The sequence below is a fragment of the Pholcus phalangioides genome, unplaced genomic scaffold (genome assembly GCF_987345545.1).
Source record: "Pholcus phalangioides strain wild (caught in Gottingen) unplaced genomic scaffold, Ppha-v1.0 ptg000012l_1, whole genome shotgun sequence".
Taxonomy (NCBI): Eukaryota; Metazoa; Arthropoda; class Arachnida; order Araneae; family Pholcidae; genus Pholcus; species Pholcus phalangioides.
The window spans coordinates 16348620-16455743 of NW_028301605.1; the positions used below are offsets into that span (position 1 = coordinate 16348620).

At 38.3% G+C, this 107124-nt stretch overlaps 4 protein-coding genes and 1 pseudogene across 5 annotated transcripts; 4 read left to right on the forward strand and 1 right to left on the reverse strand.

The window, feature by feature from the left end:
- Window positions 1–2931: 2931 nt before the first annotated feature.
- On the forward strand, window positions 2932–6375 carry tw (Protein O-mannosyl-transferase 2). The gene has a single exon (XM_089240272.1). The coding sequence runs from the start codon at window positions 3199–3201 to the stop codon at window positions 5350–5352; it is 2154 nt and encodes a 717-aa protein (XP_089096398.1). The 5' UTR covers window positions 2932–3198; the 3' UTR covers window positions 5353–6375.
- A 3042-nt stretch (window positions 6376–9417) lies between these two features.
- Window positions 9418–14784, forward strand: mRpL27 (mitochondrial ribosomal protein L27). Its single transcript, XM_089239979.1, has 3 exons — window positions 9418–9587; window positions 13332–13492; window positions 14528–14784. The coding sequence occupies exons 1-3, from the start codon at window positions 9539–9541 to the stop codon at window positions 14726–14728; spliced, it is 411 nt and encodes a 136-aa protein (XP_089096105.1). The 5' UTR covers window positions 9418–9538; the 3' UTR covers window positions 14729–14784.
- Window positions 14785–17281: 2497 nt separating this feature from the next.
- On the reverse strand, window positions 17282–21718 carry LOC149079665 (extracellular tyrosine-protein kinase PKDCC-like). Its single transcript, XM_089240273.1, has 3 exons — window positions 21111–21718; window positions 19286–19417; window positions 17282–18067 (listed from the first exon to the last, which is right to left on the reverse strand). The coding sequence occupies exons 1-3, from the start codon at window positions 21600–21602 to the stop codon at window positions 17624–17626; spliced, it is 1068 nt and encodes a 355-aa protein (XP_089096399.1). The 5' UTR covers window positions 21603–21718; the 3' UTR covers window positions 17282–17623.
- Window positions 21719–21873: 155 nt separating this feature from the next.
- LOC149079666 (signal-induced proliferation-associated 1-like protein 2) lies at window positions 21874–105825 on the forward strand. 2 transcript variants are annotated; one of them, XM_089240274.1, is made up of 25 exons: window positions 21874–22016; window positions 66610–68123; window positions 76294–76451; window positions 77851–78036; window positions 78148–78223; window positions 78591–78689; window positions 78823–78926; window positions 79212–79369; window positions 79551–79657; window positions 80549–80683; window positions 80795–80889; window positions 84066–84211; window positions 84335–84449; window positions 84573–84710; window positions 85000–85115; window positions 85589–85735; window positions 85992–86064; window positions 87651–88272; window positions 88388–88469; window positions 92002–92224; window positions 95403–95593; window positions 95977–96134; window positions 96463–96526; window positions 97677–97749; window positions 100997–105825. In XM_089240274.1, the coding sequence occupies exons 2-25, from the start codon at window positions 66746–66748 to the stop codon at window positions 101138–101140; spliced, it is 4788 nt and encodes a 1595-aa protein (XP_089096400.1). In that variant the 5' UTR covers window positions 21874–22016; window positions 66610–66745; the 3' UTR covers window positions 101141–105825. The 2 variants fall into 2 exon arrangements, with proteins under 2 accessions (XP_089096400.1, XP_089096401.1); XM_089240275.1 differs by lacking the exon at window positions 21874–22016 and having other exon boundaries at window positions 66622–68123; window positions 92038–92224; window positions 100997–101272.
- Window positions 101975–102182, forward strand: LOC149079667 (U2 spliceosomal RNA; annotated as a pseudogene).
- Window positions 105826–107124: the final 1299 nt, after the last annotated feature.

The following is a 107124-nucleotide window of genomic DNA, read 5'->3' on the forward strand; positions in this document are numbered from 1 at the left end:
TTTCATGTGTTTTGTGTTATAACAGACAATAATGCCATTAACAGAAAATCTATGTCTCAGTTTGTTAATCCACCAAATTTTCAATGCATTTACCCACACCCTGTTGATCATGGAAGACCATTATTTTTTTTAATTGATCCTGTTCATCTTCTAAAAAGTATAAGAAATAATTGGATAAACCAAAAGAACCATCAAAAATGTATGTATTTTCCATCCTTTGATGGCATGACAGACGCTCAAAATTTTCACACTGCATCCTTTAATTCTCTCAGAAAATTGTATGAGTGTGAAATGAACGGCTTGATCAAATACGGCTATAACTTAACGTTAAAAGCTCTTTTCTCATCGTGTCTTGAACGCCAAAATGTAAATTTAGTCCTGAAAATTTTCAATGAAAGTATCATTAATGCCCTTTTAGAAATTGGTGAAAAGAAAGAAATTCCAAACTTCAAAGACACTGCAAACTATATAAATATTCATTTAAATTGGTGGAAAATAATGAATGTCAAATCTAAATACATTGGAATTCGATTAAATGATCAGCTCAAAACCCCATTAACTTATTCAGCTGATGATGAAAAGTTGATATTTTTGCATAACTTTTTGAATTGGTTGGAGGAATGGGAAAAGATGAAATGCACTACAGGCATGTTAACAAAAGAAACACACACTGCACTAAAAGTAACCACATATGCTATAATTGAAATAACATCATATTGTAAAAATGAGCTCAATATGGATTACATCCTTCCAGGAAAATTTCAGACTGACAATCTCGAGCTCAGATTCAGCTTATATCGACAAATGGCAGGCAGTCATTATCATATAACTATTCGTCAATTGTTTGAATCTGAAAACAAGCTGAGAATTCGAGCAAATATGAAACTAGGCATCATTTCAAAACAATATACAATCCCTGTGAATGACATAATTTTAAATGATAATTTTGGAGATATAAATTCAATTGATGAAAGATCTGAAATAACCAATTTTGAAGTAGATGAAGTAAGAGAAAATGAAATTGGACAAGCACATGAATATTTACCTGTTTTGGCATACATAGCTGGGTACTGTGTATTCTCAGTTTTGAAAAACAGTAAATGCGATAGCTGTAAAACTATATTAACAGTCGATAAAGAATTTGATTTTGAAGAAATTCACAGTTTAATTATGAAATTCGATCGTGGTAAACTTCTTTTTCCATCATCTGCAGTGGTGAATGTGGTGTTATATAGTTATCTGATTATTAATAAATTACTTAGTAATAAAGAAAATGAATTATTGAAAAACAAAAACCATCGAGACCTTCTATTCAAGGTTTCAAAGAAATACATAACTGATGAAAATATGTTTGTGTTTGAGGAGTTTTGTTCTTTTGGACACAATGCAACAGAAATTTTAAGTAAAATTTTGTGGTCATCTACAAACATATTTTTGAACAACTTCTGTAAGCAAAGAAACGATTCTTCAGTTGAAAGAAAAAGTCAGAAGCGAAAATTAAATACTTTAATTTCGCAATAAGATGCTCTAGATGGATTCTTTAATCATTTGTGCTGTTACGTAATCGGTTATAAATACTTGTATTTTTTGCTTGTAATTAATGTGGTTTTTGTGCATATTGTATATATAATATTTTATTTGTGTGTGTGTAACAGTAAATAAATTTCTAAATTTGAAATTTCAGATGTGCCAAACATTTGCTTTTATTATTTTATCTTGAAATAAAAAGTTTGTTCTATCTGATCATTGATTTAGTTTACTTACTCAAACATAATTTAGAGAGCTTTAAAATGCATATTGTTTTTTCAAAAACTGATATAATATTCTGACTATTGTTTTAATGTTCGCATTTATACACTTCTCAATCCTCTATAGCAGCGATTCTCAACCTTTTCTGACTCGCTTTTCAGTGTATACTTTCTATGGCGGAGCCCTGTTTAGTATATTATTTATTGGCGGTACCTTTTTAGGCCTCTTTTTTTTTGTTAGTTTATCAAATTTACTGATTTATTTTATTATCCTCGAGTGGCCGCGGAGCCCGCACCGGTTGAGAACCGCTGTTTGGTGTATATCTGAATATACTTGGCAAATATATAGTCGGAAAAAGAAAACTCATTATACCAATTTATTTTAACGTACACGCAAATACAATACTTTTCATCCAGAAACAGTGGATCCCGTGTTGGCGCATTTTTTGAGATTTTGCTGGTATAGAAATTTATAAAATTGCATCAAATTCATGCAATTCGAAGTAAAATTCTGGTTAATTATTAATCAACTTTGCTAAGCAAGATTTTATCGATTGAAAGATAACACGGTAAAATAAAGGCAAATTGTATGTTTCATCCTCAAAGCCATTGTAACTAATTAAAATGCCCATTAAACTTAATTAAATTCCTGTGTTGATGCAAGGTTTAAATTGAAAATATGCTATCACAAATTTCATCCGTATTTGAAGAAATATTCACTATGTTTTTATGGAAGTGAGCCACACACATCGAGGTTAATATTCCGTCAAAAACACAACGTTAGAAAAAAATCCAACAGTTAAAGAGAGAATTTTTCCCTGTCCAGCGACGCGATGCCCCACGAGTGCTGACGTCATTTTCGATTGAGGGGGCCTTATTACTTTCGAAGGTCACGATATGGCCCCCGGTTGAGAACCACTGGTTTAGACTGTTCATTAAGAGATGGCAGCACTGTAACCAATTAATTAGAGGTATTTTCAATCACAATTCGTCTTTTTCTCAATCAAATATCCTGATAACTAACCAGTCAGACTATGTCCACTTCTTTCTCAGAGAGTTGGCTGTGACTCTCTCAATGTCCTGTTCTGATATCTGAGAAATATGGCATCAATTTTTGTCAAGTGGGCGGAATGTTCTAACACAACTTTTACAGCAAAATTTTTTGTTTGTTTGTTTACTTCATTATTGTTTACATATTTTATACGTGGATCTGTCATTACAGCTGAAGGCAATCGACATTTTTACAGTAAATATTTTAATTAAATATGTGATAAAACCAATTAATTGAATTTTAATTAATTGAATATCATTCTCTATCCAATAAGCTTATCATCGGTCATCCTTTAAAGCAACGTCAGCGTCCCCAATTGCTGTTAAAAACCGGTTTTTTTCCTCTACCGGCTCCATTGGCCATCTACTTACCCAACTTTCATCCAAGGAATTCCCAACTATGGCTCAAAAAAAGACCAATAATAAACTCAATCCGAAGTCTAAAGAGAATAGTGGGATTGAATCCGTGGCAGCCAATCATCTGTGGTGGTCTATATTCGTCATCATAACGTGCATCGCATTCGCCACGAGACTCTACAAGATATCCGAGCCGGACCACGTGTGCTGGGATGAGACCCATTTCGGTAAAATGGGGAGCTGGTACATCAACCATACATTCTTCTTTGATGTGCATCCACCCCTGGGTAAGATGCTCATTGGGCTGGCTGGTAAACTCACCGGTTACAATGGTACCTTCGCTTTCAGCAAGCCCGGAGACAAGTACGGTGACCACAATTACATTGGTATGAGGTTGTTCTGCGTCTCCTTGGGGACTATGATAATACCGTTCACTTTTATTATTGTGTGGGAGAAGACGCGGTCCCTCCTAGCATCTGTGTTTGCCTCGCTGTTCGTCATATTCGATGTAGGTATGATTACATTGTCGCAGTACATTCTTCTCGACCCTATATTGATGTTCTTCATAATAGGGTCTGTGCTCGGAGTCGTTAAGTTTCAATCCTGTAAAGATTCGCCGTTCACCGTCGAGTGGTGGTTCTGGATGACCTGGACTGGTGCTTTTATTTCGTGTTCTATAAGTGTCAAGTTCGTTGGCTTGTTTGCTGTGATACTCGTCGGTTTGCATACTGTTGCTGACCTGTGGGAGATGTTCGGGAATCTCGACGTGCCGATGTTGCATATAATGAAGCAGTTTCTCGCTCGTGTTCTGTGCTTGATTGTTCTGCCCGTGGCTTTGTATGTCCTGTTTTTCTACGTTCATCTCAAAACTTTGTACAAGAGTGGTACTGGGGACGGTTTTTTCAGTTCTGCATTCCAGTCACAGTTGGAAGGTAATTCGTTGTATCATGCCCATATGCCAAGGGATTTGGCCTACGGTGCTGTGGTGACGATCAAGAACCATAGAACCGGCGGTGGGTATTTGCATTCGCATTGGCATCTGTATCCCGAAGGTGTTGGAGCAAGACAACAACAGGTCACTGCATATTCGCACAAGGATGAGAATAACAAGTGGATGATCAAGCGGCATGACGTCCAGCCGAATTTAAAGAAGAAAAATGCTCCGATCGAACTCGTGAAGAACGGTGATCTCATTAGACTTGAGCATGTCATAACGACCAGAAACCTGCACAGTCACAAGGAACCAGCACCCATTACTAAGAGGCACCTACAGGTCACCTGCTATGGAGAAAATGGAACCGGCGATCACAATGATATATGGAGGATAGAAATAGTCGGCGAAGCAACTCCGAAAGTAGTTACAGCTGTTACAAGTAAAGTTAGGTTCGTCCATTACTTGACAAATTGCGCTTTACATTCGCACTCAAAACAGTTACCGAAATGGGGCTACGAACAGATGGAAGTGACGTGTAATCTCAACATGCGAGACAAAAACAATGTATGGAATATAGAAGACAACGTTTTCCCGAGGCTACCAAACGTTAGCTTTGAGGTATACGCTCCAGGTTTCTTGGAAATGTTTTATGAATCTCATGCCGTGATGTTTCAAGGAAATTCAGGCTTGAAGCCTAAAGACGGCGAAGTTACATCCAGACCTTGGCAGTGGCCAATCAATCTCCGTGGCCAGTTTTTCTCTGGCCAACAGTATCGAATATACTTACTGGGCAACCCGATTATATGGTGGGGAAATCTCATTATATTATTGATCTTCTTGGTGCTGCGGTTGTTTGTCGCGGTTCGGAAGCAACGGGGATACATAGAAAGACCCGAAGTGGACTCCCTTAACGAGAGGACTATGAACGCAGCGAACTGGCTCTTCATCGGTTGGGCTCTCCATTACTTACCATTCTACACCATGGGTCGTGTTTTGTATTTCCATCATTATTTCCCGGCCCTGCTGTTCAGTTCCATGTTATCTGCTGTGATAATCGATTACATTATGAAGATAAGTCTTCTGACTCTCCCATCAAGTATTTGTAACGTTTTTTATCATACGGTGTTGGGTGGTACATTGGCCGTCGTTGTGTACAGTTTTGTGTTGTTCTCACCACTGAGTTATGGAATCGAAGCCGCTGATAAGGACAATGAAACCAATCACATGAACTCTCTGAAATGGCTTGAATCTTGGGAATTCTAAACAACAAGAGACATTTTTTTAATGGTGAGGGGTTTCGTAACAGAAATTGTGCATTGGGTCATGAGACAACTGTGAAGCTATCGCTAATAGCAAAACCAAGTGTTGCCCCAGAATGTTAAATTAGCATAATTTAACTTCAAGCGATAAGGAAAACGGGTACCTATCAGGATGACAATGGGAATAATTATTACTTTTTAAATAAAGAAGCGACAAAAAATAGTTGTGTTAAGGGTTGACTAAAAGGTTGCCATTTAAATCATAAGCTCAAAAAGAAATGCCAGTCTGTCATTGACGTAACAAGAGCACTCAAAATATGACAATTCGAAAAAAGCTGATAATCATCCTAAACCCGTCGGTGATGAAAAATGTGATAATGGAAGAAGAGTTGTGTTATTTTTCTCTGTGTTGTCAGTTGCAGTCACAATTTCTCGAATTGAATCTTTGCTATGTACCCAGTGGGGTGGGACTCCATCAGTTTGGTAGAAGTGACTTCTAATGTTTTAAGAGTTTGGGAAATCATTTGTTAAATATGACACCTGTAATTACAGTTCTCTTGAAGCCTGAGATATGTTTCCAACGAAACAGATTATTAAATTAATTGAAACCCACCACTTCATATGTCCATTGCTCAAGTCATATTTTTTCGAATGAGAGAACTCCTGATATTGATTCTCCATGAAATTTTCTATATAATGTGTTAATATAGTAATAATTACTATATAATGATTTAATATATTACATTCAATTTTAAGATCATTTCCAAGTTTTGTCGATAATCGTATTTACTCATTGGAAATTATTATTTTTTAATCGATAAAATGGCTCTAGTAGTTTGAATATCATTTGTAAAATGACTGTTTTGTTTTGTTCACATAAATTTTCCCGTTTCAATGAGATAATCATTGGGGTGTGTCACAAAAAAAAAATTATATGTGTGTCATGTAATTTACTTGGATGTGTGATGGAATATGTGCCTTTTGTAAACGCAGTATCAGATTGAATAAATTATAATTTTATGATAAAGTTTAAATTTTTATTGCGAATATCGCAACATGTCTAGCAAGATCAAGTCTGGGAATAGGAATAGGCTAAAGCCCATGAGAATTAGTTTTGCTTGACAAATCCCAGGCCGCTGTGGAGAATTAAAATTAAAATCTCGGTTTGGAGGAGAGGAGAAGCTTGGCTTCCAAGAATTTGGCTGGCGCACAATCTTTTTCTTTTTTACCTTTCATACGTAGAATATACCATTTTCCTTGTCTTTTAATTGCAGGCGAAGATAGACCTGAAGGTCTGGGATGGAGGAAGCATGATGATAATGGCAATGCAAAAATACACATATATTTGATAATAAGAGGTCCCCCCTCCCATATCACCGCCCATGTCAAAAGACAAGAAATTATTGGAAAATCTTTTACATTGAGGTTAAGAAAGATGCTAAATGATTTTGAGGTCCAGTCTGCATCAGTGCAGATAGACTTGAAAGCAGAGGACACGATGATGCAAAAAAAAGAGGCAATTCATATTTATGCAAATATGTTTGATCAGTCGGCCAGCTTCATCATTGCATCATGCTGGTCTAGCTCGAGGGGAGGTCTCTAAAGGCTTATGAAAATCAAAATCTTTCTCTCACCCCGAAAACATGGCCTGGTTTTTCATGGGGACAAATATGAATTTTTAGAGTCTTATAAAAAGTGTTGTTTGAGGCAGAGATGTGGGGATGGGAGAGGGGTGAGCCATGCCTATAATACAAAAACCAGCCAATGTCGGGGGTCCTAAAAATTAGTGGGCCCTGGGCATGTGCCCCATTTGCCCATTCGAGAAACAAGGCATGCCTGTTCATCATAGGGTTGGGCTATGGGCAAACACACACACAAGACTTTTTTAGGGTTCTTTATATACAGCATTCTTTGAGGTTAAAAGCATGTGAAGAGGGGGCATCGAGGGTCATGCTTTCCCCTCCAAGACTACCAAAAATAATTTTTTGAGTGCATGAATATTTGTCAATATTTTTTAAGTGAAAATATAAAAAGTCAAACGGAGGGGACTTAGTTGGCTATAGCCCAGGGCGACAACTTTGGAGGGGCAACAAATTTTCGGAATGAGTGGCTAAGAAAGTTAGTGCCTAATGGGAGAATGGTGGCAAAATTTTATAATCACGAATCCGTCTCAGCCTGAAGAGTGAGAAACTTATGCCAGTGAGTGACCTAGAGAATTTCCAATTATATAACTGAACAAAAGAGTGACCTACACAGCTTGCGCAAGATTGTGAATGACCGAAAGAGTGACACAAAGCATTTGCAAGCATGTGAATGGCTGAAAGAGTGCCTAGAGTATATGCAAGCATGAGTAGCCAAAACTACACACGAGCATGTTAGGGACCAAGAGAGTACCAAAGCATATGAGTGACCAAAACAGTGTGTGAACATGAGAGTGATTAAAAACAATATGCAAGCATGTAGGCAACCAAAAGTGTGACTTTTGGCATGCTTGTGCATTTACAAGTGTCTGGGCTAAACTGGAGCACAGGGCAGTGAATTTGAGAAATCGATGCTCATGAAAATTAGACTAGATTGAGAGAACAGCGGCAAAATTTGTGTAGCCCACAGGCAGCAGAACCGTAAATATGCCTCTGGGTTCAAGATGTGTGTGTGTGGTTAGTCATCTAAATAATATATAGAGTTTAAATTTGAGGTTACTGTGGAGGGGGGGGGCAGTGCCGTCTTAACACATGGGCCCACCCGGGAACCTCAAGAGAAGGGGGGCCTCACAAAAATGGTAACTAATTGAAATTTTCCAAGTAGGGCCTCTGAAAAATCAATTGGCCTGGGGGCTTATGACGTTCTTAAGACGGCCCTGGGGGAGAGGTTGAACCAATTTCTTTTCGCTAAGTTCTTGAGTACTAATTTGGCGTCTAAACATTTGGAATTTTAGGTGCCATCTTTCATCTACCTACAGACTGGGAATCAGGGGCCGTTCAAGTATTACGTCATCATCGATGGGGGGGGAGGGGGGGTTTCCGATTTGCTGACTTTTGATGGGAAGGGGGGTATGGATAATGCTTACGTCATCAACCACCCTTTATCAAAATATGAGTTGGATTCAGAGGGGCAGAGCTGATGACGAAATTTTGCTGACAAGGGGGAGGGGGTCAAAAATGGCTAAAAATTTGCTTACGTAATACTTGAACGGCCCCACATCGGAAAATTGAAGCCGATTATGGAACAGCTGGTGCCATCTATTTCTAAAAACGCAAATAAAACACATCTATTGTCATCCTTTAAAACTAGATGGCAGTATACTTTTTTTCTTTCAAACCGAGCACAACTCAGGTCTATCACCATCAATAGGCGATTTACTTTACTACCTAGTGAATTGTGCCGGAAGTGTAACTGTGTGCGTGTACCTAACAGTCTGAGTGCGTATATAGTGTTGTGTTTGATTTTTCATTGCTGCCATCTATAATTCAGAAGTGAAGTGAGTGATGTGTTATGATTGATGGCCGTATACTTGTCATCTACGAATATTTTTCATGGTGAAATTGTATACGTCAAAGTCGTACTCATAGTCAATGGGAGAAACTACAGTAAGTCAAAACCGGCCAGATTTACAATGTTTATAATTTGAATATTTATTATAGATTATTTTGTATTTGTCGGCTATCTGGACAAGCATTAGCATGGTTCCCCCGCCAACTAGGCTTTTTAGTAAGAACAGAATTACTTTTTTATTAGCCTTTATCGGCAATATCAGGGCTTAGCTGCGAATTCATCATGCCTGCCACCATGTTTGTTGACATATCGAAATTCAGACGACTTTGACTAATAGCAGAAAAAAAATCCTATACGAATTTGCTGTCATCTATGGTTTCAAAACGGTACTATTTAATGGTTTTTCGTTAACTTTTTAAATAATAGGCGACAGCGTAAGTCCTAATTTCTTCTGATTGCGTTTCATTGATGAAGTCCTTAAATTCATTAATAGATGGCAGCAAAAGCATGTCTTTGAAAGCGGTTACGAAAATTAGTCAGATATATATTATTTTAGGAATGGCAACATGCGTTCTCCGTCTGTTGGTAAACAAAAGTCGCAATGGTACTTTTCATGATGTATCTTGGAGCCTCTTGTTAACAAAAAAAAAAAAACACCCTTTATCAATACAACTTCGAATTCAAGTTCAATACAAACTATGGCTGGCAGTTTTTTTAATGTGGCGCGATCTGTCAGGACCTGTTATGGTGAGTTTGCCGTTCAGTGTTTGTATTTTTATCCATTGATGGCTCCTAACAAAACAGCTGGAAGGGGGGGGGGGAGACACCAAAATCGTTTGCATTGCACAGTCGACACTCCGTTATAACGATAACACGTTATAGCGACCATTCCATTGCAACAATTGGTAGGATAAGTCCGAAATCTTTTCACAGAACGACTATACATGTTTTACTTTCGATATTACGACCCTCCCAATATAACGTCTCTTTTTGATAGGACGATGAGGAGGTATTATGATACGGGCAGGGGCTCGATTTCTACCTGGGCAAGTGGCGCATTTGTCATGGACTTCATGATTTTTGGGGAGCCCCCCAAAATATATAAACATAATATTCACTGACTAACCAAATATCTTTGACCCCCCCCCCCCCCACCGACAAGGGTAGGCTGACAGGGCCTTGGACAGTGCTCATCACTTTTTGTTTTGCATCAGCAATAAATTCAATATGGGGGGGGGTGCTGCCCTGCTCCAAGATGTGGGGACCCCTCCCCATTATTTTCTGCTTCACCCTGGGCCAACCAAAGTCAAAATCAATCCATCATACCGATATGGGTAATCAATATCTTTTGTTTATTGATTTATTTTTCACACCATACTGAAACAATAATGCTCTATCGACACAACATTAATGTAAATCGGTGGATCTCAAACATTTTCCACCCATGACTCCCTTACCCTAGTCAGCGGCTATCTCACAATAGTTTATCAAAGAATCACTTCAAAACACCAAACTAGCATGCCTCAATACCTATAGCTCTCCGCGACACGCATCTGACAGCGATTAGTGATGCAGACTTTGAGCACCACTGACGTAAATAATTTGCTCAGTGAGCCTAATCGATATCTTAACAACACTGAAAACCCATCATTTAGGTTCAGCAGTTGCCATCAGCAATCATTTTTTGCAGAAATAGTGAAAGTTCATGCTCATCCTGACGCAGGGCCCCCAGGCTACAATCAGGCAGGGCTTTCAGACCAGACCTTGCACAGGTCTTTATGTAGTAGGATTATGGCATGGGGAAAAAACTGAACAAAAAAAAATTATGGCAATTGTCCCAGTTCACGTGGCTGGAGCTCTATTAGGGCGAAAACATAGTAAGGTGGAAAGCAAAGCAACTAGGGATGAAGAGATCAGAGCAGCGAAATCAAACATGGATTCCAATGGCTTGTTTTCACTGTTAAAAAGCGGTAGTGGGGTCAAAAATGTCACGAGAATCGTTGATGTTAAGTTCTCGATGTACTTCAAAATGGCATAGACGATCAAATGGAAACAGCAAGTATCGAATAATTTTCATAAATTTCCCGTCAAATTTTTTCTATGCTCATGTCCTTAACCGAACCGAAAATGATTCATATTTTCAGTTTTAAGCTAATTTATCATGCACCGTGTGTAGGAAAATGTATTTGAGTAGTCTGAATTTAAAAAGAAATCATGTATATATGTTTGGTTCTGTGGAAAAATTAGCAAGTTTTATTTGTTTGTTTATTTCCTGTGTACCGTCAATATTTCCATATTGGAAACGTACCGAATGTTTTTTTTTTATGCTGGATTTTTGTGTGTCAATAATTATGTTTCTTGTGTATAAAAAAAATGAAACTAACAAATATTCACACAAGTAAAGCTGTTAGAACAGTGTGGGGGGGGGGGATTTTCCTCTTCTACCCTTCCGCCTATGCTAATAATACAAATTTGAAACGCCAGTGGGGCTCGTTAATAAACTTGATATTTTTCTTAATTTTTTACTCATAAATTTAGTAGAAAATATAATTGATTTTCGCAGGAAGTGATCACACTCAGTGCTGCGAAAAAAGATGTAGGGAGCCCCAAAGCAGAATGTTTAGCACTGTTCTGCGACGAGCCCTCGGCTGACTGGAAATGTTCTGCGGTAAAAATCCCCATACATATAATAGTGTTTTTTGCACTTTTTCTTAAAATTCTTCCAAATTGTTCTGCAGTAAGAGTAATTGTTCTGCGACGTACGTCGTAGATTTCAGCACATTCTGCTTTGGGGGGTAGGGAGGAAAGCGACCAAAATATGAGTGGAATATTTCCGTAGTTATATTTAAAAATAGCAATATTCACAACACTATTATTTCGAGACTGTTGTCTGTTAAATAATGGTTTTTATAATTATGAAATTTTGGTAAATTTTAAACATGCAGAGAATTCTTTGATTTAAAAAATCAAGCTGATTGCGAGTTTCTGTTTGATACTCTCTGCTATAATAATCTAATCTGCGTTAAAAATCTGTAAAAAGCATGTACAAGAGGCTGATTACTCATAAAACATGCACACAAAGTTTGCATACCCCTGAAAAGTCTGTACAAGGTATGCAATAGAGTCTTGCATAACCCTCTAACAATTCATAGGAATCGTGCTCAGAAGACTCTCTTCTCCCCTCCCCCCTATAAATTCTTATATGATATTCTTGCCCCATAGATATGAATATCAGACTTGCATAACCCCCCCCCCCCCCATACAAAGTATGTATAGCATGCTTTCTTTTCCTCCAGATTCACTTATTACACTCAATTATTTGTAGGCATGCAAAACCCACTAGAAGTCTGTGCAAAGGCACGTGCAGGTTTTCTCACCTCCAAAAATTCTTATTAAACACTTGATTACCCATTTCAGAGCCGTATTGTGCTTCCCTCCTGGGCCACAGGGCAGAATTTTCTTGGGCTCTCACAAATGTTATTATTATGTAAAATAAGTGTAAATTTTCTGTGAGCTCCCCCCCCCCATTTGGCTCGGGCCCCAGTCTGTCTAGCCTGAGCCTCCCGGCCAAGGACCATGACTGAAAATAAGAGAATTAGCGCAGCCCTTGGGCTGGCACAAAAGACAGGCTCACTCAAGCCACCCAGTCAAGACCCGTGTTTGAAAATTAGAGAAGTAGCCCAGCACCTGGGCTGGCCATGCACAAGGGGCTGTTCAAGTATTAGGTAAGCAAATTTTTATCCATTTTTGACCCCCCCCCCTTTCTTGTTAGCAAAACGCTGACCCCCCCCCCCCTTGTAAGCAAGATTTCGTCATCAACTCTGCCCCTCTGAATCCTATCTCATATTTTCATAAAGGGTGGTCAATGACGTAAGCATTATCCAACCCCCCTCCCCCCCATCAAAAGTCAGCAAATCGGAACCCCCCCCCCCCATCGATGATGATGTAATACTTGAATGACCTCCAAGATGGGCTCACCCAAGCCCATCAGCCAGCGTGACGTGACCCAGCGCCGGGAGTGGCAACAGGACACAATGAAACAGAAATGACTGACTTGAATATACAGCATAAGGACGTGTATATTTGTATATATTCAAATTTATACCCCCCCCCCCCTCCCCAGCATGACCCAACCCACTCGGGTAAAGGGCTTATATCCTGGAGGGGACAGAGCCGGGTCATGTCTGTTCTGACAGTTGGTCCAGCCTAGTTAGGGGCCTGACTCATAGGTAGAGCTCCTGGAAACTATGTTTGTGCAAACTGTGATGCCAATATTATCACTATTATAGCTGTTCCCTCTACGACATTTTTTTTAAACTTTGGACTGGAAACTGATTTTGTAACTCTGAGATGGAGGGTGATGAGATCGCTCAGAATATTCCAGGCTTATCCATAGTTATTTTCAAGGTGTTTGTGGTAGAACAAATTATAATATGTTAACTGTGTTACATTTGATTGATTATGTCTGCCTTTCTTCTTTTTTTTTTCAAGGATCGTTCCAGCTAGATTTCAAGAGATTCGCAACACGCCCTACTCGAGGGACAACGCAAACACGGAGGGCACCAGGTGTGAAAATAATGGATGGCGATCATGTCAGAAAAGGACAAATACTGATGAAGCAGTTCAATTTGCATTTCCACCCAGGGCTGAATGTAATTTTTTCCCCCCATTTTTTAAAATTTTACCGAAAATATTTCCTTATTGATATTACAACATTGATGTGTGTGTGTGTGTGTGTCAAATATCTGAGAGGACACGTAAAAAGCCTAATCCATGGCAGGGATCGGAAAAGCAACACTGATCGCTGTGTTGCTGAGCAATACCATTCAAATTTCGCTAAGGCATATTTGCTAAAGGGCTCTATGGAATATGACGAAAAAGTTTAATTTAAAATCTCTACTGATTTTTTCTCGTATGTTTGTTTTATATTCGTGATATATGGCGAGGAAAAATATGTGACTACTTAGCATGGTAATATTTTCGTAATACATTGTTAGTTCGCAATTTTACACTGTAACGCCCACCAAATGAGAGTTTCGAAAGTGTCCTGGTTTTTAACAACGATTTCCAGGATTTAGTAGGCACCTCATCTGGTCACCCTGAAACCCTACCCTTAAAACTCAATTACGAAGTTATGGCCATGCCTCTCCTAAGCCCTGAAAAAGAAGAAAATCCAAGTTTATATATTCACTGCAATCAAGTGTAATATTTATTGAGATATTCAAATTTGAAAAACCGAAGAAAGTTGGGGAAGAAAACACAATAAACGTGCGATAAAACATGGCTTACCAACATTTAATTTTTTCTTTCTCATCAACTTTTCTCCATTTGTGGAATTAAAATATCTCAGAGGATATTGCACTCAGAAACATGGAAGTTTTTTGTTTGTTGGCCTCGGGAGACAGGACAACAGGGTGCAGTATAAAAAGTTTATTTTTTTTCTAGTAATTGGAAGTATGTCTCTAGGACCAACGGTTCATCAGTAAAATGTTGTGCATGCTGCTATGCACCCTGTATGGCAGTATAAAAAGCAATGAGAATAGTTTTCTCCTCCAAGCACATGGATCCCCCCCCAAAATGTCTCCTAGGACCCCTGGTTGAGAAACCCCTATCTTAAAATTTATATTAAATGGTTTGAGTAACCCTAATACGTGGTATAAAATGCTAGTTTTGTTCTTTTATTGCAGGTAGATATCAATTCGAAAAATAGCCTGTATGCAATGGCAAATGGCAGAGTGATGATAACATGTGAGAAGTTCAATCCGAATGACGAAAGCAGCCAGAATGCAAAGTATTATCCTAATTTGAACACACCTCGTTATAAACGATACTTTCACGTGATCCCTTTTAAGCAAAGTATGAAGTTCAAGTTAGTTGACTTGGTGTAGCAGTGTTCGTGTGTATGTGTGGTAACATCATATTGAAATACATAGTAAATTTATAATTTGGCCTGTTTGTGTATTTTTTCAGAATATATGCCATGGTGCTTATAATGAACATAATTTTTGATCTTGCAGCACTACATATGTTCAGAATCAAAACAAATTAAATTCATAAATACCGTATTTACTCTCATATAGGATGACCTCGCAAATAAGACGGATTATTGTTTTAGAAATCAAAATAAAGGAAAAAACTGGAATGTATTAATTAAATTCCTTATTTTCCTTTATTCACAAATAATAGCTTAAGAATTTTAGGAAGAGGCGGCCTAAATGCAGTATGATATGTGTCAGGGTATTATTGTCATTTATATGGGATTTCTGAATAAAAGTGCTAGAGTTACTTCTTAAATTAATTCCCATTTTTCATTGTCTTTCAGTGGCATGTCTTGTTTAGATATTTGCTCGCGCATATAGGACGACGTAAATTTTTGCAGCAGAATTGAATGAAAACCTTGTCCTGTACATGAGTAAATATGGTATGTCTGAGTAAATGAGAGCAATCTGATATCTATCTATCACATTTGAGAAAATATTATTCCAGCATGCTAAAAGCATGAATAAGCAAAATTTTTCCCTTTTTTTTATCAGCTGGTTTAGATACCTTATTTTGATAAGTAAGTTTTGCATGAAACGTGAAAGTGTATCCCGTGTTGAAACACGTTACAAAACATTTTGTAATATGTAACCTTTTCCCAAGGACATTAGAGATTCATACTTCTGGCATACAAGAGACAATATACAGGGTGCATAGCGAATGGGGGGAAATGGCATTTTACTGGCGAACCATTGATCCTAAAGGTACACTTCCAATTTAAAAAAAAAGTTTCCAAATAATCTGTATTACTCAGGTATGCATAGGCATACACAGAATTTTCTTGGGAGGTTCTGATTTTTTCCTTCTGGGGGGTTACATTTTTTCCTGCAAAATAACACTATAATCTTGACTCGGGGGGGGGGCTTAGAACCCCAAACCCCCCCCCCCCTTGCGTACATCAATGCAGGTATGTCATTCATGTTTCAAGGGGTTGTGCAGTTACTAAAAGGAAAAAAACTTTTTATGAGGATATAATCCTTACAACCCAATTAGAAAGTTAATTACCATCTCTTTTAATCCCAAAAAATAAAAAGTACACGTTTCTAAGTGGAATATTCACTGAGATATTCAAATTCAAGAGGAGGAAGAAAAAACAATGAATAAGGGGTAAAACACGTTTTACCCGCATTTAATTTTTTCACTTTCTCACCAACTTTTCTTTGTTTTTAGAATTCAAATATCTCAGAGGATATTGCACTTAGAAACGTGGAATTTTTTCTGTTGGCATCAGAAGAAACGGGCAACAACTTTCTAATTGGGTTTTTTTGCATACGAGGACTGTATGAAAGTTTTTTTTTAAATTTCAATAACTATATATTAACCCTGTAACATGAATGACATATCTGAGTACTACGTGTTATTTAGAAACTTTTTCTAATTGGAAGTACACCTCTAGGATCAGTGGTTCACCAGTAAAATGCTATACTCCCTGTTTGCTATAAACTCTGTATAATTGATCCAAGTGCACAAAAAATTTATACAAAAAAAGAAAATGTCACAAAGGATAAGTAAAAATTAAATGCATTTTAACACCAAACATTTTTATACATGTTCGAAATTGTGGGAGGAAGGATTGCCTGCATACCTTTGAAAAACGATTTGAAATTAAAATATAAATTTTTCTGAAGGGTGGGGGGGGGGGTGCATCATCTGATTCGTAATAAGAATCCACTTTTCTTAACTACAGATTTGATCATTAGTTAGTTTGTGAGGGAAGGGAATTTTGCAACCACATTCTTAACTAAGAATCTTCCCCCCCCCCTACTCTGTTGTTAAGAATCAACTTAGAAAGTGGGGTCACCCACTTAACCCTACAGTGCATACTGTTGCTGATCGGGAACACCAACTTTAAACATGTTTATTTTCCCATTGCCAACTTCATGTTTGAAACATTCATTATTCCCATTTTTCATTTTCTTTCGAAAGCCATTCATAGATGGCAGTAAAACTCAATTAAAAAAAGAAATATAAATATTCTGTAACCTGTCAAAAAAGAAAATAAAGCACTGTAGGGTCAAAGTGGTTTAATTGCATTTCTTATTTTTTTTACGTTGAAGTTTGCAACCCAAATTTTTCTTCTTTCTGTAGTTTGAATCACACAAAGAAGGTAGTTATGTATTTGGAAAGTAATAATACTTCAACATCTATTTTATATGCTATTTTACCATCCTCTGTAAGGCCCTGTATAAGAAGTACAATTCGGAATAGATTTTTTAAAATATTTTTTTCCGGCTTTCTATAGGCTTCATTAATTATAGAAAAAATTATCAGCTCAAATTAAAAAATCATGCATTATAGGGTTAAGGCAACGATTTTTCCTTCCATGCGAGATGGTGTCTATCCTTCCTTCAATATGGAAGCTTTTTTTATGATTCTGACTGTTTTAAGAAATGGAAAAAATAGTATTTAACATGCATTTTTATTGCCAAATAAGAAATTCATCCAACTTTTCAATTTATTTAAAAAAATATCTTAAGTTTGTGTGGAGGAGTTAAAGTTAGTGGTGGAGTCCATATATGTTAAGACTGGTTCGTAAATTGACCTCGCTAATGTTCAAATTTCAGACTTTGGTCAGCCAGTTTGTAAAGTGGCTGGAGATCCCTGGGCAAAGTCCAAAAAGATAAGAGGCATGATTCAGAGTTATTGCAGAGTTGACGTATTTTCCCATGTCCACGCTATCCACGGCAACCTATCACATCTTGTAATGATGGTATAATTTTAAGTTTCCTTGAAAGTTTTCATTCTCAACTATATGGTGGATCAATTTCAAGTGTCCTCTCACTAATGAACACCAGGTGTTCCATCTCCTTCAATATCCTCGACACGTTCCATGAAGAATTCAGGAAAGCTTCAACCACAGAGTTTGTCAATGTTACTAGCTCTTGAGGTACATCGTATGGCAGGATGTGTTTGATGAAATGTCTTCCAGCATTTATAACGTTAAGTTTTTCATTGTAGTTGTGGCAGGAACCTTTGATGCATGGCACACATACATTTTGAGCCGGCAAGGGAAGACAGCATTCATTCCTATCACATGAAGGGTTACTCGTGCCTATGTAGTCAATGTCCACAAGCTTAATTTCTCCGTCTAGTATCACGAATTGTTGTCGTCGAAAGTCATTCAGTGCTACGGGACCCAGAGATGAAAATGAGAGGTGATTCAACAGTTTTGTTAGACCCATGGAGACCTGTAAAAGAAGGTAAATTTTAAATTGTTTGATAGATAAGAGTGAACTTTCGTGGTCAAGATGAGAAGATTTTGAGATTGATATTAAAGGTCTACGGCCGTGGTTTCCAAAAGATGGTCAGCAAGAGGTCACCAATGGTGGGAGGGGGAGCCTTGCAGCATTATGTGTTTTAGAGCAAAAAAGAAATTTAAATGCAAATTTAGCAAGAGATTATGGCAGTGTCTCTTGAAGTGTGCATTCCTGCTTCCATGGGCGTTTTAATAACTACTCAAGGGTGTTGTGCCAAGGAGTTTTTATACAGTAATTAGTGGGAGTTAGACTTTATATGAATATTTGCACAGCTGTTACTGCAATGTGACGATATTTTTATTAATTCTTTTATTTTTAAAACATGATCTTTATGCAGGGCTAGAACTAGATAGGGAAGGGGATAACTGCCCCAGGCAGCAGTTTTAGGTGGGAACAAAGAACACAGTTATAGAATTATCAAATTTTAAAATTGTAGGGTGGCAAAAAGTCCCAGTTACTGCCCTGTCCTCGTGTATTCCAAAGAGATCTGTATGATCTATTCAGGAAATTTGTTAGTGTTAGTAAATCTGTGCCCAAACCAGGATTCGAACCCAGACCTGCACAGCAAGGCCGTAGTGAGGAGGGGAACTTGGGGGTTGGTCCCCGCCCACCCCTCAAAAAGTGAGAAATTGCCTAAAAACAGGGGAAAAGATGGCCAAATATATTATTCTATCAATTCTGGTTCCTCCCAGAAATGTAAGTGGTCCCCCTCTGAACGAAATTTCTGGCTATGGGCCTGCTGCACAGTCCTTTTGCTGGTGCTGCCATCTGCCTTCCACATGCCGAAATAAAGATGTTGAATGCTTGAGTTTTTCATGTTATGTAAGTATCATGCTCTGTGTGGTCCTTTTGAGCCCTGGTGCACACTTTGGGAACTACCAGTCTAGAGGAATTTTGAAAAGCGCTTTCCTTCAGGGGAAAACTCTCAAACAATTTCACCCGCTATTAAATGTGAGTGGAGTCAACAAGGACTTCAAATTAAAGCTTTGCTTATTTTTTATTTTACCGAGTTCGTGTGAAATTACAAAAATTCCAGAAGTATTTCTTGCGAAAAATTTATGTGTTCCTGTTTCAAATTAAATCATTTATAATTTAACATTGCAAAATAATAATAATTCCTACACAAAACAATTATTTCAAAGTTCTAACCTTCAATCTCGCTGGCCATGACATACGTAGCAAATGTATAATATTTATTGGATCACCATATTCTTCCATTATGCCAACTGTTGTATCAATATCAGCAATGGATGGATTCATTGGTATGCAGTAGCCTAGGACCTACAAAGAAGATAGACGATAGATTCACTATAAGTTCATGAATTTTTGAATACACAGCAAAAATTTTATACTTATATTTCAATGAATGGGAAGGGGGAATATTTTTTACCCGAGTGAAAATACAATCGAAGACTTATTATAATGAGAGCTTACAATCTAAATTATCATTATAACAGACTTCCATTATAAGAGAATGTCTTTTTTTTTTTTTTAAATTCCTGCTTTAAAATGTCTTTTAGATCATTTCGCCTACAAATGAACAGAACTCCAGTCATGAAATTGCGTTTCTGTGATTCTCTTGGACATTTTTGCTCAGAATTCTGTATTATCAAAGTGATTTAGCCTATAAACCAATTAAAATTCTCAGTTGTTATATCAGTGCCCACTTTCATGGATTCATTAACATTTTCCTGCTAATCAGAATAAGTTTTTTAATACGATTTGTACAGCAGCTTGGAAACAATGTTAAACTGTCGTTCTGCTCAGATTGGTCCTGGCAGTGACCCTCAAAGCAGAATATTTTGCATTGTTCTGCAACAAGCCCTGGGCTGTGACTGGAAATGCTCTGCAGTAACCACATAATCTGCCGCTGTGGTGGTTGAGTGGTCATAGTGACGGACTTGCATCCCGGGTCAGAACCCCACTGTCACCACAATGGCGGTCGGCTGAAGTTGGTTTTCTGTGGTTCCTAACTTCGAGGCACAGATGTGAGCCGATCTCCCCATTAAAAAGTCATGCCACGGAGAGCAACAGGCTTACAATAGTATACTATTCAATCATTACACTTCATGCACAGTTAGAAAAGTTTATGGCAGCACTACACATAAATATTACACAGAAACAAACTTCATGGAAGGTTCACTACACGCACACATTTCAACATGTACCAATTCATTAGAAGCTCCGCAGAGGAATATGGACGAGGTGCATGTCTGTTTTAGTAGTAGTAACCATAATAAAACGAATCCAAAATTAACATATTAATGTTTTCGACACTTTTCTCCAAATTCTTCCAGATTGTTTTTCAGTAGTGCTGATTGTTCTGCAATGAAAGTCACAGATTTTGGCATTGGGGAGGGGGGGGGCAATTACCAGGGTCACATAATCACTGAGAGAGACAAAAGTCAAGTAAAATCGTCACATATAATATATATATAGTGGGGGAAGCCTGAAAATAAGAAGATTGGTTTTCTGTGGTTCCCAATCATAAGGCATGAATGCAAAACAGCCAATCTTCCCAATAAAAAGAAAAAGTCTTGCCACAGAGAGCAACAGGCCTACAAGGGTACATTATACAATTAGTACACCACACTCATAGTTTGATGGCAGCAATACAACAAGCTTTACACAGAAACAAACTTCATGTTAGGTTTAAAACACATACACATTTTCCCGGTGTGGCCCAGGTCTTCGAACACCTGCTAGGCAGTGGCACGTCATGATCTGGTTAGGGGGACAAATCGATTTCCTGACATGCACAGGCATGTACTTTTTTAACCACAGGCCCGACGCTGGTATACAAAGTACTGATTCGGACATAAAATTAGGTTTTAAATAATAAAAGTAAATTGATGACCCTATTAGGTACATCAATTTAATTTGGTAGGTATAATCTACCAAGTAATATATTTGTACATAACCCACTGTAATATATTTATGCAATTATATTAAAAGACACTGATGAAACAACCACCTTTATAACATTAGGATGTACCATAGCCCTCAGCCTTAATATTTCTAGCAGCAATTTGGAAGCTGCTTCTAAGTAACAGTCATAAAACGATGAGGCTCCCCCGGAGAGACACGTTTTGACTTGATGCCCGTACGGGTTGACGAATTTGAAAGCGACGGTGACGTTGTTGAACTTGCCCTTGTAGGTCTCTTTAGTCCAACCAGTGGCAACGAATCTCTTATTGGAGATGGAGCGGAAAGTTGAACAGTTGAGATTGGTGTCTAAAGGAGAAGAAGCGTTGAGTCTCCACTCGCCATCGATCAATACGAAATGTTGGTGGAGGACTTCGTGGAACTGAGACACTCTCCGGCTACTTTCCACCGGGAGATCAGCGTTATCCGGAGAATCCCTGGAGTACAAATAGGCCGCGAACAACAGTATGAGAAACCCTAAAGCTGCTGTCACTAACGAAGAGCGACCGCGGCGAATGAAAAAGTATCTACTGCATCTCATTTGATCTGGAGAAAAATTTAAATTGTAAACAATAAACAAAACAATGAATTTCCTTTTTTAAAAAACTTCAAATGAGTACTCATCTGAATTGCGGCTTCATTCCTTCCCATACAACTGCTGAGAAATGCCTTAGTGAGGTGGGTAGAGAGAGATGAGAATGTATATCATTGGCTGTTAATGATCAGCTGACCTTTTACAGCCAATCAAATCTACCGTTTTTTTTTCCTCAAAAAAAATCGGCATAGTCAATTTTCAACGCTCTCTCCTTCAGTTCAATAACTGAGCATAAACGTTTGTGTTTTCGTGCATTTTTGTTGCAGTTGGTACTTGTTTGTGTATCTTTATGATAAGTGAGTGTGTGTCAAGAGAATATTCGTGTCAAATTCACGTTGTTTCTATGTGATTGTGTCAAAAGTGAGCCTTTTTTGTTTTGTTTATTTCAGTTTTTAGCCCATGAAATTTTGTTCATTTCATTTATTATCATTGCTGACGTGTTAGAAATTCCCGAAAACAAAGGGATGGGCTTTTAAAGCGTCGCAAGAAATGTGTCATTGTCCGGTGTCTAATGTTTTGGACACCATGTGAATTTTTGTTTAACCTATAAAGTGGAAAAGATAATTATTGTGCAACTTTCATTGTACATGAAATAGGTGCAACTCTCTGTGCTACTAATGTGCATACAGAGGTGTATTTACAGGATGCTGGACTTAGTGAGGCGCATGGGGGGGGGGGAACGGCAAATTTGTTGAATGATAATCAAGAAAATTAGTATGATGGGAGAAGAGTGGCAAAGTTTGTACACCCCACAGAGGTGATAAACCAATAAATCTGCCTCTGCCTAGAGAGCGAGGGACTGTGTCAGTGAGTGACCTAAAGAGTTTGGAATGTAAGGGACCCATAGGTCGAGATGGACTTTCAGCTGCATGAGCAGAGGAACTACTTCACAAGTTCATGACTTGCGGCACTATTCCAGATCGTTCAAGTGGCCACAGTTTTCATGACAGACTTCATGTTTTCAAACCCATGAAGTAGCCTACACTCTCTGAAAGGTTGAGCGCCCTTGCTGTATGACCACAAACAGCTATGTGGTCATGCTGTGTTAATGTACTGTCCCGTACTCCTTAAAAGTTGGAGTGTGTTACCTACATATTTTTCACCATTTCTAGAAGAGGAGCCGGATTCATCTCTTAAAAGCCTTGTGTGATAGACCCACAATATTGAAATTTATGCATTTATTCACTGTTGTCAATAATACATAGATGGTGGCATCAATGTAATGCTTGTCGTGATTGCACGCTATTGGGTGTCAATTAAGCCCCCTTCAAATTATTCCAATTTTGGAGCTCCTTGAAACTCCAGGCTGGCTTGAGATCTGAAAAATTTGCCTCCAACATTTTGTCATTGGGACTTTTTGCCCCAACCAATTGAGTAATGATCTTATAAGTGACCAAGTGAGTGAATAAGCAATTGAGTCTTTTATACACACACATATATATATACACATTCACTCAGTTGGCAACTCACTTAGTCACTCAATTGAATTCTTACTGTTTTTCATACAGTCATTAAAATAAAAGAATATTGTCTCGAAAGACAATACTTATCCTCACTCTCCACATCAGCAGAAGAAACTACTCCACAAGTTCGACTGGATGCAGCTCAAATGCTCGCCATATATTTCAGACCCCACTTCTTTTTGCCTCCTCATACATATGAAGTTAGAGGTAAGATAAAGATTTCAGAATGACGGACCAATGACATGAACATGATGGAGCTGAAAATACAGTCGAATCCAGTTATAACGAAATCCAAGAGACCGGAAAAATCACTTTGTTATGAAGAAATTCTAAGTTTTTGCATTGTTCTTATGTAAACCTATCTGGTATGATTAGAAAAGTCTTCATTAAAATGAGATTTTCGCTATAATGGTATTAGACTGTAAAAGCAGTGGGCTCAAAGATCTACTACAGCAGGGAAATCTTAGCTATGGCAGATATGTCACTCTATTTTCAATTTCTGGAGTCTTAGGTTATATCAAGAGTGCCACGGATATCCAGGCAAGTAATGTTTAGGGTGGTAGGTCCTGCCTGGCTATTACTTAAACATACATTCACCTCATCAACATTACTCTGGGGAATTTCTAACGAATTTGTACACGCAGGAACGTGTTACATGTGTGTATTTGCGTAGCCCTAACATATTAGTACTCTAAGAGTTGTGTGTGTGTTTTGTGTCATGCTGGTGCCGCCATCTGTTTTCCATATTTTGAGATGGAAACGAAAATGGCTGAATTTTCATGTTATGTAAGTATTGTATTGGAAGTTCTGCCTGATCTCTGTGGACAAAATTTCTGGTGGTAGATGCATTGGAAAGTTGGAAAACTGCAGAGTAAAAACCTGGCAGGAATATTGCTGGCCTGCCAGTTTATATACAGTGGAACTTTGCTTAACAAGCGTAAGGGGTTGTTGAAGTATTATGTCAGCAAACTTTTAGCCATTTTTGATCTCCCGTCAGCACTGCCCCCACCTCCTAACGCATATTGGTGGGATCAAAAATGGACATGGGAGGGGGCGAATAGGGGGCTCTTGTGTCTCCCCAGACGAGTTTTTTTTCTAATGTAAAAAATATTTTAAAAAAAAATTAAAATCCCAAAAGAAAATACCTTTATATGTTATTATAATCAATTTCTGTTAATTTCAATGCTATTTGAAAGGTAAGAACTCAAAATTTATCTTTAAAAAATTCATTGCGACCCACTCTTTAAGACTTATATGGTAAACCCTTGGCCCCATGGGTTATCTGATGTGGCTTGCTCCTCTTAAACCTAATTTTGTAAAAATGAACTAAGCAGCACATTTACAAATTGCTTAAATGACCCGTGGTACAATTCCGGAGTATTTAAGTGGCCCATGCCACATTTTCAGATCACTGAAGTAGGCCTCAAAGATCACTTTAAAGTAACCCAAACACAGTTTTAGAGCACTTAAGTGGTCCCCAGTGCAGTTCTACATCACTCAAGTTACCCGCAGAACATTCCCAGATTACTGAAGTGATCCGTGGCATAATTACGGATCAGTTGAGTGTGATGTGTGGCACAATTCCAGAGCCCTTAAGCGTCCTGGACACATTTCCAGAGCACTTAAGCAGTGTGGAAGCATTTCCATAGCAATGAAGCAGTCCGGAAGCATTTCCATAGCACTTAAGCAGCCCGGATACATTTCCTGAGCACTTGGAGGATCCGTGAAACATTTAGAGATCACTAAAGTGGCTCTGTAGGGGACTTGTCAATAGTAAGAATGTTAGTTCTAGTGCCCAATAACTATCCAAAGGTTTTTACAGTTTTTGGCGCACCGAATAAGATGCTGTTAAGCATATTTTATATTTTCATAAGGGGGAGTGGGGTTGATATGACATGTAAACATCATCCATTTCCCCCCTTCCCCCCCCCCCCCGTCATAAAAAGTCAGCAAATCGGAACCCCCATCGATGCTAGCGTAATACTTAAAATACCCCTAATTCATTCAGTGAACATTCTCGTTAGGCCTATCTGAATTATTCAGATATCAAATCAAATTTCCCCATAGGAAATAATGGAAACTCTAATGATTTGTTTCACAATTATTTATTCCCATAAAAAGGGCATTCAATCAATAATACACGAGTTACAGTAAGCATTGAGTGAGTATATATACATGAAAGACTCACCTGGTCACTTATACGATCACTCACTTGGCTTTATTCGGGAATGCAATAATAATAAAATAAATAATGCAAAACTTTTTTTTAAATGTTATAATATATTATAAATAATGTAAAAACAAAGTCACCGCACATGCATGAACCCAAATTAAAAAAATACTTTTAAGCATGCGAACTGTGTGGTTGAAAGGCTACATCTATCGTAATCGTAAAAGCCATGCTCGAACGTGTGTTCATTTTTTAAGTGAGGCATACTGACCAGAGAGAATATTACACACTTAACTGTACAAGAGAATATTATTCACAATTCTCCAATATGTGTGTGGGCGAAAACGAAAAACCATCAGCCATGGGTCCCACGGTCACACTTTTCACAGGCGCTTTTATAGCGTTGAAGAAGTAAAAAATGATGAGAATAGTCCTGGGCCCTAGGGCTAGTGTCCTGTCAGAACCGCCCTTGGGGGGGGGGTCATGAGCTCAGTTGTGATATTCTAAATAAAAAACCGGAGTGCAAGAATTTTGCTCGTAATGCAAATCATCACTTGTATATTGAATCAAAACTTTTGCTCATTAACCAAAATTTCTCTGTAATCAGTTTAGAAAAATTATAGCACAAAATAGCATAATCATGATGCTCTTGGCTGTGCCATAGGGTGCCCCCCCCCCCCCCCGTGTCAAAATGGTTTGTCTTAACCATGTGTTAAATTTTTACTTGTAATTTTACGAATTTTTGGTTATTGAGTGCACCGTAGAATGTTACTTACATGCATGAAGCTTTTAGGAAAGTGTTTTTGATGATACAGACAATTATGGTTTGAAATCAATAGGCTATCTGGATTATTGTGGTGCAGTGAACTTGGAAAAAGTGTTGTTCTCTCCACCAGGAATCAAACCCAGGACCTTTATCATACCGGGCAAGGCACTAATCATTATACCATAGGGAGAACATCCTTTTTTCCTTAAAACATGCGCAGTAGCATGATTCGCTGAGTAGAGACATTGTAGCCTCTTTTAACTGCAGCTAATCGCCTCCAGGTGGCGGCAGTGGAGATGGATGATGATTTTTGCTCAGCAAAGATGCATGAAATCAACAGGCTACCTGGAGAGAGACACTTTTATCCAAGTTCACGTCAGCATAATATTTAGATATACTATTGATTTCATGTATCTTGGCCAAGCAAAAATCATCTTTCAATTATGGTTTGATTGTGAAAAAAAATATCTGCCTCACATACAGGGATGTACTCACTATCCGCAATTTACAGTAGAATATTGCAGGGCTTGGCAAATCAAAAAAAAAAAATTTAGATGCCAGTCAAATTTCTCAGAAATCAAGCATAAGAGCATAGTTTCTGCTCAAGAAAAATTATCCTAAAGTGGCTACCAATGCCTCTACTCCAGCGCCTTATGCCACAGTGTGTGGAGTAAAGAAGGCAGGGTCAACCTTGCCTAGTATGTAAGAGGGCCTGGGTGTGTGTCCCGGTGGAGACAAGATGACTGTTCTTTCATAGTTCACTTCAGCATAATGTCCAGAAAATGTTTCCTTTGTCATAAAGAATTTAGACTTTTCCAGGACATAATCACCCCCTTCTCATGTTAAATGACACTCTGCAAAGAAATGGGACTTTTTTGTCATCCTCAGATTCCAATCTAGCAATCACATGCAGAGAATGTTGGGCGCCGATGCTGATTTTGTAGTTACCTTGGCAACCTGGCCCCGGGGATTTGTGAAGCTCTGGAATGAGGGATGAATTGCTTGCTTCTAATGTATAGTATAGATCAGCATTACTTGATCTGTGGTCCAAGGAGACAATCCTGGTTGTTCGCATACAGACTTGAAAGTTTATTTCTGTAATTTAAATGAATTATTCAGCTGCATGCAACTACTTATTTGTAATATACACATCATCCATTTTCAATCCACTGCTGGATGTAGGTCTCCACTAAATTTTTCCATTTTACTCTGTCTGAGACTTTTGCCATCCAGTTGACTCCAGCCACCTTTCGGATACATTTAACACCATGGGGCTGCCAATCCAGAGTACTTGTGGTCTATCTGTTATCCTGTCTTCTCGCAGAATTTCTAGCCCATTTCCATTTTAGACGTTTAATTCTTTCCATGATATCTATACTTTCATTTGGCTCCTTATCCCCATGATTCATTTTGTCTCTTATGATGCCTAGCATACATCTATCTTTTCATGCTCTGCTCATCTACTGTGCTACTGAGCAAAATCATCTTCGAAGCAAGCTCGTTGAACATAACTTAAGTCTTTTGCAGATTCATTTTCTAACCCACCTGAATACTGGCCTTCGCCAGTTCTTGTGTGTGTGTGTGTAATTTCCTCTAGTTCATCTGGATTACTGCTGATATTAACAATGCCGTCAGCTAAACGTTAATGGTTGAGAAATGAGAAATTTTTCATTTATTTTAATTCCTTTCTCATCCCAATCCATTTTTTCTAAATCTGAATTGAATTTCATGCTTTCAAGACTCGCATTAGAATTTCTCATGTGTGCCTGCTAACTGAAGATCGGATTCCATCTCTTTTAGAAAAAGGGATATCGAATGAGAAAAAGTGTAACTCCAGTAGAAGTTGGATGGTAATGATGATGTCCATAAATGTCCTGATGGTGACGTTGTTACTGGTTGTTTTCTTATCTTTCTGAAATCGTCATTTGGAGGCGTTTATAGTCCAAGTTTTTTTTTTCCTTTTTGTATTTTACAAGTAAGAGTAGTATCATAATCACTTTCGCTAGCTTTTTTTATTTCGTTTTTCTTACATAAGAGAGGAAAAATAATTTTTAAAGGGTTTTCGAGCCTGAAAGCATTTTTTCCCCCCTCTCTTTAATCGCCGTACACACGCCGCTCTTCCTCGTGTAATTTTTTATTTTTTCTACTCTGATCTTAGGAGAGTTACCGATGCATGGCGCTTTTTCACCTTCTTTAATGTAACGTTATAGTAGTCTCTGTGCGTATTCTTTTCTTCGCTTGTATTCTTCAATTTTTATTTCTTTTTATATATATTTCTTTTAACGATAAGAGCGTACCTTTAACAGCTTCGTGCATGGCATGAGCCTATATCTCGCAACGGGTTCTCTTTGTTCTCCCAAGAGCTCCATAATGTCGATGGACTTTTGACCTCGTGCGCGACTGGTCTGGTCGTTGGACTGTGACCAACACAAACCGATTTTTTTTTTCAGTACTGTATTTTTAAACGTTAGTGGCTATGGTCCGATTTTATCCAGCTTTTTTTTATTCCTGTCTTTTCGCTGTTGTACATCCACCGGATTCTTGAATATATTGTGGTCAATAATAATGAGGCAATTTGAATTTGTCGTCGTCGCATCCTCCTTTTTTTTTTCCGCCTCTTTTTCTCTGATACCTCGTTTGTGTCGGGGAACATAAAATTTGATTGATGGCCACGTTTTTCCTGAACGTGAGGCCCGAGTCTTTGGTCATTCCGTATCCATCTAGACTCATTATCTCTTACCTTTTCTTTCCGAAATGAAAGTGTGGGTTGACTACAATTTATTATTGATATCTTTGAAAAGTTTGGATTTCAAGCTAATTGTTTGGTCTTGCGGTCTCGAATCAGGAACCTATTGCTCTCACGGAGGAACACGTGGTGTGTCCCTTAAACAGAGGTTCGACTGCAGTGATACCCCGGCTAACGAAGATAATTCGTTCCGGAATGATGTTCGTTAGCTGAAACATAGGTGTCTATGAAAAATCATTTAATTCTAGGAACTGCCAAAAATTTAAAAGATATTAATTTTTTGAACACCAAAGAGCGCTTTAAAAAAATTGGCCGGAATCAAAAATGAACAGCTTTAAAATTGGATAAATTGAAATTGACAGAAGGATAAGGTTATACTGAAGACCTGTTTATTTTGCACTATGCACTCAGTCGAGTTCGTTGGTATGCTCATCCATTTGTAATTTGGTCAGACCTGGTAAAGATAAGCTCTTAAAATATCCAGACTGTTCAGTTTGATGCTAAGAGTCTTGCACTAAAACTTCAGAAAACGTAAGCTCTTTTTTATTTTACAATGCATTTTCTATTAGCTGAATCTTTCAGTTTACCCGAAATGATTCAAAAAAAAGAAATGAAGGTATATCTGAAAAGATTCCGAGAGGGGCATGAGTGCTTGAAAATTCAGCTCACAACGTGGCCGTGTTAAGTTAGTACGTTCATCCCATGTCAACGAAAATGCTTGTTAGCCGAGGCAAAAATATATCGGGGGGGGGGGGGATCTTCGTTAGCCGAGGCATCAATGTATATGTATCGATGGAAAAGTTTCGATTGTATGTAAATTAGTGAGCAAGTGTTTCTAGCTAGGTAGCGTAGATATAAAATAACTGTAATCTCTCTTATGTCTATGCTAGGTGGGACAAGTGGTACTGTTAAGACAGCCCTGCTCGGAAATATGTTCCAGCTCAAGACATCAGCATTATGTCTATTCCTGAATACACCTTGTTTGGGGTATTTAATTAAGGTACGAAAGGGTGTAGGTATAGAAAACCCTTGGTTGTTTTTGTGAGCATCGCGGTGTCCGTGAGTAATAGTTGAAGATTTCTCTGCACTGGGGGAACAAAAGCAGGTGCCAAATCGCTGTTCGTAAAGATTCGATGAATACGTGTTCAATACTTTTCAGGCAGTTCTGATTTCCTGGCAATGTATGATTGCGAAGTGTGGGGGGCCGCTGTCTTTAGACCAAGAGTGACAATGTTAAAAACTGTAATTAGCCACACATTCATTGCCTTCTTGGATAATACGCTAACTGCGCTTAACCCGAAGAGCTAACTATAAAGAAATTGGAGAAAGGACCCACCCCATGCGCAGGACCATCTTGGATATCTTGGTCAGGGTCGTAACTAGAGAGGGCGGGGGTAACAAAATTTAGGGTGCAGCAGTTTCAGGTGAGAGTAAAGAACACCATTACAAAGTTATCGAATTTTAAAGCTGTGGGGGGGGGGGGGGTGGCTGAATCATGTTTGCCCCGGGCGGCAAAAATTCCTAGTTACGGCCCCGATCTTGGTGCACTGGGGACTCGTGCAAGCTTATCACAGTCGATGCTATTGTGGAGGGTTCCTCGTTAATCAAGGGCACCCGATAACGTGTGACTATGTTCCTTGGGTTAGGCTGTCCTGTCCAACACCATCGTTATCAGAGCTTTTGATACCCTGTTCGTAATCGAAAGCTTTTGATCGGCAAATGAGACATGACATAGTTTTTGTTTTTCCGATTTTGCTATTATATATATTTACATTCATGTCGAAAGTTTTATGGATGAAATTGATCTACCCTCGGATACAGTACGACGCACGAAATAAGTACGCTCAAAATCGTGGTTTCAAGCTTGGTGTGTGGGAAAGAAAAAAAGTTGCTATTGTGTTTCTCATTCTTTTTGTATGATCACTGGATTCCTTAGCTGCTTAGTAATTTGCGTATATATGCATACCATATATAGTCCTCTATCCTGCAATTCACTGCTATCTGCATTTCGGAGATACTTAGTATTCGTCACGCTCGGCAGATCCCCTTATTTCAGCTCTTATATAGTCTTGCTTTTCTTAATCGCAGGACAGGATGACAGAGACCGTTAACGCATCGACCAAGAAGCAAACATCGTGGGATCATGTTCCAGTGGAACAATCTTCTTTTTTTTCTCTGACTGTTGGGAAATCCGTATCCGTCCAGTACTGGTAAAAAGTACGAAGATGCTAATCCCGGTGTAATATTTGTATATAAAGCTCCATTTCACTTCCTACTCCTTCCTCATTTTCCGCTGTAGAGAAATCCTCCCTCGTGTTCACGGTTTGTTGTGCTAATAGTATTTGTGTATATCTGAGAAATGTGTGTGTTTATCGAGCATTTTTGGCGCGATGTTCAATGGAGAACGTGAGTAATATACAAATGACACCGTGGTTTGTTGGCCGCGAGATTTGTTTTTTTTTTTTTCGCATGCATGCATCACAAACACGACAGGTCTCTTGTCGCTGTTCTCAGTTATGAGTGATAGCTCGGGAAGTCGCGAGGGGGAACAACAAAAATAATGATGTTATAGTGCATTCCAACCTAAACATTTTTTTCTTTTCCAATCCGTGGAACTGTTCTAAGTTATATATTTAAGACTCCAATGTGCTATCCCTCCACCCCGAATGCATAGTGTATGGTCTACAGATGTCTGTTCATTCACCAAGAGCCCACCAGTATCTCCATCCTGGTGAATGCGACCTGTGTAGGGCTGGAAAATCACGGAATTTTCAAATCTAGCTACTGATACAGAAAACGAGTAGAAAAAAACCACTCTGATGTCTTAAGATATTCGAGCTGTTGGCATACCTTTCACCGGTCGAATCCAGATTTAGATTCATTTATGTATATATATATTTTTTTCTTTTATTTCCCCTTCTGATCCTTATATCAAAAACATTCATGAAAAAATTTTCTAGTATTTTTTTCTCTGGATTTGCCCCATGTCCATAGAAACAACATTAAAAACAAAATTAAATTTTATTGTTCCTTAAAAATAGGCGATTAAATTAAATTGACAGCATGTGTTGAAATTTTTGTTTTGTAAATTAATATTGGAATCTCACCTTCAGGGGGGGGGAAATCAAGGGCTTTCATGAACAAAAAAAAAATAGGTTTTTTTTCTGATTAATAAAACCTATGCTACCAATTGGGAACATTGGCCAGTAAAAGTTTAAAATACAGACAGTTCAAAAGATTCCGAAACTCTATGCACTGTCTTCCCCCCCCCCCCTAACTTTCGCAAAGGCGTTATTCGGAAACTTGCTCCAAATGTTACTTCCTCCAGAAATTCCGAAGCTCTTTGCAATGGTATTTTTTTTCTCCAAGCGTTCCGAAACGTGCTCCAAATTTTGTTCCAGAGATTCCAAAATTTGCTCCAAATCTTGTTCGAGAGATTCCGAAACTTTCTCTAATGGTTTTCTTTTATTTTTTTTACGAAAAGAATAACAGTCGAATCCCGTTTTAACGAATACCATTATAGCGAAAATCTCGTTTTTAACGAACACTTTTCTAATCCCCAAATAAGTTTACATAGGAACAATGTAGGTAACCTGGAATTCCTTTATAACGAAATTTCGATATAACTAAGCGATTCTTGACGTTCGTTATAACGGGATTCGACTATATCGAAACTTACTGTTCCAGTGATTCCGAAACTCTTTACACAATGGCTTATCTTCTTTTCTTTTTTTTTCAAAAAAGTGTCATTCTGAATGTTACTCCAGAGATTTGGAAAAACTCTGCAGTGATTTTCATCTTCCAAAACCCTCATTCCGAAACTTGCTCCAGAGACTCTGAAACTCTGCAACTGGTTTTTCTTTTTCAAAAGCGTTAGTCCGAAACTTGCTCCAAATGTCGTTTTTTTATAATGGGACAATCTCTAAGAAATTAACACTGGTGTTATCAAAAATTCCATTTTTCATTTTCTAGTCGTGTGGTTACCTCATGAGTCTTCGCCGCCTCTGAAGGTCTGGGTTCGAATCTCGGTTTGGACACATTTTTATTTGTAAAAGTCCTCCCCCCCCCCCCCCCCCATCTTCTGACCCTGGGTAGTCCTGATTCCAGACCTCGATACCTTGGGTTATGCCGAGATCACAATTGAATGAACCGGTTATAAATGCTACGATTTCCTCAAGAAACCAATTGGAGGCTTGGGTGATAATCCGGTTAGTTTCGAAGCTATTTAATTATAAACCTGCTATTATTATCAGATATTTTTTTACGAGTTATAAGGAATAGAATATTATTATACAGCAATTATTATTATTATTCCGCCAAACCTCTTGAACCCATTGTTCGAGAGTTCGATCTCTTTACGTGCTTTCTCCGTCACGCAAACCACACAATATTGCTTAATTTTTTTTTTTCTAATTGTCATTTAATGCCTTGTTAATCTGCGACCCGGTATTTTTTTCGCTACTCTTGTATGTATATTGGTTCAGACAAGAAGTTTATCGACTCAGCCATTTGTGCGGCCATACTCGCCTAGTGGGCAGCATATGTACGTATAAAAAAAATTCAGATTAGAAGCCAGATATTCCGTTTGTGTGGACTAGAATTATTTCTTATGTGGTGGGAGGTGGGAGAGAGACATTGTACGAGTTTATGTATAATGGGGGATATATATATATACGCATATATTCAGTATCATGGAGTAAAATCGTGGCTTAGGTTATCAAACGCCATATCGTGTTTGTACCGAGTGGTGTTTTTTTTCCCTGCCCACTTTGTGAGTGATCACCGGTTCTCTCTCCACAAGAACATTTCCAATGTCCATGTTCATTGGGCTGTGCTAAGACTAACTACGTTGTATGTGTGTATTGTAGTGGTAGGAATAGGTAAAAAAAAATTTAGTGTGTGTGTGTGAAGCCTGCAACCTTGACGGATTGTTAGGATTTTTTTCTATGCTTATGTGCTTTTTTTTGTGATGCGGTGGTGGTGTAATTTACCTTTTGTTCGAGAAAGGAAATATACACTACTATTTCTGAAGACTTGCCTATCGGATTTTCAGTAGGCGTACATGGTTTTGTTTCTGTTAGGAATACGTTTCGAAACTATTTAAAACGTATCACATATACAATATTTAGTGTATATGTATATATATTTAGTTATCAACTGCAGGTAAAGTCGCCAGCTCTCTATCACGAGATGTCTGACTCTCTGTCTACGGCATTCATGCTCAACCCATGGCCCGCTACCCCAAACCTAATTTTGTAAAAATGAACTTAGCATCCCCATTTAGAGATCACTCAAGTGACCCACGGTGCCGTTCCACATCACAGGCTGACTTGGGACCCGAAAATTTTGCCTCAGATTTTTTTCGGCCTGGATATGTCCGCCTTAAGAGGCCCCTAGGCGATTTTTTTTTAGGCTCTGCCTGGCAAATTTACATGCTTGGTCTCGAAAATTTAAACCAAATCTTGTTTTTGTGAGGACCCCCCCCCCCCCGAGATCCCTTGCCTTGCCCGGGTAGGCCCATGCGTAAAGACGGCACTGGTGAGTGCGTCTTTCTCTGCCTTATGCATACATTAACTCAATCACCTACACATTCATAAAGTCACTCACTTGCCGTCTGAGGTGAAATGTACCGTGAACGAAACGTGCTAAGGGCTAAATGTTTCCGGGGGCCGTAAACCACCTGGCTTACCTGCCATATTTGAGCGGAGGTCAAATGATATCAGAGTTAACCGCTGCTCCATGCTCTTTTTTAAAATTAGATACCACTCGGAGCGGCAAAGCATTTTTGTTATTCAAAGGTGGGGGACAATGAGTCCACTTTCATTTATAGATACCTTATCCGATTCAACACTCCTCATAGAGTTGGTTTAAGTTGTTTCATTGGCAGCAGTCCACTTTACCTCACATCTCCATACGGCAATTTCCAACCATTGGAGTTTGGTGGAAATGAAGGCGCAATCTATCGTGGTCACCCCAGGCTTGGTAGGGGAAGAACTCATTTTCGATGTTCTTTTCCCCGGATTCGAACCCGTGGGCCTTGACGGAAACCCTCACGGTGAAAGACGAGCATCTTACCAGTGCACCATTCCGGCGCTAATGGTAGCAGCAGGGCCGTCTTAAGAGCATCATGGGCCCCCGGGCCAAATGATTTTTCTGAGGCCCTACCAGGCGAATTTTCAAAAATATCAACCAGATCCCATTTTTGTGAGGACCCCTTTTCTCCCGGAGAGGAGAGGCTCTTCTTGAGGCTCCCCGGCCGTGCCCGGGTAGGCCCATGCCTTAAGACGGCACTGGGTAGCAGACTGGAATCGTTAGTTGTTTGAATGTTCTGCGTGTAGGAAAAAAAACCGTCTTAAGTTTTCGATTATGCTGTTTATGTTTATTGATTTGGAAGCACATTATTGTCTTAACGCACAGGCGAGTAAAGGGCTGACATCGGTGATGTAGCCCGGACTACTCTCGGTTGGTAGTAGTAAGGAAGGCTCGATAATTTGGCAGCGTAAATCTTCGTTATGAAATGATTACGGCAATCTTTGACCGGTGCTCAACAAGGTTGGATTGTTGATTGGTTGTTGCTTAAATAACTAGTCGGTGTTACGAATTTCAGGACAAGTCACTTTAACTTCTTGGACCGTTCATATTAATGATGATAATTATTATCATTTGTGAACGCGGCGGATGAGTTTTGTGTTCAACTAACGACTGGTTCTGTCAGAACAATGCTGTTATAATTATCTGTATGAACAAAGTCCATTATGCTTGTTTCGTGATGTCTTCAATCACTATGCATTCTACATTGATGATTGACATTCACATGTTCTTTGACGCGCAGTGCAAGATCTTTAACGTTTCCATGATTAATTATTTTGGTCCGTAGAAAAAAATGCACGAAGAGTATTCTTCTGAAGGTGAGGAAGTTCGCTTACACCAGGGGGTGCTCAACCTTTTTGGAGAGAGTGAGCCACTCCATCGGTTTGGAGAGGGTGTCGCGGGCCACGCAAATGGTCTGGAACTGTGCAGCGGGTCACTTGAGTGATCCGTAAATGTGCCGCGAATCACTTGGGAGGAACTAAATGTGACACGGACTGCTTGAGCGATCTGAAAACTGCGTCACAGACAGCTAAAGTAATTTTTAACTGCCGCGGGTCACTTGAGTGGTCTGTAAATGTGCCGTGTCACTTGAGTGAACTTTAAATGTGCCGCGGGTTGCTTGGGGATCCGTAAATGTGTCGCAGGTTTCTTCATGGGTGTGTAAACGTGCCAAGAACTGCTTGAGTAAAATGAAAATTGCTTCGCAGATAGCTAAAGTGATCTTAAACTGTGCCACGGGCTTCTTGACCGATCTGGAACTGTGCCGCAGGTCACTGTGATCTGGAACTGACATTCACAGCGAAGGTCGCAATTGGACAAGCACTGTTTAACCAAACAAAAATAATTGGCACAATGATTTAAATTTTTACAAAATTAGGTTTGAGCTCGCGAGCGACACCAGTCGACTCTGGGTGCCACGGGTTGTGCATACATGGCATACACTATGCGATTCCATTCATTATTGCTGTATTAGCATTCGTAGAATGGATTCCCACGTTCACTTCTGAGCAGGTATGTAAACAGAAATCACAGGGATACAAAAGAAATGGACTGGAATCAACCAGTGTGTGAAAGAATAGGTGAAGGGGTTTCTTAGGTATATCATCACACTACACAGTTAAAAACGAGCACCGACGCGAATGGAAATGTGGAGGAAACATTTCCCTCCCAGAACTCTCTCTCTCACCTTATCACTCATTGAACAAGCGCAGATGGAACTCATTATAGCAAGTAATGGTCTGCCGTTCCCGCCAAGAGAGAGGGAGGGAAGAAATCCAAAGTTCACAGAGAAGAAAGCAAAAAATAGAGAGCATCACTCTCTTTCTATCCGCTAGGATAATGTATTATTCCGTTTTCGGGGGATGCTGTTTATCAAACAGCACAGCTGAGAGATAAACAGTTTCAAGATATTCTCTCTTTTGCCCAACCATGGTTCATAATATGTATAGTTAAAAAATAAAATCCATATGTGCAATATATATATAGAAACGAGGGAATGGGATTATAAATAGCATGTTGGGATGCAACAGCCGCGGTATTCATTCATTGTCGCTAGACATTAACGAAATAAGATTAAAAAAATAATAATAATGGTATATACTAACGTCAAATACCATTCGCATTCCTCAGAGAGAGACATTTCCGTTCTGCCCTGCATATCTCGGGAAGGGAATGTTGGAGCGGTAAATTACGGATCCGCATGAGCTTAGTAACATACAAAACAAAGAGATGCCACTGTGTTCTTACAGCATCATAAATTTAGTGTCATGTTTTGCTTGAGCAATTCTACGGGAGGGAGAGAATATTTCAAATGGCTGCGAAGGGGGAAAACGACAACTTGAAGAGCAACAATAAAATTGTGGAAACTTTCGATAACGGACACTCATGTACATTGGCTTACGCAAAGAGAGGGTTTTGGGGTTCTAACTCCCCCCCCCCCCCTTCAAGCCGAGATTAGTGTTATTTTGCAGGAAAAAAACTTAAACCCTCCCCCTTGAGAAGAAACAAATTGAACCCCCCCCCCGAGAAAATTCTGCGTACGCCTATGCTGCCAATGTGTAGACCAAAGAAAATTTTTCTGCGAAGCGAGTGTGTCTGTTAATGAGTACAAGACGTACCAACCCCCAATTGTACAGGATTCAAAAAATAGTCTACTAATGAGAAGTTTCAGCCAACATGGTGTCCGTTTATGGGAGATTCCCTTATACCAGCGGTTCTCAACCTTTTTTTTGACTCGCGGAGCCCTTTCAAGTAAAAAAATTCTATGGTGGAGCCCCGTCGGCCAATTTTTTAATTATTCATCAAAGTTACTGATTTATTTTTACTATTTAAAAGTATTTATAATTTTTTTTAAATTTTACTGGTTTTTTTTATTTTCCTCGAGCGGCCGCGGAGCCCCTGGAGAGTGCACAAGGAGCCCCAAGGGCTCCGCGGAGCACCGGTTGAGAACCGCTGCCTTATATAGTAATTACGAGAGGTTCGCGTTAAAAAGAGGTTAACCCCCAACTATAATGAAACTTAACGGTCTTAATGTTGGAGAACCATTGGGGTGTAGTGTTAAGTTTTACCGCCGTAGACATCGTGCTGGATTCTCTCGAAAATTCTAGAATTTGATGTTATACGGTTGGAGAAATAACATATGTAATGTGGTCTCTGTGGACCGAAAGATGAAAACGTATGTCTTGGGTTCATAAAGTTTGATTTTAAGGCATCGTATTATCATTTCATTTTCTTACGAGAGTATCGAGTCATTCAAAATCGTTGGAAACTGATTTCGATTGTGACTTTAGGACGTTTTTCTTTCTTTCAAACAGAGCACAACTCAGGTCTATCGCCATGGGCAATTTATTTACTACCTTGTGAGTTGTGCCGGAAGTGTAAGTGTGTGTGTACTTAACAGTCTGAGAATATTTAATAACATTTCCAGACACGCCCATCCTCCGGGAAAGCTTCGATATCTCACTGAGACGGGAAGCGGGATGTGATTGGTCTTCGAAGGTCAAAGAGGTGTCGCGAGATCGAACTCGCGACACCTCAAAACTCCTGACACAGCAGGAACTTTCGACATGACCACAGAAAAAGATTGCTACCGCAGCGAGTCCCACACTGAGGGGGTGAGTGCACCAACCTCTCGATGAGTACAAAAAAAAGGCTGCCGTTCGGAATCCGCGATAATTTGTAGGTCCCGGTCTAATTGGCCGCCCTCGCGTTCAGAAAATGACCGTGGAGCGACAAAAAAGAGGTCAAGAAGTAGTAGTAGTATTAAGGATTAAAATTAATAAAATGAAGCTTCTCGAATAATTCAGACCTCAAAAATGAAATGAAAATTATATTCAATTATAATGATCACAGTACCTGAGATTTTTACTTTTCATTTGGAAAGTTAGCGCCCTCTATTGTCTCAACAGAACAAAAATGAAATAATCAAATGTATGCATTGAAGGCAGCTTAGATACTTGGAAGGCAGTACCTACTCTCAAATGTGTCTTTTAAATCTTAACTTATTAATACATATTTTCCATCAATTCCAAATGTTCCATTCAATTAAAACGTGTGTTGTGTCTCAATGAGAGAAATTTTGGTGCCGGAGGATTTCATCCCTTCTAAGCGGCAGGGCCGTAACTAGGCAGGTGCACCCGCACAGGGCTCACTTCGAAGGCGGCACAGAATGGACCTGAAGGATCCTAAATTAAAATTCTTGCATAGGGCACAGGAATGGCTAGCTACGGCCCTGCTAAGCGGTGTATCCGTTATCCTATTAAACGGGAGTTGACTGTAATGGTGCTGTTTGTTTTACTATATAATTATGATTATATATATATTTACTATATAATTATATTATAACAAGAAACTTTGCATGAGGGTATCATAAGGTTTTCTCTCGGTACCTTTACTAGATGCAGCCGCCGATTTCTGACTACTACTTAACTGTGCATGCACGTCGTAAACAGCCTCTGGGGAATTCACTAACGAGTTGGTTCATGCAGGAACGTGTTTTGTGTGTATGTGCGTGGACGTAACCAAGACTTGACAAATCGAAAAAAAAATTAAGGTACCAGCCAAATTTCTTAGGAGCCGAGAATTATTTTAATCTCGGTCCTAATAATGCTTTTCCCACTTTTCCGGGACTTTTATATATTCTTTTCCTACGTTAAAAGAGACACTGTCAGGAAATTCATGGACTCCAATTTAGAAATCGCATGCAGGAAATTTAAGGCGCCAGTACCGATTTTACAGTCGCCATGGTGATCTGGCGCCTGAGATTTGTAAACCCCGAGTTATACCTATACTAATACTTCGTGGATGGATTGAAGGTTTTTTTCCCTTTCAACCTCTTTGCTTTGGCAACATGCCCGAAAGGTATTCACATAGAAATGAATGGGAAGTGGTTTATGAAACATACATAAATAACATTATTTCTATAGCGCATCCTGTGAGATGGGGCATGCATTCTTTTATTTTTACACACCCAGGACTTCCTTTTGGTTAACACATGGAAAAAGGCCCCGCACGGAAAATTCTTTTTTTTTCTAGCTTCCTTTAATACTTCACTCGGAGTGCCGGGGTAAAAAAAAAAAAATCACTTCCCGTAAAATGGTCAAGGACGTCAGCTTCGGAACGAATTTCACCGAATGACGCTGTGGGCGTGGGTTGAACTTGAATATTGGTATTCTTCACCGCATTTTCGGATTTTATCAAAATCGGAACACTTTTTGAAACACATGCATTATCTAAAGGCTGTCATAGTGTTAATTCAGAGTTAGGGGTATTGCAAATACCTCGCACTAGTACTGAAGACCAATCTGCGTAGAGCTCTAGAAACGGATGAAGGAAACGTATGAAAAATGGAATTCCTTTTGCTTGACGGAGTTTGAAGAAGCCTTTTTTTTTTTTTTTCTTTCTTTTGCGTTTCCTCTTCCTTTTTTGGGCAGTTTTCCGTGTTTTAATTACAGTGTGGAGATGGGAAAAAGAAAAAAACGGTTCAACGAGGCAATAAGTGAAGTAATTTCGGTTTTCGGATCGTTAGAAGCGAGTAATTTATGAACTCGAGGGTGGAGAAAACTTCGATTCATCGCGTTTATCATCGAGAATGGGGGGATTAACAGAGGATTCGTAAATCTGTATGAATACGTATTATGGGAATGCAGGAGCAATTATCCGTGAGAAATATTAGGTGTGAGAACTTGGTTCGTACATGCTAGACTCATGGCCCGTGGGCCAAATGTGGCTCTCGGAATCATTAGATGTGGTCCACTACCTCAAATCTAATTTTGTAAAAATGAACTAAGCGGCACATTTTTAGACCAATTAAATGACCCTCGACGCAGTTCCAGAGCACTTGAGTGTCCCACTGCACATTTTCAGGACACTTAGGTGACCCTTGGTGCAGTTCCACATCACTTCAGTAACCCGCGGTATATTCCCTGAACGCTTGATTGACCCACTATATACCTACGGATCACTTGAGTGGCCCACGGCATATCTACCGATTACTTGAGTCACCTGTGCAACAGTTTCAGGGTTCTTCATATTTGCAGATCACCGTGACACACTTCCAGAATACTCAAGCAATTCGCGGCACATTTACAGTTTACTTAAGTAACTTGCGGCGCTTTTCTAGATCGCTTAATTAAGTGGACAGCGAGACGTTTTCAAGTCAATGAAGTGGCCCGCACTCTCCTATGGGTTGAACACCTCTGGCATAATTATTTATTTCAATACGGATCACCTGGGAAAAGTTATTGCGTATTAACTGTAAAGAGTTCGGTGAGGTTTTTGCCGATTGCAAAAAAAAAAAAAAAAAAAAAAAATTTGCGTAGTGATAAGACGTCACTGACCACTTAGTGGTCGGGCGGACCTTCACTCAACTAAATAGTGCTATGTATGGGTACCACCAAGAAACCCTTATTATCATCATCTTGGTTGTTCTGCGATTCAAAGGCTCGTGGTGTTGAACCCGTGACCGTTAAGGGTCGCGGAGCTCTTTCACTTGTGGAGGGCCCTTTTGTGTTCGGTCGGTTCCATTATTTTGACCACGTCCGTGACTTACTCGCACCGAGTTTATATATAAAGAGACAGACTCGGTTCGTCTTTTCTCTTTTCTTTAGACCACAATATACGTATGTGGTGTGTGTGTGTGTATATATATATCAGATTTCTTGTTTCCGGCGGTTATTTCATGCTTACCATGTTCCTTAATAAGTAAAAAAAAAAAAAGCCAGAAAGCACAAATTGTTTCCTTTCGCTTCTGGCTTTCTTTCATGGCCGAGTGGATTCTTTATTCGTTATTCACTGATTGGTTATTTCAAGCGGCTTGTGTGTGTGCGCGTATTTCATAATTTTTCTTTCAACTGTGTCGTGGTCTATAAGAAGTGCTTGCAGGATATGTATAGGTTTGTCTTCTTTTTTTTCCCCTTTTCTTTTCTTACGAGATACCTGCTTGTGTTTAATGTAATCTTTCTGGGGAATCTGAAAGAATAACGTAACGTGCGATTGTGATTTAATTATTTATTGAAATGGAAATTTCGCCCTTTTATTTCCAATTTTCCTCACAGTTTATTGAATTCGATGATATCGGATCGTGTCTGTGAGGAACCTTATGGGATTAACCATCTAACACGCGTGAATGACTGAAAAGAAAAGACAGTGTTTTCAAAAATAGTTTTGTTTTGCTTTTTTGAAAAAAATCTCACGCGCGTGATGGAAATTTATCTTTGGAAGAAAAGCACAATTATATGAGCTATAGTTTTTCAAAAGCGAAAAAGGAATGATATTGTTCATCGTGTTATATTCCTTGTGTTAAAGTGTTTTAGAAGGACGTACATACGCCATGTTGCTGCTTATGAACCGTACCAAAGCCTCCAGACTATCGTATCTAGGAGGCCTTGATTGTAGCCCCGGTATAGCATTGTAAAGTGAAGGAGCACGAGTTCTCCCCCCCCCCCCCCCGGTCTTCACGTATCTCGTTTGTTATTGTTAGAAATGTCTTGATGTTGGCACTCACGTCATTAGCCATCTGGCCTCCTGAAGTTTTCGCATTACAAATTTAAAACTACTTAAAGCAGAGTATGTGTTGCCTTTTTTGACATGTTGGCCCAGGGAATTCCATTATAGAATGCTAAATGAACAAGGCAGATGTCTCCCAGCAAAAGGCAAAACGATCCCACAGTTGGTATGATCCCAAATTGTATGAGAAGAAGCATTTGCTACAGATGTAACATAGAATCCTATGCGTATACTTGTGTTCAGTACGATGAGAGAAAATAAATTTCTGATGGAATAAAAAGTTTTGGGAAACTATTACTTTGAACATATTTTCCCAAACTTTTTTGTTCATCGCCCCCTACACACACACACGCTCAATTTTTTCTCCTCATCATTCCCTTCCTGATCTTTTCCATAGGATCCTATATTGTAGCCTTAACTATTATCTTACCCCCCCCCCCCTCCCTCTCTCGGTACGTCTCTGTCGCGCTGAGGGAGAGGGTAGGATTGATATTGCTCTCTTTGGGAAACACTTATTTAGATGATGCTGCCATATTCACGGGTTGACAGGGTAAACCAGACATAACCTATGATCTGTACGGAATAGGTGAAGGATGTGGAAGTTTTGGCGCTGCGGATGCTTTCTTCACTTTTTAGCACAGAGATTCAGTAGAACAACAGTGACGGAGTAGAAGAAATGTGAGGAAAGAACATATGTGTACAGTACTTGCTATAAAGAAGGAACAGATCCGGGAGAATACAAATCAAGGAATCGATCTAGTATTTAAAGTTTTGCATAAAATACAGCGAAACCTCGATATAACATAACGATACCGCACCAAGAAAAAATATCTTTGTAGAGGAATTAGTGTTATATATATATATATATATATATATATTGAGTGGCAACATTATCACGAGTAATCAAATTTATGCAACTTTTCTAAATCGACGTTAGTATCTTTCTTTCGTTCTTTCAAACCGAGCACGACTCCGGTCTATCGCCATGGGCAATTTACTACAGATTAAAATATGCCTACCTAATAGTCTGAGTACGTATCTAGTGTAGTGTGTGAATTTTACTTCTGCTCATAGGCGGAGATAGACTTGGAAGTCTGGGGTGGGGCATGATGACGATGTCAATTCATCTATACATATATGCATTAGATGAGTTGACTTCACCTTTGATGTTGGGGGAGGGGCAACGACCCCCGTATCTCCGCCCATGCTTCTGCTGCCTACTTTCAAATTGTGAGTCAAGTGGTCCTTTAGAACTTGTATGACGCGTAACAGTCGCGTGGTTTAAGCTCGACTGTTCCCAGACTACAATTATCAAGTCGTGTGTCACAATACTTTACACAAAGATGTGGTAAGCGTGCCTCGCAGAGTTCAGGTATGCCGCTAGGTATTTGGAATTTTTATTTCTGTTTGGAGGTATAGTGAACATGAAGTTTGGTTAAGCTTAATAGTCTGCCAGGTGGAGGGGGGGAAGGCAGCGGCGCACGCGGAAGGGGGGGGGGTGGCGTCAGGGGACCCGTGGTTTCTTATCCCCCACCCCAAGCAGGCCAAAAAACTAGAAAAAAATAATATATCGGTGTAAAAGAAAGGAAATATCGAAAGAAAATACCTTTTATATGCCAAGCCTTTATGTTAACCAATTTCTGTTAATTTAAATGCTTTTTGAAGGGTGGTAACTTGAGAAGAAAATTTTCGTGCCCCCTCTGAAGGTCGATCCCGCTTACACCCCTGGATGAGGGGGGGATTCTGAAATTGTTCTCAGTGCCCTTGGGAATGACATTAAACGCTTATGTATTTCGTGGTGCACACTTCCCGATCTTGAGGATATTCAAGAGCACCATTTTATCGGCATTCTGCTGTTGCTTGCTTGAATTTTTCCCCCTTTCTTTGCAGTGCACTTTATATTGCTGAGTTGCAAAAAAAACTCAACAAAAAATTTTCAATCGAAAATAGAAGTCACTTTTATTTAGTCTCAGCATGATTTCAGTGTTGAATTCAATGTCGGACCGGTATCTTGTTATCGTAGCGTACGCATTTGCCTGCCGTTTTTGATTGTGAGTTGATCTCACGGAATCATTCACCTGTTATGAAAGATCGAGGAGACAGCTCGTTATCTCTCCTGTTGAGTAAGGTAACGGGTAAAAAAAAAAACACTCATACACACACAACTGCATACGCTGATGAAGTTCATCAACCATACCGCAATTAAATCTTTTTTTTTCTCACTTCCATGGTCTTCACACGTGGTTATGCAAACAAAAGGTTTCTTTGATGATGATGAGAGAGAGAGAGACGATGATGATGAAACGTTTTTTCAGGTGACGTGACGTGTGTGTGTGACCCTTCAGGTTGCAAGAGCGAACGCGCCAATCGACGCCCATCCTTTCACGCTCCGCGATCTTCTCCTTTTTGAATGATCTTTTTCTTTGGAAGAGAGAACACTAGCGTCTTTATTATTATTATTATTTATTCTTTTTTTAATATATATTTAGTACATACATGAAAGAAAAGTTCTTGAACTGAGAAATAGATCGACGCGATACACACAAGACAATCATCGTCATCATGAGGGAAAGGCGTGTAGCACCTGCCCGTTCTCTTCTTTTTTTCCTCTTGTATATTTTTCGCTCGTTTTCTTGGTTCTTCACGAACTTGCATTTGGAGGAATCGGAAGAAAATAAATGCAAGCCTCAACGAGCTGTGTGTGTGTGTGTGTTGGTTTTTTACAGCGCTGTAAAGTGTTATCAGTGCACGCCTGTCTTTGATGTGAGGTGCAAATCGCTTAAGACGTCTATCTGAAAGAGACAGGTGTGTAAATTCTTCCTTTAAAGCAGGATTGACAATTGCATCTTGGCATCACCGGTTGAGATCGGGGAAAAACGCCTGATAACTGATACCGAACTCTAGTTTTTGAGGAGGAGGGGGTTCACTATGAGCACTGCAATTTTTGTTCATTCTCGCGGTGAATGTTTTGGAAACGACAATGGGTGATGACTATGTTGCGTTCATTCGTTCGGAAAACTTTTTCAAAAGTTCACTTGTAGCGAGCGAGTATCGTCCATTAGAAACGATGTTGAGCGACCGCATTTTGGCGACTAGAGTTCAGCGTTTAGCTACTTCTGCGCAAGTGCAGTGCAGTTTTTATAAATTAAAACACGCGTTTTTATTTTCATCCTATACGAAGCACATTCGTGACTGCTTATTGAGAGATACCTCTGGTGGACAAACTCAATAGCCCCCCCCCCCTAATCGTTCGAACTTGAGCGATTACAACCGACATTGTAATTGTAATCATGCATGTTGTTTATCACTTGTAGTCCCCACCAGTGGACGACCAGCCTCAGGCCTTGTTCACAGTGCCGCGATACGGCAGATGGCGCAACATGCAACTCGCCTGTATCTTTCATGCGATTTGGTTCTTACCGTCAGACTCGGGCTTACTTGTTTGCTAGCGTTTAGATAGCAATGGCCGTTGAAGGGGGGGGGGGGTATTCTCCCATATCTCTCTTGAAACAATACCTACCCACCTAGGGGCACAGCTCAACCTATCGTTTTAACCCTATAAGCGGTTTCTAAAATTTTCCTGATCCGCATTATAACTGCCACAGGGGAAATCACAAAACCTTCTAGAAATTGGCAACTATTTTCAAGAAGAACATTTTTTTCCTGATCTCGGCGTGAGCAGATAAATGCTTCCGCTCTCCCAATACAAAATACCGTAATAATAATACAACAAGGAAGGAAAAATTAAGTATTGTTTTCCGTTATTTATGCTGTAAACATAATCGTATACAACATAGTTTCCCAACCTTTTCCCCCAAATTTTTATCTCCCGTCGCCCCCCAACGCCATCTAACCCATATGATCCTATGTTATACCCGTATCTTCTACCGTCAAACCGAAAGATACCCAGGCCACATCGCCATATGGCAATATCGGCTCATTGTCCACATGGACTGGATACCTCTGGCAATTTATTCATAAAAAGCATACATTACAAAATATACATTACAATCATAACAACTATAAAATCATAATCTAAGTGTGAAATCAATTGCGAGATCACATCGTAGCTTCTACCGCCCCCGGAACATTCCATCGCCCACGTTGGGAATCACTGGTATACAATCTCGAAGGAAAAGGGAAAACATCCATTCTTCCCCCCCCCCCCCGTTCCTGAACAGCTTTGGGTGGCTCCGTCCACTGGTAGGGGGCCATTCAAGTATTACGTAAGCAGATTTTCAGCCATTTTTAACCCACTGACCTCCCTCCCCCCCCTCCCTGTCAGCAGTTTAGAATATTTCATATCTTCAAAAAGGGGTGGTTGATGACGTAAGCAACCTTCAAACCCCCCCCCCCCTGTGATCAAAAGTCAGCAAATCGGAAACCCCTCGATGCTGACTTAATTCTTGAATCACCCCTAGTTGATTGACAAAACGGGGGTGGGGAAACACGTTATGAGAAGAAAACACAACGGTGTCTGGGGTCGGGGTTGCCGATATAATAGAGTTTTAAGAACCCGAGATATTTCGGGGTTGCCGCTATAAGGGTTTTATTGTAACCTTTTATTCCATTCGCGTTGGTAATCCATTGAATATGGTAACCCATTCGCGTTGCGCTGGATAGTTCTGTCTGAAGTCAGAATCAAGCGGGCCTTGTGACTGTCAGCTGTCACTTCGGTGTTTCAGATTTTTGTGCGTTTTGCCTTTTCCTTGTCTTCGATTTCGAAAAACGCTCGTTGATTGTCCTTTTTCGCTCCCTTTTATCTTCCATGGAAAAGATCTTGGTCAGGGCCGCAACTAGATGCTTGGTCACCCGGGGCAAGCGCGCATTTTGACACCCCCCCCCCTGTAATATTCAAGGATAGGTTTCAGAATGAAATTTGCGCCCCCTCGGGTCCAGCGCCCGGGGCACTAGACCCCGCCTGCAAACCCTTAGTTGTGGTCCTGATCTTGGTGCATACAATCTGTCCATGTTCGAAAATTTGGTGAAAACTCTGCTTTGTCTTGATGTGTGATAATTAAGACCCATTCGCTTCAATCACTTTTCTGTGAGTCCTGTCCTGTCTTCTTTCAAAAAGATGGAAATTCTCCGTGTACTGTACTGGCAGCTGCTGCAAGGCCGTCTTAAGGGAGTCGTGGGCACCCCCTTCCCCCCTCCTGTGCCAAATGATTTTTCTGAGGCCCAACGAGGGAAATTTACTTGCCATGTTCTTACGACTTCAACCAAATATCATTTTTATGGGGGTCCCCCCCCTCTTCTCTTAAGGCCTCCGGGCCCATACATTTAAACAGTGCTGAGCTGCTGGTATTATTAGGAATGCCTCTCTCCAGATGGGTCTTTTGTTTTCTCTCTGCCATCTCGATGCTTTGGTGTTAACTCACTTTTATGGCAGTTAATACCTTTGTGATGGTGGTGATGCTGTCTGTTTTTGTCTCCTTTAGATTATTGAGCAGTTTATTGTCCTGTGAGGCGCGTCCAGAGGCGGATTTGTTAATTTACCACCTGAGGCAATAGAAGTATTGCCTTCCCCTCTTTTTTTGATTTGGTGTTCTTGTCCACCAATAACTAACGTCAAACTTGGGAGGACCGTCGGTATAGTCCTCCAATCACGAGATGAGACTTGGCTAGGACACGTCATGTAACGTCGGACGATTTTGTTCCTTTCTGGAAGGACAATCCAATCGTGGAAGCTCAGTCGCTTACGAGCTATCCTCGATGTGCAATCATTTCACCTAAGATAATGAAATAAAATTGTCCGACGTGAGGAGACATGACGTAGCCAAGTCTCATCTCGTGGTTGCAGGACTATACATTATAGACTCGAATTGTGCCTCTTAGATTTCGTATAGCAGAGGCTATGGCGCTTCGATCGCGACCGGGTTGTGCGTTTTGGTGGGGGGGGGGAGAAGAGTATAAGGACGAAAAGTATCGCGTTTATAGTCATTACCGCACGGTCAAAGTGAGATAAGCAATGTAGACGTACCTTTACGATGTGCTTTCTCAAATCTATACCACAGTCATGTATTTATTTGAGAAGGTCCCCCCCCCCCCCCATTACTCACAATATGCTTTTTCCTGATGTAAAACCTTTCTGGCTCATAAGAGGATATCGGTTTCTTGACCGCCCGGTGAAGAATGAATCTGGCAAAAATTAGATTGGAATTTTGGCTGGGATAGCTATGCGACGTTAGCTTCGCAGTCTTAACTTCTGTTCAAGATCTGATAAGATCGGCGCCCGCTGTTAAAAGCCTGGTGTTAACGGAAGGAACTAATAAAAAAAAAAGTACTGGCTTCCGGGACTGTCCTCCAGAGAGAGAGAGAGATTCCACTATACCGGTCACAGGTCTTCGAGTCGCATTTCACGTGTTCGTGAGTGCTCACGAACCATAAGAGTTTCGCGTGTGATTTTTCCCTGTACGAATGGTTTCTGTTCGTTTGCACGTAAGCCGGGGAATAATTGAAATCGCTTCCTTCCGTGGAAAGGATATGTGATCGCGGATATGCTTGTGGCGAATGCCACGGCTGGTTGGTTGGAGTCCGCCTCCCGTCGATTTCGTCAGATCTTGTTCTTCCTTGTACATGCTCTCGGCCCCCCCCCCCTCCTCCAAAATGCATGAAGATGCGCATAGCATAAGATATCAGGGCTATGTGTGATGTTTTACCTTAGAAATTTTTCGATATATTTCTTTTCAGCTTTTTGCTTGATACCTTTTTTCCCTCCTCCTCCGAGATTGCCGCTCCAGTAGATTTTCGTTTCATCGATTAATAACATGAAATGAAATCATCGATGCGATGATCATAGTAGAATGGAAAAAATAATACTGGATATCGTTTTTTCCCCATCACGACATCACTATGAGTTTGAGCAAGTGTTATTAGTAATCCATATCTTGATTTCGTCGTATGTAGTTCATGTTTGGCCGTGAGAGTGTGTTATTTTAATTTGGTTAGAATTAGTGATCGAGTTTGCTTCCTTATCGAAACTTATCTCTTTAACCCTTACTATACGTAGATAACATAAAAGTAAGTGGCGAATTTACGCTGTGATTTAAATTTTTCATCGTTCGATGGGTGCTGTTACAGCAGTGGTTCCCAGAGTGGGCAATATCGCCCCCAAGGGGGGTGGTTGAAACTATGGGATCCTATGTTAGGGGAGTTAGGGCCGGGGGCGATCAGATTTAAAAAAATTTAAAGAAGGAGACGATAGAACACAAAGTTTGGGAGACTGTTACAGCGTCCAGGTAGAAAAATGTTATTCAGTAGTTGCGTGTGAGATCGATACCCTACTCCATTCCTCCTCAGAATCTTTTTTTAGGAATTGGTACAACAGAAACGGTCCTCCCTCATAACTCCAACATGGTACTGACAGAGCTCCAACCCTGGGGGCCCTGGATGAATCCTATTATTCTTTTTTACACACTAAGTCTAAGTTTACGCTATTCTAACGTCAGTGAAACTTCCTAGCAGGGGGGGGGGGGGCGGTGGCTCCAAGATGTGTGGGGACGAGAAATGACCATGTCTCCCTTCTGTTTTTGAATTTTTGTCCTGCGTGATCTTTTGCACCAATTTTCTATGTACAGGTTGCATAGGTTGCACGACATTTTACTGGCGTACCACTGATTCGAGAGGATTACTTCCAATTATGAAAAGTATCCAAATAACACGTGGAACTCAGAAAAGTTATTCATGTTGCAAGGGGTTGAAAAGTTGTTGAAGTAAAATAAAAATTAACTTTCTATAAAGACACCCTGTGCCCAAAAGCCTAATTGGAAAGTTGTTGCCCTGTCTCCTGATGCGAAAAAAATTCCACTTTTCTAAGTGCAATATTCACTGAGATACTCGAATTCGAAAAACGGGGAAAAGTTGGTAAAGAACAGCACAAATTAGAGAAACAAGCGTTGTCCGCTGGTTTTTGCAGTTCTTGCCAAACTTTAAGACCGAAACACGCTACACTTATGTGACGGGATTTCACGTAATGTCAGGGGCATTGTGAATTGTGATTCGTTTAAATTCTGTGACGTGGGATTTGCACGTAACATAATTTCCACGTCACAAGTTTTCCACGAATCAGAACTCCCAACGTCTCTGACATTACATGATAACCACGTCACACGTCATTGTAGTGTGTTTCAGTCTTCGCTCGTTTTTTGGATTCAAATATCTCGACGAATATTGCAATTAGAAACATGGTGGGGTTTTTTTTCCATGAAGAGAAACAGACAGCAACAACTTTCTAATTGAGTTTTTGGGCACAGGGTGTCCGTATAAGGAGTTAATTTTTTTTTATTTTAAAAACTACACCACCCCTTGCAATATTAATAAGTTTTCTGAGGTCCACACGTTAATCGGATACTTTTTTCTAATTGGGAGTATGCCTCTAGGATCAACGTTTCGCTAGTAGTTTGCGGTGCGTGCTGTTAGCTGTGCACCCTGTATGCTTATTAGTTAGTGAAACTAGACGGTGTTGAGCATATGCGTACCAGAATTCCCCCCCCCCTCCCTTTTGCGTACGCCTATGATGTTGAGACCATCTTGTGGCTCTAACGACCCATTTTTTTTTTATACTCGCCCCCATGATTTAAGTCGAGGGTTGGGAGGAGCTCTCTCGTTAGTGGGAAAGCTTCATTTATCGCTACACGTGTTGTAATCAAACGCCTTGTGTTATGAGGCGTTTCCTAAGTTCTGCCAGATTTCCTCTGTTGTGTGTGTTACTCGACCGCAAAGCACTTCAATCTGCATATAAGGGCTTTTTTTTTTTTAAACTCTCGAATATGCTACATCTGTAGAAAAAATATATATACTGGTAGGTGTGTAAGAGAACGTTGAACGCTACTGTGTATAGATCTGTGTATGTGTTAACGCCCGATTGTTTGTTGTGTTTCCAAAGTGGAATATTGAAAGGGTGCCAGAGGAATTTTCTTCTTCGGCGCTCTCTTCTCTCAAGATGGGGGCGATGTTATTCATCTTTTGTTGTTCCATTCAAATATCTTTTTTTATCTCACAATGGGCTCTTTGACAGCGGGGTTTTTTTTATTATTTTAACGACTCCATTGAGTCGGACTTCTCTTTATTACAGTATTTGTATCCCGGAAACATGAATATCATTATTAGCTGTTGGAATTGTTCCAAAATTTTTCTTGTTCTTGGAATATTTGCTATTTTGTTAGCCATCGTATCTACGGTAGTATTGAAAATATTAATTATATGAACATGGGAAAAAAAGTTTGATTGTTTAATGGGCAAAAATTATGTAATTACTTAGGACGTGTTGTTAGGAGCTATGTTGAGAACAAGTACAAGAATATTTTGAAGCAAAAAAAAATAACCTTCCCCGCCTCTCCCCCCCCCCCCGTTATCAACAATGTGCCAAAGTATTCAGTTGATCTCGCTTATAACGTTTTTCCACAAACCCTCATAAAACAACGTTGTAATCGAGGGAAACGCTTTAAACAGAAAATCTCGATCAGCATTAGTAAAAGTGGACACCACGAAAATAAATCGTACTGAGCAGGAACGTTATAAGTGAGATCCACTGTATGTATATATATATATATATATGTATTTAAGTCTAATGTCACACTCGTGCGCATCCAGCCTGGGCCCTAATACGTTCCAAGATTGGTCATGGGCGAGTAATGTGTCCGCTCTAGCATCGGTAGTGATCGTCAAATGTTGCATGCTGGAAGGTTGGTCGAAGAGAATGACAAAGACCGCAAAAAAAATTTTGAACCCCCCCCCCCCCCACTTCTCCTTGAGAAAATCTTATGTACGCTACTGGTACCCACTCAAGGATGTGAGAACATAAGATGACTAATTTTATTCAAAACGACGCCTGATGTGATTTATGCTTTAGAACAGTGGGCCATCGGCAAAAAAAAAAAAAAAAAACCACAATATAAACTCGTTTGGTCGCTGATCTAGATTTGTTTCCACCTCCTCTCCCATGTTTTGAAAAGAGCTCGTGCTGCCGCCGGGAATGAAGAGTAAAAGGTCGGGGTCGGGCCCTCCTAATGACTGTTGAACACCTTGTTGGGCTTCTTCATTCAAGAATGAATTCTGCTTCCATGCTGTTCCTTGGCCGTTTCGTTTTCCCCACTATAAAGGCTTCACCACGAGGATTGATAGTCGGTGTAACGTTGTTGTTGAAATAAAATACTTCAACGCACTCTAGAGAGACCCCACACTCAGAAAATGGATGTAGGTCGATTCCGCAGTCTGTACAGGAGGTTTATTTATATTGGTCGATTCGCGGTCGGTATAACGCAGCCATGCCAACATTTAGGGTGGATTCACATCTACATACACGGCAAATGTTCCTTAACATTAAAATGTCTGTCTGCACCAGCGCGACCACGATACGATAGATATACTGATATATATATACCGATCTTGAGACACCCTGCCCGGATGGGCATTCTCTTTGGCAATTTTGTAAATCTGCTTTTTTGATTGAGCTTCAACTTCCGTTCCAGTGAGCGTCGCCATTCTTTGCCAGTGCCGTCGTGGCAAGCTGGTGATATCGATGTGTGACCGTTGTTTGGGTCTTTGAAGCTGTTCTTTCTTAGAATATTCTGGGGAGCCGGGAATACATGTTTACTAAGGCAAATGGAGCTGAGGGAGACATAAGTTTTAAAACTATTTTTGTAGGTCATATTTACCAAACTTTTTGTTGCAATGCCCACTTCAAAAAAAAATTCTCTTGTCATCCCCCCCTCTCCAACCCAGAACTTGGAAGCTGCTAAACCAATAGCTTCTATGCCCCACCCCTAGGAGGTGATATTGTCCACTTTGGCAAACACTGTACTAGATGCTATGTGAATACTAAGCTATCTAGGAGGTATAAGCATAGACTTAAGCAAGTATAGATTTAACCCCCCTTCACGTATAGGCAACAAGTTATCTATATATTTGAATTATCGGTGATCAAACTGATTTCTCCTTATTCGCATGTTAAAAATATATATTGGGGGGGGGGGGGCATTAGTGGCGATATATTTCACTTTCGCCCTTACCTTCCCTTTCTCATTCTCCCCAATTTATTCTTTGTCTTGAAATTTATAGCAGAAAAGTCTATCATGTGTGCGGTGTATAATTACACAGGAGTGTGTGTGTGAAAAGAACGGAGGGGGAAACAACTTCCGTTCATTGGATTACAATGAAACTTCGCGATGATGAGGAAAGAAGTACAAAGAAACTTTGAGAGCGCTGGAATGAATTTCCCCACTTGTGTTTGGACGAGATATCTCGTTCATGATCGTTAAGGGGCTAAAGGGCTGTAGAGGACACGATGATGATAGTGCATATTGATGCAGTGGAGGGGGTTGTCATCCTTTGTGCCCCCTCCCCCAAATATCTCCTCCCATGGATATCAATCAGTACAACTTCTTAATGGTGGATTTATTAGCTGGCTCTTATGAACTTTCAATTAAGTTTTTCTCTCTGATCACATGCTAACTTTATTGCTTTCCAATATATTTTTTTTTTCTGTGCTTACTAAAGTCGGCTTCGTTATTTCGAATGTTGCCCCCCCCCCCCCCCCCCGTATATTTTCGACTCTCGACTTTTCTATTTACTCTCCGTCGCGGCCCGTCGAAACACAATGGCAAGACCTTGAATTCGTTGCGCAAGTATTATAAAAGGCTTGTGTCGGTTCATTCTCTGAAGTGAAATTGAAAGGAGAGAGAGAGGACAAAAAAAAACCCTGTGTGCAAAGAATGAGTGGTGAGCTATATAAGAGTGACCTGCATTTCCTCTGGAACATTTTTTCCCCCTCTCCTTTCAGTCAAACTGAGCTCGGCCTCGCCCTTTCAAGCCAGTAGATAGCACATGATGTTATTTTACACCTGAACTGGTCTGTTTTGCTTTTACAATAGTACTTACATGAAAAAACGATGTTGAATCAGATAAATTCATGATTAGTCAGATGAATATTTTCTGTAAAATTATCAGTTTAGTATCAGCTTATCTTAGATCCCATGATAATTGAAAAATTCATGATGTCACAGATTGTTCACTGTTTTTTTTTACCCTCTTATCATTTTGATGCTATTTTGAAATTGGACTTTCTTGCACGATAAAACTGCCACTTGCTCTTAGATACTGCCCTGGGTGTGTGTGTGGGGGGGGGGGGGTGATGAATATCGATGATGGTGAAAGAAGAAAAGCCTCCAGCTTACCTCGAGGGATAAACCCAGGGCCGTAACTAGACAGGTGCACCCGCACATGGCCCACTTGGAGGGGGGGGGGGGCAAAAGGGGCCTGAATTCTTGCACAGGGCACAGGAACGGCCTTGGATAAACCCACCAACTCTCCGTTCGACAGTCCTGAATGGGAATACTGTAATCTTTCCTCCATACTGTGGGTCTCGGTGTAAATAGACCAGAGGTTCTTGACCCATATGTGTCCCGACCCAAACTTGATTCACTGGAGCTTCGTCGATGAGTCATATAAATCCACTTACAGTACTGTTATAAATGCACTTAGTGTCATTGTTTTCACTAATTTCGAAAAAAAAATAAAACAGTCCCATGAGTCGAAGCGGATTTCGGTCACTGCTGAAACAGGTTAAGAACCTCTGAAATAGACCCTAGTCACTAACGGAAAGTTACAAAAAGTCAAAGCGCTGCAGGGATGTTCCTCGAGGTCGGTTGGCGCAAATGCCTAACATTTTTTGCCGGCAACTGCAACTTCAATAACCATAACATAGCGACTTTCAAGTCGTTTCTGGGTGCAAAGGAGTAGCAGCAAGAGTACTCGAAATCCCCCCCCCCTCCCCTTTCATTTCGTGTTCTTGAAATACAGTGAAACTCTCGAGACTGCCTCTCGGCATTTCGCAAAAAAGTGGCCGTCTGTGGAGGTGACCGCCGAATAGAAGCTGCATGGGAAGACTAAAAAAAAAATTCAGGGAGGTGTGTCAAAATATCGGTTTTCAATGTCACATAAAAATCTCAATTTATTTCAATGCTCAAAAAACAGATACATATACGGTGAAGCCTCGCTACAACGATACTTGATGTAACGATAAATCCCTCTACAACGGTATTTTTTTCAAATTAAAATTATTAAACTTCTCTCGATGCAACGATATCCTTTACTATGATAAACCCCTCGGTAACAATATTTTTTTGGAGGTAATAATAACTTCAACGTTCATTATTTTTGTTTTTCGCTCGAAATATCCTTTCATTATATTTTTTTAACTCATCTCGCATGTTACAGTTCTTCCGAGGACGTCTAATAATATCGGTATCGGGCATCACCTAATCATCGAAATGTTCGGTATCGATACTTGTTTTTTGTGAGACACCAAAGTGTATTGCAATAAACCCCCTCCCCCCCCCCCCACAGGGACAATACATCTGAATTTTTTATCAGCTAATGAATCGAAATATTTTACAGCGGATAAATACTCAAAAACGCATTTTTGGTGATATTAATGACGGCCGCCGTGGTGGTCCAGTGGTCAGAGTGACGGACTCGCATGGCGAGGAACCGCGTTCAAATCCCACCGTCGCCACAGTGGTGGTCGGCTGAAGTTGCTTTTCTGTGGTTCCGAACTTCGAGTGCAAGCCGATCCCCCAGTTAGAAAGTCTCGCCGCAGAGAGCAACAGTCCTACAACGGCACAATTATTCAATTGCTGTACTTCATTCACAATTTAAAGTATACATGGTACTGAAAAATCAGACACACAACGCTAGATACGCACTCCCTGTTAGGTAAACACACACACACTTCCGGCGCACGCACTCAGACTGTTAGGTACTTACACTTCCGGCGCAACTCAGTCTGTAGTAAATTGCCCATTATGATAGGCCGGAGTCGTGTTCGGTTTGAAAGAACGACACTAATAACATCGATTTAGAAAAGTTGCCAATAGCAGCATAATATATATAAAATTGATTTTCTGTCTGTCTGTCTGTCTGTCTGTGTGTTTGTATGTTCTCTATACAAATCTACAATTTTAGATGGATCGTCGCCAAATTTTGCATATATACCAAATGGGACCCGACTTAAACGATAGGCTACTTTAAATTTTTGTCAGAGCAGGGTAAGTGCCCCAAATGGGCAAAAACTGTAGGGCAACAATGGTTTTCGGGCCTCAACAATCACTTTCCGAACGTTTACTTTGGTTACCGTGGTTCCCCAGCAATGCGTTTCAGACGTGTATATGCCTTTACAATGATTTGTCACTTCTTTAATCCTGTTAGTATATGTATATGTATAATAGTTTATGCCTTTATAATGGTTTGCCAATACTTTCAATACTACACAATACTACTATTCAATACAATTACAGTGTACGAGGGACCCGGGTTCGACTCCCGGTAGAGGCAGAGATGAGTTTTTTCCTTCCTTAAAAAATTAACATCTAAAATAATAAATATCTTCACAACATCCAGTCTTCCGTATATCTTGTATTAACAAGTGGAGAGCGACATTCACGTCATATATATAGCCCTCTGGTGGCTCGTCGTCCATGAGCTATTAGCTGATCGGTTTCACCGTCCATTGCACGGTTCCGTTCGGCATATATACGCTCTAGCGAAGGAAAATCTCTATCTCCTCTGTAGCTTAGTGGTCAGAGCACTCGTCCGGCAATCGAGGGACCCGGGTTCGACTCCCGGTAGAGGCAGAGATGAGTTTTTTCCTTCCTTAAGAAATTAACATCTAAAATAATAAATATCTTCACAACATCCAGTCTTCTGTATATCTTGTATTAACAAGTGGAGAGCGACATTCATGTCATATATATAGCCCTCTGGTGGCTCGTCGTCCATGAGCTATTAGCTGATCGGTTTCACCGTCCATTGCACGGTTCCGTTCGGCATATATACGCTCTAGCGAAGGAAAATCTCTATCTCCTCTGTAGCTTAGTGGTCAGAGCACTCGTCCGGCAATCGAGGGACCCGGGTTCGACTCCCGGTAGAGGCAGAGATGAGTTTTTTCCTTCCTTAAGAAATTAACATCTAAAATAATAAATATCTTCACAACATTCAGTCTTCTGTATATCTTGTATTAACAAGTGGAGAGCGACATTCACGTCAAATACAATTACATTTCAATACTCTCAGTAGTGAGGCTTTTTGAATAGACGTCATAATCATCATCAGCATCGCTTTGAGGGTCAGGAAAAGGGTGAGACTCGTAGAAATCACTTAAAATTGCCGATTTTACTGTAGAAATGCTGAAATTTGGTGGGGTTTTCCGCCACATCAATAATTTTAAAAATTGTATAGAATTCCCGATTTCTGAAATATTGTGTTTGCTTATAGGTATACTAAGCCCTGGAGATTGAATATGAAGTAATTAGCCGGACCTACTTTTGAGTTGGGTATGCATGTAATAACATTGATTTCAACTTTTTATTTATATCTTCTCAATCATGAAAAATTAATGTCTCCGTATTATCTTCTGATATTCAACTGCATCAATTCATATAGTGTAGGTTGTTTTAAAATTAATTATGGGCCCGTAAAAAGTACATCGAAAAAATTCCACAGCTTTAATTAAGCATTTTTGAAATCTGAAACAGGCAGATAATTAACTTGAAGTTTGGGGGGGGGGGGAAATAGAACTACATAGCACCCCTTAAAAAAGGAAAGAAAAGTATATATTCATTTCTATGTTTCTTTAAATCTAGATATGTTTATTTCATGAGTCGCACAGGAAGTCGCCATATTGGTTAACTTTTTTGACACGGTTTGCATGTCCCTCAAAGAAAGAGGGAGATATCACGTGTTTCTAACAGCCTCACTGAAGAAAACCCGGGCAGCGCCGGGTATTATAACTAGTAGCAGCATAAATTTGATGACACGTGATGATAATGTTGCCACTCGATATAACGGTAATTCCTCTACAAAGATATTTTTTCTTAGTGCGGTATCGTTATGGTATATCGAGGTTTCGCTGTATTTTATGCAGAACTTCAGATCATCCGATCCTTTCTTTGATCTGTATTATCCGGGATCTGTTCCTTTATAGCAAGTACTGTACACATATGTTCATTCCTCGCATTTCTTTTACTCCGTCACTGTTCTATTCCAGCGGTTCTCAACCTTTTTCGACTCGCCTTTTTGGCATATAATTTCTATGGCGGAACCCCGTAGACCTATTTTTTACTTATTCAGCAAAATTGCTGATTTATTTTTGTTATTCTAAAGTAATTACAATTATTTTTTTCGAATTACTGTTTTTATTTTATTTTCCTCGAGCCGCCGCGGAGCCCCAATGGCTCCGCGGAACACCGGTTGAGAACCGCTGTTCTATTCAATCTCTGTGTGCTAAAAAGTGAAGAAAGTATCCGCAGAGCCAAAACTTCCACATCCTTCACCTATTCATTAAAGATCATAGGTTATTCGTCCGGTTTACCCCTGTCACCCCTCGAGCAAATTTTTAAACTGCCTTACCCCAACTAGCAGCAACCGCATAGCCTTTGTCATCACACATGACATGACATTTCCGCTTAATAGAGGTTCACTTGAAAATTATGTAACGATCTCGTGTGTGATTTAATTAAAATAAAACTAAATTGAAGATAAAGTAAGTAATTTAGATTATTTAATAATAAATAAAATAATTAATTGATAAAATGAATAAATGAATCATTAGTCTATAATTACTGAATACTGTATTTAGGTTTCGACAGCGTCTGTATAAAATTCAGACCTACACTGTTTTTCTTCTAAAGTAACGGCATTTACGTTCTTTTTATAACTTCCACAAAACTTTTCAGTTAGGGTGTCAATCTGTCGTGTCAAGTTCAGTTTGTACATTATCATCTGTGTTTATGTAATCCTCAGCATCGGGGCAGTAACCAAGAATTTTGTGGGGGGGGGGAAGAGGGAGTAACATGATTTTGCCGCCCCTAACACTGTAAAATTCGATGATTTTTATAACGGTGTTTTTGTTCCCACCTAAAATTTGAAGTTCCTTAAATTTTTCCGCCAGGACTGTTGCCGCCCCCCCCCCCCTCCCATCCTTGCCTGACTCTAATTAATTCCGGCCCTGCTCAGCCTTGCGATCAAGGAATGCACACAGCTTACATACAATTTTGCAAGTCTTGAATATCATTTGGAAATACAACCCTTAAACACTGATTTCTAACGTGGAAAAGCCTGCTTTTAGGAAAAATTTTGTTACAATTTCAGAATGCAACTACTTTACTACATATGGGTTATCAAAACCACAACGTCAAGTACAGAAACGGTTTTTGCTAATCTGAGGGTGGATGATGAACTGGCATTTGCAAGCATAGATTGCGTAAAAAATTTCGGTTGAGCACTTTTAACATTTTGTATGATCTTTTGGTCGCCAAGGAGATGCTGGTTAGACAGGTTCCGTTTTATCTAGGTTTTTTTTTTAAATATATTTTGGCATTGAAATCACGGGAACACGATTTTTTTTCCCGTTGAAGACAGGTTTCCGCTTAATACAGGCTCCGTTAAAGACGCGTTTTACTGTATAAGGGTGCGATTATAGTGCACGCGTGTCTCCGATTTTGGAAACCCGCGTTGTCTCCGATTTGGTTAAAAACCCGCATTTCAAGCTAGAAAAAGTTGAAATTCGGGTTTTTAACCAATCGGAGACGATGGGGGTTTCCAGAATCTGAAATACGGACGCACTATGTTCACACCCTAAGGTTGTACAAAGAGAACTATACCAGCTCTGAATGCATTGGGTAGAAAAAATTACAAAAACTTGGTTTTTTTTAAACTGTTATCTATAAGGAAGTGGCTGCGGGCAGGTTGGCCGCTGACCGCATACAGAGGGGGGCCGCCTATGGAAGTTTCACTATTTGTTTAGCATCAATGCATTGCGAACCTTGTTTGAGAGTGTTTTGATCCACGTTAACCGTACGTAAAATAATAGCGTACACTTAAAATTCATCACTGCTCGGTAAATCGCTCTGATTCACATTTGTGTTTTGTCCAATAGCTACCTTCTGTGTGGTCTCTTTTTCTCTCTCTCTAGAGATCATCTCACGTTGTCCGAAAGTGGGTTAGTTCTCGAATGATAATGTGGAGAAGAGCTATTGTACCAGCAAATGGGAGGAGAAAAAAAAAAGTAGCTGTCGCGCAGAATACGAAGAACAGCTTTCGCAAATGGAACGATTAGTGTTGAATGACAATAATTAAAAATGTCGGTCATTCATTGTCAAAAACTGTTTTTGGAAAGCTAATTTAACCCTCGGGCTCTCCGTGGCACTCGTGCCTGCCGAGATTTCTTAACGAAGCAGAGCTTAATCGAGTGCTTATTCGGTACAAAGTGTCTGTGATATTATATTAAATGTGATTGCTGCTGTCGTTCTTAAAGGCATTCGAATATATAAGTGTTTTTTTTGCTCGAATGAGAGAATTTTCAAAGCACCAGCACCCAAGTTTACCTTGAATATAGATAGCCTAGCAAAAATACCCGGCGCTTCCCGGGTTTTCTTCAATTACTTGGAAGATTGGAAAAGTGACAAACCACGTTATAAAGGAATAAACTGTTATAATTGCAGCATGAAAGATATGACAAACCATTGTAAAGGCATATATATACACATGTCTGAAGCGCATTGTTAGGGAACCATGGTAACCAAACTAAACATTCCAAAAGTGACTGTTGGGGCCCAGGAACCATTGTTGCCCGACGGTTTTTCGCCCATTTCGGGCATTTTCCCAGCTCTGAGGAACTTTTAAAGTAGCCTACGGTTCAATCCCGGTCCTGTTTGGTATATATCAAAATTTGGTGACTATCGGTCCAAAACTAGATTTGTATAAAGAACAGACATACTTTCACATTTATTTATAAGATACTATACTTAAGATACTACATAGGAGTGTGCAACCTTTTGAGTCCGCGGGCCCGATATGCGATAATTCTGCCACTCGCGAGCCAGAAACTTGTATGTATAGGGTTGACCGTATTTTCCCAGTAATCTTGGTCGTCCAAACCTCAATATTTACTGTCATTCCAGCGGAAATATTTCTTGAAAAGTACCTCGCTTCCCCACGCGAATTCTTAGGGGGGAAGTGGGGGAAAGGTTCTCAAGCACCTCCGTGATCCCCAGCCCATTTCTCCAGAGCAGCTGTTCCCCGAGAATTGAAATGACAGCTGCTGGAAAGCAAGAAGTCCTTCGTTGATAGGAATCCAACAAAAATAGTCCAAGTAAAAATTTTTTGGTAAGGAAAGATATATGTATTTCATCAGAGAGGAAAAGGTTTTGAATGTAGTCTATAGAAAGTAGCCCTTTTCTTAAATAATTTATCAAAAAATTAGCTTAATAATTCTGTACCTTAGAGGCAGAGTAACGCAATTCCAAAGAACTTGATTTTTCTAATGAAGATTGCAAAAAAAAAACGCTTGTTATTAATAGGAAGGTCAGTCGGAGCTACTATAGGTTAATCTTTCCTGCGGCAAGAAATACCGACAAATGGATGTAATTATCCACAGCATTGGTGCTGCCCCAAAGAAGAAGTAAAACTGAAGATTCCAATGGAAAATACTGAAAAACGCGTCGTGAAAATGGAGTTACATCGACTCGTTTCCTCTGAGATACAGAACTTGAGAAGGTTAAGCTCGAAAAACATCCTATTGTAGATTGTTTAGTAAACCGGTATGAACCTGATGACCTACTATTTGGTGCTCGGGCCCTCGACTTGCCTCGATTTCAGATGCTTATTCGGTTTTAACCCCTGATGCGTAAATAGCTGTTAGGGATTAGTCTCCATCCAATTTCTATTTTTTTAGATCCCTTGCTCGACACACACTTTCTTTTAAGTGTAGTTGTAATTTCGTCAATTGGTTGAAATTTCAATGGCTGTCGTAATGATTATGAAAAATTATATTTTATTTCTCTTCCGAATAAAACTGTCCACGTTTATTCACCATTGTGAAAAACTAAAAACCAATCCGCGTTTCGACTTGGAATTTGTTCTACGAGATTCGTCCCGGATTAGAATACAGATCGATACATGGTTGTGTGTATGTTCAGACTCACGCGCATACAGAGACACTGGTACGAAAGGAACATTAAGGCGTGGGGAGTAGCGTCGAAGCCGAAGGTGCTCACACACCCACAGTGTCTTTTAGCATGCGCCTCGCCACCTCCGGGATTTTTATTTTTGGATTGGCCGGGATCAATCCAAAAATAAGGTGAAAACTCGACGAAACTCAAGGCGAGCACCCCATTGGTCTAAAACACTTCTCGACTTAAACTCAGTTGAAATTTTTGATATTTCTTATGGGCAAGATCGACTAAATTGTTTCACTTTCTATATAAGATTACTTAATTTAACAAAATTATCATTTTCCACATATATGGGGTCCTATAAAAAAAGATGTTTGCGCCGCCGCCCCCCCCCCTCCCCGATCTCGTATAGATACGCTGTAGCTTCCCAAAAGAGGAGGGGTATTTTCTTCCCAAGGATTTTTTTTTTTCATTTTTTACCGCAAAAAAAAAAAAATCTCGGCTTGTGGGTGGGGGCTTGCGTACGCCAGCACAGCGCCGTAGCCAAAAATTTCTTTCGGAGGGGGAGGGGGAGACTGATGTCTCTCGGGGAAGATGAAGAAGACAGTGCAATACATTTAACTATGTTGTTCGTGCCGGCCCCCCCCCCCTCCGGAAGAGTGGGACTGACGGGGCTCCAGCCTGGACGACTTTTTTCTTGACGCTAAAAGCTCACTACATAGGTGGCCCGTGACAAGTAGCTTAGGGGGCCCACCAAAAAACTAGGTGTCTTGCTGCAGAATGTGGGGCCATGATACCGTTCCATGAAAATCGGCCATTTTCTAACATTTCGGTGTGGTGGGGGGGGGGGGAAACAAAGGAACCCTTGCCCCGCTACAGCTTTGTGCCAATGCGTATAGCATCTACCATTCAGAAAAATTTTAAATAGCACAAGAGAATTTGAACCGTCATTTCGTTTGTTTCTTCAAATTCAGACGTCCCGTAATATACGGGATTCAAGGTGTGGTAACAGCGTCCTCCACTGGATGGTGCCTGCGCGATGGAGGAACTTGACATGTTTTGCCTCTCAAATCAGACGGTCACGCGGTCCGCTTGTATCGATGCGTTCTTGTTGGGTCTGTACATGGGCGGAGATACGCCCCCTCCCCCCAGCATGAAAGGTTAAACCGACTGATCTAATGTATTTGCGTATATATGAATTGACAACATCGTCGTGCCCCCCCCCCCAAGACTTTCAAGTTTACCTCCGCCTATGGTTCTGTATCGTTTTAGTTGTGTAATAAATGTTTATCTTTGAATTGTGAAGGAAGTGTTTGCCTTTAACCACCTCACTCTTTCTACAATAAAGGACGCTTCTTCAACACCCCCCTCCCCCGTCTTACATTGATTTTTTCATGAACTGTTGGAAACTCAGTTCCCTTGCGAAGTTTGTTGAGAGAAACTGACGTGGTCCGAGCCTCTAAGTTCTATATATGCGCGCATTATCCACATCTATAAAATTTATTGTGTGTATGTGTTCATTCGTTCTCCATACAAATCTTCAATTTCATACCGATCTTCGCCAAACTTTGCATATACACCAAACGGACCCGACTTGAACGATAGGCTACTTAAAAAGTTTGTCAGAGCTGGCAAATGCCCGAAATGGGCAAGAAAACTGTCTGGCAACATGGTTTACTGGGCCTCAACAATCACTTTCGGAATGTGTACTTCGGTTACCGTGGTTCACTAGCAGTGCGTTTCGGACTTGAATATGCCTTCACAATGCTGCCAGTGTTATGCATAATATTTTATAATGTGTGTCACTTTTTCAATACTCCCAGTAATTGAAGAAAAACCCGGGCAGCGCCGGGTATTATAGCTAGTTGTTGTTATAAAATGGAATGGGGGGGGGGGAAAGAAATAAAAACGCAAGTGCTGCCGCCGAAATTGACTGGAGCGTCGTGCCGGCCAGATCGAGATCGACTTGAATGGAATGTCACACATTCCTGATTACGGGAAGTTTTCTTCTTTCGTCGGAATGCCCCGTGGTGCAGAAATCGCATGCATAGATAGCTTTGGGCATCACCATATCGTCCTCCAGGTGTATGTACGGCCCGTCTTCTGCTGAAGAAATACTACTACTACTGGTTGTGTTGTAAATCCTTCGTGGAAGGCTGCTCATATGTTCTAGATCCGAGAGAAAACGTTTTTTTTCTCCCATCTGCATAGTAGTTGTGGAGGGGAAAATGTAGAGAATGGAGAGAGAGAGGTGTACAAGACCGGTTTCCAACTTGGAAAAAACGACTGGGATATCATGTGACCGGAAACCTTACCGGATGTCCCCTGAACAACTAAACGCGCAGGTTCTGCCTTTTCACCGTTCTTCGTTTTTTTCTCTCTCTCTTCTATCTTGGCTTCTACAACATCAAAAGAAGAACTCGCCTGTTTTCTACCTCCCTAACCATCCTTTCCGCTAAGGTTTCGAGAAGCACAACGTAACTTCGCTTGTAGGTGTTTATTGTTGGATTTGTGCTGTCCCTCGAAGGGTGAATGCTGTTTTATAATGGACTGAAAGTCCCTACTTTTACTATTGCTGCGAGGAATTATTCCCCGTCACAGGCGAATCTTTCATTTAAGTGAAAAAAACAACAACCTTTTTCTTTTGAATGATACGCGTTCGCCCAAGAACATCGAGCCAGTGTTGTGTGTGTGAGCGTGATCTTTTCTTTGCCTTCGGTCTTGTTGTTTTGTGATGTTCGTGCGTTGTTTGCAGTTTGTTTGCGGGTCCTGAAAGGCGGTGTGACTCATTGGTCTCTGGGGGAAAAAAACTTTTCCCGAGTGTTTGTTTTGGGATGTTGCCGCTTTCATTTGTAAGTTGTTTGTTTTATTGTTAAGTTTTTTTTTCGGTTTTTATTTTATTTGGATGGAAGTAAATTTCTTGGAGTTTGTTGACATGGCGCTAGTTTAGAAGGAATTGGTATGGGATGAGGGTTTGTTTTTTTCATGATTCTGTGTTAGGTTCTTGTTGTTTCTAGAGATGTATTTCATGTTTATACATATCTTGAAGGTAGAATTTTTGTCACTCCATCTCCTTTCCACCCAAAATTATTATTGCCCTGTAAATATGTGAAGGTAAAAGAAAAAGATAAGTGAATAGAATGATAATAAAGTGAAGGTATGTAGAAAAAATGCACGTGAAAAGACGCATGTACAGTAAAACCTGTCGAAGTTGCACACCTATGATTCCATCAAAATATGTCCAAGTTAAAGAGATGTCTAATATACAGGGTGTTACCTTGAGGTAGTGGCAAACTCAGAGGCATCAAAAGGAACAAAAATTGCCATAGAACATGGTATTGCAAACCATGTTTTTCACGAAAGGCTCATAATAAGTAGAAAAACATTTATTTGACAGCATTATTTATTACACCACAGCCTATGGTGTACAAAATAAAGTACAATGGTAAGCAATTGACCTGTGCTGCACACACAGGACCATCATTTCAACTTTTTCCGGGGGGGGGGGCAATGTATTTATAACTTTATATATACCATTTTTAGTTATTTTCAAAAGCCAGGGGGTGGCAACGCTCCCCCCCCCCCCAGATGATGGGCCTGGCCTGGCTGCACAGGCTGTGTTGTAATCCTGCTGTCAAATAAATGTTTTTTCTACTTATTGGCTTTTTGGCCCCCTGGACATTTCATCATGGTTTGTGATGCCAGTAAAAGTGATAAATATAGTCAAATTTCAAATAAAATTTTCTTTATCGAGACGATTGGGGATTATGCATAACACCCATATGTGTATCACTGTTATAGTAACATATACATTTTAATATATATGTATAGGAACCAATTGCAATCAAAGCCGAACGAATGTGAAAGTAATATAAATGAGGTTCCACTATATATCGTATCTTTTGATCAGTGGAAAAAAATTTTGGTCCCGTGGGCCTCACGGATTTTTGTCCCTCACAATTACTTCTCCAAGAGCCTGGGAGCAAACAAAAGAAAACCTATGATTGACTATCATATAATTTCTGGCAAACAAGCCATAACTATAAAAATGAGATAACAATTGCTAAAGCTTGGCTTTTTTTTTTTCCTCCAGCCCCTTAGTACAGGATGTAATCAGTGATGTTTGTCAACACAGTCCCCCCCCCCCCCCCCACTGATTCAGTACCACAAACCAACGGTTGAAGATTCTTATTAATATGTTTGATCAAATTTGTTTTTCAATTACACAGTTTTATAGTTTTTGTCTTCTTTTATTTCCAGGATGTTGTGATAGCCTCTGATTTTACGCTGAATGGATGATGATCCACCTTACAGATTGAGGAAAATGCCAAGTATCAAATGCAGCCATGCAGTGTGTCAGAGGTAGAGCGAATGCTACATCGCAGCAAGTTATATCATGGGAGAAAGCCTTAGACCATCAGAGGGTATCGGTGGCCCAGTCATTGGGAATGGGTTAACCTCGGATGTTCTAAGAGCCAGTGTTATAGAGTATTTCAGCAATTGCCATCATCATGTTCCTCGTAATGATTTTGTGAGCAATGCCCTTCACAAGAGTGGCAGTGTGACTCAAGTGAATGGCTTGGTCAATGGCACCAAGATCCAGGAGTCTACCAAACGATCTTCCCCTTCATCTAACATCAATGCGCCGTCTTTCCAGTCGAGCCGTCCACCCCCGCCTCGCTACAGGAGCGACAGACCCCATCGTACTCACAGTGAAAGAGGAAACAAACTCCATTCTGGTCGTACTTTGAATCGTGCTCTTGAAAATCGTCTTATTGTACCTTCAACCAAAGGATTATACAGAAGCAACAGCAGCTTAGATCTTGAACACAGTGTGGATATGTTAGATGAACGCACTGGTGTGTTGCGACGTGATTATGGAAGTGCATCGTCTCTGGATGTGATAAGTACAACTGGTGAGAGTTTTTTCGCTATGCTCAGGGAGTTTCGCAGTGATAATTATGACCAGAGGAGCCCTGGACCACCAAAAATACTTGAGTATCTCAGGGGTAAAATTGATCCTCCTCCGTCCTCTCAAAATGCAGCTAATTCTTTAGCAAATGGTCCAGATTCTCTGGAGGACGCTCAGAGTCCAAAATTGAAAACAAAGTTACACAAACTGTGGGATATAAAAGACAAGAACAAACTAAAAGGGAAATCTCTCAGCAACGAGACGTCTCTTTTCAAAAAACTCAGAGGCAACGCTACCAAAACTGATGCAGTGGAAACAAGTAGCAAGGGTTCGGATAATTCTCTTGATGTGGAGTTACGAATCGAGGAGAAACTCCGGAAGAAAGCATTTGCTCATTATGATTGTCAGAGTGTCCTGGCGAATCTCAGCTATGCATCTCGGCTGAGAAGCTTGTTGAGCAAGCGTAGAAACACGACCACTGGTGCTTCTGCTGCATCTATGCTGTACAAAACGCCTGCTAACAGTACGGAGAACCTCAACCCTGAAGACAGTGATCTCGGTGACGGCAGGTCTAACGAGCTTGTATTAAGTTGTCCATTTTTCAGAAATGAACTCGGTGGTGAAGAAGAAAGGATGATAAGTTTGAATCGAATGACATGTAAGAAACAAAAGATATCTGAGGATTCTCTGACAGTTCCTCCGACTTTGCATAAACCCAGCATGGCGTATGGATTATCAGTGCTGGAGAAAGTGTCTATTAGCAGGTGGCAGCATAGGTTTTGTCCTTATCAACATCATTCCACGTGCGTAGAAAAAGTGGACTGTGGTGCTACTTGTTATCGTCAGTTCTTTTATGGCCAAGGTATGTATCAACTTTTACTATCAAATATATGCTTTAGGCTACATATTGGTCATTGTCACGGAATCTGTCAAGAAATTACCAAAAAATGAATATCAAACAAAAAAATAATTCTTATTAATACTTTACTCGATGATAAATAAAATATAGTCAGCAATAGAGATGTAAAAGTTTTGAGAATATTCTCATTGAGGAGAATATTCAAGAATATTCTCTGGAAGGACTACTATTATAAATAACTTGAGAATATTCTTATTCTTGATGGAATATTTCCTGTTATTTATAATATAAATATATACAGTATAATATCCTTGAAAATATTATCTGGAAAGACTACTTTTACAAATTACTGGGGAATATTCATATCGAAAATGATAAGAATTATTTTCAAGTTATTTATAATAGTCCTTCCAGAGAATATTCTCAAATATTCTCCTCGATGGGAATATTCTTCAGTTATTTATATAATAGTAGTCCTTCTAGAGATTATTCTCAAGAATATTTGTAATAACATGTATTATAATAAATAATCTCTATAAATAACTTGAGAATAATTCTTATTTTATAATAAGAATATTCTCTGGTAATGTATAATAATCCTTCGAGAGAGTATTTTCCATCCCCCATCTCTTCCAGTTGAGAAGACAGGGAATATTAAAGTTTTTAGCCCATAATATTAAAGTTTAAAAGCAAGAAAATGAAATCAACATGTCTGAATCGCAAAACTTACAAAGAAATGTGAGTGATACAGAATTAAAGTGTATGTACATTGAAGAAAACAACAGTTCTGTATCTTCTTAGAATGAAGGTGGTTATAATAAGAATAGCTTCTTTTGTCAATCAAGCTTGAGTTTTTCGCTTTGCTTTGAACTTATTTATGAGAATTTATCTAATTTTAAATAACTTTTTAAGGTTTAATCTAAAGGTTTCTAAAATCTTTATAACCAAACTTTTTTAAAACCTCACGCATCATGACCAGGAGGAATATTCTAAGAATATTTTCGAACTAAAAGTTGTCATTGAGGGGTGATTACACCAAAAGTTTTATTGTAAATGTTTCAGGCAATGAAAATTCATCTATATTTCGTAATATATAAACAAAATTAGTAAAACAAATTTCATTATTTAAAAGAAAAATGAATATTCTTGATTATTTTCTAGTTTTCACATCCAGGAGAATATTCTCGTTCTCTGAGAATATTCTCACCTCACATCTCTATTCAGCAGCAAAGTTTGTTAAAAATTCATGGTAAATTTATTTAAGTTTAACCCTGTTCAGAAATAGGCAAATTTGACATGGAATTTTGCCAATTTCAGCTTGCTATTCATCTCGGGGCTTGATAAATCCCATGTTGCCGCGACGACTATAAAAATCTGTGTTAGTGCCTAAGATTTTCTGATTTGCTGAATTGGAATCTTTGAATGACACAAAATTTCCTGATTTCGTGACAGTGTGTCTGTAAACATAAGGAGAGGATATAAAGTCCTGTAAAGGTTTTTAAAAAAAAACCCATTATTTTGGACTGATTTTCTTGAGAATTAAATCATGCTTATTTCGTAAGAAATTTAGCTGGCACCTAAATTATTATCAAGACCTTTTAGTAGCTAATTTTCCACTCTAATAGTCACTGATACTCTGAACCAGGGTTTGATAAATCAAAATAATAATAGGCACCAGACAAATTTCTTAGAAGCCAGGCATAGTTTTTCTAAGGAAAAACAGTCCTAAGTAATGAGTTACTGGCGGTTTCCAGGCTATTAAGCAATGGTAGCGTTTCCAAACCTCTCTGAGCCCAAGCACCAATAAATTGTCTGAAACAAATTGGCGGACCACTTGTGTCCTGTATTACGGGATATTCCTGCAATTTTGGTGATTTCGATTTTTTTTCTTTATAAATTTGTTCCGTTTTTCAAGTTTATTTGGTTATATTTTAATATTTACTAAAGTCGTAAATACAAAGTGTCTTTTATATTATGATAATTTTGGCAAAAAATTAAATATTCATCTCAGATGTTTGTCAGATTCAACCTGAACTTGACAAAATCTTTTTTTTCCCCACAATTTACAGCAATTTTAATAATAATAATTTATGTTGCTACTTCTGACAACATATTTGATAACAATTGGCGAAGTCCTGTATTTTATCATATTTTAGATCTCAATTTACCGTATTTTTCTCAATGAAATATGGTCATTGGATCATTTGAATATATTTTTCGTGAAACACAATTTTTTTTAATGTGATTTGTAGCAGTCCTTTATTTTGTCACTTTCAGCAATTTTAGTAATAGTAATTACTTAATTGCATTCAATTCAAATAAATTGTATTTTTTGGCAAAATTTAGGGATATACTGTATTTAGGAAAGCATTTCCTCGATGATGTATAGTTAACCTCTAGTGTAAAGGTGTAATTTTTATTTGAACCCATACCGTTATTACTAATATCAATCACATTTTTTAAATAATTTTTAATTCACTTAGAATTAAATTATCAAGTCTGCCTACGGACCTCCGGTTGAGAACGCTGGTGTAAGACGTTTTCTGCCTGACATTTCGCCTACATCTGCGGCAGATGTCTTCTGAGATTAAACGCATGTGGGTTTCTGCAACAAACGAGAAAGGCTTCGTACTCTCGTTTGTCGAGAAACCTACCTGCATTTAACCTCAGAAGATGCCTGCCGCAGACATGGACTGAACTTCAGGAAGAAAATCTCTTAGACCATCGTCTAATATCCCAGGAACCACTTCTAACTCATTAAACACCTTTCATGAAAGCGTCAGCCGATACTTAGTCCTATGTTTTGTTTTCAACTTTTCGAAGACTAAAAGGGATAAAATTCATGAGTCAGATCAACCTGCAAGCCAACGTTTGTGTACCCATGATCTAAGGCAGTGGTTCTCAAATTTTTTTCCACCCTTGGTTACCTTCTCCTTGTCATCATTTATCCAGCTCACCATTATCCATTCATTTCATGGCTCACCAGAATAGTTTATAAATGTATCGTTCCATAGCACTGATGGGCACGCATCAATACACCAACTTCTCAGAAGGCCCACGACAGAGGTTGATGATATCCCTAGGAAGCCCCAATTCATGCTTTGAGAAATACTGATCTAAGTGTTGAATCATATCATACCGCTTCTGTCTCAGTTGTTTCTGTGCAGAAGGACATCGTATCAACCCTATTCATCAATCTCCTACCATCACTAAAGGCACCTTTTTGCGATTGTAGATTTGGAAGTCAAAATGTCTTTGGCTCTATAGCATGAAATTTTCATACCAGTTTAAATTACTGATTAGGAAAAGTTTAAGATTTCTGTCAGTAGAGAAACATTAAGAGGGAACTTGAACCCACCACATCATCCTGGGAGGGGGGGGGGGAGTGAATATACAACACAAACAAGAGCAAATTTTTCTGAATTAAAATATGTACAGTGAAACTTCAAAACAATTATTATATTGTGACAATACGCGAAAATAGAAAAGAGAACAATTATTATATTGGTAATCCGAGATTATAGGACTATATTTATACAATATCTGCAATCTTTTTTCAAGTCTGTTTGGAAATGTCTGTACTCCAATGTGTTCTAAATGCCGAGTCTGTATGGTCTATTGACATGAGTAACTTGAATAATGTATTTTTTTTAAATAGCACACATTCAGGCGTTTTCTATGTTTCCAGTGGAATATGCTTACAAAAACTTCTTTCTCAAAAGTAGAAGTAGAATAAATTATACGAGGTCTTCCCTTAGGTATATTATCTTTTAAATTGCTCAAATATCAAGAAAAATGTATACAAAGAAAAGCATTATGGTGCAAAGGAAGTGAGTTAAGATTTCTAAGAATTGTAGAAGAAAGTAACTTACCTAGACTCAAAATTTTGAATATTATTTTTTGAATTGAAAATATAGGCTGTGAATTCTATTTATAACTAGATATAATACTCGCCGCTTCCCAGGTTTTCTTCAATGAGGCTTTTGGATCACGTGATATATCTCCCTCTTTCTTTGAGGAACATACAAACCTTGTCTAAGTTAACGAATATTGTGACTTACTGCACGAATCATGAAATAAACAAATCTAGATTTATTTAAAGAAATGTAGAAATGAATTCCCTACCTGTTTCTGCTTACCTGTTTCTGCTTTCAAAAATGCTTAATTAAAGCTGTGGAATTTCTTTGATATACTTTACAGGCCCATAAATAATTTTAAAACAACCTAAACTATAAATTTATGCAGTGTTGAACATTAAAAGACAATAAAGAGACATTAATTTTCATGCTGGAGAGGATATAAATAAAAAGTAGAAATCAGTGTTATATTGCATGGATATCCAGCTCAAAAGTAGGTCTGGATAATTATTTTATATTTAATTTTTTGGGTTTCGTATCTCTAAGTGAACTCAATATTTCAAAAATTGAGAATTCAATACAATTTTTAAAATTATTGATGTGGTGGGAAACGCCACTAAATTTCTGTATTTCTACAGTAAAATCAGCAATTTTAACACTTTCTACGGAGATCAGCATCACTTTGAGGGTCAGACAGAGAATGATGATTCTGACGTCTTTCAAAAAGTCTCGTTACTGAGAGGATTGATAAAGTGACTAACCATTATAAAGGTGTAAGCTATTATACATATACTGGTAGCATTAAAGAAGTGACAAACCATTGTAAAGGCATATATACCTCTGAAACGTATTGCTAGGCAACCACGGTAACCAAAGTAAACATTTCAAAAGTGATTGCTGAGGCCCCAAAACCATTGTTGCCCGTCAGTTTTTTGCCTATTTCAGGCATATGCCCTACTCTGATGAACTTTTAAGGTAGCTTATCATTAAAGTCTGGTCCCATTTGGGAAATATATGTAAAATTTGGTGACGATCGATCTAAAATTGTAGATTTGTATAGAGAACATACATACATGCACAATTTTATATACACTGAAGAGCCAAAAAAACTGGTATACTTGCCTAATACCGTGTAGGGCCCCCGCGATCCCGCAGAAGTGCCGCAACACAACAAGGCATGGACTCGCCTAATGTCTGAAGTAGTGCTGGAGGTAATTGACACCATGAATCCTGCAGGGCTGTCCATAAATCTGTAGGAGTAAGAGGGGGGGGTGGAGATCTCTTCTGAACAGCTCGTTGCAAGGCATCCCAGATATGTTCAATAATGTTCATGTCTGGGGATTTAGGTGGCCAGTGGAAGTGTCTAAAGTCAGAAGAGTGTTCTTGGAGCCACTTTGTAGCAATTCTGGACGTGTGGGGTGTCGCATTGTCCTGCTGAAATTGTCCAAGTCTGTCGGAATGCACAATGGACATGAATGGGTGCAGGTGATCAGACAGGATGCTTACGTACCTGTCACCTGTCAGAGTCGTATCTAGATATATCAGGAGTCCCATATCACGCCAACTGCACACACCTTTTTTCTCTTAAATAATAAAAAAATGTTTACTAATTTTGTTTATCTTATGAAATATAATTCAGTTTCCATTGCCTGAAACATTTAAAACCAAAAATTTTTGGGCATAATGGCAACTTTTAGTTTGAGAATATTCTCATCCATCATAGTGAAAGTTTTCAAATGTTTCTGGAAACCTTTAAAAGATCAAAAGATCGAAAAGTTTCTTTTTAAAATTATATAAATTTTCAGAAATAAGTTCAGTAAAACAAAGAAAAAAAATTAAACCAAAGTTGATTGACAAAGGAAACTATATATGCAAAATTTGGTGACAATCGATCTAAAATTCTAGATTTGTAGTTATTCTTGTACTATTCTTATCACCTTCATTCTAAGATACAGAACTGTGTCTCATTCTGTTCAATGTATATATATTTAAATTTTGTATCTCCCGTGTATTTCCTTGCAAGTTGTGCAAAGTTTAATTTTGTGGGCTACTAACTTCAATTTTTTTTCTCCATCAAGAAGATGGAGACAGAGAATTATTCTTGCGAATATTCTCTGGAAGGACTACTATTATAAATTACTAGAGAATATTCTCAGAATAATAAGAATATTCACAAGTTATTCAGAATTGTTCCTCAAGAGAAAATATTCTTGAATATTCTCCTTTATGAAAATATTCTCTTAAAGATTATTCTCAAGAATTTTACATCTCCAGTTGTTTTGTTAGCCCTTTTGTCAAGTTGGTGTTTTTGAGCTGTTAAAATCTGTTTACTGAAATTTTAACCAGTCAATAATTAAGTTTTCAGTCTCACAGTTTTTATTTGGTTATAGACATTATTTTAATTTTCATGTGTTTGCATAGTATTTGAGAAAGGGGTTTGGGATAGTAGGATATAAATCGTGACATTTACTGTACTGTCCAGAACCTTGCCAACCCTGATAAGAATGTATGGTTTACATTATCAAAAGCCTTTGAAATATCTAAAAATATTGAAACTAAATTTCCTTTTGTCTACCCCCTCCCCCTTCGTAAAAAATTTAGCAAAGGTTTAAAGAACATTTTCAGTGCTTTTTTTTTTATACAATCAAATTTGTTTGTAGCCAGAAAAATTGTCTAATACAAAAAGTTATAAGTTCTGATCATAAGAATTTTCTTAATAAACTTATGGTATCCATAGATAATTTTTAAAATCATCTTTATATCATTACTAACTCCTTCAGCCACCTCGTTGGGCATTTTGCCTGTTGTGGCATTGTATTAATTGCCATGGACATATTTATATTTTTACTCTTATTCTTTGTGATTGAAAAAGGATGGCATTGTGGGGATCAGATTGTGTAAGATTTCATCGGCAATTCAGGGGTTAACAAATAATGATGTATTTCAGTTTATATGATCGAAGTGGGTATTGTTTTGATTTGCAAGTTTCTAGAGCAGTTGTTCTTAACCATGAGTGCGGGAAAGCATTTTTGGGGGTACGAGATGGAGAAAAAAATTGTAATATGCTGACTGATTATTCGGAAAAATTTAAATGATGCAAAAACATTGTTAAATTTTTTAATTCAATAAATCATATCTCATCTTATGTTTTGACATTACTTTTTTTAGCTTTTGTTCGAAGAAATATGGTGTGCAAAATTTAAATGTTCCCAATTTTAAAAAAAAAATGGAAATCGCACATTTATATTCTACAGTTTCCCGATGCTTTTGAAAAGTTTCTTTTCTTTTAGCGATACTAGATCCATTTCTTTTCAATCTTAGTTATAAAAAAGATAGGTATTTATAGTAAATGATTTCATTAAAATGCGAGCCGGGGCATTTTTATTCAAATAGGGTGTCAAAACTGATTTACGACAATTTTTGTGTGATCAGTTGAAACCATTTCCAAAACTAGGGAAGATGGCTTTACAGACACTTTTACTATTCACTACCACCTACTTTTGTATATTGGTTTTTCCATCACTTTTACTGACGAAATCAAAAATTACTTGAATGTAAATGATAATGTTCGGATAGTCCCTCTTTCAAAGAAAGAATCTAAGTTTCAAAATAATGTTATGAAAAATTACTGTTTAAGTTAGTCACTAAAAATCGTCATGTACAGTAATTTTAACTTTGTTACATTGACAGATGTGTTCATTTTTTCTTCAACAAATTAATTTCGCAATTGTCCTCTAAGTTTGGAATTTTTATTACAACTAATTTTTTGTGGTGGATAATTAATTAAATTAATTACAAAAAACAGTTGTCAACAAATAGACAAAACATTCAAGGGGGATGAGGGAAGGTAAATTGAATTGCACTGGGGGTGCAAGATAGAAAAAAAAGATTAAGAAACACTCTTCTAGTATCAGTCAGATATCTGGCTAAACAATAACTTTATTTTGGCTTTTGACGATATTGTTAATTAACTCCCATTTTTTTTTTCCTATTTTTTCCCCCACTTCATTTTATAAAAAAGATATTTCTGCATTTTTATACAATTTTTCTTGTCTACAAATCATCAATCGTCATCCAATTAATATTAAATTATGTGTTCTTATAACTACATCGAAACTTGTTTTCAATAAAATAAAATACTTTTACAAAATCAATATACATTATTTATCATGCATTGTATCATTTTTCTCCTGTAAATATAACTATTAATGCATCGCTGTAAATCTGTTGAAATTGTTATGGTAGTTGTAGTAGCAATAAAATAATGATTTGTTTTAAAAATGTACCACTTATTTTTGTTGTTTGTTTATTATTAGAACATCAAAATTGGTTTGGATTCGACGAAAATCTGGGACCAGTTGCAATCAGTATTAAACGTGAAAAGGTTGAACAGCCACAGAACAACAATGGATCGATCAATAATAACAGTGTACATTATCATCATCAGTATAGATTAATAATAAGGACTAGTGAAGTAAGTTTGAATTTTTATTTGTCAAATTATATGTTTTCTTAAGTTATGGCCTATCATTAGTCACAGTGGAACTTCATTAAAAGATGAAGTATTTGTATTACGTAAGTTCATCTTAACAAGGTTCAACTGTATATTTCTCAATTGATAAATAACTACCAGAAAATTTTTCTGTGAATCTTGTTAACAACAATAGTAAGATTCTCATAATTAGCATGTGAGTTTTGAAACACATAAATTCCTTTGCACTTATTTCAAGTGATTATATTGTCTGATCATGGAAAGATGGCTTATGACCTCTTCTATGACCTTCATCACAGAAGGAGAGGATTCATTCTTTAGCAGGGAGAAACAGGGGACACAAAAAGGAAAAAAAAAAACATTCTCCAGCAACAACCCTGGAAGATGGTTTTTTTTTTTGTTTGTTTGTTTAGTTTCCTGCTTCTCCCTACTAAAGAATCAACCCTATTTTTCCATGATGAAGGTCATAGAAGAGGTCATAAGCCATCTTTCTGTGGTCAGACAATACATTATGTCAAAGTTTATAGGAAGCTGTGTTTGATTGAATGCAGTCATCAAGATCAGTGGTCCATGTTTATCATTATTATAGTATCCCCTCGTTTTGAAGTGTGTATGGATATCAGCCATTAGAGCCTGGATAAAAGTTGTTTCGTTTTTTGTTTTTTTTCCACATGCTTTTTATCTGTCTCTGTGCACAAGCAATGTAAAAAGGGAAGTGACTGTATCTATATATTTTTTATTATTTAATATATATATATATATTTTTTTTTTGTATTTTGCATAATGAAAATAATAGTTAAGTCTCTAATTCAAGGTGAATGGGATTGAGACCACCTCAGATTACCGGAAACTTGGATTATTCAAAAAGCAATAGGAAAAACTTTCTGAGTCTATACTCTTACCTATTTTGCCCATAATCCAATGTCTTAATTCATTACACCACTTCCAAGACCATAGACTCTTGTTAAGAGAGGCTGACGGGCTCCGGATATTAATTTTTTGCACCATGGATTTTACTGTAGCAGGGTACTATTCTACTTGTAGGGTCTGGGGATCCATCGAAGAACCCAGTCTAGGGATCAAGACCTCCTTTAAACTGAAATTACTTGTATTCGCAAGGAAAATGGAATAAAACAAAACTCATGCTTGGCGAAAAACAGGTGTTTTGAAAAGCAATTTTTGAAAATTCCAGCACTTCAGATTACCCAGAACCATGAAGTTTAAAGACTCAGATTCTTAAGACTCTACTGTATCATAAACACTGTTGATAATGGTTTCTAAATGCTTTGGTGAAAACTGTTCATCTTAATGTGGTATCCTTATACTGAATTTGGGATTCATTATCTATACTCTGATTATTTTTTTTCTTTTTGTCAAACAGTTAACCGTTATGAGAGGAACTGTTCTGGAAGAAGCCGTGCCCACTCTTGCCAGAGCAAATCAGAGGCATTGCCATGCGAAGGAAGTTATCGAATATGTAGCTCCGGAACTACAGGTTTCTAGGTTGAGACTTTCCATATCTGGTGCTCATACTGAAGACCAGTTATTGAGGCTTGATGAGCAAGGGGTAAACATATTTCTCCTCGTATTACCATTCTGGCTATTCTTAGATGCTGAGTGAATTGCATTCATACATATTCTTGAACATTAAATATGAAATGTTTTCATTTATTTCCAGTTGATAAAAAACTACAAAATTGGAATAATGTATTGTAAAGCTGGCCAGTCCACAGAAGAAGAAATGTACAACAATGGTAAATACTGCTTGTGTCATATACCTTATTCGAGGTTCATAGTGAAATGAATGAATAGGAATATTTTGTGAAAAATCTTGTGTAATATGTATAAATATGTACTTGCTTTTTTGGACATAAATGAATTCTGATTAATAAAAAATTTTTATTAATTTTGTTGTGACCTACATATGAGGTAAATAATAGTTTCATGGTTCACAAAAAAATGTTTCGTATTAAGTGATTATTTCTTGTTCTAATTGGAATTGTGATTCCTCTACCCTACCCATTTCTGTATCATTTTCTCTTCTCGAGTGTTCAGGAAAACTTCAGTTCAGATTGAATGATACAGGTGCAGCTTATACTAAGTTCTTTTCTCTTACTACAGAGCATGCCGGGCCTGCTTTTGAGGAGTTTCTTGACCTGCTTGGCCAAAGAGTGAGGCTGAAGGGATTTGAAAAATACCGAGGAGGGTTGGATACAAAAAGTAATACTTTAATTCTTGTTTTCTGGTTCTTTTTCTTTCTAAATATAATTCATTCATATCATAGATTTTAATGTATCAACCAACTTATTTCAAATTTGACTCAAAAATGATTTTTTTTTCTATATTGTTATAGCTGACACAACTGGTCTTCATTCCATATTTACTACCCATCAGAACTGTGAAATAATGTTTCATGTTTCCACTTTGCTGCCTTACACACCGAATAACAAACAACAAGTAAGTTGTCCTTCCCTTTGGTATTATTGATTATTGCTTTTTTTCAAAAGTTTCTGAGATTTTAGTGTTTTTTCTAATTTCTTTTGATAATTAGTTGATTCCTTCAGCTTCCCCCCCCCCTTTCTGTTTTTGAATTTTATTTTATTACTTGTTCATCTGTCAATGCTTCCCTCACACTCAGAGTTGTTGTCATTGCACACTTATTTTTCTGTTTCAAAAAGTCAATTGTAACAATTCAAAATTCTGATAATGAAATGATGTAATGACATTATTTCAACTTTCCAGTTACTTAGAAAGAGGCACATTGGAAATGACATCGTAACGATAGTCTTCCAAGAATCAGATGCGCAACCTTTCACTCCCAAGAACATAAGATCTCATTTCCAACATGTATTCATCATTGTGCGTGTCATGAACCCCTGTTCAGACAGCACTCGCTACAGGTAACTGATAAGTTCATTTTTATTATCTCACAGCAGCTGTGTGTGAAAATACATATATATATATTACTAGTTGTGGAACATGCTGAAATCTGGTTCTATCCTTGTATCATTATTTGAAGAAGTGTTTTGAAGCGTTCAGTATTTGCATAAATATGTAATTTTTTCTTCATCTTTTTGATAGGGTATCAGTGAGTCGATCAAAGGAAGTCTCAGTGTTTGGTCCACCTATCCCCGAAACAGCTACGTTTTCTAAGTCCAAGACATTTGTAGATTTTCTGTTAGCTAAAGGTATGTTTCAGTTTTGAAAAAAATTGGTCGATTTCAATAATGTAAATAAATAAAAATTTCAATATTAAGAAATCTGGTGAAAGAGAAATCCATTACAGCAGTGGTTCTCGACTTGTGTTTTGTAAAGCTCTGTGGTGATTCCAGAAAAATAAAATGTAGTTAATTAATAGCTGTAAATTTTTGGATATAAATAAAATAAAATTCCTACAGAGGATCTGTCACAGAAATTGTTTCCGAGAAAAGCTAGGAACCATTGCATAACAGGAATACTGATTGTCATTATCAGCAAATATCTCCATCTTACATGAAGGTTGTGTACTCATAAAGTTTTTTAAAACCTAAATAAATTTATTTAATAGAGCAGAGGCACCACACCAAAGAATTTTAACCCAGGAGCATGTTCCACAATATGAGGAGTCTATGTAATGTATTGCTACATGCTCTAACGAAGCACAAATATAATGATTCACAGTCTAAATATATCTGTAGCTCTTAGGATATGTACAACCCCATCCCCCATCAAAAGCATGAAAAGGAAATCTTTGAGGTTAAGCTGGAAAATTTTCTATGATAGAAAACATTGATTTAACTCATAATTAGTATTCAGATAGGTTCAAGGAATCAAATTGAAGTTCACTGAATGTGTGATCTAGTAAAAAAATAAGAACAGCTGATATGAATGAATTAACCTTGACATTTATGTAGGTGTCGAATCTGTGTGTGTGTGTTTGGTGCATTTGAAATTATTTTCAGATAGAGAGAAAAATATTGTACCCATATAACATGGTGTATAACATTGCACGAACACTTTGCAAAATTATAATTTGTTATCTTGGTATTTGTAACCGAGACATGACTACTGATTCAAAAACTGTACTTTTGATGTTCCAGTGATAAATGCAGAAAATGCTGCCCACCGATCTGAAAAGTTTGTCACAATGGCACAAAGAACTAGGCAGGAATACCTGAAGGATCTAGCCGCTAACTATTGTACCAATGCAACCATCGATACTGGACCAAAGTTTTGTAAGTGTTTAGAATGAATATCTATCTTTGTTGCATGTAGTCATTGTGAAAGTTCTTGAAGCTTTTACAATCATTGCTTATTATTAATTATTAGTTTGATTTTCTTTCCAGCTGTTTTATCATTTGCTGGCAGAAGGAAAGAGAAACACCGTCCAAGATTCATACCTGATAAACATGTATCTGGTGCAATAGCGTGGCAAGTTCAGGTTTGTACTTTTAGGTCTCAATTTCAATCTTAAATGTTATTCCTGTCTATAAGGTCTTTTTTATGCTTATTGGTTAGCAATTAATGTATCAATTTGTTAGCAATAGAGGAATGTATACAAGGTGCATGCATGGTTAAGTAGTAGTTGTATAATTGCAGCGTGAGCTATAGATGCTTAAAACAAAATTACAACAAATCCTTCGCAGGCGCATATAGGATGACCTAGGTTTTTGAAGCAGTGAAAATTTAATAAAATCTGTCTTATATGCAAGTAAATGCATATTTTTTTAATTAAAAATAAAAAAAATTTTCTACTTTTTTGCCAAATCCTATACACAAAATTTGTGTAATTGATTTTAATTGAGCAGGAAATCATTGATATATTGCCAAATATTACAAATGTTGAAGAATGCTATTAATGATTCTGTCAAAGCAGAAATTTTATCATTTTTAAGGTTATATGGGGGGGGGGGAAGTGTATGTGGACCATTTGGTTGATTAATTTTTCATTTGCTTAGTTTGAGGGTTCAACAAGTATAGTAGTCATTAAAAACTTCTGTCTGGATGGGAAAATTATTTTGTATTTATTACTTCATGGCCGTGGACAGTAACTAACATTCATCATTCAAAACTATGGTGCAAATAGGTGAAACAACAGTTTGCATTACAAAGCAGTTGGATATGTAGGTCTATTCTAGGTTTGGTGATTCTGATGCTACCCAATGGCATTCAGTTGTCTTCTGTATTTTTAAGGCATGAAGAGGCATAAACAATATTTACAATGCTCAGCAAAGAGCTAGAAATGGAAGTGCTTCATTTGTCAAAAATGATTACACTGACATTGAACAGTAAAATGTGAACAAATCCCTTTAAAAAAATGATGGACAACGCAGTAAAACAGGTTCACCTTGCCTTATTTACATCGGATCTTGTAATCTACACATTTTGCACTGTGCTTTTGAAAGTGGTCTCGAAGGAGCGTCATTCTTAAAAAAACATAAGTCTTCAAAATTTGCTGTGCCTTGTCGAAGAGAGTTGACAAGCTCTGCACTTTAGAAGACTCGAAAAAAAGAATGTAATATATATGAGGAGAGACAGTGAGTGGCATCATGGTAAGATGCTCATCTACCACCATGAAGGTTTTCATCTGGTTCAATCCTGGGTAAAGAACATAGATAACAAGTTCTTTCCCAGCAAACCTGAGGGTGACCACCGATAGATTTGGGCTGGAAATGAAGAGGTGTCATCTATCTGTAGTAAATTACTACATGGGGATATAACTGTGCAGTAATAGTAGTGTGCAAGGCATCTAAATAGCTGGCAGTCTTACATTCACCATGTAAAATTATTATAGGAGACGAGGTATGAACCCCAAATATCCCGCCCCCCAGGAGTTGTTAAACCAGTTAATCAATAAGAAATGAATCTGCTTTGTACTCAAAGTGTGATTCCTGTATGGAGGGTGGGGGTGAGAAGGCTCAAAAGTGTTTTTTTTCAATGTCCTCAGTTAAACCATGTCATTTAGGTTGCATTTAAAAATTAGTATTATGCTAGTATGAGTGCTGTTGTGGTGGGTTGGTAAGATACGGAGTTAGGGATGGGAAGAGTTCAGGGTGCATGAGTTCAAACCCACCCACCTCCAGATGTTAACACTTTTTGCCGCTGTGGTGGTCGAGTGGTTATAGTGACGGACTCGTGATGCGAGGATCCGGGTTCGAACCCCACAGTGGTGGTTGGCTGAAGTTGGTTTTCTGTGGTTCCCAACTTCAAGATGCAAATGCGAGCCGATCTCCCCGTTATTAAGTCTCGCCACAGAGAGCAACAGTCCTACAACGATAAATCATTCAATCGTAACACTTCACTCATAGTTGAAAAACTGGTGGCAGATGGCGGCACTACACATAACAAGCATTACAGAGAAACAAAAAAAAACTTCGCGTCAGGTTTCACTACACGTACACGCACATTCCCGCATGTACCGATTCGTTGGGGGTTCCGCGGGGGGGGGTATGGGCGGGGTGCATGTGTGGTGTAGCAGTAGAAGGTAGGGCCTCCAAAAAATGGCTCGGGATCCATTATGTTCTTAAGCAGTCACCTCGTTGGGCAGTTTGCCTGTTGTGGCGTTGTATTTGTATATATATATATATATAAATGGTATTTTGATGCTGGTCATTGAGCTTATATTACTGGAGAGAGTATGACTTCAGTGGTCTCCGCCTTGACAGTGCTGGGAATGGTGTCCCTCAACATCATTCGTCAGAAGATCATGTGACTTTATGAACACACACACAATCCTCCGTCATTTTCTTATGGCATCCACAAGAATTTGAAACACTAAATAAAAGAAATAATTTTAGCATTGATGAGATAATTCCAAAATTAATGAAAGGGAATTCCAGAATTAATGAAAGAAACAATTTCAGCATTAATGAAAGAAATAATTTCATCATTAATGAAAGAAATAATTTCATCATTAATGAAAGAAATAATTTCAGCATTAATGAAAGAAACAAATCCAGAATTGATGAAAGCAATTACTCCAGAAGTAATGAAAGGAATAATTAATAAAGGAAATAATTCCAGAATTAATGAAAGGAATAATTAATAAAGGAAATAATTCAAGAATTAATGAAGGAAAATTCCAGCACTAATGAAAGAAATGATTCCAGTATTAATGAAAGAAATAATTTAATCTTTTTTCATCTTTATAATGAGTTCACTATCCTTTTTTTATTATTAAAACCCAATATTCAGAGACCAAACTGTACATTTCTATGGGCAAATTGCCAGGCACGAACTGTGTTTTCACCGAGTCACGTGATTTCCTTGCATTCTATGTTGCTGCCGTCGTGGTGGCTGGATTCTCTCTCCAATACTATAAGCTTGATGGTGCTGGTGGTTCAGAAAAGGTTACAAATCCCCCCAGTGTCAAGAGTTTACTTCAAGTGTAACTAAAATTGAAACCTGAAAATTGAAGATAATTTTGATTTAAGTTCAAAGGTACAAATGAATTTTTTAATGTCTGATGTGTTGTTCAACTATGTATTTGTTGTGAATGCATATAAAAGTTATAATTTGTTTATTTTATGTATTGCAAGATGGCACTACATTCATCATCTTTTTCGTGATTTATCACTATCCGTATTGTGAAATTACCAAATATTGTTTGTATTTCAGGTTGAAGACTTTGGACAGTCAGTGGTTGTTGATTGCTTGTTAGCTATCTCTGTTGATACTTTTGTAATTATCGAAGAATCTACACAGGAAGTGATATTTGCTTGTCCTTGTGCCTCTATCCTGGGCTGGTCATCACAAACAACTAGGTACGGAGGTCTCAGTATTATGAAACTTACGAGATTTCTTACAATAGCTGATTTATTGTAATTTAATTAACCACCCGAAAGCCTCTAGAATTTTATTGCTTCCTCTGTGTATTTTCATTACAGTTTGAAAGTTTTCTATCACCAAGGCGAGTGCATCATGTTGCGAACGAAAGATCCTGATATTGATGAAATTCAAGAGATAGTTAGTCGACTACTGGTTGTCACAGAAGGCAGCGAGGTAGGTTTCAGTATAGATTAATTTATTTTTGGCCCTCTCCTTTTTTTCATCTGACTAGTCCCGTGTTAAGAAATTGATATTATTATATGAATGTCTTATGTTTTTATTCAAATCTCATTTCAGACTCAGGAGCTGATACTCCGACGGAATAGTCTTGGCCAGTTGGGTTTTCATGTTCAATTTGAAGGGGTCGTCACTGAAGTGGAGAGCTATGGATTTGCTTGGCAAGCAGGTTTACGACAAGGAAGTCGTCTCGTTGAGGTGAAACATTGTTTTTGTATCTCTTATGCGAGTGTGATCTTATTTGAAATATGATGGCTTTATTTTTTACTTTCATGCTGTGCAATCAGTTAGCAATGTGCCTTTCTGTTTGCTCATAAGGAAAAATTCCCACTGTATTACAAATTATCAGCAGCTCACAGAGCTCCTAATTCAATCTGTAGTAAATTTTCCTTCCAAATTTATAAAGTTGCTTAGTGTAAGTTTTTTGTTTCTCAACTTTAAAGTATTTAGAAGAAAGATTTGTTATTTTTCTGTTTGATTTTCACAGATTTGTAAAGTAGCTGTTGCCACTCTCATGTATGATCAAATGGTTGACCTTTTGAAGACATCCATGACTGTATCAGTGACAGTTATACCTCCATTCCCAAATGGATCTCCTAGAAAGTAAGAAAATTTATATTTCGAATGATTTTTATTTATGTTGGCGTGATTTGAAGTGAAAATAGTTATGACAGGTAATTTAACCTGCTGGTCCACAGTGATTGGCAACCTGGCGCTCATTGCCGATGGCTTGCGATGGATGTTGCTTTTTTGCAGAGAGACAAAATCCTTAGTTCTACTTCTTTGATGAAAAATCCCAGTAATTTTTTCCTAAAATCTCTTTTATACTTATTTTTGTACAAAATTGTGATCTGTGCAAAATCTCTGATTCTCGTACAAAGTTGGCAGCTATGGGGTGTTAAATAATGTGAAATGCATGTATAACTCTATTCAATGATGGGAAAAAAGCATAGTTGTAGAGAGATGGTTATTATATTGGATATTCTTTTATGGAGTTCCTGCACTAACTAGCCTATTTCTTTGTTTTATGTATTTGAATAACTTAATAGTGTGAAATTGTTTCACTATGTTTCTAGGGGTTGTAATCTACACAACTGCACCTACCTTTCTGGAGGATCTGGTGATTATGAAAATGTGAGCATTTGCGAACACGGTGGAAACCAGCATAAAACTGCGATGCCACGACAACAAACTCCATTTCATTGCCAGAGAATGACATCGAGGTTGGTTACAACAATGTTTTACTTCACTCTCAGAGCTTTTAGTGGTTTTATAATTATATTTCTTGAATTCATTATTCGATTGATTGGTTTAAATAAATGCAGATGCATGCCAACCTTGTTATTCAATGACTTGAAACTTCTTGTGCATTGCCTTTGATGATTGATATCACAAACTATTGGCTTCAAAAATAAATTTTGTGCTTAGAAAAAACATGTAAATATTTTTTATGTGCTATTTTTCCATCTCATTTTTTAGACGAGACATGAGATCAAGCATGCAGCGAAGCAATCGTAGTCCTTCTATCGATCAAATACATTCCAAATCAGAAGTGAGTACGCTTTGTGTGAAATTTTTTGTTAAAAATAATTAAATCTCCTGTATTTCTCTATGCCAAGAGTGCACAACCTCCATCCTGTGGGCCAAATTCAGCTCGTCCAGGAAGTTCCATCCGGCCTGCAAAGGTGTTTTCGATAGAAAAGGATTGATACAGCATGATAAAGGCTTATGCTAACCATATTTCTTTCATTAAAATTATGGAAAATTTGCAAAAAAAAAAAAGTGTCAAATGCAAGTAAAGTTGCCAATCACAGCCCAAAAAACTAACGCAAGTAAGGTAGCTAATCACAGCCAAAAAGAGTGCCTAAATCAAGTAAAGTTGCAATTAAGACCAAATGAAATTGTCCAAGGCAATGTTTGTTGCCGATCAAAATAAAAAAAAATTGTCAAAAGTACTTTATTTGTGAGTCATTAAACTACAGTAGAACCTCTATTATCCGAACACATTGGGACCGAAGGGTGTTCGGAAAATCGATTTTGAAACTAATTCGATAAAGCAAAGGAATAAATTGAATTTAAGATGAATTCGTCAGACGAAAAAAAAAAGACAGTTAAATCTGCTCCTATTCACACGTTTGTTCGCTTTCAATCATTTATAACTACATACACTGTACCCGGATCTGCCCCTTACTTTCATATCTATAGCTCACAATTATGGTATGCAAAACTGTTTGGAAGTGAATTATTGTACAATAGAGCGAAGCTATCAAATTGAGAGGAAAGAGGATTCAAGTTTGAAGAAAATACCAACTGTTGAGCATCATTGACTATAGAAAACTGAAAATAAGTTAGGTTGAAAAGGTGTTCGGAAAATTGATGTTCAGATAAAGGAGATTCTACTTTAATCTCCATTCTTGATATAAAAAATTCAAGTGAGCCCTTTTAAGAATAAAGGGAAAAAGGGGGACATTTTGGCAGGACGACTTAAGAAGGTTGAGGCAGCCAAACTTATGGGAGTGGTTCGTAAAGTAAGGGTCATATGGTCACCCCCTTACATACAAGTTTCTTGCCTTTGGACTAGTTTACCGCATACCAACTCTGGTCATATATTGCCATACAGCAATTTCCAACCAACAGAGTTGGGTGGGAAATGGATGCTCCATCCATCGGTGGTCGCTCAGGCTCGGTTGGTAAAGAACTCGCTTCTGACGTTCTATGGCATTCTCGAACCCATGGACCTTGATGGTAACCTTCATAGTGGAAGACGAGCATCTTACCACTGCGCCACTTGGCCGTTGCTTGCAGTCTGGAAAAGTTATGTACTCCTGCTCTATGCCATTTGCTAGATTCATATGAAAAGACCTATACTTTTATTTCCATGCATGAAATATTCCTCTTTGTCTTTCAATCCCTTTCATATTTGTCATTGAACAGCTTTTGTATGGAATTGCATGAAAATCTCCCTGATTCTGATTCTCCAACACACAAATGTTTGATTCATAAATACACATTTACTCTGTAACGATTCATGTTTTTTAACCTTTTGAGTAATTTTTTGTGGTATTTGCATATTCTAATGTCGAAAAAATGAATTTATAAACTGATGTGTGTGTGTGTGTGTATTTCTTGTTTTTAAAGGTTAAAACAAACCTATATGAATCCAGAGGAGACCACTCTCTGCAACATTCTTCAGTTTTGGCGGCCAGAAATGCCCAAGAAGCATTTAGTGGTTTCCCATCTCGTTTAAGTTCATATAGTGTCATGAATAATCTGTCTTCCTGTGAGAAGCGCACAAGTCCGTCAAAATCTATTCCATCATCTCTAGCATCTACCAGAACGTCTCCCATATCTGCTAATTCCGTCAGCTCTCACAATCACAACACATCCCACCTGTCTACTGTTCAGAACCAGATGCATCGTAGCTTTCACGATCACAACCGCAACAGCATGAACCAACGTTTGACTCATGTTGGTGGCATGATTGCAGCCAGGAGTGAACTGTCGCTTGTGGACATATCTCCGTTTCACTCTCGTTCCCATTCTCATCACATCGCCATGGGTTCACTGCCTACTAAAGGTTCACCAGAGAACAACAGCACGACCCAGCATAACACTACGTCGTCGTCATCATCTTACTCTCCTTCATCCAAACACAACAACATCAATAACTTGCAATATTCCAAACGATCTCCTTTGAGTATGTTATCTGATTACCATTCGGACAGTTCCAGTGATTGGCATCAAGGAACAAGCAGTGCTGGTAATTTAAAATTTACTTACTTTTTCATTTTTATTATTGAGCTTATATATATGCAGAATTTAGTATGTTAATGGAGTGATGAAAAAAAATTTATTGCAATTATTTTCTCTGCTAGATGAACTTGAAAGCCGCAATGGTGGCAGCTCATCAACAAAGCATAATGAAAACATGAAAATCGGTTGTGCCATCTCTTCAAGGTTTGACTCATTTTTACTTGTATGGTGTATATTGAAAAAATTAATGAAAAACTTAACAAGAGCAAATACAGTCAAATCCTGATTTAATGCCACCATTTGTTTTTAAAAAAATTTGCGACTATAACGAATGTAATCATGGTTGAACTCACTGTAATCCCTATGCGGAAAATTTGTTCACTTAAAATGTTTGTTGCTGGGAGTTGGATCTGCACTATATCGGGGTTCGATTGTGCTTATTTTCTGACCATGCTGGGAAATTTGTGAACCAGTGGTAGGTGTAATCCTGTATAAAAAGCAGTTTACAGTTGAAATCCTAAGTTAAAGGTTCCTGAACAACCATATTTTAACATGCATAAGGAACCCTTTTTAGACGAAAAATTGTGTCCCAAAAATAAGAGGGGATGTATTTGTTATACATAGATAGTATTATAGATATATCTTTCCAACTTTTTTTTTCCTAATTTTAAGCCCAAAAATCAAGGGATTCCTTACACACATTAAAATATGGTGCTTGGCAAGTAAAATCTGCTGCCTGGCACTCAAGTGGTCAGCATACTAGCCTCTGGTTGTGCAGGTCTGGGTTCAAATCCTGGTCAGGGCATGAATGCCTACTAACAATAACAAATTCCCTGGACAGATCATACTGATCTTTTGGGAATATGTGAGAATCACATTATTTTAAAAAATCTGTATTGTCAAGAGAATCTTTTTCTACTAAGACAATTCTGAATTCCTATTATTATTTTTTCTATATTCTTCGCTACTATTTGAATTCCAAAACACATATAGCATTCTCATTCTACTATACAGTGATACTTTGGCTAACAAAGATGATTAGTTCCAGAATCACATTTGTTAGCAGAAGTCCTCGTATGCCGAAACGTGATTTCCTATAGGTTTCTATGGAAAATCATTTGATTCATTCCAGGTTGTGCCTAAAACTTTGAGATAAGTTTTTTAAAACAGAGAAACACTGTAAAAAAGATTAAAACTAAGATGAACATCTTCGAAGTTGTATAAACAAGAATCTAAAGGAAGATGAGAGATACTGAAGATCTTTTTATTTTACACTAATGTACGCACACAACTGGCACAACCTAATCATGGCCGTAGATTTGTGATTTTGTCAGCTCATTTCTGTGTCTGATGCATGCAGATGGGAAAAGATGAGCTCCTGGAATGTCCAGACTCAGTTTGAATGATGCCTAAAGTAGAGTCTTGCACTGAAAGAACGCATGCTCTGGAAAAATAGGCTCCTTTTTTGAATGCATTTGCTGTTAGTTAAATCTTTGGTTTTACATAAAATGATTCAAAAACTTTCAGAAAAAGAAGTGTAGGTATATCTCTGGAAAACGATTCCTAGGCGGACATAAGTTAATCGGACTCAAGGGATGACTCAAGTTCTGATGTTGATTGTCACAAAAATTCAGTTCACAGTGCAGCTGTTTTATGGCACATGCATCCATTTCAACATAAATGTTTGTTACCCGAATTTGTACTCATTAGCCGAGGCAAAAAAAAAAAATCTGTTAGTTAGTTACCGATGTGTTTGTTAACCCAGGTACTGTATTTTTGGCCTCTCCATGTTATTGAAATTTCAGTAGTTCTATGCCACCGAAAAGTGACAGCTTTTTGACATGAAAAATGGTTTTCATATATATATATGGGGAGGCATTCCCCTGAGGCAGGGGTTCTTTTCCTTTGTGTTCCGCAGAGCCATTACCAAAAAAAAACTGCCATGGACCTCTTCATAAAATACTCAGTATAAAGCAATATAAAAACAATGCGTTAACTCTGTGTTTTTCAATTTTTCCATAGCTGCAGGCTGATGAAAGTAGTTGAAACATTTTTGCTGACATTTAAAGGATAAATAATTTGCCAATCATTTCAATCTTTTTCGTACCAATGAAAAACGAATGGGAGAAGTAATATGCTGACTGGCATATAAAAATAATTAAATAGGAGAAGTAATTTGTGGATTGAATGAAATCCACAAATATATGTAAATTGTGGAGAAATTATTTGTTCACCAACAGAGAGAAAATAAATAAATGAGAAATAATTTTTGGACTGTCAAAAAAAAACCCATGAAAAAGAAAAATAATTTGAGAATAATTCGACAAAAAACACATGAATACAAGAAATAATTTTCAGACCAACAACAAATGAATGAATACGGGAAATAATTTGATTAACAGCAAAAAATAAACACAAATAATTCAGACCATCAAAAAACACTTGATTTAATCGGAGAAATAATCGGGAACAATAAAAAAAGAGAAATAATTTGTGGGTCAACAAAAAAAATATAAATGGCAAATCTGCTAATGGATAAGACAAATAAAAACTAATATATATAGAAGATGGTGTTCTATAATTATGTAGTGGCTATATTAAGTTGGTTTTCTGCAGTTTTCCAACTTCGAGATGCAAATGCTACAGGGATTAAGCTACGGTCGCATTTTTCACAAAATGTGGAAGAAAATCTTAGAATGTGAAAGAAGTAATAGCCACTTCCACAAAAATGCGTACAGGAGGTACAAAACGGGTAGACATCCAACCATCAATCATTAGCATTGTAGCATTTTGCTAAAGCTTTTCCCCCTCATTTTCGCATTTTTGCTAAAGGAATTTTTTTATCAACTTAAACCCTGGAATGCTAGCTGATCTCCGATCTAAACAAGTCTCTCCGCAGAGACTTTTTAGCAGGTGGACCTACAACAGGATACTCACATAACATGAAAATTCAAGCATTTGCCATCTTTTCTTCAAAATATGGAAGCCAGGTTAATTGGTGCTGCAAAAATATTGGCAGCAGCAAGAACATGAAACAAGCCCAACTCTGAAAACATAAAATATGTGAGGGCCACATAGAACACTGTTTCGTTCTAAATTCCGTAGAGGGATGTGTACGAGGTGCATGTATGGTTAAGTAGTAGTAGTGGCTATAATAGTTGGTCAAAATATTTAGCAGACCAATGGTCGAAGAGCACTGAGTTAATTTTTTTCTCATCCAAGCTCACTGATCCCCCCCCCCTGAAATTTCTCCAAGGACCCCCTGGTTGAGAACTCCTACTCTACTGCCTCAAACCTCACTTGCAGGCGTGCATTCTTTTAATATGACTTATCTTCCCTCAAAGTTTAGCCTATGAGTATACAGAACTCGTGAATAATAAATATTTGTGAATTTAAATATCTATAGACTAAATCAGTCAATTGAAACATACTTTTAATGTTATGAAACAAAGTAGATGAGAACTATTCACGAATACAGTAAGTTATTTACTTATGAATAAATAATTAAGGAAGGCATATGAATAGATAAGGGAGAGCATTCTTCTCTGACCAGCATCTTACGGTGTCCTTTGAGAACATCACGAGACACTGGCTTGTGCATTGGCTACCATAAGTGCTAGAGTTCTAAAATTATCTGAGCCATAGCCTTATTTAGCATAACAGATTTCATATTAAGCCTGTTAGAAATTTCTAAGATATTTATCGTTTCTTTTCAATTTTAATCAAAATTTCACAGAATGCTTTGTGATATTGGTCCGTCTAAATTAAACAGACTCCGCCCGGGTGTGACAGGTTCTTGTACAAGCGGCAACAACAGCCAGCAACACATTAAATCAAATCCAAACGTGGCTCTTATTGCGAGTAGTGGGAGCAGCTGCAGCGGAAGCACGAGCACTCTTCAGGAAGATTTGCTAAAGCTCATTAACCCAGAATTCTTGGACAGCGATAGTAATAGCGACGTAAGTTTTTTTTTTTAATCCTTTCATTTGTTTACTACATAGTACAGGTTTGTATTTTACATTCTTGGCCACTCATACATAGTCTATGGCAGGGATTCTCAAACTTTTTCCACACACTGCGCCCTCTCACTCTAATCAACACTTATCCACGGTTCTTCAAAAAATCTTTGTCAAGCTGCCACTCCGCAGCTCACAGTTTGAGAACCCCCTGGTCTATGGCGATGTAGTGGAGATTTAGTATTCTTTCCGCTCCCTTTCAACCGGACCAGAGCGCAAATGATCCGGACTATACAGATCTTACGCAGTAAAACGGGTGCAAGACTTCAAATCAGCAGCACAGTATCGATTCCAGAAATGATGCAAATATCTTATTTTTCACAGATGTCTGTTTAGAGCCATGTTCTAAACCATGGAGTAAGCCTGTGATTACCAGCTAGTGCTTTAGCCTTGAGTACTGGATCAGCATCATCATAGACTAAGACCCTCATATCCCATAACTTGAGGTACCCGAGTCAAGTGGACTTACTGGGGGCCTGCCACTTGAATTTAGACTAGCCCTCAGATGGTGTGGCACTCTCATGATTGTTACCATCCTAACTATATTGTGAAGTAATGAAGCTCTTGTGTGCTTGTTTAGATCAGTGGTTCTCAACCTATGGAAGCCTGCATCCTGATCTGATTTGTTTTTTCTTCGTGAGTGGAAGGCAGTCGTACATATGACTGTAGTGACTGTTCATAGACTATGCCCATGACATTACTCTTTGTGTTGTAGCATTTTTTGCCTTTCCAAAGATTGTAACCTGGCAACATAGTCAGAGATTCAAATGCTTTTTCTTGTGACTATCGTGATATATGATGGATTCTGCGTGTAATTTGTCAGTGTATATAAATAAATGTTTGTTTCTAAAAATAACTTGCATTTTCTCATTACCGTTGCCTTTACTGGTGACTTGGACATGATCAAATTTTCCAGTGAATTCTCGTTAATTTTAGCCGCCAAAAGCTCTCACATTTTACACAACAACATACTAGGTTTCTAATCACCAGGTCTTCTAGCAATATCGTGACCTCCTTTGCTGCTGAATGTTTGTACACACTGAGAAGTCTCTTGAGTTTTGAAAATGGATTTGATGTGGGAGAAACTAAAACAATGTCTCTTACTGTTGACAAGATCTCCACATCTAGGCAGTTGATGAGGTTGTTATAGTTTGTCGCTTCAGCTCTGACATGGTTTATCTTGAAGGCAGTGTCAAGCTGCCTTCAAATGGAAAAAGTTTGATCTTGTCCTTCGAGAGCATCAGCAGTTTCGCGTGGACAGCTTGAACTTGAGGATGGCTCTCTTTCTGCTCTGCCATTGCAACAAATTCTTGTCAGATTCGAATCATGTCTGGGTCATCAGTAAAGGCAAAGGCAGTGAGAAGCTGTGCCATTATCATAATTCCCCCTTCAAAGTATTAATTCTAAAAATTCCACTTTAAATATATTAATCAGAAGATCAGTCTCTGGATTCTTTCCCGCTCTAGGAAATCCCACAACTCACTCATTTTATTTATACCAGATACAACTTTCTGGGGACACATCAACAGAATTGTCACAAATATATGAAAGCATTCTCATGACATAAAGTCGCCACACCAGAGCATGCCTTGTTTTTCAAAATATCTCTGGCATCAAAAAAGACACTGACATTTATATCGCTACAGAAATTCAGACGTTTCTACACATTCGGATCAAAAACACTTTTTTAATTTTTGGTTTTTAACTTCTGAATCTCTCTCATGAAGTGCATCCCGGTCGTCAGACATTGTCCAACTAATCAGATTGGTTTTCGCTGAACAAAGAAACCAAAAGTTACCTCTCTCGACCTCCTTGAAAAAAATGAAGCACCTATTCTCCGGTATGGGCCAATAATGGTAAGTGCATGTATTATAAAAGTATTACACACTCATGTGCCAGGGTCGGTTAGGGTTTGAACCATTATGTGAGGTGCTTATGAGCAAAACTAGAAGATAAATATGTAATATGCACTTGGAGTTTTGGTGACGCAATTTGACAATGTAGCCTTTTCTTCAAAGTAGTGAGTGACCAAGTTTTTTTTATTATTATATTCCTTTTTCGGGGGAGTGAATATACAATGATGAAATGTCTCTTAATTCTTTAAAATATGCCTGATACAAAGTAAGCTGCTAAAAGTTAAATGCGCGCAATGGCAATGTTTTTGGAGTATAATTGAATGTTTTCGTTTTTAATTATGATGTGTCGTGTATCACGGCGGCATCAGATGCCAAGTTATTTATAGAAACAAACACTTATTTACATACGTGGAAAAGTTACACGCAGCATCTATCATATCTCGACACCAAAAAAAATGCTAGAATCTCTGACTTTACATTGCCAGGTTTCAATCTTCAACAAGGCAGAAAATGCTACAACTCGAAGCATGGCGTTGTCATGGGCATCATCTATGATCGTTCACTACACGAGTAATGAGGAAATAAATGGTGGGGAAAATGAAACGCACACACAATTAATCACTCTCTACCCAGTTCGATTGATGTTGGTACTAGGTCATGGCCCAGCAGTTGAGAAACAATGGTTTAAATAGAAATGAATTACCTTTTGGGTTAGATAACACAAGGTAACGACTGACGTTAGTTGACCCAAAATTGCAAAATGGAACCACGGCTATACGCGTTTCGGAACTATATGAAGTTTCTTCATCAGTAGCAGAAATAGTGTAAAATACTCCTTATAGCTGGAGTTACTCACTGTTGTGGACAAAAGAATCAAATTCAAAATGATTTTTTTTTGTTGACAATAGCGAGTAACTCTCGCTATAATGAGTATTTTTTACTATTTCTGTTACTGATGAAGGAACTTCATATAGTTCCAAAACGCGTATAGCTGTGGTTCCTTTTTGCAATTTTGGGTCAACTAACGTCGGTCGTAACCTTGTATTACTGGTTTAAATGTTTTCTATCTCTCTCTTTAAAGATTTTCTCATGAGTTCTGAATGCCTCCATATTATTTATGAACTGATAAAATTGGTAAATTAAGTTATATTCTCATTATGTTTCGATTTTTTTTCTCTTTTTTTTTTTTTTATGAGGCTAATTTTTTTTTTTTATTTTAAGTTTTGAGTGATGTGAACTGTGTATAAAGCAGAAATATATTTCAGGATCATCATTTGGAGTCCTATTCCGAACCTGGTTGTCATACCAGGAGGTCCACTCCATCCTCATCATTGGAACGCAGCTCAGGAAATACGCCAGATTCTACTTTGGATGTGATTCTCACCAAAGCGCAACCTGCTCATGTGATCTCATCAGAACCATCTTCCCCTGCAACTGTGGACAACAGGATAGAAAGGTAGTTTCATTGATTTTTTTTTTTTTTTTTAGCTTAACCTCTTCAAACCTGAGCCAAAACTAACAATTAAAATATATATATATATAATTTGATTGATTTTAAGTTTATTGCATGTTAAAATGCTCTTAAAAAATTAATTAATTTGGGTTGATATCTTTACCAGGATCATTTGAGTTAGATGCCCGTATGCATACCTCAAGTCTTAAGTGGAAAAAAAGAATCGTTATCTGAAACCAAAACCATTAAAAATGAAGGTGCACATATGTGTATCTCTTGAGCGAATAGATTAAAGAATGTTTTGAGACCCACTTCTTTGTTTATACATTTGTCTTATTTCCGTTGTTTTTGTCTATTTATAAAATTATATTTTCCCTTTATATTAGACTTTCACCAAGAGCTGCTGCTGCAGCTGAACGTTTGCAAAATAAGCTGAAGCCTCTTCCTCCACCGCCTCCATCCCCATCTACCCTCATTCCACTTCCTGATGGTCAAGACATCGACTGGTCCAGTTTGGTCAACACTGCTACAAAAGCCATTGAAAGTAAGAAATGAGTTATAACCCATTATAATATAAATATATCCCAGATAAATCGTCTCACTATATGTACATAGCCCCAAAGCAGAATGTTTAACACTGTTCTACGACGAACCCTCCTGACTGGAAATGTTCTGCGGTGAAAATCCCCGTACATGTAATAGTGGTTTTTTGCACTTTTTCTTCCAAATTGTTCTGCAGTAGCGCTAATTGTTCTGCGACATACGTCGCAGATTGTGGCACATTCTGCTTTGCGGGTACATACCTTGTCTTTACGAGCAATTTGAGTGACAGTATTTGCAGACAACAATGATCTTTTAACTAATTTCTCTAGGCATTCCAGTGTCTACTGGTAGTTGGATGGAAACGGGAAATGCTGACTTCTTGACAGAGAGCAGGTAAGTTTAATTTTGACTAGCAATCATACACACACCCCTCTGGGTTCAACTGGAAAATCTTTTTGGAATTGTCAATTGTAATGCATATTTTCAAAGGGGGAAAATATCTGATCTGCTGTGGGTGTGGTATATCGTAACCTGCATACTGATAGCTGTCTGGGCACTTTGTTGGACTACCATTGGTTGAACTCTTGAACAGTATGATGGCGTAATCAGCTAGTTCAGTCATTTCGAATTGAGCATCTGAATTGATCAGAAGAAAAAAAATCATTCTGTTCATTGAGCAACTTATGGAGAAGTGTCGGAGTAGTCCTAATGGGGATCCCAGCTTAGCAAGATGTTATGGTTGGTTAGTTATTTATATCCTCTGAAGACTGCATTCACCATGTTACGAAGTGAACGCAAGGAATTTAAACCGTTTTATTTCCCATTCTGTCTAAGAACTCTTATGTATGCCTACATCAATGGTGGGTAGTTTTGATCCGGGACTATTTCAGCTAGCTGGCTATTCTGCTCTTGAACACTTTTTTTTTCATGCTATCTTTGAAGAAGTAATAAAGTATTGGTAGTGTCCTGAACTTGAATGTGTTAATATGGGCTAAATCTTTGTTCCAATTCATGCTGCATCTACTTGATTGGGTTGAGATCACAGGTCTTTTGAGCAGAGTCTGCCCCCCTTCCCCTCCCTAATTGAGAAAGGTTAGATCGCAAACCTCTCAGCAAAAAATGTGGAAAAAGTATTGAATGCTGTCATTCATAATCAGCAATAAGCCATGGGTACTGGTCTAATTAGCCCTCATGCGTAGAAAATGGTAGTGGTGCATAGTAGAAAATGAAATAACATAAGAACGACATTGTTTTCTGGAATGACAATCCACTCTAGAAAAAGTAGTACGAATAACCACCAGTGATTCAAGTCTGTTCAACCAGAAAATGCCCCCAGACCAAAAACCACTCAGTGCTGATATACACATAATGTGTCAGGATAGCTATTGGTAGATTATACGAACATATTCAATGTGACATGATTCCTACTGCATAAACAGTAAGAACCATGTCATTAACTGCATTAATAGGCAAATATAAATGTTCATGCAGTTGTATTTGCATATTAACTTTTCCCTTTTTTTTGTTTTTACATTTATTGTAGCGTCACAAATAAGATTCAGCAACTTCAAGAATTAGAGGTGAAATTGCAAAAAATGCAACAAGACCTGATTAAGGTAAAAATGTGTTATGTTTTGTGTCATTGATAAAACTTTTCTGTATAACTCTTTTTATTGAATACATTGGTTCTTAAACTTTTGAGACGTGTGGCTTCTAGTAGTCATAAACCTGCACTGTATTGTTAAGTAAATTCTCAAAAATTGTTAAGTAAATTCTCTTGAGTTCTTTTAATCTCTGAATAAGCATACATCCCCCCCCCATTGTTCTCTTTCTTCAGCCTCCATTTACTTTCGCAGCTTTCTCACTCTGAACAAAATTTAACTGTGGTCTTACTTTCGTCTAACAGCTGCTTTACTTAGCCCATCATTTACCAGTGGCCTTGCTCATACATTGTTTACAAGCGCCCCCAAGGCAGCTACAGGTTTACCTGGCAGATATACCCATGTAGAGAAAGATGTTGTCTCCACTTGTTAATACAAAATTCATCGAAAGACATTATTTTTATGATGATTTTGGGAAGAAAATTCATCCCTGCCAAGTCCCAGTGTCTTTGGTCGGACGAGTGCTCTACCCCTAAGCTATGAAACAATATTTCTTCCTTCGAGCGTATATACAGTAAAACCTCGTTAAGTCCTCACTCCGGTTAAGTCGTCATTTTTCTTCAGACCCTTCCAGCTCTCATAGACCACAATGTTATTAAACCCTCGTTTACTCGTCGCTAGTCTTGGTTAAGTCGTCACTATGAAAAAGTTTGAGAAAGAGGAACAGACTATTTTTATGGCTCCCATTAAAAAAAAAGCTTGTTAACAGCATTGCCATATGCTTAAAAGTCACCATAAAATCCTATATACCCAAACGGAACAGTTTAAGTAATGAAAGTTACGCTGGGGAAGTTCATTTGACGAATAAGGTTTTTCAAACGTTGGGGACTGTTCAAGCTAGATCTCATTTCTGCCTGGGCTCCATTGGGGAAACTGGACAAACCGCGAGACACCCAGGCTCTGTCGCAAGAAGCAACGTAAGCACTTCGCCCCCCTACCCCCAGGGCATCTCCGGCAAAACCAAAATTTATTGATACGTCAAAGATTACACATAGTGCAAGGAAATCAAAAATTATGTAAATCGAAAAATCAAATTAATCAAGTCAAAGTGCAACGCGCGTGGGCACGGATAATAAATAATCATAGAAAGCATGGGCTCTACTAATTTAGGGCTTGAAATTTAAACAAAATATCTTTGTTGAAAAAAATTAGACATTCTTTCAGGACATTAAGTTGAGGTCTTCTGTTTATTTTTCTCTGCCCAGGGACCCTCCACCAAGTCAAAAGTGTTCGAAATTACTTTGTAGTTGTATCATGAACTACTGGTGAAGAATTAAAATGCTAAAATTTTGCATTTCATGTATATGTAAAATTAATGTGCAATAGAGTTCTATTATGAAGAAAAGCTACTTATAGCTACTTAAAGCTATTTATAGCTTTAGACTAACAGTTGCTCTCTGTTAGTCTAAATTAAAAATTACTAGTATAAACTAAAGTGTACAGTATATTTTACCACAATAATTTAATTAATAAAAGATGAAAAAAGAAAAAAAATTGCTATTATTTTTTCTTTCGCAATCTATAAATTTTATTGATATTGTTATTTTGATTCATACTTTAATAAATGTCATATTACTTTAAATTTATACGATTTTCACAACATTGCACATTCAAACTGACGGCACTCTGCTTAAGTCGTCACTCCGTTTAAGCCGTCATAATTTTTCGATAACTTGAGGTGACGACTTATCAAGGTTTTACGGTATATGGTAAATGGCTCCATACATGGAATGCAGCAGCAATCAACTAATAGTTTGTGAATGACATTAGGCCACCAGATTGCAACATGTCCTCTCCACTTGTTAATACAAGATTCATCAAAAGACTGGTTATTTTTAGAGATGATGATTTTAGGAAGAAAGTTCATGTCATTCATGAGCTATTAGTTCATAGCTGCTGCGCAGTTTGTGTACGTAGTCATTCAACATACATATACGCTCCAAAGAAGAAATATTGTTTCCATAGCTTAGGGGTAGAGCACTCATCCAGCAAATAAGAGAGCGGGGGTTTGAGTTCCCATAGAGGCAGAGATTAATTTTCTTCCTAAAATCATCATCTCCAAATATATCCAGTCTTTCAATAAATCCGTGGCCTTACTTAGCCATCGTTTACTATTAGCCTTACTTAGCCATTACTTCGTTTACCATTAGTCATCATGTGCATCATGAATACCATAATTTATCATTGGCTTCCTTTTCTCAATTAGTATTTACCAGTGTACCCCTCCCCATCAATTCATTAGAAGTTCCGCAGAGGAATATGGACGAGGTGCATGTCTGGTTTAGTAGTAGTAGTAGTGTACCCCTCCCCAATGGGAGTCAATACTCTCAATCTCATGAAAGCTGTGGAGATAGTCAAGTAAAGTCTTACTCGCTTTACTTACCAATCATTACGTTGGCATGCATACCATTGGCTCGATGGGATGTCCTCAACAAAGTTTAGTGATGCATACTTTGGGAGCCACTGTCAGACCAGACACGACCTGGCTCTGTCCCTTCCAGGATGTAAGCCCTTTACCCATATGGATTGGATCATGCTGGGGTTTGGAAACCACTGGCACACATACTAGTTCATGTAATGTCTTTGGGATACAAACTTTGAGAACCACTGACATTTATTATAATAAAGGTATCCCTTGCTGTACACGATATGGCAAAAGAAAGAAATCTGTGAAACAAAAAATTCAAATGATGAAATTAAAAAAAAGGAACGAAGGGGTATTGCTATTCAATGGGGGGGGGGAGAGTCAGTGTAATGGCAGAAAATTAGTATAATTAATACTATTTTATACTACTAATAGTAGTAGTATAAAATTTGATATGTTAACCCTTTGTATTGTTACAGATGTTTCTTCCCTCCTCCCTCTTGGCCACAGGTGAAAATCAAGTGAAGGGGGAGACATGGCAGGTAATTGAGCCACAGAAACCTGTTAAGAAAACACTGATGTGCATCATTTAAGAGACGGGCCACAGGGGAAAAAAATATATAGTCTGAAGGTGGGGGACATGAAAACAAAAACAAAGGTCTAGAAACACTGGTCAACACCCCTCCATTCCTTTTTTTTTTTAATTTCATCATTTGAATTTTTTTGTTTCACAGAGTTCTTTCTTTTGCCAATGCAAAATCTTGCAACTGTGCCAAACTTTTTTTAACATTAATTTTGTAATTATTTTTTCCCTGATTCTCTCTCTCGCATAATCAGGAGCAACACCAGAAGGCGAGTCTGGAGCATGAAGTCTTACAGCTTAGGGAAGAAAACCACAGACTGCAGGAACAGTCTCAGGTGGCGACTGCCCAGATCCACAGATATAAGGAGTGGCTGATGCAGAACAGACATAACCAGTGATAACTACTTGTACAGTTTTTGTTTTTTTTCTCTGATTCTTGTAACATTGAGGATGTCTCGTCTGCAAATTTACGAACAAGTGCCATCATATCATTCCATACGATTCATGAGAAAATGTCACAAACCAGAAGAAAAATCAAAATGAAATGACATAAAGACCAATAACGCAATATATCCAAAGATAAGTTATGAATATAAGAAATATAATTGAAATATCATGTTCTGTGTCAATAAAACTGCTGTGTGAGATCAATCTCTCCCCCCCCCCCAGATTTTATAATATATATATGTACATGTGTCTGTGTGTATATACCAGTATTTCGTTTCTAGAAATTTAGAAATTTTAGCTTTATAAGCTTAGTAGATTCGTTTCTCAAGACATTATTTATATTCTATCTGAAAAAGTGTGCCTTCTCCGATCGTATCTACCATTATCATCTTGAATATTACATGTGTATGTATATATTGTAGTTTCAATTTTTGTGCGAAATGTTTAAGCCATTTGTGTACACCATAGTTTCAGAAATTGTTTTTTAAAATATATATTGTTTTATATATGTTGTAAATTCGCACTGTCTACCACTTTGCACCATTGCCATTCTTTTTTTCAATTTAATGATTAATCGTTTTTCCTTTCTGTAAATTATAAATTATAGGGCATATTTTACAAGTCGGAACTGTTTGGCTATATCATCACAAGTGTGTGTTTGTAATTTTGTGGTGTTCCAGGACCCCTTGGTATGAACGCTATTGCTAAACATGCCAGCTGTGTGCATACTGCACACGATGTGCAGTGAAGTTTTTAAGAAATCCATGTTGCCGTGTGGTTACTTAATCACTTCTCTGCCTTTTGGCTAAGATCAAAGTGTGGTATAATCTCTGCTTATCAGCTTAATGCCTGGTACGTCTCCTACATGGGGACAAGATATTATTGAACTTATTTTTGGAACGGGGTGGAGTGCTTTCAGCTTGCTGAACCTCTGCTGTGGGTCCTCTTGATATATCACTCTTGTGGTGAGTAGCATGTGGGTGTTTAAAGTACCCATATAGCAGTAATAGCACAAGGCAGAGCACCCACAGTACTTTGTACCATGAGGTAGAGTACCCCGGTACTTAGCAGAGCACCCAAAAAATTTTGAATGATGAGACAGAGCCAGGGCTGTCTTAAGAGCACCAGGAAAAATGACTTTCTGGGGCTCTTATTGAACTGAAAATGTGCCTGCCTGCCAATGTCGTGTTCACTCTCTCAAACATCTTAGTGTGGAGTTTCATTTTCACAAGGCCTGCTGGTCATGTACATATGTTAAGATGGCCCTGGGCAGAGCACCCACAAAACTTTGATACATGATGATCATGATACACTATGCAGTTGTATCATGAATGAGAGCACCCCCAAAACTTAGTATCGTAAGGCAGAACATTCCACTACTTTTGTACAATGTTACAGAACACCCACACTACCATGTACCCTGAGGCAGAGCACCTCCTTTACCTTCTTGTACCATGTGACAGAGCACCCCCTTCCAGTATTTTCATGCAATGATGCAGATTACCTACAATACAGTAGACTCTTGATAATTTCCCCCATCCAGTAATCCGCCATTTTCTATGCAGGTTTTCTTAGAATATAGAAGAGGAAAACGTGTCACTACGTCTGTGCGCAGAAGTTTATATTACTTAACTGGGCTTTTTCAGTTGGCATCCATTAATCCAGCGATATTTCTCTCTCTTGATGCACTCCAAGGGAGAAGTATTCTGTTTCTATAGCTTAGTTTGCAAAGCACTCATCCAGCAAATGAGAGTTCAAGTTCCCGTGGGGCAGAGATGAATTTTCTTTCTTTTAATCTCCAAAAATATATTACCTGTCTTCCAAGGAATCTTGTACTCAACAAAAATTCTGAAAATGTAATTAAATAATTTTGTCTACCACACCCAGGATTGTTGAAGATTGCACTGCCGGCTGACCAGTCTTCTCCACCATATACTGTCTTACGCCCTTCCTCAAACAATTGTGTAGCGCCATTTACAAACGTAGCCATCACTCACTGTATTCAGACTGTGCACTTTACAGATTGGATGATGAGCTGATGAGACATGGCATAAATAACATCGGGCAGTTTTTTGCATTCATACACTACTGATGGGATTCAAAATGGTGTCTGTTCACGTGGAAAGTATGCATAGAAGGCACTATGCATGCTCAGAATTACAAGCACGCTTATTTTTTAAATGATATCGCCAAGCATCCGTACTTTCAAAATATCCCTGGCGCATACCACTTCACACCGTTGCCATTTGGCTTTTATTCAATAATCTTATGATAGCTATAAATTATTTCATTGTTAATGTAAAATGTGAGTTGTTGAATATTACTGAAACTGTTTGCACTATCCCAATGCTATTAAATTGATTTTTCCTTAAATAATTTCTGTGCTTTATATTCGGACATATCAGTGATGGTTTGGCTTGTGACAGGTCGTTCGTATTTGCCTGAATGTGTTATCCGTAAATCAAAATATCAGATAAGTATGAATGTTAAAACCGAAAGGTATATATCAAATCTTTTATTACTGCTTACTGATATATTGACCTATATTCGACCGAAAAATATTTATCTCTGTTAGTAAAAAAATCAGAATCATGCTGGAATTATCAGCTAGAATTAATCTTATTAATCAATATACTTGAGATTTTGTTTCCCCCCCCCCCCCCCATCTAGGCATTCCAAAAAAAGTGAATGCGAAGAGACATTCAGAATTTCTTGGACCATTAATTCTGTATTTAAAAATAGGCCTTTTTAAACCGGAAACTTGTAAGGCCTTGACTTTAATGCTTGGCAGCTGTTTTTATATGTATTTTTAACATTTCCATGGATTTTGAGATTACTCTTCTTTTGTATTCCTTTTTTTATTTCCAGAACATTTCTGAAAATCCAGATCTCGTATTGTATATCAGAACATGATTGTTTTGACATGACGTCCAAGCTGTAATTGTGTTTGTATATATTGTGTATGAATATATTTGTCATCAATACTATTTATTATGTTTTATATATATAACACTAGCTTCCAATAATTGTCTGGACAGCTGCATAGTTCGGCAGTGGGTGATTTTGCATGGAACGTTTCCTGCTGGGTCAGTCTCAGGTATGAATGTCCTTCCTGCAGCAGCACCACAGAGCTGACTATTCTCATCTTAACCACAATGTCACAGATTCAGGAATGAAGATTTGGGTTTGAAGTGATTGTGGTGACCTGTTCAAAAGTCCTTATATATCAAACCAGTTGAGCAGCAGTTCAAATGTCTATTAAGGTCCAAACTCCCACACTCAGTGTTCAGGAGCTCAAATTTCATTTACTCTGAAACTTCAGACAACTCTGTGTATTGTTAATGCTATGTGACATGGGATGGAAATTTCTAAGAAGATTAAGCTGTCTGTGTGGTCAGTAGCGTCAGGGCCGGGTATTCTGCATTTGCTAAAGTAGTTGCAATGGCAGAACACCACTGGTACTTTGTACTATGGAGGGCGGAAATCACCTGCCGTACTTTTGTTCATATCAGGATGTAGAGCAATTAGAGTACTTCAAACCATGGGAAAGAGCACCCCAGTACTTTGAAACTCTAGGCAGAGCACCTATGGTACTTTCCAGTACTGTGAAACAGAACACCTCAATGTTTTGTAACATGAGATAAAGCATTCCAGTATTAATTCAGAAATCAAAATCTACAACATATGTTTCGAATGGTTCACAAGCAGGCATCCACAGGTTTAAAACACTTTCTCATGTGGAAAGGTTAGTTATTCACTTCCCAAACATAAGAAATATTTTGATGCCAAAAATTATTCCACTTTTATGGAAGTACTTTGAGTCATGGCGAAGTCCATTAGTCTATGAAATTGCTCAGTGAAGGTTCCGAAAATGTGTTGTTTCATCCAACATACTTGTACAATTGTTGCCCATTGCAGACAGCAGTCAAAGTGTGGTCCATGATGCCAATTCTCCCACCCCTTTCCCTTAAACAATCATGACTCTAGTGGGATGGTACTGAACAACGCAGTTTAAATTTTTCCTGCCATTTTGTCAAAACAGAAATGCAACACGCTCACATACACTTCCTCACTCGTGGTCGGCTGGCAACTGACAGCTTCTACGAGCAGGAAAAAAATTCAAGCAAAAAGTCTGAGCTGCTAACTCAGACTTTTTGCTCTGCATTATCTGATCAATCCTACATTACATTATGATCAGGACTCGGGCAGGCCACAATAATCTCTTCACACTCAAGTTTTCTTATTGAATACTTTTACATCAGCTGCATTTCTGTGGCATGGTGCATTATCATTCTGGTTAAGACAGCTTTATTTCAATGTACGAATCACGTGATTGTATGTTTTGATGTGCCTATGTGGCTCACAGTAGTTCGTTCGTACCAACGTACCGGCAGAAATAGTTCCAGACTGAAACTACTTGCTACCGGAGTGTATATGTGTCTGGACAATTATTGATAGGTAGCATAAAATATACATAGAAATCTTGGTAATTTCGTCCAATTTGATTTTTTTTTTTTAATTTTTTTTTTCCATTTACAGCTTTATTTTATTTTTTTAGCTAGTCATGAGAGAAACGCTTAGATTGTAAATATCTTCGATGTACAAAACTCCTTGTAATAAAACTTTTATATCTCTATGTAATGCCAGACTTTTTTATTTTCTGTTAGTGACGTCACATGATTGGATAGTGTAGGTTTTTTTTTATGACCAAAACGACTCAGGAATCACACTAATGTTTAAAGATGAGACACATTCAGACTGCATTGGATAGGTAATAAATCTAAATACCTAGCACACTGCTTCAGTCTCGACTGTCTCTGGTCAATTTGACTCAACTCCCGCTGCAATTTTGGATGTTTGAACGTCTGAGACATTCCTCCAAATCAGCGGTTCGTTCAAAAATGGGAAGATTGGAAAACTAAACTCAACTGGCTATGGTAACTGAGTAGTTTCTTACACCCATGCACATAGTATAACCGAGTGTACCCATAACTGGTTGATTTGGAAAGATGGAGATTGATCTGGAATTGTTGATGTTTAAAATGCATTAATTAGCGAGCTTATATTACTGGAGAGAGTATGATGTCAGAAGTCTCCGCCTTGGCAGTGCTGAGAACAGTGTCCCCCAACATCTCTGTCAAAAGATCACGTGACTCGGTGCAAACAAACACGATCCCCAATGTTAAAATTGCTGATTTTAACATAGAAATGCGGAAATTTAATGGGGTTTTCCGCCACATCAATAATTTAAAAAATTGAATTTTTGATTTCCGAAATATCGAGTTCGCTTAGAAATACAAAGCCCAAAAAATTAAATATAAAATAATGAGAAAGACCCACTTTTGAGGGTATCCATGCAATAACATTAATTTCAGCTTTTTATTTATATCTTCTCAAGCACGAAAATGAGAATTAATGTCTCCGTTTTGTCTTATATTATCCAATCGCATCAATCCATATAGTTTAGGATGTTTTGAAATTAATTATGGGCCCATATAAATTACATTGAAGAAATTCCGCAGCTTTAATCAAGCATTTTTTGAAGAAAAAACAGGCAGGTCGATTCATTTCCATGTTTCTTTTAGATTTGTTCCTTTCATGAGAGCAATTAAAGATAATTAATGAAAGATACTTTCAGCATTGACGAAATTGATAATTTCAAAATTAATGAGCGATAATTCCGGATTTAATGGAAGAAAAAATTCGTTTTTTTAATGAAACACATAATTTCAGTTCCAAAATAAATGAAAGCAATAATTTCAGAATAGAGAAAAAGGGATAATTCCAAAATTAATGAAAGAAAAATTCTAGAATTAATTAGAGATAATTCCAAAATCGATGAAAGAGGTAATTTCAGCATTGATGAAGTGATAATTCCAATCCAGCATTAATGAAAGAATTTCAGATTGATGAAAGCGGCAATTCCACAAAGTAA

Bases quoted from the DNA above. Each gene is read 5' to 3' on its own strand.
- LOC149079665 (XM_089240273.1), bottom strand. From the start codon at position 21,602: ATGAGATGCAGTAGATACTTTTTCATTCGCCGCGGTCGCTCTTCGTTA. The intron at 19,418-21,110 runs GTGGTTGTTTCA...TCTTCTTTGTAG, and splicing joins TACATCCTAATGTTATAAAG to GTCCTAGGCTACTGCATACC. The intron at 18,068-19,285 runs GTTAGAACTTTG...CTTCTTTTACAG, and splicing joins CATGGCCAGCGAGATTGAAG to GTCTCCATGGGTCTAACAAA.
- tw (XM_089240272.1), top strand. From the start codon at position 3,199: ATGGCTCAAAAAAAGACCAATAATAAACTCAATCCGAAGTCTAAAGAG.
- LOC149079666 (XM_089240274.1), top strand. From the start codon at position 66,746: ATGGGAGAAAGCCTTAGACCATCAGAGGGTATCGGTGGCCCAGTCATT. The intron at 68,124-76,293 runs GTATGTATCAAC...GTTTATTATTAG, and splicing joins TCAGTTCTTTTATGGCCAAG to AACATCAAAATTGGTTTGGA. The intron at 97,750-100,996 runs GTAAAAATGTGT...TCGCATAATCAG, and splicing joins TGCAACAAGACCTGATTAAG to GAGCAACACCAGAAGGCGAG.
- mRpL27 (XM_089239979.1), top strand. From the start codon at position 9,539: ATGGCTGGCAGTTTTTTTAATGTGGCGCGATCTGTCAGGACCTGTTAT. The intron at 9,588-13,331 runs GTGAGTTTGCCG...TTTTTTTTCAAG, and splicing joins ATCTGTCAGGACCTGTTATG to GATCGTTCCAGCTAGATTTC. The intron at 13,493-14,527 runs GTAATTTTTTCC...CTTTTATTGCAG, and splicing joins ATTTCCACCCAGGGCTGAAT to GTAGATATCAATTCGAAAAA.